The 139,540-nt window shown below is 40.2% G+C and overlaps 6 protein-coding genes, 4 long non-coding RNA genes and 1 other non-coding gene across 14 annotated transcripts; 7 read left to right on the forward strand and 4 right to left on the reverse strand.

Annotated features, from left to right (window-relative positions):
• Window positions 1-414: 414 nt before the first annotated feature.
• On the forward strand, window positions 415-4,292 carry LOC120436431 (programmed cell death 1 ligand 1-like). Its single transcript, XM_039607441.1, has 3 exons — window positions 415-1,188; window positions 2,894-3,250; window positions 3,489-4,292. Exons 1-3 carry the CDS (start codon window positions 1,110-1,112, stop codon window positions 3,662-3,664), a joined length of 612 nt encoding a protein of 203 aa, XP_039463375.1. The 5' UTR covers window positions 415-1,109; the 3' UTR covers window positions 3,665-4,292.
• Window positions 4,293-12,799: 8,507 nt separating this feature from the next.
• On the forward strand, window positions 12,800-14,571 carry LOC120436454. Its single transcript, XR_005610437.1, has 2 exons — window positions 12,800-13,289; window positions 14,282-14,571. It is a non-coding gene; the product is annotated as an uncharacterized LOC120436454 (long non-coding RNA).
• Window positions 14,572-15,218: 647 nt separating this feature from the next.
• On the forward strand, window positions 15,219-29,731 carry LOC120436458. The gene is made up of 3 exons (XR_005610443.1): window positions 15,219-15,828; window positions 28,373-28,729; window positions 28,970-29,731. It is a non-coding gene; the product is annotated as an uncharacterized LOC120436458 (long non-coding RNA).
• A 15,677-nt stretch (window positions 29,732-45,408) lies between these two features.
• Window positions 45,409-46,314, forward strand: LOC120436466. The gene is made up of 3 exons (XR_005610458.1): window positions 45,409-45,482; window positions 46,100-46,174; window positions 46,264-46,314. It is a non-coding gene; the product is annotated as an uncharacterized LOC120436466 (long non-coding RNA).
• A 3,712-nt stretch (window positions 46,315-50,026) lies between these two features.
• Window positions 50,027-54,358, forward strand: LOC120436413. 2 transcript variants are annotated; one of them, XM_039607414.1, is made up of 10 exons: window positions 50,027-50,091; window positions 50,184-50,816; window positions 51,216-51,302; window positions 51,711-52,226; window positions 52,341-52,409; window positions 52,506-52,600; window positions 53,072-53,198; window positions 53,349-53,466; window positions 53,552-53,628; window positions 53,768-54,358. In XM_039607414.1, exons 4-10 carry the CDS (start codon window positions 52,155-52,157, stop codon window positions 53,879-53,881), a joined length of 672 nt encoding a protein of 223 aa, XP_039463348.1. In that variant the 5' UTR covers window positions 50,027-50,091; window positions 50,184-50,816; window positions 51,216-51,302; window positions 51,711-52,154; the 3' UTR covers window positions 53,882-54,358. The 2 variants fall into 2 exon arrangements, with proteins under 2 accessions (XP_039463348.1, XP_039463352.1); XM_039607418.1 differs by lacking the exon at window positions 52,341-52,409.
• A 4,349-nt stretch (window positions 54,359-58,707) lies between these two features.
• On the reverse strand, window positions 58,708-60,542 carry LOC120436423. 2 transcript variants are annotated; one of them, XM_039607433.1, is made up of 6 exons: window positions 60,193-60,542; window positions 59,966-60,007; window positions 59,709-59,882; window positions 59,481-59,543; window positions 59,181-59,255; window positions 58,708-58,866 (listed from the first exon to the last, which is right to left on the reverse strand). In XM_039607433.1, exons 1-6 carry the CDS (start codon window positions 60,371-60,373, stop codon window positions 58,748-58,750), a joined length of 654 nt encoding a protein of 217 aa, XP_039463367.1. In that variant the 5' UTR covers window positions 60,374-60,542; the 3' UTR covers window positions 58,708-58,747. The 2 variants fall into 2 exon arrangements, with proteins under 2 accessions (XP_039463367.1, XP_039463362.1); XM_039607428.1 differs by having other exon boundaries at window positions 58,708-58,869; window positions 60,193-60,528.
• A 626-nt stretch (window positions 60,543-61,168) lies between these two features.
• LOC116320089 lies at window positions 61,169-63,990 on the reverse strand. Its single transcript, XM_031739601.2, has 5 exons — window positions 63,455-63,990; window positions 62,996-63,213; window positions 62,681-62,795; window positions 62,217-62,397; window positions 61,169-61,745 (listed from the first exon to the last, which is right to left on the reverse strand). The coding sequence occupies exons 1-5, from the start codon at window positions 63,911-63,913 to the stop codon at window positions 61,705-61,707; spliced, it is 1,014 nt and encodes a 337-aa protein (XP_031595461.1). The 5' UTR covers window positions 63,914-63,990; the 3' UTR covers window positions 61,169-61,704.
• Window positions 63,991-81,642: 17,652 nt separating this feature from the next.
• On the forward strand, window positions 81,643-86,561 carry LOC116320088. Of its 2 annotated transcripts, none has more exons than XM_039607424.1 (3): window positions 81,643-81,825; window positions 85,532-85,891; window positions 86,070-86,561. In XM_039607424.1, exons 1-3 carry the CDS (start codon window positions 81,753-81,755, stop codon window positions 86,291-86,293), a joined length of 657 nt encoding a protein of 218 aa, XP_039463358.1. In that variant the 5' UTR covers window positions 81,643-81,752; the 3' UTR covers window positions 86,294-86,561. The 2 variants fall into 2 exon arrangements, with proteins under 2 accessions (XP_039463358.1, XP_031595460.2); XM_031739600.2 differs by having other exon boundaries at window positions 81,648-81,825; window positions 86,067-86,561.
• Window positions 86,562-106,696: 20,135 nt separating this feature from the next.
• LOC120434094 (programmed cell death 1 ligand 1-like) lies at window positions 106,697-108,813 on the forward strand. Its single transcript, XM_039601603.1, has 3 exons — window positions 106,697-106,829; window positions 108,049-108,402; window positions 108,641-108,813. Exons 1-3 carry the CDS (start codon window positions 106,751-106,753, stop codon window positions 108,811-108,813), a joined length of 606 nt encoding a protein of 201 aa, XP_039457537.1. The 5' UTR covers window positions 106,697-106,750.
• A 4,230-nt stretch (window positions 108,814-113,043) lies between these two features.
• Window positions 113,044-113,846, reverse strand: LOC120436471. Its single transcript, XR_005610470.1, has 3 exons — window positions 113,788-113,846; window positions 113,633-113,695; window positions 113,044-113,520 (listed from the first exon to the last, which is right to left on the reverse strand). It is a non-coding gene; the product is annotated as an uncharacterized LOC120436471 (long non-coding RNA).
• A 6,681-nt stretch (window positions 113,847-120,527) lies between these two features.
• On the reverse strand, window positions 120,528-120,600 carry trnar-acg. The gene has a single exon. It is a non-coding gene; the product is annotated as a tRNA-Arg (tRNA).
• Window positions 120,601-139,540: the final 18,940 nt, after the last annotated feature.

The raw sequence follows: 139,540 nt of genomic DNA on the forward strand, positions 1-139,540 counted from the left end.
GAAATCCTACTTTCTCACCAAATTGGACTTCATACAGGAAATTGATATTAACCTGTATTTTATACTTTTTTACCCTGTTGTGTGATATATTATATTATTTCCGCCTTATTTAAACCTTCAGACAGAAACCGGTTCTACCTCTGCCCTGAACTCCTCCCATATTCAGAAAACACTCAGTCACAACTGAAACTGTTGTAGTTTCTCTGGCAGGGTAACAGCTCACAACAGCGTCAGTGCTTCCTTTATATATATCCTTAGTAAAAAAAATAAATAAAAAAAATAGGAGAAGAAGAAGAAAGAAAAAAAAGAAGAAGTTATAATTGGAATAAACCGAAGACTAATGGAACAAGAAGAAGATGATGAAACAACTGCGCTCACCTGCTGACTGTAGAGGGGGGTTAATGGAGGTTTGTCGACTTTAAACTGTTTCCAGGATCTTTTTTTTTTTTTTTTTTTAAATTCTGTGTGCTACTTTCTAGCTGCTATGCCCGACAGAATATGTTTCCCTACGTGGGGAGCGCGCAGCGGGCAGCGAGAGCAAATCCAAATAACTCCGCCTGAGAACCATGTAGACCTTAAAGTAGTGATGTTTTACTTTTATTTCTTTACATTACTTTTCAGTTTGTGGGTTACGACAGAAAATGACCCAGGATTATTTAAATAAATCGAGGACATTTTACCTGATAATTATTTTTATCATCCTGTAACTTTACCTCCAAACCTCCAAAATTCCAGCAGTAATAATTCATTACAAGAAGTGTTTGTCAACTAAAAATGAAGAACGAGGCATACTGTTTGTCCATGATTTGGACGGCCCAGTGTGCACTCACGACGCAGGGGAAACCTACCTGGGTGCAACACCTGCAAACTTGAAGCAAAAGTGACGTCTGGTTGAAGCTGGTCTCGATAAAAAAAAAATGAACCGTAGAAGAACACATGGTGGCGCTGTTTCCCGCTGAAGTGTGTAGCTGGGAGGTGGCAGAATGTTGGGCGGTGCTAATTACAGGCCATAAAGAAGAAAGTTTAGAGCTCAGTTATCACTCGTCGTGGCCTCAGGTGTCTTCGACTGAGATTTTAGGTTTTGTTGAGCCTGTTAGTGCAGAGAGATCATGGCCAGGCTGAACCTGCTCCATCATGCACTCTTCTGGACTCTGATGTGTCTCTTTTTTCTACGTTCTGCCTCTAAAGGTAAGCAGGTGTTACTGTTATAATACAGGTGAGCTTATTTTGTCTGACCTGATAAAACAGACCCACATTTTTTTGCTTCATACAAAACAGTGTGAGTAATTTATTGAACAAACACCTGCTTGTGTCAGATGATCACCAGTTAAAACGGTGTGTTAATTCAGTACCATGTAAAACACACTGAACATGTGTGCGGATGAAGGAGAGTGTGTGCTGAGCTGATCCACGGCATCACAGAGACGTGTGTTACAGAAACACATAAATCAGTGATAGCAATGTTGTCTGCAGATGAAATTAACATTAACATTTGTATGAACTGGTGATTTTTCTTGGACTGAGTGGATGCAGGTTTGGTGATCAGAGGCAGATGTGGACTTTGACTGTTCTAGTTTAACAATATTTGATTAAAATGTGTTTTTTACACTTTTTTTCCACCTGTGAGCCCAGTTTTAAAAATAGTGCTGTTTAGTCTGTGACACAGTGAACGCTCTGTTTTTATACCGTCTTTACTTTAGCGCAATTATTCCCACACTTTATCCAGAAGGCATTTTTAGCTTTTTATACTTGTCCTTTTCTGAAATAATGGCAGGTTTAAATGTGTTAGCTATTGTTGTTTGTTATTTGCTTTGTGTATTACTAGAAACATTAATAATTTTTGCAGTTTATTATTAATTAATTATCTAAAATAATATAAAATACTCCTTTTGTCATTTCTTACCTAAAATAACAAAAAAATGAACTTCATTTCTTTAAGAAATGATTTATTTGACTTATTGGCGGATCTAGTGTTGAAGGATGGATCTGAATGTGACTGAGAAATAAACCTGTAAATTAAAGATGTAACGACAATCCAGGCATTAACTTGAAAACCTGTCCAGTGAGCCATAACCAGTGTTGCCAACTCTTCAGTGAGAAAAATCACTATTGGTTGTCCTAAAAGTTGCTAGAAGTTGCTATGTAATTGTAACTAACACTGTAGGAGAGAGAAATAACATCGTGGAAGAGACATAAAAAATACATTTATTTTAGCAATTATTGTTTTTTTAATGTCAGAATTCCAACCCTCCTCCTTTATCCGGGCTTGGGGCCGGCAAAAGAGACCCAAAAAAGTTACTTTGGCAGATTTACTGTTCTTTTTGTTTGTGTGTGTTTTTATGTAGTTTTAAACATTGTGATTCACAAAAAGCTAGAGTAAAAGAAGAACTGGCTGCCTAACATTCAGGGCGGGAGCAGCGGCTTCTTTTATGCATGAATTTGCAGTCTGGACGCATTGGCGTCAATATCTCCTGCTCTGACAGCAGGTGGAGCGACTGCTGCATGAGGACTTTCCGCTGCTTGTGAGCACTTTGACTCAGGCGAGGTGCCTGCGGCAGCACTTGCTTTTTGAGAGTAAAAGCGATACACACTTTTACGTGAATAAGTCGTCATAATTCTTATGTCATAATACTTTTTAGAAAAAAAGGGGGGTCTGAAAACTCGCTAAATCTAGCAACAGAGTCGCTAAGTTGGCAACACTGGCTGTAACTCTGTGATAACAAACACCAGAGTGATCTAGTTCAGCATCCAGTGTGAGCTGTTCTTCCTCTGGTTCATCAGAAATCAGTGGTCTGTGTTTGTAGCTCATCATGATAATCAGTGCTGCAGAAATAAATAATTGCACTTTGAATGTTTGAGCTCTCCATGTTCCATATTGTTTGCTCTCTTTCAGAGATAAACAGCACAGCTGGACAGAACATCACTCTGACATGTCGAGCTCCAAACAACAACAACAACATCATAGTTGTAGAGTGGAGCAGAGCTGACCTGAAGGAAGAATATGTCCTTATGTACCGGGACGGTCACTTATATGCAGATGGTCAGCATCCATCTTTTAAGAACCGGGTGGATCTGCAGGACAGACAGATGAAGGATGGAGACGTGTCTCTGATTCTGAAGGATGTGACGATTAATGACACTGGAACATACGAGTGTCGTGTCGTCAAGAGAGGAAACAACCGTGGGAAAAGAGCTGTTTTGAAGAGCAATCCCATCAGCATCATCTCCCTGAGTGTTGTTGATCCTCCAGGTGAGTGAGTAGAGTTGAGTGAGTGTGTGATCAGAGGTGAAGCTGCTTCCTGGTTGTTGATGTTTGTTTGTGAAGATGTTGTTGATGAGACTTTGTAGAAAGCAGCTGGTCTGAGTGATGTGATCAGAGTGCAGTAGATAATGTCTGACAGCAGTTTGAAGAGGAAATGGATTCTGTTCTGTTCTTCACTCATCACCTACCTGACAGCTGACACCTCACACCTGTTTCTCACCTGCAGGTCAGACAGGAGGACACACAGAGGATGGAGGGAAGGAGGATGGAGGGAAGGAGGATGGAGGGAAGGAGGCAGGAGTCAGTAGAGGACATTTTGGGCTGATAGCTGGTCTGATTTTTGTTGCTGCTGTTGTTGGTTTTTTGATCTACAGAGCACATCAACAACAGAATCAAGATTAATTCCGGCCTCCAGGTGAAAAGCAGCCTTGTTGTTACCACTGAAGTGGCTCTCATACTTGACATCAGTCTCACTCATGTAACCTTGAATTTTGATGATACGTTCATCTCTAGCTGGGAGCTTTGTCATCTGTTTTGTTTTTAGGTGATGAGGCAGAAAATTTCAAATCAGTTTCCTATTTCAGTCCTAAAATCAGTGAATTGTGACCCTATGATTAAATGAATGAGTTATTTCTGTCAGATTCTATTATTGTCTAATTTCAGAGGTTAAACTGAGGTCCACAAGTGACTGATGTGATTGTGGAGCACTCTGACAGAACTTGAGCCATTGTGTATTTATTTATAACCATATAGATATGTATTTAGTCAGAAAAGCAGACATTTCTTCTCAGCTATTGTCAAGTGTTTAGTCTTCCTTTACTTTGTACTGTACTTTACTCTGAAGTGCCCTGAGCTGTCGTGGTTCTCAGTATGGAGAAGCAGGTATAAGGGCTTCCTGGGTCCCACAGGAAAAAAAAAAAAATAAACAAATTAAATTGCTACACATTTTCATAGAATAACATTTTAAGATTTTGAAAATAAAATATGTATTTTTATGATATAAAATTTTAATTTAAGAGTCAAATGGAGATCTTTCTAAAGTTATTTATTGATACTTATAATATGAAAAGCAGATTTTTGTTTTGTTCAGATATTTTGTTTTTTACGTTGTCAGATAAAATAAACACACAAAACAAAAACAAACAATAAGAACACAATGCTGGTAAACCCACCTGTTTGACCCAAATTAACTCAAAATGCTCCCACAGTACAGAACCTCCCCTCTTTTTCGCTGGCTCCATATCTCTCAATTGAATGATCAGTGGTTTGCCACTGACAAAAGACTATAAATCTGGTGAATGATTCCTGTCTTTTAAACCACTGAATCAGGTACGTTCTAAATTAAGCTTCGGACGTCACTGATCACGTGAATCTGGCCAAACGAATCAAGCCTCGACACAGTGCTTCTGAACAAGTGTGTTGTTTTTTCTGACACAAACACTGCACTTCAAACGGGCCATTACTAGTTTCTAGTTTTTGTGTTTGAGAGTTCGGTTTGTTTTTGTGAGTCTATTTTTGCTGAAGAGTTTTTTTCCCTCAGCAATAAAGCTGTGCTTTTAGTTCATCCTTGTCTCCGTGAGTCCTGCATTTGGGTCTTTTCTCCTGCCTGCCGCACAGCACATCAGGCCATGAGCTGACCCATGCTGTGGTTTTTACACTGTAAAAGAAAAAGTTACTTAATTCTTGTTTTGTTTTGTTTTTTTGTAATCAGATGAAGTGTTTTGTAAGTATCTGAAGGTATCCTGTAACTTAAGCTGACAGATTTATGCAGTATTGGCACTAAAACGACTTATTGTATGAAATCAAGGATCTATGCTTTTGTTAATGTTCAGAATTCTTGGTGTTTGTTTGATTCTATAAACGGATGAAGTGAGATGTTTTGAATGTTTGATCAGACTTTGAATGAATTTTTTACCATTAAAATATATTTACTCTATACTTGATTGTCTGTCTTCATTTGTAATCATGCTGAACGAGAAAAACACACACAAATGGAAACAGGCAGACACCTCTTCATATCTGATCAAGAAAAGCTTTCAAATCAGTTGTTTGTGGAGTTTTGAAAAGCAAATAAAGAGTCAAAATATAACTTCATTTTTCTGTGGGATCTAATTAGATTATCACATTGACTGTGTGCAAGAGACAAAAACTGTGAATCACATTTTAAACACACTCTGTTAATGAGGTGACTCATATCTGCTGTAAGACCTTATTTCACTCCAGTATGGTTTTGAACATAATCTGATTACAAGACAGCTTAATCACAGATCAGTGAAAGAAAATAAAAACATCTGATCATGTTAACATAAACAGTCCGCACTCATAAGAATTTGAGACTTTGACTCTACTTAAAATAGAAAAAGAAGAAGCAAACTATTTTCTGACAGCAGGGACAAAATCAGCTCTTTGAAAAACACTCATACCACAGCTCTCCTCCATTTTATTCCTACATCCAGTCAGAGAGCGTGTAATATATGTTTGCACTGATTGCCGATCACGCTTCAACTGAGTCGTCCTCGGTCAGAAGGAATGGCACTCCACAGTGATGTAGTTCAAGTAACTTTAATACGGAGGTGGCAGATGACATCAACAGGATGTACAGCGTTGGTGGGGAGGCGATTGCATTACTGTATTCAAAAATGCAGGTGAAGGGAGTGTGAGTGTGTATATGAGTGTGTGTGTGGTCATATGATAAGCACGCACACAGGGTTAACACACACAGGAATGCAAGGAAAAACGTTAATCCTCCGACACCTCCGACACACCTCTCATCTGTGCAGAACTGCGCTGAACACATTCCCAACCGGAAGTACAGATACCGAGGTGCATCATGGGTAACGTAGTCTAAACAGTTAAAGTGACCAAGCGGACTTTTAACAGCCGCCCCTGTATTTGTATGGAAATACACACATGCTAAAGTCCTTCTATTTTGAAACAGTATCATCTGAGTCCTCAGGAACTTTGGGAAGTTCCACCAGCTTAGTTACCGGGCAAACATAGATACTGTCTTTAACCTTGACTTCGGCAGCTCGAACAATGCCATCAGTCCCTGGAAAAACTAGGGAAATGGTACCCACAGGCCAAAGGCCTCTAGGCAGATTAGCGTCCACAATCATAACAGCTTGTCCCACGGCCATGTTGTCAGTGGACTTCCTCCATTTCTGTCGGAGTTGCAGTCCTGGGAGGTAGTTCTGTATGAACCGCTTCCAGAAGTGGTCGCTGATGACCTGACTGTGTCTCCATCTTCTGGTTGAAAGAGTGCCTGAGGGGCCGTAAACTGCCTGGGGCAGTGCTGAATCATGCCGCCCCATCAAGAGAAGATTTGGTGTGATGGGATCTGGGTCAGCTATGTCAGCTGATGCATAGCCGAGTGGTTTTGAGTTCAAAATGCCCTCAATCTCTATGAGGGCTGTGAGTAGGACTTCTTCGGCCACAACTTGGTCCTTCAGGACTACTTGCAGAGCTGACTTCACTGCTCTGATTTCCCTTTCCCAGGCTCCTCCGAAATGAGGAGAGTGTGGGGGATTGAAGCAGAAGTTGATAGTCTGCTTGGCTAGCTGCTGCTTGAGGTCAGGCTCCATGTTTTCAAATGCCGTTTGGAGTTCTCTGTGACCACCTCTGAAATTGGTCCCTCGATCAGACCACATCTCGTATGGCTTTCCTCGGCGTGCGATAAATCGGCGTAATGACATAAGGAAGGAATCGGTGTCAAGACTAGGGAGGAGATCGAGGTGCACGCATCTGGTTGTAAGACACTTGTAGATAATTCCCCAGCGTTTCTCTCTTCTATGACCTATCTTTATCGTGTACGGCCCAAAACAGTCTACGCCCGTTGACCAGAACGGGGGCTTATAGAGTCTCAGCCGTGATGAAGGTAAGTCAGCCATTTTGGGTGTAGAAGGTGAGGCGCGCCATCTCCTACAGTCCACACACTGGTGCTGGTGTTTCTTAATGGCTTGACGTCCTCTGAGAATCCAATAGGTGCGCCGTATTTCCGCAAACAGCCTCTCTGCACCTGGATGAAGGAGCTGGTCATCATAAGTTTTTATGATGAGCTTCGTCAGGGGATGTTCAGCTGCTAATACGATGGGATGAATACTGTCTGGATCTAAGTCTGCGGCTCGACGGAGGCGGCCTCCAACTCTGATGAGACCGGTAAGACTGTCATATTCAGGGGACAGCACGCTAAGACGGCTGTCCGAGCGGACTGGGTGACTGATCTGGAGGGCTTTGGCCTCCTCTGGGAAGCTGTCAGTCTGAGCCGAGCGAAGCAGCATGGTCTTGGTTTCTAGTTGCTCCGCTGCTGTAATAGGAGTGTCGGCCGCCCCGTGTAGGGTCCGGTATGTAGCAGCAATCAGCTCATCTAGTGTGGCATACTGTGTTGGATCCGGTAAGGTCGGGGATACAGAAGCGTGCCCACAGAATGCAGTCTTCCTGAGCTCTGCCTCACTGCATGCCGGGAACTCTATTGGCAACTTAGGCCAAGTGTCAGCAGTTTGTGACAGGAAGGGTGGACCATGTGACCAACGATTGGGGACTGTTAGGTCGGCGAGATGTTTCCCTCTGGTGATGTCATCAGCGGGATTGAGGTCAGAGGTCACATACCGCCACTGTTCAGGTGATGTCAGCTCCTGTATTTCACAGATTCTAGTCCCCACAAATACCTTATAGCGACAGGAACTAGACTGGATCCACTGCAGCACCGTCGTCAGAATCTGTCCACAGGTAGATCGACTGCAGGAGGATGGTGAGCTCTGTCTGGAGTACTTTGGCCAATTGGGCTCCTGTGAGTGCTGCGCAAAGCTCCAACCGGGCATTGACACCTGTTTGCGTGGGGCCACTCTGGAGCGAGCCATCAGGAATGATGTGGCGATGGGCAGTTGTTGCTCGACACCGAAGATAAGCCACAGCCCCATAAGCCTTTTCTGATGCGTCGCAGAATATATGAGCCTCATATGTCGCATTGCTGGAGTTGTGAGGAGGAGCGTAGCAGCGGGGAATGGTGACGTGCTGGAGGTGTGACAGTTCACCTTCCCACTCAAGCCAGGACTGAAGTAGATTCCCTTCGATGGGCTCATCCCATCCTCTCTCGGTGCTCCACAGGGCCTGTACAATCAGCTTGGCCCTTGTAGTGTAGGGACAAATATAACCTAGGGGGTCATACTGGGTAGCTAGTACCTTGTACACATTGCGCAGCGTGACCGTGGAGTAGGTTATAGGGCGGTGCTTATATCCCAGGACATCTGTCGGGCAGTGCCAGCTGAGTCCTAATGTTGACTCTTGTGGGTCGAGACTTTTGAAGTTCAGCCAAAGCTCGCAGCTCTCTGATCTAGCTGAAGCGGGCAGGTGAGCAACTACTTCGGGCATGTTGCTCGCCCACTGTCGTATCTCGAATCCTCCTTGAATAAGTAAATCTCTCATCCGGTCGATGAGCTGCTTTGCCTCTTCTGGGTTGGACAGGGACTGTAAACAGTTATCCACATAGAAGGCTGTGTGGACAGAGTCGCAGATGTCCCTGTGGGTGTCTTTGTGCTCCCTTGCATGTCTCTGTAGGGCGAAAATAGCACAACAGGGGCTACATGTCGTTCGAAGGGCAACACTCTCCACTCATATATCGTCTGGGGCCGGTCAGTTTCACAATCCCTCCACAGAAACCGTAGCAGAGGACAGTCCTCTGGGAGCAGCCGAATCTGATGAAACATGGCTTTGATATCTCCACTCACGGCTACAGGGTGTTGGCGGAAGCGGAGCAATACCCCCAGCAGAGTGGGCCCCAAGGGAGGTCCTGGTAAGAGGTAGTGGTTCAGGACGGTCCCCTGAAACTCAAATGAACAGTTGAAGACCACCCTAGCCTTATTGTTGTGATGTACCATGTGGTGGGGTACATACCATGACTCGGAAGAGCTATGTGTCTCATCTGGGCTCAGCTTAACAACATAACCAGAATCTACTAACCTGTGGATCTCCTGGCTGTATGTGAGGGTCAGATCAGGATTCTTGGCCAGCTTACGTTCGGTAGATCTGAGGAGGCCTTTTACTGCTTCAGGAGAGACACACATCCGTGGAAAGTCCCTTCTTCTCAGCAGCGGAGTGGCGTATCTCTCGACACCATCTACTGGGACTCTGATGGTCTTTGTTTCCAATATAGCTACCGCCTCTCTGTCCTCCTTTGACCGTGTGACCTCCTTCTCTGTCCTGTAGGGGGAAGCATCTAGTTGCCACAAGCGCTTCACATCTTGATGCAGGGCCTCTGCAGGAGAAAGGCACATGTTCAGGCACTGCAGGTCCCCCTCAGATGTAGGCATACTACTGGCCGGCCCCTGGATGGCCCATCCGAGCTTGGTGCAGATGGCTACTGGCCCTTTGGATGACCCCCGAAGGACAGGACGGACGGGGGTGATGAGATGAGCATTATCTGAGCCAATCAGCACCAAAGGTTGGACCTGGTTGAATCCTTCAATCTGGGCTTTCTGCAAGTGAAGATACTTCTTCTTCAGCTGGTCAGCTGGACATGACTGAGTAGCTAGACTCAGCTGCTCGGCTGTGAAGGCATGTGTTACTTTGTACCTCACTTTGGGCTTAGCCCTTGGTGACACCTGAAATGAGACAAAGCCTCCCTCCATCTGGATTACATCTCGACGGATAGTTCTTAGTGAGAGTGTTGCTCCCTCCTGTTCCAAACCTAGAGATTTAACTGCCGCAGGAAGCACAACAGTCTTCTCTGAGCCGTCATCAAGCACAGCAAATGTGTCCAGAGATTTGCCACCATGATGTAGTTGAATTGGTACTACCTTAAGCATAACTCGACCTGAGTGACTTGAATAGTCTAGGTAAACCATACTAGTACTCACAGTTAGTATGTTAGGGTCCCGCTTCTTGGCCTCAACCAGGTCATGGAGCACCGACAAATGCTGGTCACCACAGGTGCTGCACGGCTTCTTCAGAGTACACTGCTCTGGAGAATGTTTACGGCCACAACGCCAGCATTTGGCCTTCTCGGTAATCCAGGTAGCCATAGCTTTGAGGTCTAGCCTTTTGAATCCATCACAGCCATTGAGATAATGCTCTGTCCCTTCACAGTATGGACAATAAGGTTTGAACTTCTGTCTCTTCTTAGGTTGGACTGTCGGATCTGGAGCTGTAGATTCTCCCTCTTGTTTTAGCTTGGCTTGGGCTGGATTTGGGCCGTAGTAGATGGACTTGAGATTTGTTGTGTGGCTTGAGCCCTGCTGAGGCTTTGAGTAGGTTCTTCTCTGGACGTGGCCTGTCAGGGGGCATTTGAGAGGCTTGTCTGGATAGCTGAAGGACTTGGGATTTCCGTTCCAGCCATTCTGAGAAGTCGTACATGTTGTACGTTCGGCTGCTGCCAGTGCGGATGATCCCCCGGGTGATACAGTACTCGATGAAGCTGTCTCTGTAGTTCAGGGGAGCTTGGTAAGCAGTCTGTCCACATGTGAACCACAATGGAGCTCACTGGCTGCTACTTCATCCATGGTACTGAGAAGCCCGACCAGGCTGGACACAGACAGGGACAGGTCTTCAATAGCTTGAGAGTCTCCGGTTCTAATAGGGGGGCAGTTTAATATAGTGCTAAGCTCACTTTGGACTAACTGCCTTGGCTGTCCATACCTCTGCTCTAGCGCCCTCATTGCACTAGTATAGGGAGTGCGGTCGTGAATGTAGCGCTTGGCTACCTGTAGGGCGCTGGGATGCTCTAGATGATCTAATAGGACCTGAAACTTGTAATCTTCTCCCAGATGAGAATGTGGCCCTAAGGTGCTGTCCAGCCCTTTCTTTAATAAGGCGAAGTCACTCTCTCTGCCCGACCTGAAGATCACCAGCTTAGGCTTTGGAATGCCATATGAAGACGCTACCATCATCTCCATCAGGTTTGGTAGAGGCGTTCCTGCTGGGTAAGCTGTGGCAACCTGTGGATTATGGTGTTCAGCAGAGGAAGATGATGAATAGTTACTTCCTGAGGGATAAGGAACATAGTATTTGCCAGCTGGATCATGCAAAGCTTCAGGATGCAGTATGTTGGGCACAGGGCCTTGAGCTTCTGCCCACTGTGATGGCTGGGTCGCAAGTTCTGGTGGACGTGAAGGTTGGTAGGTAGGATCAGCAGGATGTGGTGGTTGCTGCAAGTACACAGGATTAGCTGGATGTCTGGCTTGGAAGACGGGAGCAGCGGGATGTGACGTCTGCTGCAGACTCACTGGGTCCACAGCCTGTGATAGCTGGTGTACTGAAAGATGAGCAGGTTGTAGTGGCTGATCAGCTGGGGATGCAGGATGTAATAGCTGCACTTGGTCTGGCCTGCTTATAAGGAGCTGATGTTCCGATCGCTGATATGAGAAGGGTTCAGCAGTGCATCGTTCAGGTCTCCTGAGTGGCGTCGATGCGGCTACATAAGTGGCAGGGTGCAGCACGGGCTGAGTGTGAAGGCGCACTTTACGAGGAGGTGATGGAGCGGATGTTTCCACTGGCGTCAGCATGTTCACAGGTGTTGTGGTGTCCTGCTCTGAGGGTATTACTGGCACAGTTACTGGCTCTGTGGTGTGATGTAACACCTCACTGCTAGGTTGTAGTGGTGCAACTTCTGTTATGGAGGAACTAGGTTGGAGTTGTTCTAACGCTCCTGTTTCTGGGGGGAGAGGACTGCCAGGTTTAGAAGCCTGCTCCAAACGCTCCACCCGCTTTAGTAATGTCCCACGAGTTTCCTCCATAGATACTTGCAATTGAGTCATGTGTTGGAGGACACTGTTCCAGACTGATTCCATCTTCTGCCATCTCTCTTCCTCTTCATTATCGGAGCTGCTTGAACTACTTGGAGCTCTAGATGGCTCGGGTGGCTCAGTTAGGTTGTGCTCATAGTCCACCAGATGTCCCGGAAGTTTCTTCTCCCGCTTTGGACGGGGGCTACTTGATGCACCTCTATCCTGAGGGTTTGCCATCTCATTAACTCAGCCAAGGCGATCCAGCTCGAAGGACCACTTGTAATATATGTTTGCACTGATTGCCGATCACGCTTCAACTGAGTCGTCCTCGGTCAGAAGGAATGGCACTCCACAGTGATGTAGTTCAAGTAACTTTAATACGGAGGTGGCAGATGACATCAACAGGATGTACAGCGTTGGTGGGGAGGCGATTGCATTACTGTATTCAAAAATGCAGGTGAAGGGAGTGTGAGTGTGTATATGAGTGTGTGTGTGGTCATATGATAAGCACGCACACAGGGTTAACACACACAGGAATGCAAGGAAAAACGTTAATCCTCCGACACCTCCGACACACCTCTCATCTGTGCAGAACTGCGCTGAACACATTCCCAACCGGAAGTACAGATACCGAGGTGCATCATGGGTAACGTAGTCTAAACAGTTAAAGTGACCAAGCGGACTTTTAACAGAGCGTTAAGGTTTGAATTCAGCTTTAATTTTCTTTCTTTGTTATATTCTGTAGTTGATGATGATCAACATCTAAATGAAGGTTATACATTTATATACAGTGGAGGAGAAAGGCACACTGTAATCCCAAAAGTTATTTGCATTCAAATGGTTTAGCTATAATCACTGATGGTAATTAATTTTCTTTGTAAAACTAAAATCATATAACTGTGTCAGACAGAACTCATTGGTGGAAGCTTTTTGCACTTAACCTATATTGTTTTGCATGTGATGCACTAAAATGAATACATTTAACATGGTCCTTTCTATTTTAAGTTTATTCTAATAAATAGTTTAAGTTCAATTTTTTATAAGAGAATAAGTTTTAAACTCAACACTCAAATAATAAAAGTAAATTTGATGTTTACTGATTATGTTTAGTTGAAAGCACTTTCACTATTTTTAAGTTTTTGTTGCCCCTCCCATATTTTTCCCGGCACTGGAACCGAAGAGACGTCTGGACTTGTTTGTCAGAAAAAATTAAGACAAGTCGTTTTTGGTGGTTTTGCCTGGGATTGGACATGTTTGTTTCAGTCTACAGTCGATAGGGAGTACTTTTCCTCAAACCTCCACGCAAACTGGTGAGTTAAATCTTTGTATTTCAACTTTAAGCAAAAATAGTTGCATGTTACATTACGCAAATGTGCACGCTAATTCAATCTACAGTGACCCCTCGTTTACCGCGGGGGTTACGTCCCAAAAACTTTACAATCTTTTTTATATTTACCCTACAGACTAGCTTGTGTAATAGTTTCTGAATCTACAAAGAACCCCATTCCAAAGAAAACCTGTTCTACATTTCTGCACATGTTGTACATTAGTACCCACGCAGCACTTCTCCCAAATTGTTCTATGTGTTGGAGTTAAATGTGCTTTGGTCCATACTTTTTGTATTTTTTATGAATTTGTGGTTAAAAGATCAAGAAATTACAACTTAATGCCAACTTTAAAAACTGTAAAACTTTTAAGTTTCATTTAAGCCCTTCAATTTGTCACAATTCCTTTAATGACTCAGAAAACTGAAAAAAAAAAAAGGACTGGGTGGGACTGGGGACAAAGGTCTAAATGGCTTTGCAGTGCAACCGAAAAAGCTGTTGCTGGTCAGCCTATGGGGTGAGATATGTTCTACAGAGAGCGAAATGAGAATGTACAACTGGAGTGGACCAGAGTAGAAGAGTGAACCAGTGGACGGTGTTAGATGAAGCTCATCATCTTTATGAAAGAAAAATTACAAAAATATGCACAACAGGTTAATCCTCCTTCCAGGTTAAGCCTAGGTCGCAACCTGCTGTACAGGCTCCTGCAGCCAATCTACAAAAACCCATTCTCTTGACGGGTTACTGCCTTATCAACATTGAAGAATGGGTCAAATGCAGAGGACAAACTTCATTATACAGTTGTATAATGACAATAAGCCTTACAGATTCCCCAAATTTTCCCGTTTTTTTTTTTTTTTATTTGAACAATTAACTTGTACTTAAATAATAAACAGCATTTATAGAAATACAATACTTTGACCTTTTGTTACTCTCCACCAACAGGTTAACTCACAGTTTTTTCCCCCCCTCTGTAGAATGCTGCTGATGGTGACCTTGAAATCCCAATAGGAATCATCTTCAATGGTGAAAACGGAAGTCCAGAGCAAGAACTGAACCCCTCCCAGCTGGGGATCCTTCTAGAGGGCAATGTGGTAATGGATTCCATCTGCAGTCTTCCTTTGGCAATGTGTCTCCTGTTTGGACTGACTTATGCACTCCACTTGGAGTACCCAAAGTGCATGAAGAATACATTCCTGTTTATCCAGCAGATTATGCTGAATCTGGGACGAAACGATCCTCCTCCAAAACTCCAAAGGCTAAAAAATGAGCTTTCAATGTGTGCATAGATACATTGAATGTTCACTCTTCATTGAGCAGCTTTTCTCAAGTTCAGGAAGTCATTATTGTGTTTGTAATTGTCTTTTTTGTTTTTAGTGGATGGCAAAACCAGGGCTTAAAGGAGTAGTTCACTGATTTTACATACTGAGATATGTTCTTACCTTAGCTTTGAAGAGTTGATGCATACCTGTCTTGTCTTTGTGCGAGAGAAAGGCTCTCCCATATATTCCAACTACCTCCACTTTTTGCTCCTTTTAGAAGCTACCGAGCTCCTCCACGTTTTCCCTATTTATGTAAAATTACATGAAAAGTTACACTATCTAAGTTTAGTTTCACTAAATTTAACGTATAGATTTTTTAAGCCGATAAAAAGGGGCACTATATTACAAGCGCGCAGTAACCCTAGTGCACTCTGGAGCATAGACTGAGTTACTGGGGGGATGAAGAAGTGCTCCTACAGTGTTATTACACCTTGTAATATAGTACCCCTTCTTATCGGCTTAGAAAATCCACACGTTAAATTTAGTTAAACTAAACTTGGAGAGTGTCACTTTTCATGTAATTTTACATAAATAGGGAAAACGTGGAGGAGCTCGGTAGCTTCTAAAAGGAGCAAAAAGTGGAGGTGTTACGGTCCTGAGTCTGTGGACTCAGTGTTTTTCTGTTTGTATTAAGTTTTCCTTGATTTCATGATGTGTTTTGATTTCTGTTGTTAGTATCCCTAGTTCCTTGGCATTTCTTGTGTTCTAGTTCTTAGGTTGTGGTTCTGTTACTTCTGTTCAGTTTCCTGTTTTACTTTGAAAGTCTGTGTACTATGTCAGTGTGTTGAGTTTTGTCTCCCCTTGTCTTGTGATGTCTGATGAGTCCCAGCTGTGCTCTCCTCCTGTTTCACATTCCCTAATTACCTCAGTATGTATTTAAGCCCTGTGTTTTTCCCTGCCTGTTGTTGCGTCCTCCACATTGGTTGTGTGTGTGTTCATTGTCGTCTACCGTCAGCATCTCCGGTCTAGTTAAGTTTAAGTTGTTGTTTATGTAACGCCAAGCGTGATTCTCCAGCAAATAAAGCTGCCATTTAAGTTCATGCTTTGTCTCCGAGTCCTGCACGTCGGTCCAGCCACTGACAGCCACACAACTCACCGTGACAGGAGGTATTTGGAATATATGGGAGAGGCTTTGCTCCATTTGCATGACTGAGGGCACGCACAAAGACAAGACTGGTACACATCAACTCGTCAAAGCTAAGGTAAGAACATATCTTATTATGTAAAATCAGTGAACTATTCCTTTAATTTCATTGTCTCGGTGGGGCCATTCCTTATTCCATAGTTTTTATTTTTCCAAGTTAACATATTTGTGAAAATAAGTTTTACTGTTACAACTTGTTACCCAGAGTGTCGCACCAAAGTTCTTTACTTGTGATACACAGTTTTATCTGTTTAAAAGGATTGTTTTAAAGAAAATGTTTTATTGGAAGTCCAATTGTGCAAACAAAAAACTTACTGTTCAAAAAAACTACCTCAGAGACCACAAATAAATTCTTGTCAAAAAGTGGCTAGGAACAACTGAAATATTGTGTTTGTTTCTGAAAGAAATGTCTTCTTAGAAGCGCCATGTGTAAAAATTGGAATACTGTTCAAAGGAAAACAAGTCTTGTTTTGTTATAAATAAAGTAAAAAAAAAAAAAAAACACTTTAGTGGTCTTTGGTTTTGAGTGTGTTCGCCTTGACATATTAAGTTTTAGTAATAATAATACATTTAATTAAAAGACGCTTTTAATTAAACACTACGCAAAAAAGTGAGTTTTGTAATATTAGCACCACTTAAACAATTTAGTTTTTTCTATTAGTATTAAGTTAACTGTACTTAAACAAATTATTTTTGAAATATTGAATACTTAAACACTTTAGGTAGCGATGACTCAATATAGTAAATTGTGACAATTTTACTTTTAAGTTTACTTGACTAAATCAGTTAATTTTTTGTTTTGGGTTGATTACTCAAATCATTTGAAGGGAATCTGTTTCCTCAAACGATTTAAGTGTATTGAACTTATCCGGGTTTACAGTGAGTTTATTTTAGAAACCGATGAACATGTGACTCCAGCACCTGAATGCATTCCAGTCAAGTTCAGATGTGTTTACTGTGTGCGTGTGTGTTTCTTTACATTTCCCCCCATTCCTGTCCTTTCTGAAACTCATCCTATCAAACAACATTCTTGCTTATTAAACACAAGGTAGGAGTAGTTCAACAGTCATAAATGTCAGAGGATTAGGACCCAGGATCCATAATTAAATGACAGTCCTGTTCACACAAGCAGCCTCGTGGTGATTAAATCTGACCTCTGACCTACAGAGGATCCTAACGCTTCAGCTGTTTCTCTTGTATCGAAATCATTTAAAATCATTTAAAACTGATTTGCTTTCTGCATATTAAACTGAGAAAACCTGTAGTGAAGCTTCTGATGGCCAATCTCAGACATACACTGTGATTTTTATATTAAAAAGGTTTCAAAGAAAAATTATGGTTTTCCACCTGCTGTAAACTGTAGGTGCTCTGTCTTTTAAAACAAAATGTTCTCTGATTTCTTTGTCTCTAAAGCAGAAGATGTTTTCTTCTTCTTGTAATTCATAATAACTTGTTTGAATAACCACTGAAATCCCCCTGGATCCTCCCACTTTCAGCTAAAAGTCATTTGTTGGATTGTTTGTTTTCAGCTTAAACTGGTCAGGACTCTTGATGAGTGAGTGAGTCATGGTTAAAACACGCTGCACACTAAACACACCTATTTTTTTCTGAGTGCATTATGTCAGACACAGTGTGCAAAGAGGTTACATTTATTTAAACTTGCAGATGCAGTGACTGGTGTGTGAATGACAGTGAATTACACTTTAACAGCACCAAGCCCTTCACTCTGATCGCTTAACTTTAAAAAAGAAAATATATATTATATCAGACAGTTTAAACATTCACTGATTTGTGATAAGAAAATTAGCCTCCTTAGTTTTGTCTACTGCCTCTTAACAGCACATAGAAGAAGCTTCTTTTCTTCACTAAATACTATAAATAATTGTAATTAAAAAATCCATTTTATTTCCATAAATATGTGAAAGAGAAAACATGTTTAGTGTTACGCTGACCAAGAGTTTGTCCATCCTTTGATAGTCTGAGTGCAGAGCTTTCCAAGTTAAATCAACTTTAACAATATAACAATATAATAATGTAACAATATAAAGACAGAAAAAGCAGAAGGATAGAAATAAAGCCCCGAGTGGGGTAATTGTACTATTTTCTAAATACAAGGAAAAAAAACTATACAGAGAGTTTGTAGTTCTGTACCTCTTATTGCACTCACAGTATTGCACATTTTATTCACAGTATTGTACATTTGTTACACAGATCTGTTACACAAGTTTGTTGTGAGTGTATTGCCCATTGGTCAGTGAACCGATCATATATTCAAGTTAAATTAAGTAGTGCTGCGTTATTTTAAATGTTCTATGTTTTTTGTTTGCCATCAGTCTGACTGTGGAGTATTCGGTGTTGTGTGAATGTTTCAGTATTTGTGTTTTGCCAGCAATCTGACAGTTGTGGGGAAGAAGCTATTGAAGAATCCTGTTCTGTGTGTGATGATGCTGTCCGCTCTGTGTCTCAGATTATATGTGCAGTTTTTTTGTCTGAGCAGAGAGTGAGCTGGATGGTGTGAGTCCCTGAGTCTCTCTGCTCTTTTTTGGCAGCGTTGTGTGTACAGAAGGTCCATGGAGGCATGTTTTGTTCCTCTCTGCAGACTTTATGACTCTTTGCAAAGCCTTCCTCTCAGTCTGGTTAGTGTTCCCATACCAGACAGTGATGTCTGCGGTGAGGATGCTCTCTATCAGTCCTCTGTAGGCCTGGGTGAGAGTGCAGTGGTTCATGCCAGCTTTCCTAGGCAGCAGAATGAAATAAAGCCTCTGCTGTTTCTTTTTTTTCACTGTTGCTGTTGTGTTAAGAGTCCAGCTCAGGTCTGATGCAACCTGCAGTCCCAGGAATCCGTGGGTGTTTGCTCTCTCCACCTCTGTCACTTTGACGATAAGAGGTTGCAGGGGAGGGGTTTCTTCCTAAAGTCCAGTATTAGTTCCTTGGTCTTGTCCGTGTTGAGGATGAGGTTGTTTTCCACATAGACACCATGGCGTCCTCCCATTCTCACCACCTGTATTGTCTGTCAAAAAGTCCAGGATCCAGTTGCAGGTGGGAGTTGGGATGTTGAGGTCCTTCAGTTTCTCGATCAGCTTGCGGATGGTGTTGAAAGCAGAGCTGTAGTCCAGGCCATTCATACCAGCGCCATCTTTAAATCTTGGGTAAAGTGTATTTATATTTTCACTGCTGCACTGCAAACAGTAACTACTGATAATTAATTCATCAAACTTTGTTTTCCACATTTTAAACAAATAATTGTAACACAGTGTTTCTGTCGCTGCCACAGTCTAACTCACTCTGAGTTCAGAGCGGATAGAAAACAACAAATATCAATAAAACCACAACCTCAGACCGAGAGCAGCAGCAGCATCACTCAGTTGCTGGAAACTTCACACAGAAGCTTGAGAAGCTCGTATGTATTCATTAAATGCACTCACAAAACTGCAGACAGACAAAGAAAACTGAATGGGTGATGAGACGTTTTTGTAAAGAAGCTCAAAAAAAAAAAAGCAAATGTATTCATGTCACACTGCCTCTCTATGTCTCTAAGGCCAAAACAGAAACATTTTACTGTATGTATGTGCTATATATTATATAGTCTATAACTGGTAAATAAACATAATGCATGAATGTATTTAAAATCAGTAACTTGTGGGACCCTCCTGTCGTTCCACAGCAGAAATCTGTTTTTTTTGTGCAGGATCAATAAACTTTGGTCGGACTTGTTGTTCTTCTCGTGTGGTTCTGTGGGTTTCATGAAGCTCTCTGATGGAAAACATGAGTTGCTGTGGCTAACCCATGCACATGTCTCTACAGAGCAGATAGAAAACAACAAATATCAATAAAACCACAACCTCAGACCGAGAGCAGCAGCAGCATCACTCAGTTGCTGGAAACTTCACACAAAAGCTTGAGAAGCTCGTATGTGTCTGTGTACAGTAAGTTTAGATTCAAGGAAATAAAATATGTGAGACTTTAGATGCTGTTTTATCTAAATCCATCTCCATAGGTAATTTTCCTCATTCAGTCTGATGATGACGATGATGATGATGATCTCTGTTGCAATTCAGTCAAAATTGGGGCCAGCTTATGTGGCCATAACAAATGCTCTCTAACATGAGTCATGTGTTTTTGAAAGTGGAGAAACCTCTACTGAAAAAATTCAGAAAGAAATTAATTAGTGTTTATCGAGGTGACATTTTCCTGTGAACACGTTTGTACAATCTGCACTCATTCAGTTTCTTTATTAATTTAAAGGGGTTTTTTTTGGGGGGGGGGGATCAGAGAAGGGGAAATTTTAAATAACCAGTAAAAATGTCTCAGAGTAGCTTAGGTTTATATTAAAGTGATCTCCTGCAGCCACATTGATGTTGTATAAACAGTCAGTGCTGCAGGCATTTATTTTATTTCATTTTAATTTTTTGCAACACCAAATGTGACCCCTGGGACCTGTCATATGACGTGATTTTTGTCACCTGGAAGTAAACCATTCATACATATTTGAAAATCAATCTGGAATAAATCCTTAAAGAAGAGAAGATCTAAGCTTAGTCACTGGCTGAGGAGGAGAAGTGAGACTTGCATTTGGCAGCAGTCTGTGTGAAAGCTCGCTTGCATCGCTTGTTTTTTATGTGCTTCAGTTTTCAGAGCAGCTCCTCGTGTTTGTGTCAGAGAGATTTTTATACAGGGTCTCTCTGGTTTCCTTCAGTCCCTGCTTACACTCTCCTCAGTGTATGCCTTCTTTCAGGGTTTAATCCTAAAAACATGAATTTAACTTTGTTCTCAGAGAGGTAGGAAGAGGTTTGAGCTCTACATGTTTTATTATTATAGGTATGAGGATGAGTATCATCTGTTCAAACCCAAATAGTTATCTGTCTGTAGATGTAATTGAGTCAGTTTTGTGCGTAAACTGTCACCAGGATCTTTCCAGCCACAATGCAATCAATAACTGGTCAGTTCACAACTAACTGTAAGTAGCTGATTCCAGCAGCATCCACAGACAGTAAAAACAGCTAACCGCAGCTTAAAGCACGGTCTGGTGCTGCCATCTAGTGACACTGAAGAGCTTCAAGCACTGATTTTAGGATCATTGTGGGTCACTTTAACTGCTGCATGTAACTTTAATTTCCTCATATCTGTGTTTAACACCCCCCCAACTGAAAAAAAAATGGTAAATAAATGGTAAATGGCCTGTATTTATATAGCGCTTTACTGGTCCCTAAGGACCCCAAAGCGCTTTACATATCCTGTCATCCACCCATTCACACACTGGTGATGGTAAGCTACATCGTAGCCACAGCCACCCTGGGGCGCACTGACAGAGGCGAGGCTGCCTAACACTGGCGCCACCGAAACCCCCAAACGATCTAGCACACAGGGAACACAGACAGATACATCTATACTACAGCCATTGCATGAACAAATGAGAAGAAGAAGGAAAAACGGATAATAAAGGAAACCTCTTTAATAGAGATACACCTGCATATCCAAACTAGTATAGCTTTATGACTAATTCAAATGTGGCTCAATACCATATCATTCAATGGTGTGTATATACACATATATTATACACCTTATACATCCTTCAGAGGGAATATGAAGCCTGTGAAATAACTAACACATGAAAATCACAAATAAAATTAACCAACACAAGGGAAACTGAGGTGCTTTTGTTTCTGATGTGTTGTCCAAAAAAGTAGCCTCAGATTTTTCCTGTTTTATGAATTCATGAGCTAACGGTACTTTGACTGTTTCCATTTCCTTTTGTTTGATCCTGTAACTTCACTGTTCAGACAGAAGATTGTTCTTTGTGTTTTACCATCAGTTACTTTTGATATTCGTGTTATAATCTGTTATTACAGGATGAGATGAGTGAATGTTTTTCATCCCTCGAAGGAAATTTACCAAATACGCAGATTTGAGTGATGAACATTTAATTTATTCTTACCAATTTATTGGGTACACCCATTCAACCGCTTGTAAATGCAAACATTTAACTTTAACATATTTAGCAAATGACATATGTTAAATATTTAACATAGTTCACAGCAGATGTGAACTGTAAAACTAAGAGTCAAATGTGATACAATGTGGGCACATTGTATCAAAATTTTATAGCCCAATGACATAGCACTGCATATTGTGTCCTACACTGTCCCACTCAGATGATTTCTTCTGATCATCACAGGTTTGTCTGTTTTTAAAACTGCCTTTGTGAAGCAACTTCAAAGAGCAAAGTGTGTGTCTCCTCCAGGACAGAACCAGTGTGTGAACCATTCTTGTCACTGGAATCTAAATGGGAGGCCACTGGCCAGGAGCCCTTTGGGAATGGGCTTGAACCCTTGCTTACCTACATGGTGATCTCCCAGGCTTGAACTGTGGTTTGCTTCTGGGTGTCTTCATTCCCAAAATCCATCTGGAGGGCATTCAAGTATTTTTTTTTTTTTTTTTTAACTTTCAGACTATAACAGAGGTATAGAAAAAATGGAGGGAAAAGTCTTCTTTACTCGCAAGTTGTTTCATCTGTTTTGTTACTTCCTGTACTGATCGCTGCTCTTGTCATTGTTGCAAATCTGCAAAAGAAGAATTCATCCAACCATCATCATACTGATAAAATAGTTGATTGCTGCTTTGAAATGAGAGTTTCATTAAGACAATGGAAACACCAGCCTCACATAACCTACTGTATCACATAGACCCCAAAAAACAATGACGCCTTCTTACTCAGATGGATGCATGTGGGTCAACTCAGCATTCATTATCTTGCCCTTACAGACTACTATCAATTAGGAGATGAACCGCTCTAACTCATTAGCTACAGAAAACTTTGTGAGGCTAAATTGTTACAAAGTTCTTCTTCTTTAAAAAACAAAACAAAGAAACATCATTTGTTGTCAATTCGTTAGTTGAATCTGTTGAGTCTGTATTTCCACAGGCCCCGCTAGTTTAGAGACTTATTCCTCATGAAGAACGAAAACAAGACAGAACATCTTCAACCGGTCTTTTACTCGCTAACGAGGGAAGCTTGGTCAGAACCAGGCTGTGGAGCTTAACGCTCCTCACCTGTCTCCAGCCGAAGTCCTTCAAAGAGCAGCTCTCCTCGCAGCTATTTATTCTCATGACAGTTACAGTTTACACAATACAACACAAGCACCTTCCACCGTAAAACCCCCCAATGGTTCTAAAAGACAAGGCACTATGTGTATGTGTGTGCACATGTAAGAACGTGTGTGTGTGTGTGTGTGTGTGTGTGTGTGTGTGTGTGTGTGCGTGACTTCCTGCTCCCCAAAAGGAACAGCTCTTTCAGAAGATAGGATGTGCCTAATAAAACCACGTCAGCCTCCCCCAGCACCAAATTGGCTGGAGAGGAATGTCTTTGATCCTACTGCTTGAACTAAGACTTTAAATACTTAAGAAACACAATGACAACATTCACATTCAACATTCAAAACACCGATGTCTGCACATAAGGACGCTGTCATAGCCTGTCAACCACGTTGATTAGCTGCGTATATACGAATGTAAATCGCGTGATTGGCTGGACTATGGGATAAGGTGGCATCGTTCCAATCCCATATGGGAGCAGCCAGTCACTCACTGAGTAACACTGCAAAACAGAATTGTTAAAGTATTAATTTTAATTTCAATTCAGGTTAGATTTTTTTTGTGCGCAACACAGATTTTCTGTGCGCAGAGACCGTGCTAGCAGTGCGCAATTGCGCATGTGCGCAGCTTAGAGGGAACATTGGTCACAGGTACAAGGCAACGAAATGCAGTTTGCATCCATTCAGAAGTGCTTTAGCCATGACATAGATATATTACAGAAATGGGTCTATTATGGTATGTTATAATATACATGGTATGAAGTATGTTATGAATATGCTATAACTATAAATATGTACAGGCTATAAATATGAGAAACTATACAGAATATGAGATATACAGCTATACAGAAATGTGAACTATGCAGGTTATAAACAGTTGTAGAATTAAAAATTATTGGATTGTACAGAATGATTATTTACACAGAATTATACAGTAGTGCAGTTAAGTTAAGTGAGATATGTGGATAATTTCTACAGAGGCTATATAAAGTGCTGCTGGTGGTGAGTGGTGTTTGAGTCCATGTTATTATTGTGTGTTAATAACATGGGTATAGGGTACAGTTGTCCATTGTGTGTGTAGGTAGTTGTTTGTGTGTGTATGCTCAGTCCGTGTGTGTTCACCTGGGTAAGATATCAGGAGGGAGAGTTCAGGAGTCTGACAGCTGTGGAGAAGAAGCTGTTCGCCACAGCACACAATGCCTCGTGCTGAACCGTTGGAGCACACATGTTTCAAAAGAGTCTTGCTAAAGACCAATTACTTGTTTTGAGGTGTGTTGCAGCCAGGACACCAAACCCTCGAAGGGTTGTTTAGTCAAGTGAATGTATGCCTGCAGTAGTTGTGTGTACTGACAGCTGCTTCTATTGTTTCCTGCAGGAAGAGCGTGAAAAGCCAGAGAGCAGCGAGCATGGGGAGTATTGACACACCACCAGCATCGAGTTATAACTGTCTCTCATGAAAAACACCAGCATGATCAGTTTCAGTATCCAGTGTGTGCTGGATAAAAGCCATTGTTCAGGCAAAGTGCTAGAGCTTTAAGAGGTTGCACTTATTTGACAATAAGGTAGAACAACTAAACTACAAACTAAGCAAAAAACACAGACTGCAAGTTTTTGCTTTGGAGTCACAGAAACAACTTTCCCAACACTTCCTGGACTACTCTCATATACGCGCGCGCGCGCACACACACACACACACACACACACACACACACACACACACACACACACACACACACACACACACACACACACACACACACACACACACACACACACACACACAAATACAGTGGCCACAAGTTTTCATCATGGCACTAGGAATTATTTATTCCTAGTGCTAAAATAATAAAGTAATTAAGATAAAATAAAAAAGTGATAAATATGAAATAATGTATTTATTTTTTGATGGTTCAATTTGTTTGAGTATCCACTCTGTGCAGGCACAAAGCTTAAACTGTAGAGATACAATAATGTTGCTGCTGTAAAATCAGCATTTTGACATATTTGAAATATTAATCCAATATATTCTGTTTCTTAATGTATTTTCTTAGATTGTTTTTTTTCACAATATCTTAATTATAATAATCCATTGTTATATTGATATGCATATTAGATTGTTTTTTTAGTGACATATAAGCCCCGCAGAAAGGTGGGGAAAGCCCTGTGACTTACTTTGAATCTACCTTCACACACCAAGTTACTTTTTGCGCAATTCAAGATTCAAGAGCTTTATTGTCAGTACAGTAGTATATACAGTGTACCAAAATGCTGTTTCACCCTAAGCCCCCTATGGTGCATTTATAATATATAAAGGATATATCTCCAAGAGATATAAAACTAGCGATTACAAATAAATAGTTTCGGTAAAATGAAGGGATAAAAAGGTACTAATTACTAACTATACAATTCTATACAATATTACAATGGTAACTATACAATATTAACTGTACGATAAACAAAGACAGGACAGAGACAGTACAAAGTGGAATGTGCAGTAGGTATTGAATATTAGTTTCAAGTTATTGTCAGGATATTATTTACAAGACTTGACAAATATAATATAATTTAGGTGAGTGTTCAGAACTATGTGACTGAGTGTGCAAATAAGCATGTTGTTTTCAGGTCCAGTGGATTTGTGGAATTTTTTGTTGTTTTGGGATCATTTGATGAGTATTCTAGGAGTTTGTAGAGATGTATCAGTCCTTTGGTGGTAGTGAGTTGAGGGCTCTGACTGCTTGGAAGAAGCTCTTGCAGTGTCTGGTCATTACGGTTTTTAATGCTGCGAAACTGTCTGCCAGATGGAAGGAGGGAAAACAGTGCATCTGAGGGGTGGAAAGTGTCCGTCGTCGGATGATGTGTCTGTCATAGAGTTGGGAGATGGGTGGGAGAGGGCCTTCAATGATCCTCTCTGCTGTCCTCACTATCTGCTGCAGAGACTTCTTTTCAGCAAGGGTGCAGTTCCCGTACCCGATAGTGATGTAGCAGCAGAGAACGCTCTCAATGGTTCCCCTGTAAAATGATGTGAGGATAGGAGGGAGACTGGACTTCTTCAGTTTCCTAAGAAAGTGAAGACGTCGTTGGGCTTTCTTCATGATGGTGGTGGTGTTCAGGTTCCAGGAGAGGTCGTCTGATATGTGCACACCCAGGAACTTCACAGTGTTGACAATCTCAACAGCAAACCCTTTGATGTGCGGTGAGGTGTGGGCCTTTGAGCTCTTCCTGAAGTTAACAACCTTTTCATTTATTTTTGCATGTGTGTTGTTGCTGCCTGTGTTTAATTGAGTCATTTCTGTAACTGTGAGACACTTGCTGCTGCCTATCTTGGCCAGGTCTCCCTTGAAAAAGAGGTTTTTAATTTTAATGGGGTCTTCCTGGTTACATAAAGGTTAATAATAATATTAATAATAACAACCATCTCTTTAGCCTTCTGAACATTTAGAGACAGGTTGTTATTCTGACACCAGTCCACCAGGTGTTTTACCTCCTCTCTGTATTCAGACTCATTGTTGTTAGTAATGAGACCCATCACTGTTGTGTCATCTGCAGCGATCATGTGCTCAGTCTGACGACTTGGGGCATGTCAGTCAGGAAGTCCAATACTCAGTCTTTTGCACGTTTTGTGTCTCTCTTGTGTCTATATTGTCTTTTCTGTCTAGTGTTGCACTGTCTTTGCTTTATTTGTTTTTGGGGTTTTTTTTGCCATTTTTCCACACTGAACCTTATGTAGTCCTGTGTTGATTGCCTGTTATATGTCATATTTAGCACCATTGTCTTGGAGAAACGTTGTCTCATTTCACTGTGTATTATACCACTGCATATGGTTGGGATGAATTCACACTAAGATGTTATCACAGGTGGAGTTTCTCTGGCAGTTTCCCGCTGAACTGTGCAGCTGCTGGGCGGTGCTGGGGGCTGTGCTAATGTGAGGTCTAGCAGTTTAAAAAGCGGAGAGTTAAGCAGAGAACATCAATAATCACTCCGCGTGGTCTCAGGTGTCCCCACCTGAGATTTTAGGTTTTGTTGAGCCCGTTAATGCAGAGACAGCATGGCTGTGCTGAACCTGCTCCATCATGGACTCTTCTGGACTCTGCTGTGTGTCATTTTTCTACTTTCTGCCTCTGAAGGTAAGCAGGTGTTACTCTTATAATACAGCTGCACTTAACAATAGTTTTGTCTGACCTGATAAAACATGAAACATAAAATTTGGGATGATCAACAGTTAAATCAGCACCAATCACCAATCAGCATGTTAGGCACACTGAACAAGATGTGTGCAGGTGAAGGAATGAGCTGATCCATGGCATCACAGAGAAAGAGTCTGCTTATAATTTATTTCGCAAAAGCATAAAAATTGAAGTCCAATCACAGGATTTTTTTGTTTACAGTGTATTTGTTTTAAACCAGTAATAATTTTTTTCAGTGGCTTTTAATATAAACCTGAAAGCTCACTAGTAAGTGCCGTTAGTCTAAAATAACTGCAGACGAAAACATCTGGAATATGTCAACAGTAAAACTGAAAATTTGGATTATAAAATATAAAATTTAAAATGCATGCGCTTCTTCGGCAAAAACAAAGATGAAAATGAGTCCGTTTTCCAATTAAAACTAGAACTGCCAAGAGGGTCATTTTTGAGTCCTTGGAACTTTTAAAAATCCTAAAACTGCTTAAAATAAATATCATCATCTCATATTTGTCACAGGAACAAACAGAACTGTTCAAAGTCGCAGCATGACAAGAAAGAATAGGCGAGTAAGCAGGATGAGAAGCAAAAGTTTTATGAACCTCGCTGTTTATAGTTGTTTTAGGTATAAAACAAATATAATACTGTACAATATAAAGCGCCTTGATGTGACTGTTGTTGTGATTTGGTGCTATATAAATGAAATTGAATTGAATCGAATTAAATTGATTTGAATCGAATTGAATTGAATATCAGGAAAATGTAATCGGGGCTCCAACTGGAGAGATTGGTTTTGTAGTTTTTGTTTTTGTGTGGAATCATTTTTCCCCCTTTTTTACATTCGCCTTGTTTTTTGCTACCAAATTGCAAACAAGCTTTCTTAGAAAAGCACGACTCACAAACGTTATGTCCTGCAGAAGCAGCAAAAAAGGACCGATGATTGCCTCTACAAATGTAAATCATTTATAAAACTATTAAACCCCATAAAAATATCTTAAATACTTGATTTGTCAAATCTTACTAAAAATGAATAAGTAAAAGTAGATGACAATTAACTAAAGTTCTTTAAGTGTTAAAGGAATTTAATTAAAGATGGATCAAAATGTCACTAAGAAATAAATCTTTAAATAAAAGATGTGTTTACTTTGAAAACATGTCCAGCATCGAGTCATAACTGTCTCTCATGAAAAACACCAGCGTGATCAATTTCAGCATCCAGTGTGTGCTGTACTTCCTCTGGTTCATCAGAAATCAGTGATCTCCACGTGTAGCTCATTGTGATAACACTTTGAATCTTTATCCATGTTCCATATTGTTTCCTCTCTTTTAGAGCTAAACATCACAGCTGGACAGGACGTCACTCTGACATGTCGAGCTCCAAATAGCAACATACCGATCACAGTTGTAGAGTGGAGCAGAGCTGACCTGAAGCAAGAATATGTCCTTATGTACCGGGACGGTCACTTATATGCAGATGGTCAGCATCCATCTTTTAAGAACCGGGTGGATCTGCAGGACAGACAGATGAAGGATGGAGACGTGTCTTTGATTCTGAAAGGTGTGATGATTGCTGATAGTGGAACATATGAGTGTCGTGTCATCCAGAGAAAAACAAACCGCAGGAAGAGAACTCATCTGAAGACTCCCCCCATCAGCATCATCAACCTGAGTGTTGTTGATCCTCCAGGTGAGTGAGTGAGTAGAGTTGAGTGTGTGTGATCAGAGGTGAAGCTGCTTCCTGGTTGTTGATGTTTGTTTCTAAAGATGTTGTTGATGAGACTTTGTAGAAAGCAGCTGGTCTGAGTGATGTGATCAGAGTGCAGTAGATAATGTCTGACAGCAGTTTGAAGAGGAAATGGATTCTGTTCTGTTCTTCACTCATCACCTACCTGACAGCTGACACCTCACACCTGTTTCTCACCTGCAGGTCAGACAGGAGGAGACACAGAGGATAGAGGGAAGGAGTCAGGAATCAGTAGAGGACGTTCTGCACTGGTAGCTGTTCTCTCAGTCTTTGGTGTGATTTGTGTTGTTGTGGCTGCTTTTGTGATCTTTTGAAAACTGAAAAAGTCAAATTCATGCTTGTCCTAAGCAAAAGACAGTCTGAAAAAAAGTTTGTTGCAACGCTATTTTTTTTTTTTTTTTTTTTTAGTTTTGTTTTTCTTTTAATTTTTTTTGGTGCATTAGTGGGGAGGAAGATTCGAAATTTTGAAGCAGATGCACAAATCTCAGTTCAAAAAATATTTCAGTAGCAGTAGGGTTGTGACCAAAATCTCATATCCTGATAATGATATATATCACAAAATAGTGCAGATTCTTCGTTTTCAGCTGGGCTTCGTGTACCTGGAGTCGAGTGTTTTGACCGATGCAAGACAGATACATTTTTAGACACAAGTTTTAACAGCCGCCATTTTCTTTGTATTTATTACATGGCGTGCTGCTGGGAAAAGCCTGTTCTAATGTTTGAGTCTAAGGTTTATTTTAAGCACCTGATGGTTCTTTTTTGCTTCTCATCAGTAAATAGGGGTGGGTTTTGATTATCGATTAAAATTGATTCTAGCTTGGACAACGTGATATCGATTCATTAAAATCCTGAATCAATTTTTAAATATAAATTTATTTTCCCCGAAATGCCAGAATCTCAAAGCTCACAAAATTTCAACAACCACCAAACAGCTAAAACAGTAAATGAGAGCAGGCAAACAGATTCTGCACAAAGACGGAAACACAAAGCGTGGACGGATCAGAATCAGTGAGATGTCGCCTTTCTCACCACAGACATGGTCGGGCTGAAAGCCGACAGCTCACTGATTCTGATGTTTCAGCGGGTCCGTGCTTTGTGTTCTACTGCAGAATATTTTTATGGTTATCTGCTATAAAATCCCAGGCCAGGAAAATCTTCATGTTTTTCTGTGTTTTATCCTCAGTTACTTTGCCACAAAGGCATCTGCTGTGATGTTTACACATCTGATAAAGTCTCGGAAGTGTCAGCTTTGTTTTTTATAGATATAAATATGTAAAAATATCGATATGTACTGATTCGTGATCAGAATTATAATATTTCTGACTGTCTGAGGCAAAATTTTCCCAAATGGAATCGTGGATCAAATTGATTTGGGACCTTGTGAATCGGAATCAAATTGATTCTAGAAATCGGTGACGATACCCAGCCCTATCCGTAAACTCTCTCCATACTCTTTCACGTGGTTGAAGAGGTTTGTCCTGTTTGAGTCTGTGGTGGGGACCAGTTTGTGGCATAATTTGCATAGTACGGTTTTCTGGTCCGTGTCACATTTTTCATAACTAAACCATGTCCATGCTACAGACGTCTTTCTAATTGGAGCCACCTGGTCCTGCGTGGGGTTACATATTTAAACACTATATATTTTGACTATGAGTGGATTCAGATTGTACGCTGTAGGATCATATAATAATAATCATATAATAATGTACACAAAATAATGTATAGAACTGTATATAATAAGGGACAGTATTTTTAGATGGCTGTAGTTAAGTGATCAAATATGCATCTATGAATACATACATTGGGGCCTTGGATATATTTATTCATAGATGGAGTACATGTATATGTTGAGCTGTGTAATTAAAGAATGCAGTAATGAGTTAAACAGGAGTAAATATCCTCATTTTGCCAGACATGAAATGGATTTAATCAGGGTCAGGCTTTTAAAGAAAGGACTCACTACATGTACTCTAACAGCTCTAACAGCTAATCTAAACACATGAACTCATTTACACATGCCTGTGACCATCACTGCCATCTGAGACTGAACAGTGGGATCCAGGTAATAAAGCTGTGATTAAAAGCAGAGGAGTAGTCGGTGTTTACACTGCTTTCTTTTGGAATTTCAACCTGCAGTTTGACTTGTTTTAGTCGTCACATTCATCATTTTCTTCTACTGACTCATGTTTGATTTTTACAAGTTAAAAAAGAAAACTGTTTCATCATTTCTCAGTTCAATTTTTGTTCTTAAGATGTGCTGAAAAATCCTAATTAAAGTTTAATTCACCATAAAACAAGACTTAATGAATCTTTTACATTTTCTTCTTTGTTGATGTTTTTCCAGCAAAGAAAATGTTAGGTTACATTTTAGCATGAATTATAATTATCATTTTATAATGAGATTGTACAACTGTGGTCACTTTATGCTATGGACAGAAAACGTAAAATACACATGAATAAATTATTTAGTCATGAAATGAATTTACTGCATTGAAGTGAAGAGTTAACACAAAATGGGGGTGTTTTGGTATGTGAAGGAATGGCTCCTGCAAAGTCTTGGGTGAAACAGGAAAAATCTACTGTTTGTTGCACACAAGAAGGCAGCTGTAAACCTTATACAGCTGCCGACAGGGCAGGGCGATCGTGGCTCAAGAGTTGGGCGTTCGCCTTGTGATCGGAAGGTTGCCGGTTCGAGCCCCGGCTTGGACAGTCTTGGTTGTTGTGTCCTTGGGCAAGACACTTCACCTGTTACCTACTGGTGGTGGTCAGAGGGCCCGGTGGCGCCAGTGTCCGGCAGCCTCACCTCTGTCAGTGCGCCCCAGGGCAGCTGTGGCTACAATGTAGTTTGCCTTCACCAGTGTGTGAATGGGTGGATGACTGGATATGTAAATATATAAATACAGGCCATTTACCATTCATAAACGTAAAATCAAGTTTTTCTTGTATTTAAGTGCGGCGTACAAAGTGGTCTTTTGTTTGTGTTTCCAAAGCTGACAAAGAAAGTGATTAAACGTCCTGGAAATTACACTTAAAGGCATTTTGGCAGCCTGCCAACTTAAAAAAAATGTTGTCACGCAAACATGAAATTGTAAAAGATCAGGAAGCAAAGAAAAGAGCAACTGGCGGGTCATCCACCCATTCACGCACACATTCACGCACACATTCACGCACACATGGATGACAGAGAGCTAACCTGCTGCACGTTAAACTTTACATTTCTTTTTAGTTTATGAAGAACTCAGATGACATATTCTGACTCCAAGTTATCTTTGCTCCACTCCTATGATGTTGTTGTGTTTATGCTTTTGTGTTGACGCTTTACTCATGAGGAATTCTGATTGGTTCAAGTGAACCAACCAGGAGTGAGACTCTATCCCTTCCTTCCTCAAAAGTTTGCAGATCTTCCTCCCAAATTCACATAATTACATCATTTCTGTGTTTTCGGTTACTGCAAGGGGCTCACTGTAACTTGTACTATCCGGAAAACGACGCAATTTGTCAGAGATGCCTCGGAGGTCTGTGCACAGATCGTAGTGAGTGTAACGGTGTTTATATGGCATCATTAATTACTTGCCTTTAATGTCACTGCAATAGGGAAACAGTGTCCTCCCCCTTGGTGTGCCTGGTTATGTGAGGCTGGCTGCAGTAATCACTGCCAGGAGCTGTAAAGCGAGCCATTTGTAGTGACCCGACACGTTGAGCATAACAACTTACACGAGTCATGTGTTTCTAAATAAAGAAAAAAACATTTTAATAAACAATAAGAGTACCTTTTTGTATCATGTGATCTCATATTCAAACTGTAAAGGTGTCTGTCGTAATCGTAAACATCTCACAGCAGCATCTGTTAGAATAAACTGCCCTCTGTTGCCACAGTGATTAAAAACAAAGTAGAATGATGGGCTGAGAAAAGTGATGCAATTTGAATCCTGGACATAAAACCTGTAGTTGAGAAGAGTTTGATTCTACATTGGGTTACTCACTGCAATGTTTAACTCCACTGACCATTAAATTTTAAAATCAGGAAACAGGAACAACGTTCTCAAGCTCTGGGGAAATTTTCCAAGTTAAAAACTTTATTAGGTACATTTGTTCAACTGCTTGACGATACAATGTCTGATTATCAGTCACATTCAAAGAGTCAATGCATTTACACATGTAACAGCTTCTGATGCTTTTAAGCTTCTCACCTGGAGTTCAGATGTCAAGATCAGGGCAAATTTTAACATAAAAGCAAACTTGTTTAACCTACAGAGAAATTCTGTCACTTTGTAAATGACACTTTCCAGGAAAATGTCCCAGACCTTCAAGCATTAGATTGTAAAACTATTTGAGTGACTGTTAACATAAGAGAAGCATTTTGGTATAAAAAGCTGTATTTTTACTTTAACTGTGTGTCCTGTATCGTAAATACAGCTCTAACAAACCAAACATGAAGGTCAAAAGTAATCTGGATACTGTTCTCTTTGTTAGTCTGCAGCAACACTGTTTAGAAGGGTTAAAGAAATCTGAGCTGGCAGCAATCACTTCAGAGTGTCGAGTCAGAACACTTGCAAATGTTCACATGTGAGAGGCTCAGATGAATCTCTCAGGTCAGTGTCAGGCCTTTGCTAAATTTATTGTTATTACTGAAGTTGTTTTTGTTTTTTTTTTACAACTGACACTTCTTTTCCCTTCTACTTATCTAGTTTGCTCAAAATTTCCGGGGTACACAGTACGTCATGCTGAGATATGATATTAGAGCTGTTAGCTTTCAGAACAGCTGGTTCATCAGAAGGAAGACGGTGGAAGAAATTCTTCTTTTGTGGTTTTGCTGTGATTATAAGAGAGAGCAACTAGAAGAAGTGACAAACCAGAAGCTACAGAGCAAGAAAACCCATGATACTGTTACTGTGTTAGTTTTTTAGACAACAATTACCTTCTCCTATCTTCCCAGACCAGTTTGCCTAACCTTATTTCTCCCCTGTCACATCCTACAGCTTATTCAACATAAATGCATTCCCATGACAGCGGGGAGATGTAATCTCTCCAGGGAGTCCTGAGTCTGCCTGGGTCTTCTTTAAGGGCGGGTGGCTGAGTTTAAAAAGTAGATACAAAGGGTGCAATATCCCCTCCTTCATAACCCAAGCGAGCCATCATGTTCAAAGTCAAGTCAGCTACACACAGATATTTTGTTACAGTTTTCTTCCCAATAACACAGTGGTCCTGACATCTTAGCAATTATAATACATTATCTTCCTTACATCGCAATTTGTCTAATATAAAAATATCATAAAAGATTCTTTAAGAGGTGGCGCCACATTTCCGATTAATTTTCTTCTCAAAGTACTGCACGTGTATCCTCAGAAGAAGTGACACTGTTGTTCTGATCAAGAACATTTCATTTATTACAGGAAGTAACTTATTTTGTTATAGAGCAGGAATCGACTCCTCAGCTGCCAGATGTTTACAGACTGTTGTTAAAAGAAGCTACACAGGAGAAACATGGCCCTGTCACAGTTTTTGGAGACATGTTGCTCCTATTATATAAAAAATAACTGCTTCTTTTTTCTTATATTTGACATATTTGACATGTTTCTATGCTCTGCCATGTACAAAATGAGGGTGAAGGAAAAATGATCCACATTTCCACATCTCAACATGAACAATGAGTCACCTGTCTTTGTTAGGGTCTGCTGTGTTTTCCCCAGCTTGTTTAGTAGGTTGGTGAGACAAGTGTGTCTGTGCATGTGAGAGTGCACCTGCAGATAGCAAACAATGCCTCATGCTGAAGGTTTGGCGCATAGATGTCAAACTGACTGTTAATGCGCACACACAGGCTATACACACACACACACACACACACACACACACACACACACACACACACACACACACACACACATACAATTACAGTGGCATGTTGTACCTTCTGCAGAATACTGTACAATATGCCAACAAGTTTTCATCATGGCGCTGATCCAGAATTGTTGCCTTATTATTTATTCCTGCTGCTAAGATAATAAAGTAATTAAAATTTAAAAATTAATAAATATGAAATAATTTATTTTTTTAAGATTAATTAGTTTGAGTATCCACTCTGTGCAGGCACAAAGCTTAATCTGTAGAGATACACAAATGTTGCTGCTGAAAAATCATTACATTAAATACATTGTATTTTCATCTTACCGTAATTCCAATAATCCATAATTATGTGGATATGCAAATTACATCGTTTTTAGTGAAATATAAGCCCTCCAGAAAGGCAGGAAAATATGGAGGACCACAAGAGCCACGCACATCGAAATAAAAATGTCTGTCCTTTAATAATGAATTGTAGAATACATTCTGCAATTGTTAAATTAATTTTTTAATTCCAGTTTAATAAACTGCAGTTCAAAATCCTTTTTCCTAAACTAAACAGCATCATACAAACGGACATTTGAATCAAACACAGTGGTTTCAAACTTTCTGGGTGAGACAGCACTGCCACCGTGAGGTCAAACTGGAGCATTGCTGGTAATAATTCTTGCCTTGTATGGAAGGTGTGATAGAAAAGGGAACTTCTTTGTCTAATTTTAGGGGTTTAAGATTTACCATATACTGTAACTGATGCATATTATGTTCATTTGTGAAGCATGAAGGGACGTAACCCTGATGAATGAAACCATTCTGAATTGAGCTGTTCAGGGAAGATCGATGCTGGTGTTACAGTATACATCTTCCCACGCGTCAATAAATCATTGTTTGACTGAACTCTTCTGGGCCTCTGTTGGTTTGTTCCATTGCTCAACATTTTCGAACTCAGGACATTCTCCACCTAAAAACTGTTGGAACAAAGACCTCCTCACACTTTTAACCAAAGCTGGCAAAAGTACTGACATTATGTACTTAAATAGAAGTACAGATACTGCTGTTTAAAACATTACAGTTATAGTACAGTTTAAGTACTAATGAAGCTTTTTTACTCATGTAAAAGTAAAAAAGTACAGACTCTGAAATGTACTCAAAGTAAGAAGTAGCTCTTTAGACGATGTTTCTATTTTTGTACGTAAGGTAACTGAACCTTGTGTTATAAATAATAATAAAAATATCAGTAGATGGAAATACAAACTCTACTTTTTTAGTCTATTTATATTTAGCTTGAATCTGAAGGGGAAAAAAAGGGAAAACAGAAATAAATATCTGTTTTCTCTTGTCTAGATTGAAGAGGGTGACTTTGCCTCTAAACAGTAAAATGTGCGCAGTCAGGGTTACAGTGGATTCAGCAGGTGGGGATCAGTGTGGGGAAAAGAATCATAACTCAGAATAACTTCTATTAGAGCTCCAGTAGATTTTCTTAGTGTCCAGGCTGTGATCAGCTGACCTGCTGCTCTTTGTGGATGAATACACCTGAATTCAACCAGATGTGAGCAGATGTTTCATAAGATGTCCTGTCTTGGACCATCTCACAGCAGCAACTTTCCCTTCGTGAGCTGCTGGAAGCTGGGGAGGAAAGTCAATAAGCTTTAGCGAAATCACTGTGATTACTTCAGGATATGAAACGAGGAAACTGTTGAGTGCAGAGTTGAAAGTTGGGGCGGGGCAGCACTTTTGTTTAAGGAGGCATTGCCCCCTCTTGTCCCAGAGTAGAGCCCCGTTGGGACAGTGGGCTGTAGCTGGAGTTCCTGCAGAGAACCCACACAAACACAGGGAGAACATGCAAACTCTACATGGAAAGGCTAACCACTGTGCCATCATCCTGCCCTCTGTTTCTCCCAGCAGCTGACTTCTGATGGGCTTCGTTAAAAATGTTCAAATGTTTCTATTAATATTTTATTATAACATAAATAGATGATGTTAGACAGAAATATATAGATATTAATGATACTTTGGATCACTTCACTTCTTCTAATTTCATGTCTTAATCTTTCTGAAACTGAAGAAACTAATTGAAACTAATTTTGTGACGTAAGTAAGATTTGATCTGTGTAACAGTCTGTGGTCACTGCTGTCTGATGCTCCTCTTCATTAGGACGATGGGAGCAAATGTCTCTCTAAAATTCCTGTGTAAGCCTCAGTCATGTGCTTTGCTGCTTTTTCTGATGAGTCAGCGGAGATCAGAGCACATACGGCTTTATAGAGAGACGAAACCATCACAGCAGACAAGAGTCAAACTCATAGTATGAATTCTGTTTAACACAGTTTTAAATGTTTTAGTTTTTCATTCGATATTATTAGTATGACAAAGATGGCGAGCAGCCATGTAGAGATCTTCATAACCAATTTGGCTGAAACTGTGTTCTCAAATATGGGTTTAGATGTATTTTACATTCTTATAATAACCTTATTACAGACACAATAAAATCAAGTTTATCATCACACCAGGTCATTTACCACCTGCAGGGCCATAAAGAGACTGGTCTAGGACCAGCATGCACTGGGGTGAGCCTATGTTTTTGTTTTGTTTTTTTGTTTTTTTGTTTTTTTTACCAGAGCAGGAGAAGCAGCAGGAAGTAACAAAAATCGATCTTGTTATTGCCAAACTGGATGAATGAACCATAAAAAAGTTTGGACAGTGGACTTCTTTTGCCTGCGTACAAAATATTATCTCAGTGCAGCAGTGGCTTGTGGATTTTTAATTGTGGGATGTTTGGTTTGTCAAACAAAAGGAATGTGAGGGACAGAGTTTTTCTTTTTTAGAGGTACTTTTACAACAGGGAAGGTTTTTGTCGTTAGCAGAAACGCTCAATAGACAGAAAAACAAACGCAGCCCTAAAAGAAAATTACCGTGAAGTGAGGGAAACAGCCTTTCCTGCTCCGATTGCTGACACACCGTGTGTACGGACAGATAGGAAAAAACAAAAAACAGATGAGAAAAACATCGAGTTGACAACAAATAACGCTTCTAAATGATTTTATTACCGCGAGAGATGAAACAGACAGCCGCTGGATGGGGATAAAAAGCGGGGAGGAACAAGCATATGCGCCGATGCAGACACGGGCGAATTCACGCAAGTGGACTACGGTACGTGTGTGAGTTTTACATTAATTTCGATGTCAACGCTAAATTAACTTTTTAAGAATCTTTGTACACTTGTTACTTACAGGCGATAAATGTAATTATTGAAGGCAGTTCTACGATAATTACATTTATGGAAGGACTGCCTGATTCCTTTTACTGCGGTCAAGTGAGCCCTCACTTACGAAGTCACAGTCAAGCTAGCCGCCCCGCCAGCCGCACCTAAAATGTGGTTGCACTACTCTTACGTATATTACGGTACGGATGAAGACCGGCTTAGAAACGCAGTCTTTTGTGTCCTGACACTATTTTGCTTCAATATCCACTCCCAGTTTTGGTTCATCTCCACTCTTCACCCCATGATCCACAGCCAAAATTACTGTACGATTCAGAGAAAATTAACAATAACATTTACCCAATATACAGTACTGTACTTTTAATATCTTCAACTTTTACCTCAGATTACAGGAAAACTGTAAGAGGTGACGCAGATATTTCACTGGATTCTGACTCTGGGTGACCCCCACTCTTCACCCTGTCATCCACAGACAAATTTACTGTACGGTTTTTGAGAAAAGTGATAGTAAACTTTGCACAATTTACTCTACTGTACTCTATATATTCCCATCTTTCACCTCAGATTACAGGAAAACTGTAAGAGGTGACGCAGATATCTCACTGGATTCTGACTCTGGGTGACCCCCACTCTTCACCCTGTCATCCAGAGCCAAATTTACTGTACGGTTTTTGAGAAAAGTGATAGTAAACTTTGCACAATGTACTCTACTGTACTCTATATATTCCCATCTTTCACCTCAGATTACAGGAAAACTGTAAGAGGTGACGCAGATATTTCACTGGATTCTGACTCTGGGTGACCCCCACTCTTCACCCTGTCATCCAGAGCCAAATTTACTGTACGGTTTTGAGAAAATTGATAGTAAACTTTGCACATTTTACTCTACTGTACTCTATATATTCCCATCTTTGACCTCAGATTACAGGAAAACTGTAAGAGGTGACACTGATATCTCACTGGATTCTGACTGTGGGTGACCCCTACTCTTCACCCTGTCATCCACAGACAAATTTACTGTACGGTTTTCCTGAAAATTGATAGTAAACTTTGCACTATTTACTGTACTGTACTCTATATATTCCCATCTTTGACCTCAGATTACAGGAAAACTGTAAGAGGTGACGCAGATATTTCACTGGATTCTGACTCTGGGTGACCCCACTCTTCACCCTGTCATCCAGAGCCAAATTTACTGTACGGTTTTTGAGAAAAGTGATAGTAAACTTTACCCAAATTACTCTACTGTACTCTATATATTCCCATCTTTCACCTCAGATTACAGGAAAACTGTAAGAGGTGACACTGATATCTCACTGGATTCTGACTGTGGGTGACCCCTACTCTTCACCCTGTCATCCACAGACAAATTTACTGTACGGTTTTTGAGAAAAGTGATAGTAAACTTTGCACAATTTACTCTACTGTACTCTATATATTCCCATCTTTCACCTCAGATTACAGGAAAACTGTAAGAGGTGACGCAGATATCTCACTGGATTCTGACTCTGGGTGACCCCCACTCTTCACCCTGTCATCCAGAGCCAAATTTACTGTACGGTTTTTGAGAAAAGTGATAGTAAACTTTGCACATTTTACTCTACTGTACTCTATATATTCCCATCTTTCACCTCAGATTACAGGAAAACTGTAAGAGGTGACGCAGATATTTCACTGGATTCTGACTCTGGGTGACCCCCACTCTTCACCCTGTCATCCAGAGCCAAATTTACTGTACGGTTTTTGAGAAAATTGATAGTAAACTTTGCACATTTTACTCTACTGTACTCTATATATTCCCATCTTTGACCTCAGATTACAGGAAAACTGTAAGAGGTGACACTGATATCTCACTGGATTCTGACTGTGGGTGACCCCTACTCTTCACCCTGTCATCCACAGACAAATTTACTGTACGGTTTTCCTGAAAATTGATAGTAAACTTTGCACTATTTACTGTACTGTACTCTATATATTCCCATCTTTGACCTCAGATTACAGGAAAACTGTAAGAGGTGACGCAGATATTTCACTGGATTCTGACTCTGGGTGACCCCCACTCTTCACCCTGTCATCCAGAGCCAAATTTACTGTACGGTTTTCCTGAAAATTGATAGTAAACTTTACACATTTTACTCTACTGTACTATATATATTCCCATCTTTGACCTCAGATTACAGGAAAACTGTAAGAGGTGACGCAGATATTTCACTGGATTCTGACTCTGGGTGACCCCCACTCTTCACCCTGTCATCCAGAGCCAAATTTACTGTACGGTTTTTGAGAAAAGTGATAGTAAACTTTACCCAAATTACTCTACTGTACTCTATATATTCCCATCTTTCACCTCAGATTACAGGAAAACTGTAAGAGGTGACACAGATATTTCACTGGATTCTGACTGTGGGTGACCCCCACTCTTCACCCTGTCATCCAGAGCCAAATTTACTGTACGGTTTTTGAGAAAAGTGATAGTAAACTTTACCCAAATTACTCTACTGTACTCTATATATTCCCATCTTTCACCTCAGATTACAGGAAAACTGTAAGAGGTGACGCAGATATTTCACTGGATTCTGACTGTGGGTGACCCCCACTTTTCACCCTGTGATCCACAGACAAATTTACTGTACAGTTTTCCTGAAAAGTGATAGTAAACTTTACCCAAATTACTCTACTGTACTCTATATATTCCCATCTTTCACCTCAGATTACAGGAAAACTGTAAGAGGTGACGCAGATATTTCACTGGATTCTGACTCTAGGCCATCTCCACTCTTCACCCTGTGATCCACAGCCGAATTTACTGTACGGTTTTCCTGAAAATTGATAGTAAACTTTGCACTATTTACTCTACTGTACTATATATATTCCCATCTTTGACCTCAGATTACAGGAAAACTGTAAGAGGTGACGCAGATATTTCACTGGATTCTGACTCTGGGTGACCCCCACTCTTCACCCTGTCATCCACAGACAAATTTACTGTACGGTTTTTGAGAAAAGTGATAGTAAACTTTACCCAAATTACTCTACTGTACTCTATATATTCCCATCTTTCACCTCAGATTACAGGAAAACTGTAAGAGGTGACGCAGATATTTCACTGGATTCTGACTCTGGGTGACCCCCACTCTTCACCCTGTCATCCACAGACAAATTTACTGTACGGTTTTCCAGAAAAGTGATAGTAAACTTTGCACATTTTACTCTACTGTACTCTATATATTCCCATCTTTGACCTCAGATTACAGGAAAACTGTAAGAGGTGACGCAGATATTTCACTGGATTCTGACTCTAGGCCATCTCCACTCTTCACCCTGTCATCCACAGACAAGTTTACTGTACGGTTTTTGAGACTGCTGTGTTAACAGAGTATGACAAAGGCTAAGAAAATGTACTGCCTAAAATAATATCAAATTTAAACAACTAATTACAAAATTGCTACACCTGCTGTTATTGCCAGGTGTTCGATAGAGCATTATTTAGTCATAAAAAATACATATCATTGACATATCATCAGTAAAAGAAATACTCTCACTATGCAAGACATGTTTGGAAATTCAGTTAATAAATATTGTATGAAATCTATACAGATGTTTGAAGGTATAATGCAAAGCATGTTTGTTTCTTATGGCTTACAAATGTGTTTTCCTTTAACAAAATTTACATTTCATTTATACAGTTTCGCAGACGAAACAATAAAATAGGTTTCCTGAACTGTTCTTCATGGCCCAAATTTTGAATCCTTTTGAGGGTGATGCATTATCCATGAAGGTGGGCAATTTGTTCATTGATCTCTGACCCTCACTGACTCTGACGCCTCCTAATTCTGCTTCCAGCCTTGCTGATTAATTTGTTCTTCCTTTTGGCATCCCTGTCACTGATGCTGTCACCAGTTGTACACAACATCTCTGCTTGTCCACCAGTCTAATCTGTAATTCAGGTGAACCCAGAATTACCTGTATCTTTGTAATGTTTCAAAAAATATACACTATATGTTGATGTGCATTGTCCCACCTTTCTTTCCTTTATAAGTAAGAATCTCTATGGTTTTAATGACAATTCATATACAGATTGCGGATGACATTTTATTCAACACTGAAATAAGTTCCTCACCAGCATACTGTAGTACAATTTCAGCCCACCGTTAATAAACCCATCCAATGCAGCGTTATCAGAGAAATTATGCAAGTGTTATGTTTGTATGTACTAGTAATCTATTTATCATTTATCATGACTCCTGCTCTGATGATTATTTTCTTCTCCTTCTGTAATTTTAATAGATAAAGGATGTTGAACATTAAGCTCCAAACAGGATGAATGAGGAAGACCACAGAGGAGAATCGTGGATGTAGTGAAAGAATACATGCAGATGGTTTTTTTTATGGTGGAGGAGCAACTTCTGATACCATCTTAAAGAAAAAACACATAAAATTGAAGAGTAAAAATAATGACAACAATATGTCTAAATTTTGTATTAATTTTTCAGAGCAAATGCAGTCTTGTCATGGTCAGAGTTGCCCACTCATATTTGACTAATTCAAATAAAATTACTGAATTTAAATGCTTATGTTCTAATAAAAGGCATTGTTTAATACTTCTGCCATGACAACCCAAATAAATCAATGAGAGGGAAACGGGAAGATTAGTCATCAGGCAAGGTTTACTGTTCATTTACCATGCCTTGATAAAAGTAAGCTTAACAAAAGAAAAAGGCTGTGGACGAGAACCGGGCGGCTGAGCCAGATCAAAGACATTACTAAAACAAAAAGATGCCAACAGCTTCCCTAAAGTGGAAATCTAATAATATGCAAAACAAAAGGCCTGTGTAACTGCTTGACACATAAGGTCAGTCACAGGATACAAAAGTGTCATCACCTGCCTAACCTAGTGTTTTTAACACTTAAAGCTCATTTGAATGTGTTTGGGGTACTCCGATCTTATCTGTCCAGCCTCACACCCAAACACTCTATTCACACACACAGACACCTACTAACAAAAGTTCAAAGACAGTCAGAAGCCAACCTGGCCTGGGAGCTGTTTTTTTAAATTATCCCAGGCAAGCGATTGGTCTACTGTTCCCCAGATCAGCCAATAGAGACGTGCCAATTACCTTTGCATTGGACAATAGAATGAGGCTTGACACGTGAAAGACAAGAGTAACAGAAAACACAGAGCTGGATGCCATGGCATGCAACAGATGTTGTTCCATGCTCATTTTTGATTGTCTCAGTAAATATGTTAAGTGCACAAACGTTGAAAATCTAACTCACTCACTTGTCCAATAGAAAATAATATTTTCCTCTTTGTTTGTTAATTTTCATGTTACTATAAGTAATAGTAGTCTTAGAGGTATAAAAACAATTTTCAATTCTCATAATTTATATGAAAGTCTTTAATCACATCTTTTACAATATATTTTAAGCAATATGCTTTTGTCTTTTTCTCTGACACTCAGTGTCTTTAACATTAATATTATGAATTACCTATACAATATCTTGCCTTTTGATTGCAGGTTTCATACATTTTTTTGTTTTTTTCATACTGTAACTCATAGAAATATTTCTGCCAATACTATTTTGATTATATTTTATACATGACATTAAAAGGTTGTACATTGCCTTAACATTTTTTAGTTTTTGCTTCATTATTAGAATTAAATTATTATTTTTTGTTAATTCAATGCAAACTGATGTGTGGGACAAGAGTCACATGACATATAGCCAACCCACCTTTGATCTTTCGGTATTTATTGAGTCGTTGCATCGTACGGACAGATAACGTAGCTTTCATTGCGACAGGAAACGGTTATATGTGGTTACGCTGTCATTACATATACTTATTATTAGTACACTGAACTTTTCTTCGAGGCCTACGTGGACAAAAATTTTCGGTTTACCCACCAACAATAAAATGGAAAGGTGAGTAATTAACACTAAAAATTGAACTATTAACAAGAAACGAGAACATTCTAGCCATTTCATGCCAGTTATTTTCCTCAGTCTAATTATAGAAAATTGTTTTAGATTGTTTGGGCTTTGTATATAGTCTTCATCCAGAAATGTGTCTAAAATCATAATTTTTAGAATTTGAAAACTTTAATAATATTGATATACTAACCGATGATGGAGCATATATATATAGAAATATAACATATAGCCTACCTAAGATTAGATTTTGTACTCTTAGGCGTACATTTAAAAGTAACACACTCCATTTAAGCGTAGTTAAAACTTTTGATGTTGTATCTTTTTTAAATATAAATATTCATTAAGAAAAAGAAGTGATAACACATTGAGATAATTGAAAGATATGTAACATTTTGTAGTACTGAAAAAATACGTTAAAACAAAATCCATGTTTGGTTGAATTAGTTGTAAAACAACCATAATAAGTAACAGTGTTCACCATGATAAATAACTCATCTCACAAAAGTCTTTTTGTCACATAAGGTCATAAATTCTCTTTTAAGCATTTGCACTGGGTATTACCAGATTTAAATTTTCATTGGCTTGACACAATGACTCTTTCATGTCGTTGTGATTGTGATAATGATTGTAAAATACGTTCAGAGCAACGGTCTTTAACAGCTTGTCTTTGTGGTTTAGGAGCCACTCAAAATGTATATCTAACAGAGTATAACATTATTAATACTAATAAATCAGGTAGGGAATGTGTATTATACACAGTGAATTAGTGCTTGTGTTTTTAACTATAGTGTTGATTACAGTAATTTGCACTGTGAATTTTAAAACTTAGAACTTAGTGATAGTGTATTAGCAAATAAACATTAAAAGGACTGTGTTAGTTAGCACTTGTATGTCCAAAATCTAACTGCTACCAGTTATGTTGTTGGCATAGAAAAATGCACAAAAAGATTTTTCCGCATCATGCGTTTTGGACATCACTAGAGTGTGGGTACTTGGAGTGCCCCAAAATGTTTTCTGAAGTCTATTAAACTTAAATGAAGAGTTCACATTTATGCTGTTTCATATGTTATTGTTGATCAGCATTGCAAGGTTGATCTCAGGATAACAGATATGTTCATATGGTTTGTTTTTCTTTGTATTAATTTTCATTTGTCTCAAAATTTCAGGACCTGCACTTTTTCAGTTTTTGGAAAGGCAAGTAATTTAACAAAAATAATGTGATACATTATTGTGGTGTAAGTGATACAGATTGAACAAAGATGTGTTAATGTCACTGTTCTCTTTACATAAAAGGCACGGACAATTTCAAAATCCCTGCCAAATATATTAGAGGTCATTCACAAGTATGCTGAACCCGGGACCAGTCTAAAGACCTACAGTATTCACAAAGTGCATGGCTTTTGGGAAAATGTCTCAAGAGATTTGGGAGTGCCTAATACATGTCTTAATAGGAAAAAAATTCTCAAAGCAGTCCTGCAGTATGAAAAGGTAAGCAATGTGTTTTCACAAAGTATTTATATTTATTCCATTTAAAAAAAAAAAGTTTAAAAAAAAGAACAGATATTTCTTTGGTAGAACTTCCTGTAATAAAAATTATTATGCAAAAATCAAATATTTTTACAGACCACATCAGGGTAGAGGGTCCCTTGCTACAGACTGATTTTCCTACTGCAGAGACAACACTTGGAGATGATGTTCCTTCCATTGTAAGAAATGTGTCATACACTTACTGTCAGATTTAAAATTTTGAAGCCATTATGACAACCTTATCCAGCTATAGTAGAGATCCAGCTTTTTAGATACAAATAAAACAAATTCACTCCAAAATGTCATCTTTAAAATAATTTAAATCTTGAAACAGAGTAATAATGAGTCATATGGAGAGCAAGAAAGTAGATTACAATAGGCTTAACAGCAAGTAAACACATACCAAAGCAAATCACCAAACCATGAGGTGTAGAGCCTTAAGCACCCACAGGACAGCCTCACAAAGACCTGAGTGTCAGATCTGACCTCCACTTTAAAGGAGTAACCAACTCATCCTCCTGCTGCTGACTAACTTTTCACTCCTTGTCTTCCACCCTTCTAATTTCTCCATTTGATCTTGTTATTGCCCAATCAAGTTCCAAAATCTGAATCAGAATATTACTTTATCATTTACAATAATTATAGTACTATATTCCTTTGCTGAATATTTTTTCCCTTATAAAACCGTCATTACATAGTGATTCCTTTCAAAATATTTTGTAATAATGTATGTTAACAAAGACATACAGATATTTCAGTCTAATTGTTATGTTTTAATTTATTTGTGATTCGTTAGAATGAGGAAGACATTGTTGTTGCGCCAAAGTCTCCACAATCTGTAGGAAATGTACCTTTACCTTCAAGAAAAGAGGTAATTATTTGTATATTATTTAGTATTACATTGTGATACCTTGGAAAAACATTAATTTGTAAATTAACGAAAACGCTTTCTCTTCCCAGGATGCACTTCAAAAACTGTAGAGAGCGGCATCCATACCCCAGACACACAATCCTCGAGAGTGACTCTAAATCTTCATCTTCAAATGCAAATGCTAAGGTAATTTCATAACTTTTGCTGTTTTAATGCACAACAGAGAAAGAAAACACGGAGTTTATATTTTTGTTAAACACTATCAGGATGTAATTATTATATTAAAATTTTGTCTTTTAAATGTAATCCAAAGTTTAAATTTAAAGTTAAAATCTTTTGTGATGATCTTTAGAGGTAAAATAAATATTTCTTAGTCATATTCACTTACTTGTACTATGGGTTCATTAGTGAAATTGTAACATAATGATGCTGTTTCATAGAGACACTGTAGTGACAAACATTGAAAGTATTTATATATTTTTTTGAAATATATATCTGTATGTTGCAGAGGAATGAATCAGATGAATCAGCTAAGGTCAACACAGACAGTAGCAGTTCAGGAGAAAGATTTTCACATCTGGTTTGCCACAGCAGAAAACTTTCTTTTTCATAAATGAGAATGAATGGAAGGAGTTACGGCAACATCAGTCAGGAAGACTATTTAAAGGACTGCAGTGGACAAATATAATTGCTAGTGGAATCAGAACCCTTAATCCGTACTGCAGTTTTGGATTTCGGAGACACAGTGTGAAAAAACTCTCTTCAAGATCAAAGGCACCGGTTTTCAGGTGTATGGGGTACTGCAGATTTCAGGACTGCCCTGTTACTGTGGATGTGGTGGTTTATGACGAAGAGACACTGAAAGCAGAAGTCGCTTTTTAAAGGAGGTGAGGTCTGCCATAATAACAAAGAGCTGAAAAGGCGGCCTGTGCGTGCACAATCACGTCAAAGTGCTGGAGAACTCCTCAAAAACAAATTACCAAGGAGCTTGTACTTGGAGTCTTTACAGAAAGTGCCACAAAAGGTGATCCAATCTGGCAACAGGGATGATGCTCCAACAAAAGAAGTCTTGAAAAACATTGCATGGTCTGAAAGAAAAGCCAGTAGAGCAGATCCCAACGAGTTGATGAGCTTTACAAAGATAATTCAACAGTATCAGGACACTGAAAAGGACGTACTGCAGAAGATTCTGATGCATCCAAAGGGCATAATGCTGTGGTCTAAGAAAACCTTGTCAGTTTTTCATCAAAGATGCAAAGAAGACATTGTGTACTTTGATGCCACTGGAAGTATAATAAGAAAAGAAAGTGCTGGAAGGCCACCATATTATGTGTATGAGTTGGTTGTCAGAAACCCATCCAAAGGTGCTTCTCCTCTTCCAGTTGCTACATATGTCACATGTGACCACACTACTGCCTCTGTGACATACTTCTTGCAGGCCTTTCAGACTGATCTGGTAAGAGCATTTGGTAATCGGGCCTACAACAGGCCTGTCATGTTCATGTGTGATGGATCCCTAGTACTCCTTCGATCCATTTCCATGACATTCTGCAGAACAAGTCTAGAGGATCTGCTGCAGAAGTACTATGTCTTACTCACTGGCCAGCATTCAGCACAGCAATTCAACATTCCCATTCTTCATCGATGTTTGAGCCATGTCATGAAAAATGCCAAGGACCTTTGTAAAAAACAGTGAGTACATTTATATCAATAATTAAAAAAGAATACAAGATTTGTAATGTAAAGGCCCTACTAACAGTGATTTCATTCGTTCATTTTCCCAGCATTCCAGAGAACTACAGGCTTGGAATGCATGTGTTTGGGCTCCTTGCGTGCTGTGATAACTTAAAAGACATGGATGATGTTGTCCATAGTGCAGCAATAGTGTTTTGCAGTCCTTGTAGTGGAAGGAACGTAACAAAACACTACAACAACTTGAAAATCCTTATGCAAAAAAGGGGACCCTGGATTTGGATGAAAAGACTGTGATTGCTGAGGACTACAAGGTTAGCTAAGATTTATTATTTAAGTAATCTTATTAATAACTTTTTTACTTGTGTATGTCCCAAATGAATTAATGAATTTAAATTATTAAAAATATATATATATTTTAAACCACAATAACATTATATATAATTAATTTCTCTTTGCTTTGATAACTTACTGAATATAGATATATATCTGTTTTACAGACTGATGTTCAGAATGCCCCCTTGAAGACCCATTTCCAGGCAATTGTTGACAATGCAACACTGGACTGTGAGGGTGAAAGAAACATCTTTCATGCACCCAAATTTATTGCCGGTCTGGTAAATCACCTTCTACCACATGCAACTTTGTGGTCATCAATGATGCTCGGTACATTTTTTTATTTGTTGTATTACTATCATAAATTGTCATTTATTAATAAATGTAAATGTGATAAATGTTGAATTATCTATTTTAATTATGTTTTTGAATTACTTGTATTCTTCTTAGGGGATCTTGGACGTCATGGTACTGGTCCTGCTTACCAGCAGCTCAGTAAACTCTATAGTGACATTCAGCAATCCAAGAACCAGGTATCATAGCGAGAAGAATAAGTGAAAAAGAAACATAAGTTGTATATAAATTTACAATCCATAGATATTGACTTAAACAATGTACTATTGCATTTAAGAATTTTACACAAGACAACAGAACCCAAGGAATCATGGAGAAAAGCCAGTGGGATTTGAAAAAATCCGTATCCAGAGAAGGAGACTGACAAGGCTTGATGACTTTGTGGAAATTTATCAAAAATGCATGATGCCCTCCTGCTTGAATATGCAGACATGAAAAAATCAAGACAAAAGGTATGAATAACTTCCTAATAATGAAAATGATGTTTTATACAAATAGAACAAGAAACTAAGAAAAAGTGAAAACATTTGGCTATGACTGTAGAATTAAGAGTTGATAAAATAAGTAAGCACTAAAAGTATGTATGTGTAATCAACAGTCTTTTTCGGCGTGGAAATGGAGAAATGGAAAGACAAACGCATTAAACGGAAAGGTGTGTACGTGTCACCGTTAGTGACCGAACTGCCACTGAAGAAAAAAGAAAACTGAGGTAAGTCATCATGTTCCCATTATTTTCAATAATTAAACCTTGTGATGTCCTCCCGATTGCCATACTCCTTTTGTCCTCTGGGGTAAAGCGTCTGCTTTGACTATTTATAAAGCATCAATTATAAATTATAAATTATCATCCGTGGAATACAGTTTTATCAAACTGTATTCTAACTGATTACCTGAAATTTTTATGTTTTTTGACAATGTATTACACCTAGGCATGGGCCTTAGTGAACCCCCACTTTAATGACAAACAATGCATGTCCATAGGTGACACAAGTGCTGGAGGAAGCTCAGGTTTTTTGCTTTTTGCTGGTCACACCATGTACAGCTTTGTTTTCAGCAGTTGTAGGCCAAGGGCATATGAATTAAACAAGCTTTCAAGGGTGATCATTGTCTTTTGAGACCTACTGTATTAAGCACAGCTCGCGTCCCCTGACTGCAGGCAAGCAAGTTTGCAATCGTACACTAGCATGTTCTCTGTACAGCTGGACCGGGCATCACATACTGCCCATGTTTTTCTCTCATAGTTCCTCTGTTTACTTGGGATGTAATGTTGGACAGAGTCCTTTAAGGGGACTAGGCACTCATACACAGTCATATCAGTGCCTGTATGGTACACCAACAGCAGGACAGATGCTCACTCGTTACATACATCTCAAATCAGAACAAGTTTGTGTCATTGATGACCATATTCTATTGTCTATTATATTCTATTATATAAAGTCATTCAAAAATGTTATCTGTTAACAGATAAAAGGAAGACCACTGTTCAAACCTTTAAACAGGAACAGCACAAACAACATGATGCTCGTCAAAACCAGGTATTTTTAGATATGTTTTAAAGTCTACATTTATGTTTTGTGTGTTATTGTCATAAATGACTCTGAAAATTGACATGTGCCTATCTTTGTAGGATGAGAGCCAGGAACAAATAGCCGTTTGCCAAAAAATAGCAACATACATGGCTAATAAAGTGTCGGTCACAGTATGGAAAGGAGATTTATGTGCCTTCAAAGTGGATGCAATTGTGAATGCAGCTAACGAAAGTCTCTCTCACATGGGTGGACTTGCAAAGGCACTGTCTGCTACTGGAGGACGTACTATCCAAGCAGAGAGTGATGTCTTCATTGCCAAAAATGGCAAATTAAAGGCTGGACAAGTTGCAGTTACCACAGCAGGCAAACTACCTTGCATGAAGCTGATTCATTTGGTAGGCCCGTGTCTGCAGAATGACCCCACAGTGCACATGATATCCCATGCAAAGAAACTTTTAACTAAAGGTATTTTGAATGTCATGACATGTGCAGAAGAGCACAAATTTTCATCTGTTGCCATTCCAGCAGTGAGCTCTGGAATATTCAACTTTCCAGTCTCAACTTGTGCTGATGTTGTAGTCACCACAATCAAAAAGTACATTAAACATAAGAACCCCACAAGTCCTCCATTTGAAATACACCTGGTAAACAATGATGATCCAACCGTGAAGGAAATGGAAAGGGCCTTCAAAGAGATCCTTTTGGAGCCACTCTCTGATGTCAGGAGGACAGTGAGTACACCCATTTTTAAAGTATAATTGTTATCTTTAGTGTTAGAAAAAAATGATAACAATCAGCATGAATAAATAATTATTATGAAATAACAAGTGAAATTGAAGAATTATAGCATCTTTGATGCATAGAATAACCCTTTTCAAATTGTGCAATAAAAATTAGGCCACAAAAAGTAGCAGTCATTAAATACATTCAGGCTATGTTGTTCTTCTTCATTTGTTATGATTTTGTAAGCCAACAAACACCGCACTTAGTTAGTATTATGTGAAATATATCAGCATTAATAACGTGTAATTCATGCAAAAGGTAATGCCATGTTTTCCTTAATAAAACATTACTTAAAATGATCACAGCAGTAACAAATATTTTCTTTTAAATTCAACCCACAAATCGAGGGGCCAGAGGATTCTCCATCTACACTGGAAAGGACAGAGCACCTTGAGAGAAACACAACCGGTCTAACAAAGGACACTGCATCACAGGTGATGTTTCACAAACAAACTCTAATTCAAAAACTATGTCATGTGTTTGAAAAACCAAGTTTGTTAGTACATATTTTTGTAATTATATATTAGATTTTATTATATGTATGGTTGATGAATGAAAATTACAGATCACAGAAAAATGACAAATGTCAGTCCAACAATAAATGTAACATTTACAAGTTACTGGCCTTAATTTTACAAGAACAACAGTAACTGACTCAATTTTAATTTCTTATTGTAGTTTAACATCTCAAATAAATTACATTAAAATCTATGTCAAATTTGGAGATGTTTTCGTGTTGTTGCGTCAGGTACATAAAATACTTTTAAAAATTACATTTAAAACCTCTCCTAAGAAGAATTTTTAGAACTTTATTTAGTTACTATTGTGTTGTTGAAACACAGGTCGCATATTTGTGGAAACAACAGGAAACGGAAGTTGTTGTTTCTGTGGTCCCATCTCAGATTAGAGGTAACAACTTTGTCATACGTCACAGTGAGTTCCTGACCCTTAGACCACACAGCTGGCTTGTTGGAGAGGTATGTAATCCAGGTATTAACCCGCCTTCCCCCCAAAAGTACTGCATAAGGATAACGTTAAAGCTGGGGCAGAACATTAGTTGTTCCCTACACATTCAGTAAGTACTGCTTTAGATCTACATTCCAGGCATATCCTCATGACTGAATACTGAGTATACCTAAGTAAAAAACTCTTTATTAACCTTTGTATTCAAAAAATTTATCATGTTTACAAAGTAATAAAAGTTTATTTATTATACTCCTCAGGTCATTGAAAGTCTCCTGCACCACTGGGCCATTCGGCTGAATCTGGGGAATAATATCTACATTATGAACCACTACACGAGCGGTGTGATCCTCTATGGAGAGAGAGAACTAATCAGGAGACAAAGCTTGTCCAAGGTAAATTTTTATTTCATATATTCTAGAATTCAGTTTTTTAAATTTTATCAATCTCTTGATATAAATGAAAAAAGTATTGTTGCAAATTTGTAAGTAATTCCTAATATGTCACAGGTGAACTTTGACAACTATCGAGCCATTTTATCCTTTGTGAACATTGGAAATGTACACTGGAAGTTTCTGGTTAGTACAAGCAGCATTTCTGTGAAAAAAAAGTTTGTTTCAATAAAACATTCTTCATAATTTATGTACTTTTTAAATTTATATATCTATCGTGAGTACATAAATGCAGATGACAGCTGTCTGTATTTGGTCGATCCTTCAAGAAACTCTTTGGAGCAGGAAGAGTCTGACCGTGCAGCCAAAAGATTCCGGTAATTATGCGTTATTACATGTATATAATAATAACATAAAATATTAGGTACTCTGTAATGCCATTAGAAAAGTGACAGGAGGACAGAGGATGTCTTTTTCTATAGGTGAACATATGGTTGTAGATGAAAGTGTAATAAAATCCATGGTTATCAGTTCTTTAAAGAATTTTAAAAAATTACTTCAAAATTACACACATATGTAATTTTAAATAATAAAAATACCCTGACAGTGTTTAAGCAGTGAGACATTTGACACAGTTAACATTTGTAGATTTCAAAGAACATGTTATTATTTTTGATACTTCATGTAACATAATCTAGAGCACAGGGCTTTCTGATACGCCATTAAAAACACATTGATATGTATTATATGTGTCTATGTGATTTATGAAAAAGTAGAGAATGTTCTTTTTCTGTGTGACTTTTATCTTTCATTTCTATATAAATGTCATGTACATTATGTTCACACAGTGAATACTTCAAAATGAGAAGGACATGCTACAACAAAACAGACTGGGTGAATGTGAGACTTCGAGGAGGAGTACTGACACATCCATTTCAACGTGATGGTTCTAGCTGTGGAGTAATGGTCATCATGGTATGGTACCACATTAAAGCAATAATATTGTTCTGTAAAATTAGATAAGAAGATAAGTTAAAATAATCTCAAAAGGTTAAACTATTTAAATAGGAAGTGTAACATTTGCAGATGTTTTCAATTAAATTTTATTTTTTGTTTTCATTTCAGATGGCCAAAGCAGTAATGGAAGCATTCCCAAATAAACCAGAAATGACATTTTTGACGACAAAAAAAGAGATGGCCCAGGCACGAAGGACATTTGCACAGACAATACTTGAGGCCTCAGGTGTGTAATCTCTTTTTCAAGTGGACATATTTGTTTGTGTCAAACTGATTGACACTAACATATATATATATATTTTATGTTTTAGTATTTGACAGTGACACCAACTGTGCCATGTGTGCAACAGCGAAACCACCCAATCCAGGACCCTCCATCACTGACTGGGTATAGTGTTTTTAAAAAATAGTTTTATGTTATCTACCACAAAGTATTTGACTCTGTGTTGTTAAGGATTGTAATTTATGAAATCATAGAATTATTTACTTCATGTGTTTATGAAAACTCAGATGTTATTTGTTTACAGATCCAGTGTGATAACTGCAACTGCTGGTTCCATTCTGAATGCCTGGACATGACAAATGAACAGCTCAGCAGCGCTCAGAAGACAGAGTGGAAGTGTGTGCTTTGTGTAACCTAATTCCACATGCAGTGAAAGGTACTAGAATAATTTGCTTATAGTTATTATTGGTGTTTTGAGGAACACATGTGTAAAACACAATATGTATAACATTCTTGCTTTGAGCACGTATTTTAAGTATTTCCTTTTTGATTTTTTGTGTTGATTTGTGTGATGACAGATAATGAATAACAATATATCAAAAATGTATAATAGTAATCTGAGAAATCTGTAATATGAGAAATGTAATTTCTCACCCCAACCGGTCACAGCAGATGGCCGCCCCTCCCTGAGCCTGGTTCTGCTGGAGGTTTCTTCCTGTTAGAAGGGAGTTTTTCCTTCCCACTGTCGCCAAAGTGCTTGCTCATAGGGGGTCATATGATTGTTGGGTGTTTCTCTGTATGTGTTATTGTAAGGTTTAAGTTATTATGTAAAGTGCCTTGAGGTGGATATTGTTGTAATTAAGCGCTGAATAAATAATGTCTAAAACTAAAGTTGCTACTTGAGGTGGTGTGTGAATGATGTTTTGAAAATTTAAATTTTGTGTGGAAAGAATTTCTTGTAGTTAAGTAAATACTTGAATGAACTCATTTTGTTCAGTAATAGATTAGGATTTAATTTAATCAGAAAACAGTACAGTAATTTGGGTAAAGTTCACTATTGATTTACTGGAAAACCGTACAGTAAATTTGGGTGTGGATGACAGGGTGAAGAGTGGAGGTCACCCAGAGTCAGAATCCAGTGAAATATCTGTGTCACCTCTTACAGTTTTCCTGTAATCTGAGGTGAAAGATGGGAATATATATAGTACAGTACAGTAAATAGTGCAAAGTTTACTATCACTTTTCTCAAAAACCGTACAGTAAATTCGGCTGTGGATGACAGGGTGAAGAGTGGGGGTCACCTAGAGTCAGAATCCAGTGAGATATCAGTGTCACCTCTTATACTTTTCCTGTAATCTGAGGTCAAAGATTTGAATATATAGAGTACAGTAGAGTAAAATGTGCAAAGTTTACTATCACTTTTCTCAAAAACCGTACAGTAAATTTGTGTGTGGATGACAGGGTGAAGAGTGGGGGTCACCCAGAGTCAGAATCCAGTGAAATATCTGCGTCACCTCTTACAGTTTTCCTGTAATCTGAGGTGAAAGATGGGAATATATAGAGTACAGTAGAGTAAAATGTGTAAAGTTTACTATCAATTTTCAGGAAAACCGTACAGTAAATTTGGCTCTGGATGACAGGGTGAAGAGTGGGGGTCACCCAGAGTCAGAATCCAGTGAAATATCTGCGTCACCTCTTACAGTTTTCCTGTAATCTGAGGTCAAAGATGGGAATATATAGAGTACAGTACAGTAAATAGTGCAAAGTTTACTATCAATTTTCAGGAAAACCGTACAGTAAATTTGTCTGTGGATGACAGGGTGAAGAGTGGGGGTCACCCACAGTCAGAATCCAGTGAGATATCTGCGTCACCTCTTACAGTTTTCCTGTAATCTGAGGTCAAAGATGGGAATATATAGAGTACAGTAGAGTAAAATGTGCAAAGTTTACTATCAATTTTCTCAAAAACCGTACAGTAAATTTGTCTGTGGATGACAGGGTGAAGAGTGGGGGTCACCCAGAGTCAGAATCCAGTGAAATATCTGCGTCACCTCTTACAGTTTTCCTGTAATCTGAGGTGAAAGATGGGAATATATAGAGTACAGTAGAGTAAAATGTGCAAAGTTTACTATCACTTTTCTCAAAAACCGTACAGTAAATTTGGCTCTGGATGACAGGGTGAAGAGTGGGGATCACCCAGAGTCAGAATCCAGTGAGATATCTGCGTCACCTCTTACAGTTTTCCTGTAATCTGAGGTGAAAAATGGGAATATATAGAGTACAGTAGAGTAAATTGTGCAAAGTTTACTATCACTTTTCTCAAAAACCGTACAGTAAATTTGTCTGTGGATGACAGGGTGAAGAGTAGGGGTCACCCACAGTCAGAATCCAGTGAGATATCAGTGTCACCTCTTACAGTTTTCCTGTAATCTGAGGTGAAAGATGGGAATATATAGAGTACAGTAGAGTAATTTGGGTAAAGTTTACTATCACTTTTCTCAAAAACCGTACAGTAAATTTGGCTCTGGATGACAGGGTGAAGAGTGGGGGTCACCCAGAGTCAGAATCCAGTGAAATATCTGCGTCACCTCTTACAGTTTTCCTGTAATCTGAGGTCAAAGATGGGAATATATAGAGTACAGTACAGTAAATAGTGCAAAGTTTACTATCAATTTTCAGGAAAACCGTACAGTAAATTTGTCTGTGGATGACAGGGTGAAGAGTGGGGGTCACCCACAGTCAGAATCCAGTGAGATATCTGCGTCACCTCTTACAGTTTTCCTGTAATCTGAGGTCAAAGATGGGAATATATAGAGTACAGTAGAGTAAAATGTGCAAAGTTTACTATCAATTTTCTCAAAAACCGTACAGTAAATTTGGCTCTGGATGACAGGGTGAAGAGTGGGGGTCACCCAGAGTCAGAATCCAGTGAGATATCTGCGTCACCTCTTACAGTTTTCCTGTAATCTGAGGTGAAAAATGGGAATATATAGAGTACAGTAGAGTAAATTGTGCAAAGTTTACTATCACTTTTCTCAAAAACCGTACAGTAAATTTGTCTGTGGATGACAGGGTGAAGAGTAGGGGTCACCCACAGTCAGAATCCAGTGAGATATCAGTGTCACCTCTTACAGTTTTCCTGTAATCTGAGGTGAAAGATGGGAATATATAGAGTACAGTAGAGTAATTTGGGTAAAGTTTACTATCACTTTTCTCAAAAACCGTACAGTAAATTTGGCTCTGGATGACAGGGTGAAGAGTGGGGGTCACCCAGAGTCAGAATCCAGTGAAATATCTGCGTCACCTCTTACAGTTTTCCTGTAATCTGAGGTGAAAGATGGGAATATATAGAGTACAGTAGAGTACATTGTGCAAAGTTTACTATCACTTTTCTCAAAAACCGTACAGTAAATTTGTCTGTGGATCACAGGGTGAAGAGTGGGGGTCACCCAGAGTCAGAATCCAGTGAGATATCTGCGTCACCTCTTACAGTTTTCCTGTAATCTGAGGTGAAAGATGGGAATATATAGAGTACAGTAGAGTAAATTGTGCAAAGTTTACTATCACTTTTCTCAAAAACCGTACAGTAAATTTGTCTGTGGATGACAGGGTGAAGAGTAGGGGTCACCCACAGTCAGAATCCAGTGAGATATCAGTGTCACCTCTTACAGTTTTCCTGTAATCTGAGGTGAAAGATGGGAATATATAGAGTACAGTAGAGTAATTTGGGTAAAGTTTACTATCACTTTTCTCAAAAACCGTACAGTAAATTTGGCTCTGGATGACAGGGTGAAGAGTGGGGTCACCCAGAGTCAGAATCCAGTGAAATATCTGCGTCACCTCTTACAGTTTTCCTGTAATCTGAGGTCAAAGATGGGAATATATAGAGTACAGTACAGTAAATAGTGCAAAGTTTACTATCAATTTTCAGGAAAACCGTACAGTAAATTTGTCTGTGGATGACAGGGTGAAGAGTAGGGGTCACCCACAGTCAGAATCCAGTGAGATATCAGTGTCACCTCTTACAGTTTTCCTGTAATCTGAGGTCAAAGATGGGAATATATAGAGTACAGTAGAGTAAAATGTGCAAAGTTTACTATCAATTTTCTCAAAAACCGTACAGTAAATTTGGCTCTGGATGACAGGGTGAAGAGTGGGGGTCACCCAGAGTCAGAATCCAGTGAAATATCTGCGTCACCTCTTACAGTTTTCCTGTAATCTGAGGTGAAAGATGGGAATATATAGAGTACAGTAGAGTAAAATGTGCAAAGTTTACTATCACTTTTCTCAAAACCGTACAGTAAATTTGGCTCTGGATGACAGGGTGAAGAGTGGGGTCACCCAGAGTCAGAATCCAGTGAAATATCTGCGTCACCTCTTACAGTTTTCCTGTAATCTGAGGTGAAAGATGGGAATATATAGAGTACAGTAGAGTACATTGTGCAAAGTTTACTATCACTTTTCTCAAAAACCGTACAGTAAATTTGTCTGTGGATCACAGGGTGAAGAGTGGGGGTCACCCAGAGTCAGAATCCAGTGAGATATCTGCGTCACCTCTTACAGTTTTCCTGTAATCTGAGGTGAAAGATGGGAATATATAGAGTACAGTAGAGTAAATTGTGCAAAGTTTACTATCACTTTTCTCAAAAACCGTACAGTAAATTTGTCTGTGGATGACAGGGTGAAGAGTGGGGGTCACCCAGAGTCAGAATCCAGTGAAATATCTGCGTCACCTCTTACAGTTTTCCTGTAATCTGAGGTAAAAGTTGAAGATATTAAAAGTACAGTACTGTATATTGGGTAAATGTTATTGTTAATTTTCTCTGAATCGTACAGTAATTTTGGCTGTGGATCATGGGGTGAAGAGTGGAGATGAACCAAAACTGGGAGTGGATATTGAAGCAAAATAGTGTCAGGACACAAAAGACTGCGTTTCTAAGCCGGTCTTCATCCGTACCGTAATATACGTAAGAGTAGTGCAACCACATTTTAGGTGCGGCTGGCGGGGCGGCTAGCTTGACTGTGACTTCGTAAGTGAGGGCTCACTTGACCGCGGTATTCTTTTGAAGACACCCTTCATTTACTCATGCCGGTCAGGCTCGTTCTGGCCATAGTTGAAGAGCACTTTCTATCGGCTCCAGCGGGTCAGGGTACCGCTGCCACACAAGCCGATCGTTTAAGGTTTTGAAGGAGGACCTGGAGAGCGTTTTCTAAAGGCGTCCAACAAAGATCTGGAATACAGTGCTGGTTTGACATGATTTTTTTATTTTTTATTCCCCACACATTACAAATCCCTGCTGTTTGCTATTGATACATAGGCCAAAAGGGTTGTGGAGTACATGCTGGAGAGCATTCGCAGGACCTCCCTCTTATGGAAATTCCTTCGTTGCCGGGCTCCTCTTCCTGCTTTAAAACAGAATACATTTTATTGTTATTGTACGATGACCCACTGAAAGTAAAATCACACACACGAATTATAATCAAAACGTTACTTAGCAGCTTTATTTTTTACAGCACTACAATGAGTCAAAGACCTTTATAATACGATGTTGGTGTCAAAACACATTCAGCTGTATTACAATTCATCTTTAAATCAAGTGTACACATACATTTTATTATTTTATTTTAAGAGGCTGGTTCATAAGTCGAGGCGCAGAGTTTTATTAATAAACATCAGATTGTGACATATCCTGTTTATTTAAATTCTTTTTAATTACCTTGGAGTCTCATGACCTGCAGCCCACGAGGATTGCGTATGATAGGACGGAGAGCTCGGGATGCTACAACTCTCTCTGTCACGTGGCACAAGCATGAAAAAAGACAATTTAGCATTATTTATCAGAGAGAGACAGAGAGAGAGAGAGAGAGACCACTTGTATATATATCTTTTTTCTTGTTAAATCAACGCTGTAATTGTTAGTTTGTACAAAAAAGTACAAAATAAATAAATAAAACCTTTCTGATCGGATAAATGACTACGTCATATCCTCTATTTTTAAAGGCATAATTTGATTTACCTTGCTCCTCCTTTGACGGATTGTCTACAGCGGTGACCCGGCTCGGTATAGTCACGATGTCCTCTGTCAAAAAATAAAGAAACAAAAAGAAAAAAAAAGTCAAAAGCGAGAATCGATCAAACTCGATGATATTAGCGCTCCAGGTCGGAAGGAGTCGAGAGCGGGTGAATTTCTACGTCATATCCTAGTGTTTAAAATGATGGCGGAGACCTCACATATAATGTTTACCTTCACTTTTATTATCTTTCCGCATTTCTTCTCTTTCTGATGTACGTCGACAACAATAACTTGGTTGTCTTATTATTATTTCCCCCCCTTGCTGCGCTCTTTCGCGGACGGCGTTACTCTGCTCCGGAGCGTCGGCAGAGTTTGTGATGTTCTTCTCACACCGGCCTGTACCGTCTGTAAGTGACAAGTTTACAAAGTTAATTAAAAAAGTTGATTTAGCGTTGACGCCGAAACGTATTTAAAACACACACGCGTACCGTGGTCTACTTGCGTGGATTCACCGGTGTCTACATCGGGGTCTAAAAGAACAAGTGCATATTAATAAAGAATATTTATAATAAACCTTGATGATATGATTATCCTATTGTAAAGTGTCCTTGGGTGACTTGAAAGGCGCTTATAAATAAAATTTATTATTATTATTATTATTATTATTATTATTCATTCATCTCTTAGAATCAGGCTTAAAATGGTAAAAACGTACCGGCGTGAGACCTGAAGGTTTCCCCGTCCGACAACCCGGCCCGGCCTCTCTGATCCACGTCGTTGTTTGATCCGTTTGCGGACATAATCACTGATTTCCCTCCCGATCCGCAGACTTGCGCGTGTCGTGGATCTGTCTCCACTGTTTCCCCCTTCTTGCTCCTCCCGCTTTTTATCCCCATCCAGCGGGTGTCAGTTTCCCTCACTTCACGGTAATTTTCTTATGAGAAAAGCAGTTTCCCTGTTGTAAAAGTACCTCTAAAAAAGTAAAACTCTGTCTCTCACTTAGCCTCAGTCTAAGAGGGGGAGGCTGCACAAAAATAGCTAAATAGCAAAAATAGGTGAAATTGTTTTAATACAATTGGGACGATAAATAGGAACGAGTTCTGATTTTTTTTTCACGGTGCTTTTTTTGCTCTGGAATATGTTATATTACACGTAGAAGAAGTCAAGTCTGCTGTGTATGAAGAAAATAAATTTTGCGCAGACATCAATACTTTTGTTAGGTTAAGCAATAGGAAACAACATCTTAATCAAATGCCGAACAGTGAGAGGAAATCATCCTCACCACTTACATAATAATACATAACATAACTCATAAAAGAAAGTTACCTTTCAAATCTGGTGTGATGATGAACTTGATCCTAATAAGGTTATTATAAGAATGTAAAATACATCTAAACACATATTCGATAACACAGTTTCAGCCAAATTGGTTATGAAGATCTCTACATTGCTGCCCGCCATCTCTGTCATACTAATAATATCGAATGAACAACTAAAACATTTAAAACTGTGTTAAACAGAATTCATACTATGAGTTTGTCTCTCTCTCTCTCTCTCTCTCTCTCTCTCTCTCTCTCTCTCTCTCTGTGTATGTGTGTGTGCTCTCCACATGCAGAGCGACAGATGAATGTATTAATATGTCTACTTTTTTAGATTTTCTGAGAGAATCCAATGAAAATTAAAAACATAAAACTGTTTCAAATCAACTTTATTGTCCAGTTTTTATGTGTACAAAGTAATTTCTTTTTAATTCAGGTACTTGAACACATCACACCCAGACAGGACAGACTGCAGTAAAACACATGATCACACGTTTCTCATATTATCATGTTTGTGTCATCATTTGTCTTTTACTGTGCATTTAGTGACCACACGAAGTTCATTAAATGAACCTTAAATCAACTATTAAAATCACGTGAAACAGTTTGAGTTCCTTCCTGCTGAACGATCCGTCTATATAACCTCCACCGCGGTTTTGCTGGCAGCAGGTTGATGCTCCACTCACTCAGAAATAGGAGAATAAAAGTAAGATTGCCCCACAGACAGCCTCAGCATGACTAAAGATTACAATATAAAACATGAAATTCACATGCTTTCAATGCTTTCACCACACCAACATGAAGTTTTATATTTGGTCTCGTAAAAATAAGGAACAAGAAAAGTTGGCAGAAACCAGAGAGTTCAAACTAAGGATGCTGTCTTGCTGCAGGGAGTCTTAAGACTCCATTTAATCGTCTTGTGGTCTTTTTCTTTCCAAGAGAGTGAGACCTAAAGAGAAGGAAAAAGACAGAGGACAAACTGTTAGCTTCACCTGTCCTGTCCTGAGAGAGCAACCACAGGAGGGGATGTTTACAGCAAGCAGGAACCTCCGAAACTGAAAGATGAAGCTCAAGCACCAAAGCTGCAGTTCATCTAATGTCCACTAGAGACTCCAGCAGTGAGTCCCATGTTAGCATGCAACACAATTAATATTTATGCTAATTCTTGTTCCTAGCTGATTTTTTTTTCTCAGCTAATGTCAATAAAATGATCTAAAAGTTTTTAGTGAGTGTAACAGTAAAGAGGCCAGCGTGCACACAACCAGGTTCAGACTGCGGTTAATCTGATTGTTAGTAAGAGATTTTAAAAAAAACCCTCTGTTTTACTGTTTTCAGTAAAAATGTGGACTGAAGGTTTGTATCTGACAGTGATGCAGGATCACCCAGCCTGACACATGAAATGTTTTTACTGATTCAGTACCTGCCATACTCTGCATGGGTGAATCCTTCTCCTCCCCCTCCTTCTTCAGTGGCCACAGAGAAGTAACCAGCTCTTGAGCTTCCTCGTAATTAATAAAGCAATCTTCAGATTTGACTATCACAGCATCACGCTCACAGAATGAGAGGTTCTTTCTCAGATCATCAGAGTTAAACTTCAGTTTCTGAACACGAAAATGAACAAAGAGAAAAAGGTGTTGGACAGTTTTACACAGGAACCTGCAAAAAGCTTAGAAAATATGTTTTGCTACAATTTAAAGTATAAAAGTGAGTTAAAATGTTCATTTACAATAAAATGTGTTTAATGATTCCTTTTACATCCAGTTCACATGTGTGGAATTTGTACTGATCCTGAGCACCTGAGGACTCTTCACCAGTTAAACCAGCTGAGGGCTGCTAACAGCTGCAGCTGAAATAATGTTCCTGTTGGAGGAGCAGTGAAGGTACCTGTCCGCTCTTTACATGCAGGGCAAGGACGACGTGATCCCAGACACAGTAAGGTGGTCCAAACGGCCCTTCAACCTCTGCCAGGTTGTTGACCTCGTCTTTTTTATACATATACCTGAGAAGCAGACCAAAAAGAACCATTTAGCATTTTAAAGAGTTCGGAGATTTTTAAAACACCTCACTCACACAATTCAGAGAGAGGGAGAGGTAAAAATGAAGCCCAGGTAGCTGCAGGTAAAGCACTCAGGTGGAAATCTTTGCTATTGGGTCATTCCTATAACTATGATGTATGTATTTTATTTATTTTTTTCCTACCTTTTTTCCCCACACATGGCCTGTGGTCTCCAGATGAAGCATCCATCTTTGTAAGCACAGATGGGGTTCGGCTCATCAGGCAGGATGGGATACTGTTCGAAGTTATAGATCTTATTGTTGTTATCATTTGGGCTGTGGACCAGCACCACATACATCACTTCCTTTTTGTACAAGGAGGTCTTGAAGACCCGCATGACGGGCTGCATGTCGTTGCAAATCTGGAAAGAAAAAGACGTTTTGCGAGATCTATAGATGAGTAACCTGAGGAGCTGACATAAACAAACAAACCTGGTTATTGTATTCTGAGTCATCTCTGTGCTTGTTGACTGTCTTTTTCTGTTTTATTTTCAGTTTTGAACAAAATTTACAGGTTTTCTATTCAGTTTTTTTTTCAGTCAGTGAGATATAAATTAATGTGTGTGTCTACTGGAAGACAACATTCATTAAATTAGTCCATACCTGCTGTCTGTAGGCCTCCAGCACCTCATTCACTGTGAAGGTGAAGCGGTACGATCCATATCTGGACTTCTCACTGAAGGCTGGAGAGGAGGCAAACTTCAACAGGAAGCTTTGCTGCCTCTGGGCCTGCTCCTTGGTCCGGTTTGGGAAGGTCTCCTCCAGGAGCCTCCTCTCAGCTGATTGGATCTCTTCTGGTCGCACAGCCAGACTCCACCACACCAGGGACAGACTGTCATTATTGGATGGATCCTTGAGGCCTTCATCCTTTATCTCACGTAAAGCTTTTGGGCCTGTGTCGTGTTTTAGATGAGACACATAAAATTCTGGTTTGGGATATTCAGAGGTTTTTGTGTTTTTAAGGTAATCATTCTGCAAGTCAGCAGCCTCCTTTTTTAAATCATCGATATTTAAATGTTTATATTTTATAAAATATTCTTTTCTATTTGGATGAGGCTCCATGATGAGATCGAGAAAAGTGTAGATCGGCAAATGAAAGCTTCAGTCTGGAGTGTCAGAGGAGAGGAGTGACTTGTGTTTTCCGACAGCCTGGATATTTATACACTGCTTCCCACAAACCACACACACACACAACCACATACCCACATGCTTACGTAACAACATTCCACTGAACAAATGTATTCATTGTTGTATTACTCTTCTTGTGTATAAATAAAGACCAGGGCAAGAACAGAGGGCACACATCACACACTGCAAATTCCTTAACAAGACTTATTGTCTTAAATTTAGCCAGATTATCTTGTCCATCTTGTTTTGAACATTACAAGCTAGTTTCCAGTTTCATGTGTTAGATGATTAGACTTGTTTTTTGTTTTTGTTTTGTTTTGTTTTGTTTTGTTTTAGTTTTGTTGGTTTGGAAAATAAATTTGTGATCACACTCGTGGATCACGGTGACACATAATGATTAGACATATGATTTACTAATGCAGATGTAATAAGTTTATTCTAAAGTTCAAGGAGAACAAAGAAGAACAGCATCTTCAGTTGTGTCTTGGCTGTTGTTCTCTGTGTAGTGTGCTGAGTTTTTTTTGTTTGTTTGTTTGTTTGTTTTTTGAAATGTTGCTTGAGTGAGAAGTACTGTAACTTCTGAAGTAGCTCTCACCATGCAACCTTGATGATGATAAGTTCAGAGCCAGCTGAGAGCTGGATGAGAGCTCTGCTTTGTTTTAGGTGATAAGGCAGAAAAGTTAAAACTTAGTTTCTTGTCTTGAAGAAAAAAGAAGAAGAAGGAGGTTTTGTGTTTCTCAGCCAAGAACAACTAGAATTTCATTTTCTGTTTTTGAGAAAGGAGAATTTAAAATAAAAATAATAATAATAAAACAAACAAAGAGTGATGTTTTGTTTAAGTGGTGAAGAAAGCTAATACTGCAAAATACCGTCTAGTGCATGATCTGCGAGCAATAAATGAAATCACTGAAATGATGCCACCAGTAGTAGCAAATCCGCACACTATACTGAATCAAGTCACTCCAAAAGCACAAAGGGTGTAAGCAAAATACTATGGCTGTGTTACATCACTTGGCTGAGCAAGGCCACAAGGTATCTTTAAATAAACTCCAATTATGGAGACCTGAAGTCAGATACCTAGGGCACACCCTCAGGTGAAGGCAGAAAGCTACTAAACAAAAGAAAAGAAGCTATACAAAATGCACCACAGCCACAAAACTAAGAATCCACATTCTTTCTAACTGTCAGTGAGCCTGAGTTATGACCTTGGCTCCCTGTTTTTCTGCTTCCAACAAAGGTGGGGGTGAAGCTCCCGTGGAATGTGCTCTGTTCTCCTTACTATCAGAAAAGCAAGGCCCTCTGCAATATTACAATTATATTACAATATTACAATATTCTCTTCATAACTCAGCAGTATGAAATGTCATGAAACAGTGTAACTCACTCACAGTAAATCAGCAGTATAGGATAATACAAACCTATCTAATAAATCTAATGATTTTCACATTCTTTTAACTCAGAAGTGTGATGCAAACTAAAACTACATACTGATTACACAAGAAGTATGATGAAGTATGATTTCTACAGCAGTATCATGATTCACTCATTTTGATTACAGGTATAATGTAATATATAACAGCATAATAATCTCACAACTGCCACTTTCTTAACACACGCGAGTGAAAGGCAGCTGTTAAGAAAATGCCCTTTTGGGTGAGACAGGCCCACAGGCCCTGCATACAAGCATACTGACACACATACTCTTGGGCGATCGTGGCTCAAGAGTTGGGCGTTCGCCTTGTAATCAGAAGGTTGCCGGTTCGAACCCTGGCTTGGACAGTCTCAGTCGTTGTGTCCTTGGGCAAGACACTTCACCCGTTGCATACTGGTGGTGGTCAGAGGGCCGATGGTGCCAGTGTCCGGCAGCCTCGCCTCTGTCAGTGCGTCCCAGGGTGGCTGTGGCTACAATGTAGCTGCCATCACCAGTGTGTGAATGTGTGAATGACTGCTTGTGTAAAGCGCTTTAGGGTCCTTAGGGACTACAAAAGCGCTATATAAATACAGGCCATTTACATGCAATGAAGAACAGCTTACACTACAGCACACACTATACATGTGCCTATATCTCTCATTGGTGTTAAAGCAGGGAAAACTTAACAGAGTTTTGTTATCAAATGCTGAATTTATCCACTGCTGACATTTAACTCTTCAGCTTGACAATAGGTGAAATGTTTGTGAGAACAGAGAATAAAAAATACAGACAGAGAGAGTCTGGTATCATGCAACACAAGTAATTTACTGTATGAAGGAAATTCTCTTTTGTGATGATATTTTGAACGTGCATTTCTGTTGACCTATCAAATTAGCGCATTACAAGCTGATATGCAAATTAGTTGATTTATACTAGATTTGGAAAAATGACTGGATTATAAAATAAGTGAATAGGATGTAACAGAGGGTTGAAATTTTTTTCTTGTTTCTAGTGTGTGGAGAAAGGTTTTATCATGGCACACATCTGTTTACATGGGAGGAAACTCCTTATATGATACGACATTTAGCAATTTGCAAATGTTCAGCACATCAGAAGGGTGACTCTGAAATTACAAAGGGAAACAATTTTACTGACAAAGCTGCAAAAGCAGCAGCCATAGCAACCACAGTCTTATTAACAACTCATGAAAACTACACCGTTCCACCATGTGTACTGCAGGACGAACAAAAAGCAGCACCACCTAAAGAACAAAAACAATGAACACGGAGCAGTACTAGACGCTGATGACATAATGAAAATAACAGGAAGACCCATTCTTCTCATTACACAAAACAGCCGCTTTAGTGAGCCATGGTTTTAAGCCATGCCCTCATCAGGAGGGAGGATCTGAGGAATGGTCTTTATGATAAACCAACAATTTTATACTATCAATTTTGAAACTTCAGCAAAAGAATATGTGAGAACATGTATGACCTGCCAAAAACACAATACCCAAGGCAACTTAAGACCAAAAAGAGGACATTTTCCTACACCACCTCACCCATTTCATACAATTCACATGGACTTCATTGAATTGAATGAGTGTCAGGGCTCAAAATATGTTGCAGTAATCATAGATGTTTTCTCAAAATGGCCAGAAATTTACCCAGTGAAAAAAGCAGACGCAATCTCAGTTGCAAAGTGTCTATGCAACCATTTCATTTCAACATATGGTATTCCTACTCTGATACGATCAGATAATGGAACCCATTTTGTAAATGACGTGATCAGCAAAGTATCTGAAGCACTAGGTTTCAGTATAAAACACCATTGTGCCTACCATCCACAGAGTGCAGGATTAGTGGAGAGAACAAATGGCACTATAAAACAAAGGCTCAGGAAAACAATGGAAGAAACTGGCAGACCATGGCCAGAATGTGTAGGCCTAGTCAAAGTGTGGATGAGAATAACACAAGGAGATAACAAACTGTCCGCATTTGAAATTATACATGGGCGACCTTTTCCACTGCCATTAGCGAGCCACTAGATAAATCAATCTGTGAAACCACTCTGGCAGATTGGATGACTCAATTGTTGACAAACAGAGAAGTTGTTTTGAACAAAAAACTGCCGCAAGACTCTTCTTCTATTTCCTGCAGGTTGAAGCCAGGTGATTGGATCCTTGTCCGAGTACTCCAAAGAAAAATTGGAGCTCGCCACGGTGGGAGGGTCCATACCAAGTGCTTCTGACTACTCCAACTGCCTGCAAAATAGCATATAGGCCTTCCTGGATACACCAAAGCCACTGCAAGAAAGTTAAGGTCCTAGAGGATTCCACTTCCTCCACAGAAATCAACTGGTAAGGGAAAGTTTCACCCTCGCTTGGTTGCTTCAGTGGTGAGAGTGAAGTGTTGAATGAGCATTGCTTGCACTTCCACCTCCAGCCATTGGCCAACTCTAGAGTAACCAAGCAGTAGGGTGTGATGGACCTGTACACAGCCATGGGAAGGTGGACCCTCTTGGTTACCTTGACTACGCCAGCTGATGCTGACAACAGCTGAATCACGAGGCAGACAGAAAAGATGGACACACGTCGACACTCCCTACACTATATGGAAAATATATGAGCAACACTCAAGCCAAGTGTGCCGCTAGCTTCGCTGGCATCGGATTCCAACACAGCCAAATCACTATCGACGAGACAAACCCATCTACGTTTTACACTCTTCACGTCAACCTTCTAGGAGGGTTACAACACAAGAAAATCACCATTGAAGATGTTGGACTTGATAAAGGAACACGTAATCAACTTTTCTGGCTCAATTTCAATGTGACAAACCGGAATACATCCATCCACTTCCCAGTGTTTTTGGACCAAATTCCCAGGGAAGAACCACTCCATGTGCTATAAACAAGAGAAAGGCAACAGACCCCTTGGAAACACCACAAACTGTGTCCAAACCACAGGCCACGGAGAAGGGCGCCCCTGTGAACACGACTGGACCATCTAATGGCACGTACTGGGTGCAAGCGCCCCCCCGACAGCCAAACCCATCTGTTCTCTGATTGGATTGTTACATTTATGATTGACATGACATTGACCAATCAGATGAAAGGAAGAAAAATAAGGTCAAAATTCGTACTTGTACCTTGCAGAGTTTCACATGTTTTGTTTTTTGTTTTTTTGCTATGTCCACACACAAATTCTTTTTACACCTACAAATCCTGATTTACAAGTACAAAACTGATTTACAAGTACAAAATATTTATGACCTCAATTTGAGCCCATAAACTCGTCCCACACGTTCAGAGAAACTTCTGTTTTGGCTGACTCGCATAAAAAGTCCAGAGTGTCACATTTCCTCCTTCAGACATGTCACTCTGTAGCAAATCCCACACTGTGTGACCATGGCTCACATGAATAGTGTTTATATATGGTTGTGTAATAGTGTTTACGTTTGTTCTGAGCCACACGGTGAGGCGCTGTTATGAAGGAGGAGTTTATTGACATTTGAAATGCACAGAGCAGATGCTGATTGGCTCACTCAAGGAGGCCTATGAAATGATTGGACCAGACTGATGACAACAAGAGTTTGTTGATGATTACAGGTATAATGTAATATATAACAGCATAATAATTTCACAACTGCCACTCTGGTGATGTTATAAATGACCACAATTTGAGCCCATACATGTTTCTCAATTACATGGGTTTCACTTTGTTTGACATGAATAAAATATTTCCTTTAGTGAAGCAAAAAAATAAAAAAAATGTCATGTGGGCAGGCTGAGCTTGTTGGAGACTAATACTACATAAACGTGAAACATAGTAAAACTGTGTTGGGAGTTTGTTCCAGATATATGGAGCATAAAAGCTGAAGCAGCTTCTCCATGTCTGGTTCTGACTCAGAACTGATTAAAATCCGGATCCAGATGAGCTGAGGGATCTGGAAGGTTCATACTGGGTCAGGAGGTCACTGATGTATTTTGGTCCTAAACCATTCAGAGCTTTATAGACCAGCATCAGAACTTGAAAGTCTGTCCTCTGAGATGCTATCACCAGTTTCTCTGGCAGTTTCCCGCTGAACTGTGCAGCTGTTGGGCAGTGGGTGGTTCTAATGTGATGTCTAGTGATTTAAAAAGCAGAGAGTTAATCAGAGAACATCAGTAATCACTCATTGTGGTCTCAGGAATCTCTGACTGAGATTTTAGGTTTTGTTGAGCCCGTTAATGCAGAGACAGCATGGCTGTGCTGAACACATCAAGGACTCTTCTGGACTCTGCTGTGTGTCTTTTTTCTACTATCTGCCTCTGAAGGTAATCAGGTGTTACTCTTATAATACAGCTGAGCTTAACGATAGTTTTGTCTGACCTGATAAAACATGAAACATAAAATTTGGGATGATTAACAGTTAAAACGATGTGTTTCTTAAGTCAGTTCCATGTTAGGCACACTGAACAAGATGTGGAATGAGCTGATCCATGGCATCACAGAGAAAGAGTCTGCTTATAATTTATTTCGCAAAGGAATAAAAATTGAAGTCCAATCACAGGATTTTTTTGCTTACAGTGTATTTATTTGAAACCATTAAATTTTTTTCAGTGGCTTTCAATATAAACCTGAAAGCTCACTAGTAGGTGCCGTTAGTCTAAAATAAATGCAGATGAAAACATCTGGAATATGTCAACAGTATGTTCTTGCATTGTATTTTTATTTTCTGAAGTAATATACCCAGTCTCGTTTCTTCAGGCCACGCCCTCTAATACTCATCCTGTCTCTGCGTATCTACCTCTTCACTGAGATCACAACCTTGACCCCCCTGTCAGTTTTTGGCCGGGTTCCTTCCAATAATATGACACGAGACTGGCACTTTATTAATAAAGAAGGCACGTATTAACAGCAAAACACTAAAAACAAAATGGATTCCTTTTATACTCTACCTACTCGGGTGAGCATCCGGACTAGCCCGAGTATGGGGGTTAACTAATCAAAATGAAAACATTAACATACAATTACATTAGAGCACATAACAAACATATACATATTTCCAAAACGTACTATAAACAAATCAATAACATATGCTTCAACCATTACTATCTATCCATACTCCCCTAACCCGGCACACTGGTCTGCTCCAGGAGCTCTTAAGCAGGTGATTAAGCTGCTTCCACATCCTGCAAGAAGCAACCGGGACAGGCGACTACTTTTACAAATTCTCTTTTCACATATGTTTAGGTTACCAAAAAATGATCAAATGTAAGCAGCTCTAACTTTGACTCTTTTCTGACACAGGTAGGATGGACCTTGTCGCTTCCGAAGTTGTCATTTTAATCCTACATCCAAAAAAACCTAATAAAGAATTCATAAGAACTAATGTGTTGTTTTTATTATATTATTTTTAATTTACAATCAATCAATTAATTAATAAAAATGCAAACTAGGTAATGGAACCCCTGGTTTCCATTTCCATTCCCTAAAGCTTAGTGGAAAAAATCTCATATTCAAATAATATGAATATGAGCCCCCCCTCTGTGGGAAAGAGTTCTTTTCTCAGAGTGAAGTTTACAACAGGAGGCGAGTTTTGTCATGAGCAAGAACGAGCGCAGACAACTGTTGCCCATAAAGTAAAACAAATAGCCTCCTCTAAGTCGTATTTTACCGTAGGAGAATGTGAAAAACAGACAACCCTCACAAGAAGGCACCCAAGAAAGGAAATTGGACACCACAACTCCCCCACCCCCAACTGCACACACACACACACACACACACACACACACACACACACACACACACACCCCAAAACAGAGAACTGAACTGTGAGAGAAAGAATATATAAAATATACATATATATATTTCAAGTTTTTAGCTCAAACAGACTCTTGAGCAAAATCCGTAATGGCATAACCAGTGTGCAGCCTAATGCACATCTTTGAACTGTATGATAATCAGTACATGAAGCATACCTCTGAAAAGAGTCCATCATTTGTGAATTTACAGATTTTTTTTTTAACCACAGTTTTCACAAACTGTGGATGATGAAATCCTCTGTATTGTAGAAAATGTCTTTAAACTATCGCTGTTCCTACTTATGGAGTTCCCGAGCTACTTCTTTACTATGTGAATAAACAATTTGAATGAGAAAGGATTTAAAGACACATTGAAGCAAAGGTAAAAACTTTGTAATGAAATTTATGGGACTGTTCTTCTGAAATCCGACAGAGAGTGAAAATCCAAGAGCTGCTGCAATCCTCTGCATTAATGATCTTTCTGTTTCTCTCCTTCTGCATGTGTGTGTGTGTGTGTGTGAGTTCACAAACGGGAGGTCACGGCAGGAGTTCCCTGAGTTGACACGTATGGTAAATGGCCTGTATTTGTATAGCGCTTTACTAGTCCCTAAGGACCCCAAAGCGCTTTACACAACCAGTCATTCACCCATTCACGCACACATTCACACACTGGTGATGGCAAGCTACATTGTAGCCACAACCACCCTGGGACGCACTGACAGAGGCGAGGCTGCCGGACACTGGCGCCACCGGGCCCTCTGACCACCACCAGTAGGCAACGGGTGAAGTGTCTTGCCCAAGGACAGAACGACCAAGACCGTCTAAGCCGGGGCTCGAACTGGCAACCTTCCGATTACAAGGCGAACTCCCAACTCTTGAGCCACGATCGCCCCATATGAACCATAAAGTCAGTTTGGACTGAGGAGCAGTTGGTAAACTACATTCAGTCTTGACAAAATTACTTTTTTATCCAATGCATGCACAAGAATCCAAATCTCTGTATCACAATGATTTCATTAGAGCCTTATTTTTTTATGGGGGCAATATCACAAATACCGTAGATCATTAATAGGGAAGAAAAAAGAAGGATCACATCAGCAATGGGAGACAGAAGTCTTGACACATGCTTATAACTTAAAACACAAAAAATCCCCAGTTACAGCTGGTAAGATTTATGGTATAAACCAGACTTTCACAGTCTGCATCTTTACAGGGTTTTTTTCTGCTTTTGTTCACTCCTAGTGTGATTAACAAGCAACAATCACAAACACAGAGCTCAGTACTAACTATTAGCTGCTTTCCTTTACATCTGACAGACACATTAGTGCAACTCAGAGTGTGAGCAGCAACTCCTGTATACTGAACATAAGAAAAGTAATGTGTAGTGCTAAACCGAGATTCCAGGGCTCATGCTTATATGGTTTTCTTTAATTCAAAAACAGGTTAGTTTAGCGACTGTGTAACTGTGTCCTTGACCTTTTTACCGGTTTGAGGAGTTGGTTCCCTGGTCCAGATATTTGGGATGGTTCAAATGCCGAGTCTCCAAATGCAAACAAAAGGATATTTTCCAAGTTATTTCTTAAATGTGCATAAATGGGATCGGATGATGTCCGATAAAAGTAATAAACGATAAATGTAAATCAGTTGGTTTTTTTTAGCTGTGCAGACCCACTCCAGTGAAAGCGATAAAAAAAACTATCATGACTTTAACGAGATTATGAACAAAATGCAATACATTTTGGTTTTTGCTACATTAGCAACTTTTACAACTCTGATTTCCTGCAGGACCCACACGGACATCAGTTCAGACTGAAATCCAGTTCAGACGGCACACGCAACATGTTCAAGCTTGCACGGAGGCCTTTCAGTCAATGTAAGAAGATGGTTAAGGCGAGAGATTGCTATTCTGTCTTTTACATCGGTACAAAGGGAGGACTAAATGCCAAAAAAGAGAAAGGTTTTTAAAAAATGACGCTTTAAAACAGTTCGAGTATCTTTGTGTTTATTGGGAGAAGGGAATAACTGCGGCCGAGGCTCTGAAAAGAGACGGTCGCTTGGCCGATGACCTGGGCTACTTCGAGTTGGTTAACATCGACGACGAACGTAAGACTGAGTGCACAGACATAACTGATTGTCTGGACAATAAGAAATTCCAGACATGTTTTCCACAGGGAGCAGATACGGAAATAAAAGATGTAGCCATCCCAGGGCAGCAGAAACCTCCACACGCAGCGGTGGAAGGACATCAGTCTTAGATGTAGCACGACAGAACGGATTGAGTCTAAAAATGGTGATCAAAGAAACGGACAGCAGCGTTGACCGTAAGGAGGTTTACGATCTACTTTGTCAGCAGTATCCGCGTCTGAAACGATGGATGGAGAGTAGATTCCCCAAAAATTCTTTCCAGGAAGCACTGAAATACAGGAAGGAGTGCTTTGGAAAGACAGTCTTTTACTGAAATTCGCAGTGTTATGTTGCTGCTCGAACTGAGCGAGTCAGTTTGTCTCATATCTGGTTCCTTCATAAAGCAAGGCACAGGCTTTGTGTTATTTGACAACTTTGTCTTGACCAACACCCACTTATTCGACTACTGGGTTAAATCAAACACACCTAACTGGCGTGAATTTGTAAACTTTGAAGACCAAGAGTCAGACAGGAACAACCTCGGCGCTAAGGTGTTCATCGGCGACGATAAGTTAGATTATGTCATACTTAAGCTGGAAACAGAGAAAGTGCCGCCGGGGCTCCTTAAGAGATTTGAGCCTGTACCTTCAGACGGCGAGGCCTGTGTCGTTGGACACCCAGGAGGAGGAGTGAAAAAAACGAGTCCTATGTGCGTCGTCGAGAAAGAGAGGCGAGAAAATAATGAAAATTTAGAAGACTGCGAGGAATTTTGCAGTCTTTGTGAAATCAATCTGCAGATCAAAAGGGACCCGTATGAAAATATCTACGTCACCTACAACACTCTCATGTACCACGGCTCTTCCGGCTCCCCGGTTTTTGATGCAGAGGGACGAGTGTTTGGTTTGCACAGTGGCGGGTTTTTCTACGGGTTTCCGAACCTTAGTGAGAATGTGACTGAGTACGCCTTTCCTCTGCTCACTATATTTATACCAGGGACTAATGCACGTAGGGAGTGAAGGGTGGTCTGTGTGGTTCCATCGAGAAAAGCGACTGTGGCTCAAATTGCCAAAAAGACTGATGCTGGTTCTGATAGAAAGGTGTCAGAATGCACGGTGCATCGTAGTTTATGTGAGGAGGAGGCTAACAAATTTGAGATGTTGACTTGGCCTTTAAATTCCTCTGATCTCAGCACACCTTCAGAAGTCCTGTGGAGTCTATACCTCAGTGGGTCAGGGCTGTTTGTCCGTAATAACACGAGTGCACCAATTAGATCTGCAGAAGACTGAAGTAATTATAAGCCAAGGAGTTGAGATGTTAGAACACTGCACATATTGTATGTGCAGTGTTTCCACATACAGGATTGTATGTGGGCTCCACCCTGTGAAACACTAGAGACAAAAACCTGAACACAATAAACAACCATTTTGGATCTGACCTTTATATACAGTACAACCAGAAAAAATGATGACATTTGTTTTGTTTTTTTAATTACAAATTAACAGATATTGGACAAAAACTTAAACAAATAAACAGTAAAGACTTTAAGTACAAACAGTGCTGCTTTTAGTTGTATGGGTACATGTATGCTTATTGTATGTTTTCTGGTTATGTTTTATAATCACGTTCCTTTAAATGTTAAAAAACCACAAGTAACTGCTACAGTAGCAAAAATTAAACACAACTCCTTAATTAATGTCAAATAAAAACTTAACAGTGCAAAATACATATACACTGCAAAATCTCAAAATCTTACCAAGTATATTTGTCTAATTTCAAGTCAAAATATCTAAATAACACTTAAAATAAGCCATAATAAGCTAAAGAGTAACGTTTCAGTGAGATATAGGAACTTGTTTTTATGGTAAATTTAACTTGGGTTTTAGACAGTGCATCTTGGATACCTTGTTAAATGAAAAACTCTTGAAAACATATTGTTTTGAGTCATATCTCACACAAAACAAGCTTTTTTGGCATTTCATAAACGTTTTAAACTGCTGTGTTATTTTTAAAAGATGCATCATCTTGTTTCAAGAAATAGACCTAACTTGAATCAGGACATCAAATCTACTTTATTGAGAACTGCAGGTTAACATTGCATTATTATGAGCCAAAAATATTTGCCTGAGCTAGACAGGGAACTTCTACCTCATAAGCTAAATATTGATCATTCCACCCAACTGTAGAGAGAGGCTGGCATTCAAAACAATACACAGATGCATTTACAATATAGACGTTTTTAACAAGTGCAAACTCTGGAGCATCATTTATTACATCAGAAATAACCAAAGATTTTTCACATGAATGTTTATTTCCATGTAGCATAATCCACTGTACAGAGACTACATGTTCAACTTGCTCAATGAAGTCTTTAATCTTGCTTTCTACATAATGAATATTTTTCACCTCAGAGGCTGGACCCATGTCGCCTTCACTTGAAAAAATGGGATGTTTCTCATGCACGTTCTGACTACATTCATAAAGTTGGTTGTGCTTCACAAGAGATTTACAAATATTCTTAAATCTACTTTTCAGAGCCCACTGCTTGAAGAAACAATGTTTTGACTCAAAGCGCATACACATATGCCTCACTGTAGGACCAATAGCCTTAATCTGAGAAGGAAGATGCAGTAAATAATGCTGTTTAGGTATAATATTTTCATCTGGAAACAGTTGTTTGAAATGTTTTAAATGCAGCTCTATTAAAAGCTTCAGTCTGGAGAGAGTTGAGACAGCAATAATAGGTGAAAACAGAATTTTTATGATCTCTAACATGTTACGTAGCATTTGTGTGTAATGATTTTCTCCAATTTTGTCCATGAGAAATGGAAGGATCTTCAACAAAACCAGCATCTGCCCAGCTGACTGTTTTAATTTATTTGCATTTGATGACAGCGTACTGACAGATATGGGGCAAGGCTTATCCCTCACATCAACAGGAGAATAAGGGAAACACAGAATTGCACTATTGAATGAATCTAAGTTCATTTGCCCTGAAAGCACAAGATTCTTTAAAACACATTTGATTTCATATGGGGCAACGCCTTCAAGAATAACATGCATGATGTCTTGTGGGGTTTGATTGATTATATCAACGTGAGGAGATTCTGTTAACTTGCTTCTCCTGTTTATACCATACGTTATTTTTAGATTGTCTTTCAGAAAGTCAGTACTTGCCTTTTCAATGTCATTACATTGCCTGTTATGACTGGCCATGGTCCTTTTAACAAACAAATCTTCATTACATTTTTCCTGCATGTCTTCAAAGTGGCATTCGCAGTGCCTGCATTTACTGTAGGCAAAACCCACTCCTTCCTTAAATCCAGCCACTTCATGCTGAGCTAGAGTGTCTCCACACACAGATATGAGTGCCCCATGAATTGTCTTCTCACCACTTGCAGTAACAACTTGGACACCATCACACAGCTCAATTAAATAACGGTTAATCCTCTCAAATATCTCATCTATACCACAACGGGAAAGATCTTTTGATTTTACCATGGCAAGCAGATGAATAGCAAGAAGTCTTGATCTGAACTTAGGGCTGATGTTACCTAAGGTGTAATAAATCAATAACAGCTTGTTCTTGTTTGCCCGAGATCCAAGAGGATTGCATAGTTCAATTTCATCTGTATATAAAATCAACTGTAATGCTGTTGGGACTTTAATAAACAGTGGGTGCCACTTAAAAATGTCTCCATCAATGAAATTATGAAGAAAGCCATCCTTGCATGGCCTCTCATCAATCATTGCAAGCATTCTTGGATGTGACAACAGCTGCTCCAAACTTTTTACCAACGGTATGTAATGAAAACAATGGTCCTTAATGGCAAGAACTCTGGAGTCTCCACACTTCGAATAACAGACTGTTAGTTTTGTGACAATAATCTCTGGTTCAACTGGTTTTAACAGTTCTTTGATGGTCTTGTCCCAAATGGGTGGAAGCAATTTGAGTGAAAGGGTCAACAAACTGGTCAAATACCCCCAGCGCATCACTCTTTAGTTGATCCAGGTCCCCAGAATGTCTCTCAATCATGTCACTCATTCATCATTCCACGAAGCTCTCGGATTCCACGAAGCTCTCGCCTTGGAAACAATAATAAAATTAGAAAAGAAAGAAAAATTGGACAGCAAAAAAAAAAGAAAAAAAAAGGGGAAAACCATGTGAAGGAGCAGCAGCAGAGACATCTACAAGCCCCCAAAAAGGGTCCTCTTGGATCAAGCCAGTGACAATGCCCCCACCCCAAAACAAAACTGACCCAGTGTCCAAATATCATGAATACAAAAAGGGGTGGGAGGAGCAGCCCCCACCTGGGGAGGCAGACCGCCGCCAGCAGCGGTGGCAGGTCCGGGAGCAGCTGGCGCATGGAAAAATCCCTGAAAAGGAAGATAAAACCCCCCAAAACTCTCCAAATAAATAAGGCCCTCTCCAGCTGGTGACTCCCGGGACAGTGACTCCCCATGTATATAGTTTATTTGTTTATATAGTTTTTTTTTTTATAGTTGTGTGTTTTTGTTTTTGTTTTTTTTAATAAAGTTTTTTCATATTTAAAAAAAAAAAAAATCATGTCACTCATTTGCTGTTTTAGGTGCTCCCAGAGGCGGAGGCAGACATTTGAAACACCCGGGACTTAGCCCTATGCATGTGGGATTTTCTTTTTTTGGGGGGGGGGGGTTAGAAATGACTGAAAGATTAATAGGCTCTGTTTTGAGTTTTTTTAAAAAAAGAATGACTTCATATAGGGAAAAATACATATCACATATGCAGGACACCTTAAACTAGTTTTTTAATTACGCAGCAAGGCAGAACAAAGTCAGCCTGTATCAAGACACGCGGACTAAACCCCAATTCAACCAGACCCAGAACTGATCCAGAATTAAAACAGGACTACAACAGTTCAAAATCAAAAACTATTTTTACAAATTCTCTTTTCACATAATTTAGGTTACCGAAAAATGATCAAATGTAAGCAGCTCTAACTTTTTTTAGCATTTGAACCATCCCAAATATCTGGACCAGGGAACCAACTCCTCAAACCGGTAAAAAGGTCAAGGACACAGTTACACAGTCGCTAAACTAACCTGTTTTTGAATAAAAGAAAACCATATAAGCATGAGCCCTGGAATCTCGGTTTAGCACTACACATTACTTTTCTTATGTTCAGTATACAGGAGCTGCTGCTCACAGTTGCACTAATGTGTCTGGCAGATGTCCCAACTGGAATGTCAGGCCGCACTCACGCCGGACACCTCCTGACCTTATGTGCACGAGCCCTCGACTCAGCTGCAAAGTCCTTACGGGGTCAGTTTCCTTTTCATCAGAATTATCTTCCGTCATTCAGGCATAAGTTGAGCAATGGTTTAACCAATTTTCCATCAAAGGGATTTAAACCGAACATAGGATGTAAGTTAAGGAAATATAAGTTTGACTATGGAGCACATCTCCTTCAGCGTTCACAATAATGGACTGCATTTCTCTCAGTCAACTGACTGTTTCATCGTCAATTAGAGAGGGGTTTTTTTTTTTTCTCTCACTGTTTGGTTCTCTGTTTAATGTGTGTGTGTGTGCGGGGGGGGGCAGAAAAAAACAGTTGTGGTGTCCAATTTCCTTTTTTGGGTGCCTTCTTGTGAGGGTTGTCTGTTTTTCGCATTCTCCTACGGTAAAATACGACTTAGAGGAGGCTATTTGTTTTACTTTATGGGCAACAGTTGTCTGCGCTTGTTCTTGCTCATGACAAAACTCGCCTCCTGTTGTAAACTTCACTCTGAGAAAAGAACTCTTTCCCACGGGGGGGGCTCATATTCATATTATTTGAATATGAGCTGTATGAAATTATTTGGCGGGTTACAAGCAATAAGAAAAAACAATATCTGTTGTCTGACTCCTTTTTCATGTGTGCAAAACAAGGCCGTTTTCTTTTTATGTTTTCTGCTTTTCTGTCTATTGAGAAAACCTGTTGTAAAGCGACTCTATAAAATGAAGAAAACATCTTTTTCCCACAGGGGAGCGAAATAGTTTTAATAAAAAAAATTGCGACGCTAAAATAGGACCAAGTTTTGAATATGAGCTTTTTTTTCCGTTAAGGATTATTTTACACGTACAAGGTGTTGAGAGCTGTACAAAATAATTTGCAGGGTTACAACCAATGAGAAATGATAATATTGGTTGTTGACTCCTTAGTGTGCGTAGTACAAGGTCATTTCCTGTCTAATGAGAAAAACCTGCTGTAAAAGTAGCTCAAACATGGAGTAAAGTCTTTACTTTGGTCTGACAAGGAGTGGCTGCACAAAACATACCTCATCGGGGTGTTTTAATAATAATATTTTGAACCTTTTTTTCGCTAAGAAATATTTTTTTACATACGGGCGCACTATAGGTTAAGCATTGAGAAAATACTGATAATGATTAGAGCGGTTTGATGACTTCTCCTTGACCCGCGGTGTGTGTGTGTGTCTGTGTGTGTGTGTAAAACAAGACCGTCTGCCTCGACAATGATCTTTTATGGTTTGTTTTTCTGTCTGTTGTAACAGGACTCTAAAAAAGGTAGTCTTTTACAGGTGTTTTGTGCCAGAAATGGAGTGTCCACTGAAGATACTGAATCTCTACGCCTTGCCATTGATCCCTCCTGTGCCTTCATCTAGACAAGAGACATTAACTTAACCACTCTCACATGCTCTGTACCTACATCACCTTCCCTGACAGTCGTAGTTTGGCTCATCTGAGGGTGAAATTATAAGAATGTGTTATTTTGCAAAGTGCTCTCCAGGGTTCCTAAATAAAATATGGCATTGAGGTCATTTCTTTTGAATTAATCCCTTCTTCTGAAATATAAGAACCTCTCCTGGTTTAAATGGCACTTTCTGTTCCTTACTTCCTGTTCCACTCCCAAACCCAAATAGATGCTGACAAGCTGACACAGTAACATGGAAGAGGGAAAGAAGCTGGAAAGGACTACTACAAATAAACCCAATGCCTAACAATGAAACATGTAAAATAAGAACAATAATAATAATAATAAAGATAAAAGATGAAGTAACAAGTTTTTAGTTTTTTGTTTATTCCAAATGATCATCCAGATGTCTGTGACATGTGATGACAAACACCATAATGGAAGGCCTTTGTCATCACATGCTTAAACTCATATATTTTTGCATGTGCTGAACAGGCAGTCAGACATGCTGTAACTGTGGGGTAGAAAACTGCATGAACACCATACAGCAGGGGTCTCAAACTCCAGTCCTTGAAGTCATGGAAAAGTTGCATGACACCGGCCCTCGAGGACTGGAGTTTGAGACCCCTGTCATACGGAATATGACAGGTGTGGTTGAACTGTGTGAAGACTCTGAAGTTTCTCTTCTCTTCTGGCAGGACAGGAATGTGGCCTTGTCCTGTGAGCCACCGTAAGGATGTACTTGGAGTAGAACTGGAGTGTCACCGGCCTCAGGCTCTTCACCTTTTCAAAGACAAAGCAGTCATTTAGATAAAATATTAGATATTGTTTACCTGTAAATGCACAAAGAGAATTTAGAAATGTAATTATTGTCAAGAGTGAACAAGCACTGATAGTGTAATCTACAGCTGTGGCCAAACGTATGACCACCTCCCCACCCCCCACCCCAGACTGGAGGTATAGGGATACATGATCTGCTGTGGAATGTTCTTTGTCTGTGAGAAGTGTTTGAGTAGTGCAGTGGTTCCCAAGCTTTTTTCGCCAGGCCCCCCTTTGTTTTACAAGGAAAATGTTTGCGCTCCCCCCCAAAAGAAAAAAGGAAAAAAAATCAAAATTGTGGGATACTGTTTGTCAGTGATTTGAACAGCCCAGCGCGTGCTCCCGACGAAGGGAGAACCAATTCTGCAGGGGAGACCTACCTTGGCACCATTATGCTAGCGGTGTCAAAGTGTTCTTTTTTTTCCCCTTTTCAAACCCCACCCCACCCCTGCAATGGCTCTGCCCCTCACCCCCCTAGGTGGCGGGCCCCACACTTTGGGAAGCTCTGGACTAGTGTCTCTCCATATTGCAATATGCTATTAGCTACACTCACAGTAGAAACAGGACACGTCTGTAATTTCAATATTTGATATGTTTTATAAAAGAAAAAGACTCCAAACTCCTCATTAACAAACTGACTTCCAGCTGGTGTTCATGCAGCTCATCAGGACAGTGAGGAGCACAGCAAGTGTGAGCGAAATGTGAATAATTGACAGTACTCTTGTCCAATGACAAGCATGTTACCGAGTTTCTGTGACATGTTGCTGCTTGCGTCGCAGACATGCCACCTCCGTATACACACAAAGTGTTTGTAAGGCATGACACGACAAGTATTTGCAGGAAACATGGACTCCTCCCCCGGTGAGACAGTGATTTGGGCGTGGTAAAGGTTTTAAAAGTAACACTAACCTCACTAACAGTCCACATCATGCGAATCATGCACTTTGAGTGTGCTTCATGAAACATGTTTGCTGTAACATCTCCGTGGCTCTGCTGGACTTTACTGTCTGTCTCCCTCGTGGGGTTTACCTGTGCAGGTGAGTTTTATTTTAAAATCCTATCTATTTATTTCTTACCGGCAGTGATGCACTGTTAGATGTTAGACTGGCTTTAGTTTGGGCTGTCCACAGAGAGGACACAGGTCTCCTGTCACCAAACCTCTTCTGTCATGTGAGAGATGTTAGTGTTACGATGTACTGAAAGATGTACACATACACAGGCAGGTGTTTAGATAAACACTTTATTTATCCACAAAAGGAAACTCTCATATCCAGGAGCTCATTTAAAAACAAAAACCCTTCAGTCATAACTGTGAAACTACTGAACAAGTTCTCACTCAATGTTTACAAAACTACATTTATGTTATCTGGAAACTGTAGAAAATATTCTGGAGGAAAAATGTTGATAAATTAGAATTAATAGTAGAGTGAGTCTTTGATCTAACATAAACCTGCACAAATTAAAGCGTGAAGAAGCATCTCTGTATGGAGCTAATCAACATCATTTGCATTACGATACTTCACACTTCATATTTTGTCCACTCTTATTTCCACACTAACATTCTGTTATTAAAGTTCATGGACCTCATAAAATGACAGTTTTTCTCAGTTGCTTTGGTGCTTTTCTCAGATCAGAATGAAAAGTCTCAAAACAAGTACAGGGAGTGCAGAATTATTAGGCAAATGAGTATTTTGTCCACATCATCCTCTTCATGCATGTTGTCTTACTCCAAGCTGTATAGGCTCGAAAGCCTACTACCAATTAAGCATATTAGGTGATGTGCATCTCTGTAATGAGAAGGGGTGTAGTCTAATGACATCAACACCCTATATCAGGTGTGCATAATTATTAGGCAAAATGGGACAAAAGAAGGACTTGACAGGCTCAGAAAAGTCAAAAATAGTGAGATATCTTGCAGAGGGATGCAGCAGTCTTAAAATTGCAAAGCTTCTGAAGCGTGATCATCGAACAATCAAGCGTTTCATTCAAAATAGTCAACAGGGTCGCAAGAAGCATGTGGAAAAACCAAGGTGCAAAATAACTGCCCATGAACTGAGAAAAGTCAAGCGTGCAGCTGCCAAGATGCCACTTGCCACCAGTTTGGCCATATTTCAGAGCTGCAACATCACTGGAGTGCCCAAAAGCACAAGGTGTGCAATACTCAGAGACATGGCCAAGGTAAGAAAGGCTGAAAAGGCGACCACCACTGAACAAGACACACAAGCTGAAACGTCAAGACTGGGCCAAGAAATATCTCAAGACTGATTTTTCTAAGGTTTTATGGACTGATGAAATGAGAGTGAGTCTTGATGGGCCAGATGGATGGGCCCGTGGCTGGATTGGTAAAGGGCAGAGAGCTCCAGTCCCACTCAGACGCCAGCAAGGTGGAGGTGGAGTACTGGTTTGGGCTGGTATCATCAAAGATGACCTTGTGGGGCCTTTTCGGGTTGAGGATGGAGTCAAGCTCAACTCCCAGTCCTACTGCCAGTTTCTGGAAGACACCTTCTTCAAGCAGTGGTACAGGAAGAAGTCTGCATCCTTCAAGAAAAACATGATTTTCATGCAGGACAATGCTCCATCTGCGCGTCCAAGTACTCCACAGCGTGGCTGGCAAGAAAGGGTAGAAAAGAAGAAAAACTAATGACATGGCCTCCTTGTTCACCTGATCTGAACCCCATTGAGAACCTGTGGTCCATCATCAAATGTGAGATTTACAAGGAGGGAAAACAGTACACCTCTCTGAACAGTGTCTGGGAGGCTGTGGTTGCTGCTGCACGCAATGTTGATGGTGAACAGATCAAAACACTGACAGAATCCATGGATGGCAGGCTTTTGAGTGTCCTTGCAAAGAAAGGTGGCTATATTGGTCGCTGATTTGTTTTTGTTTTGTTTTTGAATGTCAGAAATGTATATTTGTGAATGTGGAGATGTTATATTGGTTTCACTGGTAAAATAAATAATTGAAATGGGTATATATTTGTTTTTGTTAAGTTGCCTAATAATTATGCACAGTAATAGTCACCTGCACACACAGATATCCCCTAAAATAGCTAAAACTAAAACAAACTGAAAACTACTTCCAAAAACATTCAGCTTTGATATTAATGAGTTTTTTGGGTTCATTGAGAACATGGTTGTTGTTCAATAATAAAATTATTCCTCAGAAATACAACTTGCCTAATAATTCTGCACTCCCTGTAGTGCAACCTACACAACATTTAGTCATGTGTGCACATCAGAGTAGCAATTTCTCCTTCTTCTGAACAAATTGCAAATGGTCTTGGACATGTATCAATAGCTTTCATACAGTTCTCTGCCGTTTTATAACATTTATCATTTGCTTATCTTATGTCAGTCAAAATGAACCATACTTTTGCATGCTGAATAGTCGTTTCCAATAAAACTAAGATACCAAATACATAAGCAGAAATTAGGGCAACACTTGTTGACCATGTTGTCAATCACGGCCTCACAATGGATGAGACTGGTCGGAAGGTGCAACCAAATGTTGGAAGATTCACTGTGAATTAAATCATTTAAACATTTTGTAGGGAGAACGGGTATGTATAATATTGGATAGTAATCCAGCATCTCATATCTCATGTTAAGTGTAGATTACTGTAATTTTACTGTAATCTGCACCACAAAGGATTGAAAGACAACCTCGCAGAGGTGGAAGAGGGCCCTTTTTACCCCGCAGCAAGAGGAACCCATTTGTGCAATGGTGATTGCAAACAATGCAATTAAGATTAAAGAAATTCAAAGTGTTGTGGTAAAGCATAACAGTGTATTTGACAATATTGGATGTGTGTCAATTGCAACAATAGACAGAGTGCTCAAGAGAAAAGAAATGTGCATGAAAGAACTGTACAAAGTGCCATTTGAACAGAAGAGTGAAAGAGTGAAAGAGCTCCGTCACCAGTATGTACAGGCAAAACATGTCTTCTAAGCATACTCTAAATGTTGAGTGGTTCGCGGCACATGACAGAATACTGGTTGAATATCTCCCTCCCTACTCTCTATTCCTTAATTCGATAAGAGTTTCTCTGCCTTTCTCTAGTTTACGACCGGCATTCACATGCGCAAATGGCCCTGCTAGCAGCCATGTATGCAGCATGTGACAACATCACAGAGTCATGCAGAGGATGGATTCGCCACTCCAGGAGATATGTTCTTCGCTGCATTGCAAGGGATGAAATCCGTTGTGATGTAGATGAAAATATGTGGCCAGACAGACGAGAACATCTGAATGTGCCAGAATGTTCAGTTACAATATGTACTGTTATATTGTTCACATTTGTGCACAGCTCTACCAAAAGGGTGTTTCTTATGTTTATTTTAAATACGTGACTGTAGAGTATTTTTCTTTTGCACACTGAGAGAATACTGTACACTGTCACAATGAAAACATGACAAAGCCATTTGACTATCTTGTTCATAAAGATGGTGTCAAGACTTCTCATTTTGATGACACTGCCTGTTTCACTGAAATGAATACTTGCTTTTGAGGAATGAATTATCGATTTTGAGCAAGTGACCTGCTTTTGCAGGTTATCCACTAGGTTTTGCAGTTTGCACCAATATACACTAATTGCTATGCAAATGTTAATAGTGATGTGAGAAAAGCAACAACGCAACTGAGAAAAACTGTAAAAGAAAAGTTCAAACCAAAACCACAACAGCAGGTTTGTTCCAGTTCTCAAAGTGTCTGCTCCTCTCTCTCTCTCTCTGTCTCTTCAACAGGATCATTTGTAGTGAATGTGACTCAGACCTCCTGTCAGGCAGAGGAGAACCACAACATCACACTGGAGTGGACGTTCACAGTAGAAACAGGCAGATCCCCCACATATCTAATAATTTACTGTGAACTGATAAAACCTCAGAGGATCTCAGTCCTGTATCATGTCCGTGATGGTGCTGAAGTCTCAGAGTCTCAGGGTGAAAAGTTTTCAGGACGAGTTCAGAGTGACGAAGACGCCCTCAGAGAAGGACGAATCAGACTCCAGCTGTGCAGACTCAGGACTGAGGACTCGGGTCGATACAGATGTGAAGTAAACACAGATTATGGCTTCAGCTCTGCGAGCTGTAGACTCAACGTCACTGGTAAGTTTTAACAAGTCAAAGCTGAATGATCACTTTTATATTTACTGGTCTGTTCAACTTTTATTTGCCATGTTTGTGATTTATAACTGAAAAACATGATGTGTTGTTCATGTCAAACATCCTGATGGTTCTCATTTTATTTCTGCACAAGTAAATATTTTCATGTCTTTTACAGCAGCTGCTGATCAGAGATCAACTTCACCACCACAAGAAGAGAGAAAGGACTGGAAGATTATTATAATTGTACTGGGACCAGGAACTGTAGCATTATTATTAGCTCTGCTGATGTGCACTTTACTTTGGACTGTGTTGAAAAAAAAGTTCCCAAACATCTGCACAGCTGTAAAGTTTCATAAAATAACAGTGAAAAAGTCACAAAACAGAAATGTTTCCTGCTCCTGAAGTCTGCTCTAAGAACAACAAGTTATTTGTTATATAAAAAGAACTGTTTTGTCTTAAATTATGTTGATGTTACTGCAGTAATTATTGATCCTTCTGTTTCCATCTGAATGGTGTGCTCACTTCCTCTCTCCTCCTGCGACTTCATTAGAAGCTCTGTTCACCTGCTTCATGTAGCTGAGAACTTCACCCTCCTGAACAAAGATTTACATGTTAACAGCTGAGTGGGAGCTTTGTGTGAAACTATTAAATTATGAAGTTTGTTTAGTCACTGATGTCTGTTTCTCTGACCAGTTGTTATTTTGAGTGTCCCCCCTTCATATCTGACAAACAAAGTCTTTAAAACAGGTTTGTCATGAGTGGTGTGTAGAGTTTTGAACAGGAAGGAGACACATGCAAAGTCTGTTTACAATTTGCATAGGGTGATGTGGGTACAGCGAACAGCTGACACATGGCAAACAGTGTGTGCAGGACAACTGCACCAGTTTCTCTGCTTGATTTAGAGATGCAAAGTGCTGTAGTTCCCTGAACGATGTTGTTACTTCCCGCTTTCTCCAAAAGGTATTCCCTATTCAATTCAATTCAATTCAATTTTATTTATATAGCGCCAAATCACAACAAAAGTCGCCTCAAGGCGCTTTATATTGTACAGTAGATAGCACAATAATAAATACAGAGAAAAGCCCAACAATCATATGACCCCCTATGAGCAAGCACTTTGGCGACAGTGGGAAGGAAAAACTCCCTTCCAATTCCCTACCATTGGACCTTACATCCTGAAAATGATCAATACTAGTATGTTAACCAGTCAAGTTCCTAGTGGGTTTAAACATGCAGTCATACACCCTTAAGAAACCTGGCCTTGATAGTTCTGTTATGTCAAATTTTAGACCTATCTCCAAGCTTCCCTCTTAAGCAAGATCTTGGAGAGGATTGTACAGACCCCGCTGTTAGACTACTTGAATGACTCGCAACTGTCTGAAATCTTCCAATCCAGTTTTAAGCCCTTTCACAGTACGGAGACAGCTCTTGTTAAAGTCATGAATAGCATTCGTGTTGCTACTGTCATATTGGACATGACAGCTGCATTTCATTTGTATGCCGATGACTGTCAGTTTTATTTACCTTTTAGTCATTTGGATACCTCCTCATGTCAATCTCTGCTTGACTTCTTAGTGAGGTCAAATCACGGATGGCAAATAATTTTCTAAACTTTAATGATCGCAAAACGGAAGCAATTTTATGTGGCCTGCTTCTACTGATTCTCCAGATGTTGATTTGGGTGATTTGACCTCCAATCCGAAAAGTTCAATCACTAATCTTGGTGTTAAGTTTGATTGTCATGTAAATGGGGTGGTGAAATCAGTTTTTTATCACCTCAGACACCTATCGAGGGTTAAGCCCTTCCTTTCTAAAAGCAATTTGGAAACTCTTATTCATGCTTTTATTACCTCATGTCCTCAGCACAGTGTAGAGTACCCAAAAGGTTCATCTGGACAGCATTTTCAGTGGGTGAAAGTACATCCATAGTAGGGTGAACACAGATGACATGATATCAGAAATACATTTGAAATACAAATCAGTCAGAAATCTGTGATGCTGTTTTGACAAACTTATCCTCCACACGAGTCTCTCAGTTTGTAGCGTCTGAGCAGTTGGAGTAGCCATATTTGTGTAATGAGGGAAACTGTGAATTGTGAGGCAGCATTAGTTTCTTTACTTTCATGAAGGATGTTCCAGTGTCTCCTCTGCTAAGGGAAGCAGTAAAGGAAACATTAAAGGAAGCATCCAAACACCTTTTGTATTGTTTGGAAAATTCAAAGTGAGAGAGAGACAGAGCGACTAACACCTTTTATTATAGTTTTTCTGAGTTGGAAACCTTCCTGTGTGTAACACAGGACCCACGCACACATGACTGGATTGTGCTTGAACTGTCCTTTATTGAAAAATAATGTTTTTTTTTCTTTTGTGGTTTTTGGCACCTGCCTTGGACGCAGCCACTTCGTCTCTCTCTCAGCTCTCGCTCCTTCTCACTGAGGAAACATAAGACAGGTTTCCCTCACTAAAACAGTCCTGTACACCTGTTCCCTCCCGCCTCTGTGCTGCCCTGTGAGCTCACTGTGACACCCCTCCTCTGATCTGTGAGAGACTGCTGGGTACATTTCCTCTTACAAACAGCCCGTTGTTTGACAGCGAATTCAAACAGGAACAAGCACTGAAGGTGACACCATATGGAAACTTTTACTAAAGGGGGGAATACCTCTGCTTTGCTTAAAATAATTTGGTTAAAATGCCAATATATTAAAATAAAATAAAAAAATGTTAGTCAGGTCTTTTGTAGAACTCACCCCCCAAAAAAAAAAAAAAAAAAAAAAATTAAATAAAATCTGTAATATAAATAAAGAGTTTCAAAGTACATGCAGTGTTCAAACTGAAATAAATAAAAGCTGCATATAATACATACACACACACACATGTATGAATGATGTCTCATCTATTTAAACTGCAGAAACAGTCTGAGGCTTTAGCTCAGCAGGAGGCAGAGGTCACGAACTAACAGCTACACTCACATATTTTATATGTTTTATAAAAGAAAAAGAGTCCAAACTTGTCATGAACAAACTGACTTCCAGCTGGTGTTCAGTCTGGCCCATCCATTTATTTTTATGAAACACTAAACATTTGGCTTCTGCACAGTCATGTAAAGGATCGTTTACTGTTGTCCAAAGACCTGTGAATCACTCAAAGACTGCCAAAGAGCTCTCATGCACAACTGGGTGAAATGCATTTAGATCATGTAAAGGCGTGTTTGCTGTGCGTGTGTGTCCAGGCTGGTGAATGTTTGTGTGTTTCTCTTAAATTTCCACCAGTGCAGATCACATTCCAACACTTCTATTGTGTTACATTCCAAGATGGAATGTGGTCTGCTTGGCACACTTTCAAGACTTCTACTATATTGGATTGTAACACAGTAGAAGAAACATGAATGTGGAACTTAAACTGAACATGAACTGAAAACACAGAGTGAACCACTCAGCAACCCTGACATGAGTCAACTCTCTGGGTTCATTAAAGACAGTTAAAGAGGAGAATAAATGTGATAAATGTTAGAAATCCATAAATAAATGTTTTTCCGGTTTATGAGAGCAGTCTCATAGTCTTTGAACTGATCTTTGACCTCCAACTGTCTCACTTGTATTGAGCTCATTTGTGGGAACTGAGCAGCTTCTGTTTATCCATCTGGGTCATGCACAATGCACTTTGTGTCATTAAAGGTTTTAATTGATTAAAACCTTTTATTTTTATTTCATAATATCTTAAAACTTTTAGGATAAACCTTTTACCTGACAGGTGATGGGTTCGGTTTCAACTGCAGACACATCACAGGTCATCTGGCTGTAAAACTCTGTCAAGTCAGACATGATGAAAGTAGCGGTAACAAAAAAACCCACTGAAATCTAAACAAACCCTAAACAGCTTCATTATGTTTGGTTATTTTAAGTTTATGTGTGACAGAGCCCTCTAGCAATGAGGAAATACAACAGAGTAAACACAGAAGAGACTGTCCACACACACACACTTGTCACAATTCAAGTCAGTCAGTGTACAACACCTCTTTTATTTAGATGGCTGTGTCACTGTTTAAACTGATTACTACCTCCGCCTCTGTAGTCATAGTAACATATGATGTAAGTTCCTTCAGCAGCAGCAGATTTCTTGCTTGGTCTGTTCTGCTAAATGACAGCAGTAAACTCATCAAACACACTGAGGTTTACACTAAACAGATCACTTTTCACAGCTAGTCAGTGTAAAATTAGCCTCTGATGAGTGAAACTAAACAGCATCATACAGTTAACACAAACTGACAGCTCCTAAATAACTGTAGCAAACTGCTGAGTAATTTCACCTTTCAATAACATGTAATGATTATAATTCAGCTTTTTCTCCCAGATGTTTAACAGTATGAAACAACTACATCATTATTTATCAGATCTCACTGAGCACTTCTTACCTTTGAAAATAATCTCTCATTTCTCCTATCCTCTCATTCTTACACCACATACAGTAAAAGTCAGATGCACATGTCATTGTCACATTTATTTTTATTTTTGTTGCTGTTCAAAACCAAGCACATAACTGATTTTATCTACACACAGACCAGTCAGTTGCTTTAGTCTTATGTTCAGTATGCACTGAGGTGCTGCAACAAAAGCCAGGATAATGGATAAAGACATATTTTAAACTGTAAACGATTCAATAATCACAGTTTAAGAATAGTCACGTAGATGCACCAGAGTTCAGTGCAATTGCTCATCTAGACAGCTGTGAGAAGTTTGTCTATCTTTATTCGACTTGTGTTACAATATGTAAATGTGAATTATTGTGCCTGTGTTCTTATCATGATTCATGATGTTAGCATAAGTGAATAGAGATTACAGAAATATTCCCTTTGCTTTGAGGGCTGAAGTAGAGTACACAAAAAAACTACAGAAGTACTGGCCAGTGTAAGATATAGGATTTATGAGTTTTTGTCATCCTGATCTCAGAACAGATGTCAGCTGCTTCATTAAGAAGGAAATGGTTGAATAAATTCTTCTTTGGCAATTTTAAATTGATCATAAGAACAACAACAACGAGTCCATATTGTCTGTTGACTCCATCCTTCTTCCCTCCATCCTCTGTGTCTCCTCCTGTCTGAAGTTGATTATGTCAACTGTTTGCATGAATGTGTCATGGTCCATCACAATGAATTTTGTGACAGTGTTTTATTCTACCCTCTTATAAAGTATGGTGCTGTGGATGTTATGTTAAAAGAAGTAAAAGGGAAGCATAGAATCTGCTTTCCTTAGTGTTTGGAAAATAACAACAGGTTACATTATGGCCGCCATGCAGATACTTTTGGGTCACGTATCTTAGTCAGGAACCTTCCTAAGCAAAAATAACTATTGTGCTCTTACGCTGCCACCTGCTGCTCTACTTATCTAAAATCTGATTCACGCTCACAGAGTGGACAAGGTTAGGAAGAGAGGAGTAAAGGGAACAGAAAGTACAACAATGTCAAAGGATTGTTACAGCAGCAGCAGCAACAACATATTATTATTATTATTATTATTATTATTATTATTATTATTATTATTATTATTATTATTATTATTATTATTATTATTTCTCTCACACACAGAAAGTGAAGGGTGGAGAATTTGACCATGTTGAAGAACTGAAACAACTCATAATAAATAAAAATCTAATGTCCACTTTTATCACAGATGCAGTGACAAACTACAGCCAATAGGTGGCAGCAATTAAATAAAGTTCTTCATTACTGTGACATATCATGTCTCTGGACCATTGACTGTAGAAAACATGCTCTGGACAGTATAGACATATGTGCACGTTAGCATATGCTACTTCCGGTGCTGAAACTCCTGTGGGGAGCTTTGTTTCAGTCTGGACTTCTTTAAGTTGCTTGAAGACGTTTCACCTCTCATCCGAGAAGCTTCTTCAGTTCTAAGGTCAAATGGTGGAGAGTCCCAGATTTAAACCCAGTGGGAGTATCCCCCCAAAGAGGGACTAAGGACTCCCTGATTATCCTCTACCTAATCACATGAGCCAAGGTGTGAAAGTGGATGTGGGTCCCAATCAGCCAGGGTTTCTGGTGAGCCCATTGTGAAACCTGGCCCCACCCTATCATGTGATTTCCTGAGGCCATCCGACCTCCATATTGCAGCCGCTCAGCGACACCAAAAGGTTTGCTTTGATTAAAGCTTGCCACAGAAATTTGTCCCTGGCCAGAAGGTTTTAGTAATGTTTCCAACTTCTGACAGTAAGTTACTGCCAAAGTGTCAGGGGCCTTTTGAAGTACAGAGAAAACTTGGACCTACTGCCTCCCAAGTTTCCACACCAGGTCTCCAGGGAGGGAGTAAAGTACTCCATGTTAAACTTCTTAAGGAATGGATTCCACATACTGAGAATAAAAAGAGGTGTTGCTTATTCACAGCATGGATGAGGGGGAAGAAGTTGATGTCTACTTGCCTTTAGTAAATGCAGATCACATTCTTGTCACTGTGTGCTCTAATACCTCATTGGGGGTTTTCTGTGTGTTCTTTGCTGCTCAGTCAGCAGGTTTACAGAGGGAAGACACATTTAATGGCTGTGCAGGCAGAAATAAAAGGTTGTTAAACAGTTGACAGCCTGTTTTTCTTCGCATCAGTGGATTAGTGCAGCATGATTAGTGGTCAGATAAACTGGTGGGTGTTGGTCTCAGCCATGGTTACCCTTTGACATCATTCTGTCCATAATTTGGACTGAACTTCTAAGCATAGCTAAGTGTTGGAAGGCTTTCAGTTGGGTGGTCTCAGAATCTCTGATTTTCACAAATGATGTGATTCTGTTGCTTCATCAGGTGGTGGCCTCCAGCGGGAATGAGAATCAGCACCTCCAAATTTGCAGAAAATGGTCCTCAAACAGAAACTGACTAGTGACCAAATGAACAAGATCACAGATACAAACGGTGAAAATTATCTTTCTTCTAAGGATGAGAAGTTTGGCCACCCAGAGGGGCTCAAAAAAGAGCTGCTTCTCCACATTGAAATGAGCCATTTTAGATGATGTCCCACAAGAAGGAGGCCCCAGGGAAATGATATCTCTCAGCTGGCCTGGGAACAACTCGGTATTACTCTGAATGAGCTGGAGGAAAAGGCTGGAGGTCTCTCTGCTCAGTCGGCCTCAATAAGTAGAAGAAAATAGATGGATGGATTAAAGTGTTTGTGAATGTGATGTTTGCCTGCAAAGATGGAAATAAATATTAAGGCCTTTTATCAAGTAAAGGAAAACATTTTATTAGCCAATAAGAATAAATCCAATCTCTCAACAAACATCTCAAAGCAGCATCGGTTTATAATAAAGTGTCCTCTAGTGGTCACAGGGCCTAAAAACAAAGTAGAAAGATGGACTAACAAAAATGGGTTTTAAACTTAAGAATGCACTTTAAAACCCGAGGATCAAACTTAAAGGTTTCATATATAAGAACAGTTTTCTCACTTCTGGATTTCCCTTCACTGACCCTCAGACTGTAACTAGATTTCTATTGTTGTCGGTCACTACTTACACTGTCCTCTGCATGTCTGATGTTCATTTCAGTGTTCAACTTTCAGTCTTTTAAAGCATGAACTTAACTGTGACTGTTTCAGAATCTATTCCATGAAGAATTAAGCCTGTTCTGAAGGGAAAGGGGTGTAAATCCAGCATTGGCGAGGTGTACCTAATAAAGTGGCCAGTTAGTGTATGCATTGCACATCACTGACATTGCCCACAGAAAGCTAACAGCCAGTAGGTGGCAGCAGAGGAGCAACAATATGCCCAACACAGATGGTTTTCGTCTGACCTTTGACCTTAAATGTCACAGGAGCACAAAAACTGTAGATCAGGGGTCGGCAGCCTTTCTGATGATGAGTGCCATCTAAAATTTTGTCAAAAGTCAATGTGCCATATGATTGCATTAGCAATAAATTTAGTAACTCTCTATATTAAATGGTCTGACGATTATATAGCGCTTTTCTACTCTCCCGGAGTACTCAAAGTACTCTATACAACATGCCTCATTCACCCCCACTCATACAAGCACTTCTAAACTCAAGTGCAACGTAAACTACATTCATACTCCGATGAATGCATTGGAGGGCAACTCGGGGTTAGTATCTTGCCCAAGGATATTTGGCATGCAGACTGGGGAAGCCAAGGATCAAACCACCAACCTTCTGATCAGTAGCTGATCTGCTCTACCACCTGAGCCACAGCCCCCCATATTACCCCATATATTAACAGTTACACACTATATAGAAAAACATTAGAGAATTGTATTTGTTTGCAGATGTTGGCAGCTGTCAGTGAATAGTTATCAGCTATTTTGAAACAAAATAAAACACATTTTTTATCCATAACAGCAAATGAACTGTACAACAGAAAATGCAAATGCTATTTATGGTCTCCTCACAACAATGATAAGAAAAATAAACTGGGCCAATATGGCATGTTTGTTAATACAGAGACACACATGTTAATGTGATCTCTGGTCTCCCACTCAGAGACACAGGTCTCCGAGTGTCCAGCATTCAGACGGCTACCTGAGGACTCATGTGAGAGAAAATCTGCTCACACAGATATGTAGAGCCAAATCCTGTCAATAAGGCCTCTGCAATGTTCTGGAGACAGTTAAACTTGTCAGGTAGTGATATATGAGACATTTATAAAATTGACCCTTTATTAACACCAGTTATTACAAAGCTATATGCTGGATTCACATTCAACCACAGATGAAACAAGGAGGCTCCAATCATCAAAGAACCTTTGAAAAGTCCCAGTAAGAAACATAATGATTTGTGTTGTTACTTGTTAGCTTAGAGGAGTAAAGTCTGCAGTTTTTAGAAACGACACATTTTCTTTAACCACTTTGCCACAGGGTAAGAAAACAGTGGAGCGTAGATGGGTCTGTGCAGTCAAAAACAATACTGATGGATCTGAAAAGTACAAGCATGTAGCTAAAGGATAGAGTCAGAAGATGGGTGGAGACTATGAAGAAAGCCTTTTCTCACACTTCTAATCTGACCAGTATCAGAGTATTTATGCAAAAGGAAACTACAATTAAACATGGTTTTACATCAGATGTCTGTTAAAACTGCCTGTCTACATGCACCAGTAGATTGTGAGACATACATGAAACAACCAGAGAGCTATAAGGTGGAATCTGATACAAATGAAAGGGTGGTGTGTGAGCTGAAAAAGTCCTTGTATGGCCTGAAACAATCAGGCAGGAGTTGGAATAAGGTGTTACATGAACATCTGAGTGAGAACAACTTTGTGCAGAGTCCTGCTGACCGCTGTGTTTACACAAGAGCAGCATGAATGTAAAAATAAACGTCTGTCTTGGGAGTGAGTTCAAGTGAGGAAATAGCTGAAGGCTGTTGTGTGTTTATTCCTTTGTAATTACCCTCGTCTAGATATTCACACCAGAATTCCTGCACATTTTCACCGCTGCTAACACTGAACTCTGTCCTGTTGTTTTGTTTTCTGTGTTTTTTGTCTTCATCAGACATCTTTCATTCATCGCTACAGTTTTGAACTCCTCACCTTTGCAGGCAGTGGAGGAGGATTGTGTCAGCAGCACTCATGAAAGTTGTTTGTTCTGCTTTTTGGTTTTAGTGTTTGTTATGCAAACAGTTCATTCATCTCAGGTTTTCACTAGTTGAGACTGGCCCATGAAAACCTGTTTCTTCCCCCTGTTCTTTAAAATGTGAGAAAACCAAAACAGGCCTTAAAGTAAGAAGTGAAGTGGCTGTGATGAGGTGTTAGCGTAGAAGGGAGATGTGCTGCCACCTACTGGCTGCAGTTTGTCACTGGATCTGTGATGAAAGTGGAAATAAGATTTTTTATTCTCGTAAATTAATTAACTTTAATAAATATTCTACAGAAACCAGTGTTCAAAATCTTAAACTAAAATAATATTCACCCCATTACTTTACTTACAGTTTTTCTCGATTGGTTTGGCTCATTTCTTGAAACCGAGATGACATTCTCAAAACCATAAGGTCATTTGGCCAAACAGTCTTACAGTGCTTCCCAACATTATAGCTCACTAGCAAAATCAAATATCTTTCCCCAAACTCTTCGTCCATGCTTCAAAAGCAGATTCCTTTCCCATATAAAAGGTCAGTACAGTCAAAATAGCACAGATCCTTCTCAATTGCCTTGGCACATGTGCATTCATTTAGTGCTTTTGTCAGAATAACCTGGATGGTTTAGCACAACACCATGGATCCCCTGCAAAAGCTCATATCTCTCCCAAAAGAGTTTATCCATGTGTCAAAACTAAATATCATTCCCATATAAATAGTCAATGCCCCCAAAATGCATTATACCTTTGGCATTGTTTAAGCACTGCAAGTCAAAATGCTTAGACGTTTTGTCACTGAGGCACAGGTCTAGCAACAGAATACCACTATGAATAAAACCAAAAGATTTCACAGTAAAATCAGCCTCCAATAAACCACTCATACTCAAGGAAACTGTAAACATTTTTATTCGTACAAAGAAATGTTAACATTAGAGAACATACTGTGAAAAGAAAACATATACAGGATTCTGTAAATGTGAACAGTTATAAACACAAACAAAAAAAAAAAAACTCTAGCCTACCATACTGTAAATAAAGTTTCAGAACTATAGTACAGTAATATTTTCAGTGGTCGCCATTGTCACCCTCTCTTTCCTGGCCACCATCCTCATCCTCCTGGCCATCGACGCGCTGCTCTCTGTCAGGCCATAAATTCTCATCCACATCGCAACGGATATTTTCTCGTGCGATGCAGCGAGGAAGAAACGTGAATGTCTCAACCATCCCTACATTGATCCCCTGTGATGTCCTCACATGCAGCATCCATTGCATGCAGCAGGGCCCTCTGGTCTTGAGCCTGATGCTCATACACCCTCCACCTCCAAGCTGAAAAAACTCCTCAATTGGATTTAGGAAAGGAGAGTAAGGTGGAAGAAACTCCATTAGCATCCGGGATGGGTGGTGAACCAGGTTCTGATGCGTGGGTCGCGGTGGAAGTTCACATTATCCCACACAATGACATAATGTGGTAGCTGAGGTCCTTCTACACCTCTCTCGTTTTCTGGGATCAGATCAGTATAAAGGTGGTCCAAAAATTGAGGAGCTTTTGTGTATTGTAGGGCCCTAAACTGGGAATGTGTGTGGCCACACCTCTTTCTGATATAGCGGCACACATTGTTATATTTGCTCCTCGCTGGCCTGGGACATCCACAGTGGCTCGGTGGCCAATGATGTTACGGCCACGCCTTCGAACTTTGGCCAGGTTGAAGCCAGCTTCATCAACGAACACTAGGATGTGAGGGGTTTCGTTGCCTTCTAATGCCATTATTCTCTACAATAGAATAGAAATAAATCTAATCAGTCAAGTAGAGACAGATACTGCAGGGAGGATCTAAAGTACTGTACAAACAGGGAGTGGAAAACTGAAGACAATTTCTAGGCAAAATGCTCTAGTCACACAAAGCTGGATTCTGAAGGTGAAAAGGATAACATAAAAAAAAAAAACAGTGGTAACCATGTCTTACTGTAATAGTGTTACAATGATAGACAACCAGTAGTTGACTTACATGCACATACTGGTACCGCAGCCCTTTCACTCTGTCAGAGTTTCTCTCAAATGGTACCCTGTAAATCTGTTTCATGGTCATCTGATGTTTCTTCAATACCGGTCTATTGTGGAGATGCTGATAGAGTTTATATTTTGGAACATTACATTGTCTAGCAGGATTGCATTACGAATCTGTCTCAGTGTGATGGCATTATTTGCAATGACCATGTTGCATATTTCTCGTTCTTGTTGTTCATTTAGAAGTTTTCTTCTGCCACCCACTTGAGGCTGTCGTCCAATCCTAGACATACAAGTCAAAGGTCAACACTGTAAATTTGTTACAAAATGAGTTACCAATGTAATTGTACTGCTGTCTTATGGTACTAGAAGTGTGATGCACTGCACAGTGACTGGAATACTATTCACAGTATTTTCTCCATTTTTTTGTCTTTGTCATTTTTATAGTATCATATAACATCACATGACGATATTACAGTACTCTAGGCCTACACACACCAACACTGAATAGTTCAATAGCATAGTTCTGTACCTGTTTTCCCTGCGAAAGGTTTGGATGATGGAGGAGACTGTAGACCGAGGCACATTAGGCTGCACTCGGCGACCTGCCTCTGCCATTGTGAGGCGATGGTTTATAACGTGGTCAATAAGGGTGGCCCGGATTTCATCTGGGACATCATGGTGCTTCCGTGCTCCTCGGCCTCTTCCCCCTATTCCTCCACGCATTCTCACTCCTCCTCTTCCTCTTCTTCTTCCTCCTCTTCCTCGAGCAGGAAGTTGCTGTTGTACTTGGCGAGGTGCTTCCATGTTCACACTGCAAATGAAACTGGCCCCGGGCCAAGCTCTGTCTATATACTTTGGCAGCAGTCATAATCATAGACAACACCTGTCAGGTATCTGAACAACCTGTTTGATTGGTCATCTGAGATGTGGGAAACTGCTCCTTCGTTAGTTCTAATTTCACCTGATTGATTGTCAAGTACTGTCATAACTTTATCAAATGTTCCAAGATATTCTTTCATGGTATTATATCTTTGACTAATTTTGACAGTTGAACAGACAATTGTGCATATGATGACTTACACAATGAAACCATGCTGATATGTTTTGGAGTGAGTGACCATTTCACTGAAAAATCAACTAATCAGTTTAGATCGGCAAGATCTATTTATTTGGAAAATGTGCTAAATGTGGGCTCATTGCACTAACTGTAGCTACTTGTACATAATCATTTGAAAAGAAGCACAGAGTCACTTGAGACATGTACTACAGCATTTGCAATTTGATTAAACCAATGAAAAATGACATTCTGTTGTGAACAATTGCAAGGTGGTTTGGAGATTTGTCCATGTTATTTTGAGAATGTCATCTCGGTTTCAGGAAATGAGCCAAACCAATCGAGAAAAACTGTAAAAAAATCTATTTGCTGTATCTTGCTCATTACTTGCTGTTGGATTTTGAAGCTTTGCTTATATCTTTACTTCCTGCCTTTTATTCTTTTGTGTTTCCTTCATCCTCCTTGCTTTAAAAATTAATCAATTGCAGTGTTTCATATTGAAGGATGCCTTCATTCTTAAAATGCATCACGAGGACAGAGGAGGCTGAAGGAGGATGAACAGGTGTGTCCTTTGAAAGTGTTTTTACCTTTAAAAGATAAAAAGACTCCACAGCTGGAATATACAAACATGGAACAACTGGGAATATCTCCTCCTCCTTCTCATCATCATTATTATTATTATTATTATTATTATTATTATTATTATTAGGCTGTTGTTATAGCCTTGTGACACTGTGGTACTTGTTGTTCCCTTGGCTCCTCTCTTCCTCACCTTGTCCACTTTGTGAGTTTGAATCAGATGAGAACTGTTGTGATTTTGAAGTAGTGCCAGCTGCCAGCATAGGAGCACAATATTAATTTTTTCTGGTTCCTAACTAAGAGACGTAGCCTGAGCGTGTCTGCGTTGCAGCCATAATAACATCTGTTGTAATTTTCCAAACACTGAAGAAATGAGCTTCAATGCTTTCTTTTTACTTCTTGTAACATAGGATCCACTGGACCATCCTTTATAAGAGGGTAGAATAAAACACCGCCCCATTGCCATGGACCGTGATACATTCATGTAAACGGTTGATATAATCAACTTAAGTTGTTCAGATCATGTTTTATTGAATCCAATAGGAAACCAATTCAGGTCGGTGGGCAGGAGGGTGGAGTCTGTCCCAGCTACCATAGGGTAAAAGGCGGGGTACACTATGGACTGGTCTCCAGTTTGTCACAGGTATAAAAGGGTTTGTCTGTGTCTGTATTGAAAATGTGCATTTAAGGAAGACTGCAGATCAAATCTAGCTAAATGTACAAATAAAGCAACATGAACATCAGCTCATAAAACAGTTTCGTATCCTGAAACATCTAAATGAGGCAGAAACCATAGAACATATTAAATTTAAAACCTTGTGTTTCCATCAAAAATGACTCATGGCTCAAATCTGAGTTAAAATAAATTAATTCAAGCATAATGAAAAAATAACTTTCATTATAACATGTAATGTCTTTTCCCCCTGATGGACAAACTATGTGAAAACAAAATCAATTACTCCAGCTGTGCAGACTCAGGACTGAGGACTCGGGTCAATACAGATGTAAAGTAAACAGATTATGGCTTCAGCTCTGCGAGCTGTAGACTCAACGTCACTGCTAAGTTTTAACAAGTCAAACCTGAATAATCACTTTTATATTTACTGGTCTGTTAAACTGTTATTTGCCATGTTTGTGATTTCTAACTGAATTCTCATTTTATTTCTGCATAAATAAATATTTTAATGGGTTTCACAGCAGCTGCTGATCAGCTCACAACTCAGAGATCAACTTCCCCACAGCAAGAAGAGAGAGAGGACTGGAAGAGCCTCACAGCAGCACTATTATTATTATGAACTCTAATGATGGAGATCATTTCATTTGGGCTGAGAAAGAAAGAAAAGTGCTTCTTTCTGTTTAGATGATATTTATTTTGGACATGGACATTTTCCTCACACTGTTACTCTGCCGTGTGAAAATGACACTCCACCATCAGACTGCAAACTGTGTTTAAAGCTAAGAGGCAAACTGAGCTCTGCCTGCACTAATGCAGCGATTATACAAATAGGGAGGCAGCTGTACATTTAAATTTATTCTGCTTTAACCTGTTAAATCTAAAATTCAGCTTTCACTCCTTATCTGTAAACTTTGACAAAATTATTCGCACAGGTGTCTTAGTTTTTAGTCTCTTAGCAGTTGTAGACATGGTGTTTGTACGATTTAAATTCTTTTAAAAACAGGAGCAAATTCTTGATCCTGTTCTCTGCTCTCTCCACTTCCCTCATCATATAAACCCTTTAATCCTTTCTAAACACATCACAAAGTGCTTCACTGAGGATACGAGCTCATAAGAAGCAGATTTGAATAAAGCAGAGTAATGTTCAGAGTTCATCTGTAAGATGTTAAAAGTTTAAAACATATCAGTGAATATTTTCTACTATAAGATAAACACAGCAGTTATTTACATGATATCAGTCATGCTGATTGTTTGGTCTGACGGTGAGTCTCTGTGGAGCAGCTGTTTAGAGTCATTTGCACAGTAAACTGAAAGAACAGCAGCCAGCGCTGAACAGGTGACACCTTATACACACGTTTGCTAAATAACTGAATGAATGGGGGAAAAATAGTTGTGCAAATTCTTTTGTCAAAGCTTGGAGATGATTCAGATAACCGTTGTGAAGGAATGTCATTAGCAGAACTTAATTACAGACAAATATGTGACTCTCACACTGAGGAGGGAAAATGTTCACACCTCCCCGACACTAAACACTGTTTCACAATAAAAAAAGAACCACCTGCGAGCAGATCATGTAGAAGAATATTTGTATTGTTCATGAACATAAAGCTGATGTTATTTTCATTTGATGCCCATAAATCTAAGATTCCTGCTCAGATTATCACTGCTGTCATGTGTTACCATAGTACCTTACGTTACCTAGTTACTGTGAGCTGTTCATACAGCAGCTCTGTCTACTGGGTGGAGATTTTTCAGTTAGTTTGATATTAGTGGAATAAAAGCAGTTCAAATGAAACAAAGAAAATTATGCTGAAATTTCAGGTTTGAACATTTCTGCTCCCAAAGGAAACTTTAGTGAGTCATGAACGTTCGAAAAGGTTCATAAGGCAGGGCTGCATTCATGTCTGGGCCACAGGGCTTCTACTCTATTGTTTACATCGCTTCTGCCTTCCCACGCTCTAAAACTCATTTCTGTTGTCATCAGTCTGGTCAGATAATTTCCTAGGCCTCCTTCAATGATCATGCCAATCAGCCAATCAAACCCCGCCCTGTGACTCTGAACAAACCTAAACACTTTTCCATAATTGTATATAAAAACTCTTTAATGTGAGCTATGGCCACACAGACCTGATGGCATGATTTGACTCAGAGTGTGAAATGTCTGAAGGAAGAACTGTGACAGTCAGTCTAAACGAAAGGCTCCCTGAATATCTGAGACAAGTCTGTGCAGACAGCACCTGCTTCCATTATATAGAAGCAGGTTTGACTCAGGCAACAAACCACATTTTTAATCATTACACTGAATTCATTACTTATTTAAATTACTGAAATAACAATTTTAAATCATAAATCACAAGCCAGAATCAGACCTGAGGGGCAGTGAGAAGGTCAGGGGTCACCTAGATGTAAGGCAGGTGTAGGATGTGTGTGAGTAAGCAATAGTGAGTGTGTGGTTGGAGAGGGCTCTATGCCGGGAGATGATGCTCCAAACGTCAAATGACAGAAATGTTACATTCACCACTGAATGAGTGTCCCACACAGAAACACACACAGACTAACCCATGTGTGTGTGAGCACAGACACACAAAGAGACAGATGCACACAAAGATATTAGGTTGTTGGATTAAATGCTTATAGCAACGTTTTCTTGATGTTTGTTAAAATAAAAACTGGATAAATTGAGTGTGTTCTCCTAAATCTACTTCAAAAACACAACATTTATGTCACAGAAGGCCAAGAGACAGATTTTAAATTAAATGTGGATGTGTACATGAGAGCCTGCAAAGCTCCTGCAGACTCTCATGTTGCTGCTGGGGCTGCTTAATAATAACGATCTGCAGTCTACATGTTTCCATGGTAACGCAGTGCTCATTCAAACAGTTGATGTGTTTTTATTGTGCTTGAAACTACAAGGTGGTCAACATGGACTACGTAAATATCATCTTTGCTTTTATAAAACATGATAATATTGTAGCGGCCCAGGGCTGTTCGGGGATTTGTTATGGACATTTATGTTTGTTATTACAGTTATGTTTATGTTGTTGCTATGGTTACAGGTGACGCTCCCTCTCCGACGGTGTGTTTCCGGGTGAGGGAGCGCCTTTTTTTGTGTTGTTGTTGTTGCCGCGCGGAGCAGAGGGCTCGCGCCAGTGTTGCTCCCCAAGAGCTAAATGAACGGGTGCTCCCGAAGAAACCTCCGTCTCGTCCGTTTCCTGAGCTCGCCACATTGGTGTCAGAAGTGGGATAGCTCACCCTCGCCGGAATGGAGAGAGACACTCAGAGGCTGGAGCAAGCCGTCGAAGAGAGTATTCGCTGCTTGGGAAGTGGGCGATTGAAGAGAGAGCGAGCGAGCGGCCATGTAAGTCCACCGACGGGTCCCGACGGCGCGAGCGCACCGCGGCGGCGGCCCGTCGCGACAGACGCTGGGGCAATGCTTCATGGGCTGCCTCTGTCGGCCGACACACCGGGCCCCCGACAGAGAGCAGTGATGCCTGCAACGCCAGCTAAGGTACCGAAATATAACGGGCTAACCCCGCTAGAGCCCTACCTCTCACAAGTACGGCTAGCTGCGAGACATAATGGCTGGAGCGACGAAGAGGCTGCCACACACCTAGCGCTAGCATTGGAAGGAGACGCACTACAGGTACTCCTTGACCTAGCCGCGTCAGAGCAGCGTGAGCTCCAGGCCCTCACCATAGCACTCGAGAGGCGATTCGGGCAGCGGCACTCCACTGATCAGAGCAGGGAGCAGCTGACCAACCGGAGCCGTAGGCCGGGGGAGAGCCTGGGCACTTTTGCAGCAGATGTGTTGCTGTATGCTCGTCGTGGCTACCCAGAGTTCCCAGCAGCAGCCCGTGAGGAGCTTAGCCTGCATGCTTTCCTGCGAGGACTTTTTCCAGAGCGACTACGCCAACACGTCCGCCTGGCCATGCCTCAGACTCTCCGTGAGGCGCTCCTTGAGGCTGAAAGGGCCGAGCTGGTGCTCACCTCACCACCTAACCAGCAGGTGCCCCCCCCAAACTACCCTCAAATCAGAGCCGCAGACTACGACAGGGAGGGGGAGGTCCCGGAGGTATGCCAGCTGCAGCCCTCGGTGCCCTGGAGGCGTCCCCGTCGACCGACCGACCGCTGCTACCGGTGCGACGAGCCTGGCCACGTGGCGCGCGACTGCCTGGCGCCCGCCCCAAAGGCCAGAACTATGTGGCCTCAGGGGGATGAGAGAGGGAGCGGTACAGCGAGGGGACCACCGCTCCAGCTTCCTGCCCCCCTCCAAGAACGATGCACGGTGGCGGGCCTAGTTGGGCACCTCAAGGGACTCTACCTGAGCTGCTGTGTTGAGGACCAGCCCTGCCAGGCCCTGGTGGACACGGGGTCCACCATTTCCCTAATACGACCTGGTGTGTTTCCTGGAACATCCGGGCCGCTTGTGATGGGTTGGTCGCCCACCGACACCCAGCTGATGACAGTGACGGGGGAGAGAACTGACATGCGGGGGAAGAAACCGTTGCGGATCCGAGTGAAGGATCTGGAGCTGGTGCACGACTTCTGGCTTGCGGACATCCAAGAACAGTGCATCATCGGCCTTGATCTGCTGACCCGCTGGGGGGCCTGCGTTGACACCGCGAAGCTGGCTATCACTTTTGGTACAGAGACTCTGGCCCTCCAGTGCGGGCAAAAGCAGGGAACCAGAGACTGCAGGCAGACGCGGCTGGTTCAGCACACCATCGACACCGGCTCTGCTCAACCCACCTGTCTGCGCCACGCCAGCTGCCCTCTCGGCGGCAGGGAGAGCGGGCCCGGGAGGCACGGGCGTGGCTACTGCTCGGGCCACAGCCGGCGGAGGGGATGGCTCGTTGACCATGCAGCAGCTGAAGCAGGAGCAGGAGGCTGATGCGACGTTGGTTCAGGTGGGGCCTGGCTGGAGGCAGCACGACGCCCAGGCTGGACAGGGGTGTCAGGGACGGGCCCAAGTGAAGGCCTACTACTCCCAGTACAACAACCTGGAGACCCACGACGGCCTCCTGTACCGGAGATGGCGGGCCCTCGGACAGGGCAAGGATCTACTGCAGCTGTTGGTGCCTCGGTCGCTGCGGTCGCAGGTGCTTGAGCTTGTCCACGGCTCGGTGGGGGCCAGCCACTATGGAAATGCTAAAACTCTCCGCCGTCTCAGGGGACAGTTCTACTGGCCTGGTTGTCGACGGGAAGTGGAACTTCATGTGCACTGCTGTGACACCTGTACGGCACGGAAGGGCCCCACTCAACGCTCCACTGCCCCCCTGCAGCAGCATCGGGTGGGGGCCCCGATGGAGAGAGTGGGAGGAGACGTCCTAGAGCCTTTCCCCATCCCCGAGGCAGAGAACCGGCGCGTGTTGGTGGCCAGGGACTGCTGCAGGAGGCTGAGGGAGCGGCCGCGAGTGGTTCATGAATACACCCACCAGGCCCAGGTCAGCGCCGCAGTACGACAGAAAAGAGCCTGCGACACCAGGTGCCGAGGGGGAGCTTTCGTGCCTGGTGACAAGGTTTGGGTGTACTGCCCGGTTCGCAAGAGAGGAGTGTCCCCCAAACTCTGCAGTCACTGGCAAGGGCCGGCGGAGGTCGTGGAGCGGCTAACAGAAGTGGTGTACCGGATCCGCATGCCGGGTCCAGGGCGCGTGGCAGTGTTGCACCAGGACAGGCTCTCACCCTACTGCCTGCCCGCTCCAGCAGCCGCCAGGGCAGGGGATGCTGGTGGCACCCCAGGTTCTCATCCAAGTGACTCTTCCCCTGCTGGTCGAGATCTGCCTGCGCGCCGAAGGAAGACACATGGACGTTTGCAGGACTTTGTGTTGGGTAATGGGGTCGTCGGGGACGACTGACCCCTTAGGTGGGGGCTATGTAGCGGCCCAGGGCTGTTCGGGGATTTGTTATGGACATTTATGTTTGTTATTACAGTTATGTTTATGTTGTTGCTATGGTTACAGGTGACGCTCCCTCTCCGACGGTGTGTTTCCGGGTGAGGGAGCGCCTTTTTGTTGTTGTTGTTGTTGTTGCTGGAGCAGAGGGCTCGCGCCAGTGTTGCTCCCCAAGAGCTAAATAAACGGGTGCTCCCGAAGAAACCTCCGTCTCCTCCGTTTCCTGAGCTCGCCACAATATCATAATTTTGGAAAATAAAATGGAAAGCCAACTTCCTCACTAAATTGGACTTGTGTTTATTTCAATAAGAGATTGATATTAACCTGTATTTTTATACTTCTGGAGGTTCTTCATTGTTTTCTTTGCCCTGCTGTGTGATACAGTGTATTATTTCCGCCTCACCCAAACCTTCAGACAGAAAGCTGTTCAACCTCTGCCCTCATGTTGCAACACGTTCTCACCCCAGCATGTAACATACCGACACTATGTGACAAACTGCCCCTAAACTTCTCTCGTACTCAGAAAACACCCAGTCATTACTGAAACTGCTGGAGTTTCTCCGGCAGTGTTACAGCAGCGTCAGTGCTTCCTTTATATATCTTTAGTAAAAACATTACAAAGTCAGATTCAGAGATTAAAGTTCTCGGCTATATTTGGAATACACAGAATACTTTTAATTGTGCTTATTCTCACGTTACCGGACAACTTGTTTCAACAAACTGAGGACATTTGGCCTGATAATCATTTGTATCCTTCTGTAACTTTACTCTATAAAGAGCTAAAACCTCAACATTTTTTTGAGTAATAAGTCATTATAAGAAGTGTTTGAGAACTAAAACTGAAAAATAAGGGATACTGTTTGTCCGTAATTTGGAAAGCCCAGTGCGCGCTCATGACGCAGGGCAAACCTGTCGGGGAAACCTCGGGGGCACCTAGTAGGCGTTGCTGGGGGCGGTGCTAATTAAAGGCCATAATAGAAGTTTAAAAGGAGAAAGTTTACCAGAGATCAATAGTCACTCGTGGTTTCAGGTGTCTCCACCTGAGATTTTAGGTTTTGTGGAGCCTGTTAGCGCGGAGAGATCATGGCCAGGCTGAACCTGCTCCATCATGCACTCTTCTGGACTCTGATGTGTCTCTTTTTTCTACGTTCTGCCTCTGAAGGTAAGCAGGTGTTACTGTTAGAATACAGCTGAGCTTAACTAGAGTTTTGTCTGACCTGATAAAACAGACCCACATTTATTTGCTTCATACAAAACAATGTATTTTATTGAACAAACACCTGCTTGTGTCAGATGATCACCAGTTAAAACAGTGTGTTAATTCAGTTCCATGTAAAACACACTGAACATGTGTGCGGATGAAGGAGAGTGTGTGCTGAGCTGATCCACGGCATCACAGAGAAAGAGTCTGTTTATGATGCCAGAGAAACACATACATGTGTTTACAGTGTATTTATTTTAAATCAGTGACAGCAGTGTTGTCTGCAGATGACATTAACATTTGCATGAACTGGTGATTTTTCTTGGACTGAATGTGAGGATGCAGGTTTGGTGATCGGAGGCAGATGTGACTTTAACTCTAGTTTTACAAGAATTGTTTAAAATGTGTTTCTTACACTTTTGTTTCCAGCTATGAGCCCAGCTTTAAATATAGAGCTGTTTGATCTGTTTCACAGTGAACACTCTGTTTTTATAGTCTTCATTTTAGTGCCATTAATCCTGCACTTTATCCAGAAATATTTTCTTTTTTTCACTTTTAGATGTGTTAGCTGTTGTTATTTGTTGTCTACTTTGTTAATATTAATCATTTTTGCAGCTAATTATTAATCAGTTTTTCTCCCCTTCCCTTTCTTTATTTCTTTCTCCTTTTCCTATCCCCTAGTCATGTCTATAATAATTACCCAACTAAAAATAGATGAAATAAATAAAATTTTACTTAAAATAAGAAAAGTAGATGAAAATTAACTTCATTTCTTTAAGAAATGACTTATTTGCCATGACTGTGCTGTTGTAGCGTGTGGTCTACTTGACCTCTGCTGGCAGTTCTAGTGTTGAAGGATTTTTCCCATGAAAGATGGATCTGAATGTGACTGAGAAATAAACCTGTAAATTAAAGATGTAAGGGCAATCCAGGCCTTAAACCTGTCCCGTGAGCCGTAACTCTCTATGATAACAAACACCAGAGTGATCTAGTTCAGCATCCAATGTGTGCTGTACTTCCTCTGGTTGATCAGGAATCACTGGTCTCTCTTTGTAGCTCATCATGATGATCAGTGCTGCACAGAAGAGTAGAAAAGCACTATATAAGAAGCACTCCAAATAACCAATTGCACTTTGGATCTTTGACCTCTCCATGATCCATATTGTTTCCTCTCTTTCAGGGATAAACACCACAGCTGGAAAGAACGTCACTCTGACATGTCGAGCTCCAAACAACAACAACATCATAGTTGTAGAGTGGAGCAGAGCTGACCTGAAGGATGAATATGTCCTTATGTACCGGGACAGTCACTTATATGCAGATGGTCAGCATCCATCTTTTATGAACCGGGTGGATCTGCAGGACAGACAGATGAAGGATGGAGACGTGTCTCTGATTCTGAAGAATGTGACAACTGCTGATAATGGAACATATGAGTGTCGCATCTTCACGAGAGGAGCGAACTGGAGGAAGGGAGCTCATCTGAAGACTCCCCCCATCAGCATCATCTACCTGAGTGTTGTTGATCCTCCAGGTGAGTGAGTAGAGTTGAGTGTGTGTGTGATCAGAGGTGAAGCTGCTTCCTGGTTGTTGATGTTTGTTTCTAAAGATGTTGTTGATGAGACTTTGTAGAAAGCAGCTGGTCTGAGTGATGTGATCAGAGTGCAGTAGATAATGTCTGACAGCAGTTTGAAGAGGAAATGGATTCTGTTCTGTTCTTCACTCATCACCTACCTGACAGCTGACACCTCACACCTGTTTCTCACCTGCAGGTCCAACAGGACAAGTCCCAACGGTTGAGGTCATTAGAAGGCGTCATGGACTCTTCGCTGGTCCAATTTTTTTATTGTCCCTGCTGGCTTTTTTGATCTTCAGAAGACATAAGAAGCACAATCAGGAGTCATATCAGCCTCCAGCTGAAAAGCAGCCTTTCTGGAATGTTTAAGCTTTTTCGAGCTGATCTGTGAGAGGTGACGCTGGGCATTCAGGGTAAAGACTTGTACTTAATAATAATAATAATAATAATAATAATAATACAGTTTTTCTCAGTTGCTTTGGTGCATTTCTCACAACAGAATTAAACTTTGCACAACAGTTAGTTCAACCTCCACAACATGTAGTCGTTTTGGCACAACCTTGTGGCAGTTTCATGTTCATTTTGTCCAAAGTCAAATGCCTTTGGACATGAAGCAGTTGAGTAAGTACAAATATCTAAAGAATGGTCACTATCTCCTTGCTTTCATCATGAATGTCACAATTATTTATACTTGTACCGGCTGAATAGTCATTGTCCATACAACTAATAGTCTTCATTTCATTGCTTGTGTCAGTGCACTCAAAATTGTTGAACATCTTGTCAAACAATTTGTACACCCATTTTGAAAACCCTATTTTAAGGAGTTTCCATGAAAATCTCCATAAATTACTTTTCTCAGGTGAACCTTATCTCACACTAATGAAAATTGGTGTGTGTTACTCTTACTTGCAACCAATGAAAAGCCTCTTCTACCCAGTCATAGGTGAATCGCGTTACAGTATCCCCTACTCTACAAGTATATATATAATGTAAACCAACAGACAGGATTGGCATGAGGTGCATACTGAATCTAAATGAAAGGGATGATCCTGGTGACAATTGCAAAATGTATGTAGTGGTTTGGGATAATGTTAGCTTCCATCACTCTGGTGTAGTCAGGCAGTGGTTTGCAGCACACGACAGGATGCTTATGGAGTTTCTTCCTCCTTACACTCCATTCCTAAATCCAATTGAGGAGTTTTTCTCTTCCTGGAGGTGGAAGGTATATGACAGGCATCCACATACCCAAATGACCCTGCTAGCAGCTATGGATGCAGCTTGTGATGACATCACAGCAGAGTCCTGCAGAGGGTGGATTCGCCACTCCAGGAGATACTTTCCTCGCTGCATTGCGAGGGATAACATCTGTTGTGATGTAGATGAAAATATGTGGCCAGACAGACAGGAACATCTGGATGTGCCAGAATGATTTACTGTACTGTTACATGTGCTGTTTATTGTTCACATTAGTGCACAGCTCTACCAAATGGGTGATTTTATGTTTACATGTATTCTACAGTGAACAAGTGACTGTAGCATATTTTTCTTTTGCACAATTCTGTAGGATTACAAACACTTCTACACAATGGAAATGTGAAACGTACGTATTCAGTGTCTCAGTTACTCCCAAGACTCCCATAACATCTACAGTGACTTCACTGCACATTTCAGATGGCTGTACAGGTAGGCCATAGTGCTGTCGTCAGCATTTTCAGGTGTCACCAATTGTTTTTGCAATGGGAAACACTGAAATTATAAACTGTCATAGTGGAAACATGACAATGCCATTTGACTATCTTGTTCATAAAGATGGTGTCAAGACTTTTCATTTTGATGGCACTGGCAGTTTCATTGACATGGACACTTGCTTTTGCGGTATGGATAATCAATTCTGTGCATGTGACGTGCTTTTGCAGGCTATCCACTAGGTTTTGCAGTTTGCACTAATTGTTTTGGGAAATGCACTAACTGCTGTGCAAATGTTAATGGTGTTCTGAGAAACGCACCAAAGCGACTGAGAAAAACTGTAATAATAATAACATATTATTGTAACCACTGAAGTGGCTCTCATACATGACATCATCCTCAGTCATGTGACTTTGAATTTTGATGCTAAGCTCAGAGCTAGCTGGGAGCTTTGTCGTCTGTTTCGTTTTTAGAGGACGAGGCAAACCTCAAAATCAGTTTCCTGTTTCAGTCTTGAAAAAAGTCAAATCTGACACCGTGACAAAATGAAACTATGCTTGTTATATATAATGTATAAATGTAATTATTTATATTTGTATAGTATTTATTGACTCACAAAAACACACTTTTTTTCTCTGCTGTTGTCAAGTATTTAGTCTTACTTTACTTTGTAGTGCACTTTACTCTGAAGTGCCCTGATCTGACCCATGCTGTGGTTTTTACACTGTAAAAGAAAAAGTTAATTAAGCGATGCTTCTGTTTTGTAATGAGATGAAGTGTTTTGTAAGTATCTGAAGGTATCCTGTAACTCAAGCTGACAGATTCATGCAGCATTGACACTAAAATGACTTCTTGTATAAAATCATGGATGTATGCTTTTGTAATCTTCAGAATTTCTACACAAAATGTGTTTGTGAAATTTCATTTTATTCTATAAATGGGTGAAGTGAGAAGTTTTGAGTGTTTTATCAGATTTTGAATGAAAGCTTTAGCGCTGTACACATGAAAATATATTTACTCTATACTTGATCGTTTTTCTTCATTTGTAATTGTGCTGAACGAGTTTTCCCACCAACGATGTGGAGATCCAACTTTTTCAATCCAATTAAAATCAATGCATTCAAAAGGATCCTCTGGAAAAGAGTGGAAATCTCGGACCAGAGTTTAATATACTGAATCATATGAACAGCAGGAAAAAGTGGCTGGAGTTACTCCTCGAGACCTAGAGTGGAGACAGACGACTGGACGGCCCACTCGGAGTCACCAGCGAAGACGAAGAAGTGCTGGAAGAATAACAGCAATGATGGTAAGAAAATAAATCAGATTGCATGTATTATTTTGGGAAAAAATAGGGATTTTATCTCTTTCTAAATTATTACAATTATGTGATCTAACTGGTATTTAAAGGGTTAAAATTCTGAATTTGAATGAAATTTTGACTGAAATGTTGCTGAACTCTGACGGACGTGTCTTTTACTTTGTCAACAAGACTGTGGTAATAAAATCAACTTGCTGAAGATCTCCTTAGAAAAATAAATACTCACCAGACAAAGTAAAAGACGCGTCCATCAGAGTTCAGCAACATTTCAGTTTGATTAAATTAAAGTTTTTTTTAAACTACACAGGGATTTATTTTCTCATGTATTACATGAGAAAAAATGTATTACAACACAATACTTTTTGCTTCATGTAGAGGGTTTCCAAAATAAGTTTTATTTCAAGTAAACTAATACATTTGATTCAGGTAAAACAGTTACATTTATTCTTGTTTTCTAAAAAGTTTTATTTCATGTAAAGCATTTACAAGGCTGTTAGCCACATTCTCCTGTATTGAACTTACTTACAGTGTGTCAAACAACAACAACAACAACAAAAACCCTGTAAACTAACCCCCTTTGTTTAGAGGTGATTGTCAGTTTGCTGGGTTTTTACAGACGCTGAGAGTGAGAGAGATCATGTTCTACATTACTTTAAAAGTGATTTTCAAAGCTGCTGATGCATGAAACACTTTCCATCGAAACATGGATCAACTCTGTTTATGGCATTGAGTGTTAAATTGTGTCAGTTTCAATAAAGCCTGCAAAATTCCTGCATTTACACTGGGGAGCAAAGAAAAGTTAGACGTTGGTTTTCCCATCGAAAATCAGTTTAATAAAACAAAACAAAACAATTGAACAGGCATGAAGAAGAACGTGTTTGTAAAACTAGCGGTAAAGTGTGGAACTATACTATATATGATTCTTGGTCACAACATTTTACTCCACACACATCTGGAAAATCGCATAGTTTGACAATAAATATCCCAGTAAAGATGCTTCATTTCTTAAGAAATATGCAGAGGGATTGATCTTTATCATAAGTAGAAGTTATATCTGTAGCTAAACCGTTGTACACAAGAACTTTAAAAATCTAGAGTGTGAGAGGTTGTGTAACCATCTGTTGGATCATGGATTTGATACCTCAGCATTGTGAAAGGGAGCAAACATACTCCTGGCTGAGCATAAGATTTCTTCTTACAACTTAGAATCTCACTTCTAAATGAAATAAAAAATGTTTTTTGTAAGCATGGCTAATGTGTACTTTGACTTCTAAGTGTGACAGATGCACAGCTGCGAGCTGGTGAGGCAAAAGCATTAGTAGAAGCAGTAACAGTCTCAATAGCAACAGCAGCAGCAGAGGTAACCCCGCTAGGTTGTGCGTCAGAAATCACCAGCAGCAGCGTCTGTACAGTTAGCATCAGTAACAACAGGCTCAGAGTGAGTTGGACAAGGTTTTGTATCAGATGTTGATGCAGGCACTCTATTAAGTCTTGCAATAATATCGTCTAATTTTTTGTTTGTTTCTTCAGACCACCGTTTAAAAGCCGCCAAGTCATCCTGTCTAGCAGGAGTGGAGGTACCGTTATTACGTTTAAATAATTTATTAGGAGGGTCCATGGTCTGGGTTTTAAAAGTCAGACCATTAGACTTTTGCATTAGACTTCTGGTGAGCATGTCTAATGCAGTAAACATTTTGTTTATTTCTTCGGTAATCCCAGTTAGAGTATCGGTTATTTCTTGCATGTGTGCCTGTACGGCTTGGTGGTGTTGGTCGAGTTTAGCTTCAATCGAACGTAATTGATCAATGATTTGATCTGTATGACTCTGTTCAGCAGGCTGTGCGACTGCAACCTTCATGTAAGCGCCACACGCCGCTGATATTTGAGAGTCTGTTCTGCCACCTTCTTCCAAATCTATGTGTGACTCGTCGCTTTTTCGGATACATTCTGGTGTGGTGGGTATGTGACCTAGATCGAAGTCTGATGCACTCAAAGACATGACTGAAGTCACGAGGCAGCCACTCACTCGCGGGTGTTGCTGGTTTGTTGAAGAACGGTTCAAGAATTGCAGTCTGTGAAGATAGACATGTGTTAAAACATTTTATATATGCCTCTAGCCGTTTCAAACAGAATAAGCGTGTCTCTTTTTTAAAATTTATTTTATTTATATATGCCCATGCTTACCTTGTAGTGTGCGTTATTCCGGACGGCCCTGCTTCTGCACACACACGGTGCTCTGGCGTAGCTCTGCAGGTGTAAAACGGTCAGTCTTAGAACATTTGTAATTATTTCACCCCCTTTTTTAAAATACACATCTATACAGACAGTTGTATACACACCTGTTGTAAGGTTTGACTCTGTGGTCACGGTGTCTGAATGTTTTTCTGCTCAGTTTGCTGGAACAAATCAGAGAACAAACGTTGTTATTACATAATTTAAAACATACAAGCGTTTAAAATCCCGTAATTCTGCACACACCTAGTACCTGTTACTCGATCCAGCTGTAAAGCCGTTTCTGAAGCAGCAGGTCCTGCGCCGTTCTCCGAAAAATGAAGCTTTTGTTTTAGAAAAATAAATAAATAGTAAATAAATAATATGTTAATATAAAACCTTTAAAAATACAATAATAGGTTTGTTGTACTTACCGTTTACGATGTCCGTGTTATAAAGAACTATGTTAACGTTGATGATCACAAAGAAAACGGTCTGCACCGCTGCAGGATCCTGACGCGAAAATGTCAGAGTTTCGGGTTCTGAGGCAGCTTTATATAGGATGGGTGTTTCCAAACACAATAGATGGTGTCGATAAGTCTGGGATCGATACACCTACAAGCATCAGCTTGTTGTGCAAGTCTAAAACAATGAGGGTGGGGCTCGCAACTGGCCAAGATACGGGGCCACTGATACTGGCTACAGACAATAGCAGCTGCCCTGCGTCTGGTACGTCTGTGCAGCTTTTGCCTTTTCGAGGAATTACAAAAGAGCCGATAGGCAAAACAATAGGCGGGGTCCCCGCTCGACTGGTAGCTACACCTGTCGGCTTTTACCTTTTCCTAAGAAATCCCAACAATTAAATGATACCCGCGGTGGGCTTTTGCGTTCCTGAAAAAATTCAAACAATTAGCCAGCTGTTGAGAGATGGGCGGGGCTTGTGCGACTGGTTTTAGAAGTATCTCTGCAGCATTTATTTCTAAAGGGCTGAATGTTTTTTGTGATCACCCATTGTGTTAAAAAACTAGCAGGCTCTGTCTCCCTATTGGATCATCATTCCGAAATCCCGATTTTTAAATAAAATGATCGCATCACCCCCTTGTTCAAAAGTGTTTAATTTGCGTTTAATTTAACGAAACCATTATGTGTTTTAATTCAACTGTTTTTAAGGGTCGCATATGTCTCAGCGTTCTGTTATTTATTATTTAATGTAACTAGTTTAGCAACATTTCACTTTCTTTTGCGCTCCGAAAGAGACAGAACCTAGTTTAACAGAATAACATTTATCCCTTTAGAAATAAACTTTTCTTTCTTACTTCTAAAAAAACACATATTCATACCTAGTCACCTTTAATGCAACTAACCCTATAATTTCTTTAAGCTAACAAATTTCCCACGCGTGGGACTAATAAAGGTTATCTTATCTTAATTATCTACTAGTCACACAAACATCCTGCAACAGTAAGACTCAATGATTAGACGCGGGGTTACAGGTGAGGCCCCAACAGTCAGCAAAACAAGTCATAAAAAACAATACATGCTGTTTCCTTATCACGAGCATCCCAAAACACAATGTTCACATAGAAAGGTGCACTCCCCAACTGCACCTCCATAGTTTCCACCTTTTTTTCTTTACAGCCTGCTCTTTATCTCTGCACGTCAGAGGCCAACTGAAAACAAATCCACCTACATATAAAACACCTCACGAGACACACGGTGTTTTCCTCAGCACTTCACAACTGCCCTCACGATCACAGCATCGGCGAATATAACCACAATTTTACGGATGTGGGTTTCATATCTTTAGGTGATTCGTTCGTTATATTTATTTTTTTTAAATAAATAAATAAATAAGAGTTAAAATTTCGGATTCGTAATCAAGGTAGAGAGCACGTCAGTTTTTAAACAGAGTACCGCAAATAACATTCAGCGTTTAGAAATAAAACGCTGTTGCGACACTAAAAAACCCTTCATTGTTCTGCTCATTTAGAAATCAGCGATTGTTTCAACGGAAGGCTTTGTTTGAACATCGGGTGGGGGATGCGGGGCTGTTGCAAAGCAGAAGGCCGCAGGGTGTATCGTTTTAACCTTTTCGGGCCCCCGAACCGAGTAGTTAGTTAGAGATAGGAAAAATCATTGATACTGCTAATTATTGCTATACGTTTAACAGCAATGATTGCAAGAAAATAAATCAGATTGCATTTATTATTTGGGGGGGAAATAGGGATTTTATCTCTTCGTAAATTATTACAATTATGTGATCTAACTGGTGTTGAAAGGGTTAAAATACTGAATGTGATTGAAATTTTGATTTTCATGACCAGCACGGATGCTAATTTAACCCTTATATGGTGTTCGGGTCTGTGAGACCCGTTTTCAGTTTTTTTCCAAAGAAAAATTAAGCAATTAATTATTTTTTTCAACCTGAAATTCATTGGCTTTGGCTTATTTTCTGTGAAGAACATAAATCCGAACAAATTTTCAATGACCTCATACTGTACCTCCCCCCACACATTTACATTAATGTGTTCGGGTCCACTGGACCCAGGTCTAATAAAAGTGTTGAAAGTGCAGGTCCTGTGTTCCCACACTCTGTCTTCCTCCTTCCTGGTGCTGCTGATAGTGTTTTCTTCCCCTCCTGCTCCCGCACAAAGTTGCAACATTGTTGAAAATTCAACTTTTAACACCATCTGCTCTTAGATTCCCGCACATTTTACCCGCTCTCTTGCGGGATCCAAATTTTATTTTCTCACACCCTGTCCCACCTGCAAATTAGGGGCATAATACTATAAATAAGACTTTGCCAGTGTGGTTCTTTATCACAACTGATCAAGATGGCAAAAGATTATCTGCTGCGAGGGCCTTGCAACTGATTTTGGAAGAGAGAGGAGCTTCGGATGATGATGTCGACGAAGAGATTTCAGAATATTTCACATTTCTGACAGTCTGACAGTGACTTTGAAGAAGAGGATGAGGTTGAGCACCATTTAGTAACAAAACGAAGACGAGTACCTCATCAGCAGCCAGCTCCAGGACCAGGACAAGCCCACCAGACAGCAGGTGAAGAAATATGGAAGTCAATAAATGGTGAAATCGAATGGTCTTCTTGCCCAAGAAGTGAGCCACCCTGCAGAGCTGCTACTGTGATAAGCCAGGGCCAACACGGCTGACAGTTACTCATGTGCAGGACATCAAGTCTTCATTTGAGCTTTTCATCCCAGATTCCATCCAGAAAATTATTCTGGATTGTAGTAATCTAGAAGGAAGGTGTCTTTTTGGAGAGAGGTGGAGTCTTATCCGTGTTATTGGTTTTGAACATACCACAGCAAAATTAAATAAAGCTCCACCCACGACTGTTGAAGCTTGGAAAATCTTCTCATCCAGAGTTATCTCCTGGAAGAGGAAATAATTGGTTTTAACTTTGTGTTTTTGTGTTTTGTCTTTGCTGTCCCTATACCTTGTGACCAATGTTTGCTTTGCTACTGCAGTTTACAGTTGTGCTGTATATGTCTGTACCCCCCCCCCACACACACACACACACACACACACACACACCAACCCCGTTTTAAATCAATAAAATGTTGATCACAAAAGAAGAGGTGGAAGGAGATGGACCAAATTGATCTATCCTTGCAGGAGTTTTCAGGTCCAAAGGGGAATCCACAGAATCCATGGTATGCAGAAAACCGGCAAGAACCTTTCCGTGCATCAATGTCTCTGGAAAACTTCCACAAAATTTCCAGGATTTTCCGTTTTGATAACCGAGACGACAGACCAGCTCGACGGCAAAGAGACAAGCTGGCTGCCATCAGGACAGTGTGGGATAAGTGGGTGCACCACCTCCCCCTGTTTTACAACCCTGAGCCTAATGTCACCAATGATGAGCAGCTGGTGCCATTTATTGTGAAACATATTGCTTCACGTGTAAATTTGTTGTTCCACTCACTCCACTTGATTATAACTGATTTAATTTTTTGTTATAACATTTTATAAAAAACAAAACAAAACAAAAAACCGAGAAGCACGTTAATTCATAAATGTGATCGAACAAAGGTAAAGGGAAAAAAAAAATAACCATGTTTGCTGTTCATATGGCTTGTAATTAGGATGAAGTAAACACATGTCGAGTAATTTAACATAAAATTGTTTGATAGTGTTAATTTGGAAACCCAAAACTCTAGCGGGTCCACCAGACCCATGAACATTGGCTGAGTAACAAAAATACGAACACCACACAAGGGTTAAACAATCAAGTCAATGAAAGTGGAATTTAGTTTTAATATATAAACATTTCATAGCATTTTGCAAACATAAACAGGGGGTGGCCATTTTTGGCCACGAACAAGCTGAGGGGTAGTTTTTATGTTTTTTCTCTCCCTGCACCGAAATAACATTGCATAATAATCAATGTTGATGTGAATCAATTACATGTACCAGACTGTACTATTAATAATACAAGAAATTCCAGTAGCACTGCAAATATAACAAAATGTGAGTTTTGAGGTTGTTTTCGAACAACTGTATTGTACAAACAAACTGATGTTTAAAGGGTTAAAAATGTAAAAACTTATGACTATTTTGTATTTATGAAAAGAACTGATGTTAGTTAAAAACTTTATGCAGAAACATTTCCCCCCAAATATAAATAAATAAATAATACAAACAGACCTAATGTGTTGTTGGAAACGTTTGGCCACGAACAAGCTGAAAGGGTCGTGACTTCAAACAAACCCAGAAGGTTTTAATCCTGACGGTGAATTCACAATTTTGCATCTTTTAGACTAGTTTGCAGTGTCCACACATCATACAACACAAGAAAACAAAGAAACAAAAGAGAACAGTCCAAATTTCATCAGTAGCATCAACAAAATCTTGTAGATGGCAACAACACTTACAGTTCAGAGTTACTGATCATGAAAACAGCAGCAGGTATAAAAGACTCTTGATGTCTCTTGGTCTTCACTGCAGACGACCTGAGGGAAGCAGCTGCAAATCATTAAAGAGAGGATGGTCTGAACATATAATCACACAGGTCACCTTCCTCAGCACCTGCCTGTTATAAAAGTCCACAAACTGAACCTGAGTCGTCCCTGAAAACTGACCAGCCACTTTAACCAGTTTACTAAGTCTGCTCTTATTGGTCAAAGACAAATTACCATGCAAAGCAATGATGCAAAACATTAAAACAGATTCAATAGAAATTTTATTTAAAAGGATCATTTCCGATGAAACATTAAAACCTCTTTTAAAAAGTACAGTCACTGTTGGACCTTTTTCACTGTAGCATCAAAGTGTGACTCAAAGGACAGAAACTAATCAAAAACAACCACCAAATACTTAGAACTGTCCACCAGTCCAATGGCTGCAGCCTTTACTACTGTTAGTGCAGGATGATGTTGATGTTTGTTGATCTCTAACAATGGCTGATCACACCAAGAAGCAAACATCCACAACAGGCCCATGAGAATCCTCTTCATCATGAAGGAGACTCACAATGACTGTGTGGTGATGATGATGATGAGCTGAAACAATGAGGAAATACAACAGAGTAAACGCACAGAATAGATGCACACACCCAACAAACATTTGTCACGATTCCAGTCAGTCAGAGGTACGGAGCCTCTTTTATTCAGACGTCTGTGTCACTTTTAACTGTCTACTCCTCCACCCTCTGCTCTCAGCTTGTTGTCTCTGTGTAGATATAGTAACAGTAACATATGAGAAACTTTATTTCCTCTGGTTGGTTTCAGAAACTTGATTGGTCCGTTCTGCTGACTGGAAGCATCAGAGCACCTTTCTTTGTAGACAGATGCTGTTTGCAAAATAATTAAATGGCATGTGATAAAATTATTTTGTTTTGCTTATAACTTAATATAAATGTGGCTTCATGCTTGGCAACTGAAAGGTTGCTGGTTTGATTCCAGCTATAGACACTAAACCTCTCTGGGATTGTGTCAGGATGGGTATTTAGTTTAAAACTGCCAAATCAAACATGGAGCTTTAGCAACCTCCCGTGACACACGGTTGATGTGTTATTGCAGGACTTTTGATGTAAGTTAAAGATTTTCTTTTAAAAAAAGAAAAAGACAGCAAATACTTTCAGTGTGGGTGTGTCCACACAGGCCTTTATTAATTATAATAATGTACACTTTATTGATCCCCATGGGGAAATTACTCTCTCTGCATTTGACCCATTCACTCAGTGAATCAGTGGGCAGCCACTAATGCTGGGCTTACACTCCTGCTCAAACTGTACGATTGACTCGCAGGGGTTAGAAGTTCGTAGGTCACGATGCAGCGTCTCACACTATACGGCCCGATGCTCTGATGCGACCTGAGTGCTCAAACTGTGCGTCCATAACATGAAGGTTATAACAGAAAATCTGTCGCTCGCTCTCCCTCTCTGTCTTTCACTCACACAGACACGCACACCACCATCAACTTTACTAAATTGCTAATGAAAAACATTGATCAGGCAGCTGTGATTGAGCAGCAGTGTAAATCCAACTATTTTCACGGTTGTCGTGGTCGTGATAATTTTGTGAGGCCACATCGAAAAGGCTCGGATGAGCTTTCCAAAGTTCCACAAGTGCCTCCATCGCTTGTGTCCAGATCACACCTGCACTTCTGTGCTACTCTGTCTTTTTCACCGACTTTATGTGTTTGCGCGTGCGCAGTGTGAGCGGCTGCGGCGACACCCTCCCGACCAAGCGATTGATGATCGGGAGCTGGTCGTGAGGTGTTAATCGCTTCTCATTACCCCACGTATATTACACGATGCACAACGCACGATGAAGGCCAAACTCGGGCCGATCACCAAAACGGTCGCACGACACAAAAATTGGCTATCCCTTCCCTTAAATGCGCACGAGTCAGCCAGGAGTCGAACCTAGAATCTTCTGATCCGTAGTCAGACGCGTTATCCATTGCGCCACTGGCCCGCATGTGCTTCTTACGCCTTTTAATTCAAAAGCAGAAAATGATATCTTTTTTCAGGGTGTTCTTGTGAATTTAGCTGCCAGGTGTGAGTTTATAACTGCAGTAAAAAGACACGCCTTTAACTTTTGTGCTATAAGTTAAGGAAACTCTCTTAATTCCGGAAAAATTGGCTATTTGAAAACTATAACTTGACTTTTTGGAGCTGTGTGACCTCATCTTTGTTCTGTGCTGAAAGCAGCTTCTTGATTCAGGGTGATTTTGTTTCCTCTGCTGTCTGACAGGGAATGATCCGCACAGACCTCGGATGATTTAGTGACACCATTTGTGACAAGATGTATGAAACACCGTGCGACACACTCAGAGGTTTACTGCTCTTTGTGGATTTCACACGACTGAAATTCAACATGATACAAACAGATGTTTACAGCTGTAATCACTGATTTTCCACCACAGTCAGATTTAAATTAGCCTCCGATAGTGAAACTAAACACCATCACACGGTTAATATAAACTGACAGCTGCTACACTTTTTTTAACCTGACATAATGCATCACTGTAAACTTCACCACAGTACTGCACTGAACACTATTATGCATTAAACTGTAGAAAACTGCTGGTGATCTGAACTGATCAGCAATTCTGGTCTGTCAGAGATTTTCAACAAGTGCTTTAAATGATTGTGCAGATAATAATCTGGTGTTTCATTGTGTTTCATGAACAGAAGTGATGTTTGCTGTTTGGCACTGATCCAGCAGGACACCTGAGAAAACAGAAAAGCAGCTTCTAAATAAATTGTGCAGAGCAGAAACCAACACAATATTAGTCATTTGATTGTAATCTTATACCTAATCGGTGTATATGTATAAACTCTTTTCCAAGAAACCTGAATTCAAATGTTTCAGACTGTTTGTATTAAAGCGCCCTCTGGTGGAACTCCTCTCCCTGACCTACAAACTTTAAATCAGGAAGCCCCTCATATGTTAATCAGTTTCTGGAGCTCTGAGAAAGTTTTACAAATGTAAATCATCCAAGAATTCAAAACACATTATTCAAAGTCTAATGTTTATATCAGGAGGTTTTCTTTAACAGTCAATAAATCTATGAAGGAAATTTTTTGTTTGTTTTTGTTGAAATACCAAAAGTGAACAGTTCTGCCAATAATATAATAGTATGGCACACGGTGACAGGTTAATCTGTCTGCAGGTTCAATCATGACCTGTGCTGCCATCTACTGAGTTTAAGCTGCAGTCTGACCTGGAGAGAAGGTAGGAAGAAAAATGTTGTCAGTGCTCACCGTCTTTTTAATGAGGAGGGACTGGCAAAGAATGAATCCCGTGGCCAAAGGCAGAGAAGGAAATGAGATCTCTGCACGGAGGGAGGGGGGATACATTCAGTCAGTCAGAGATGGAGCGACTGAATGAACACAGCTCACAAAGCCACGAATCTCCCTTTATCTCACAGCCCTGCATTTCTGATTAGAGTTGGGAGAAGCCCCAAACAAAAGTGCTGTAGGCAGCGCTGTGGCATTCAGGGTCAGGGCCCTGCAACCCGGTCAGCTGATACTCTAACATTTAGGAATCAGATTTCTATTTTCATCACTCAAGTAATGTTAGGTTCATGGTTTAGCTACAAAGAGCTTTATTTAAAAAAATTAGCAGTTTGCTGAGACCAAACCAGTCTTAGATACGCGTGAGTTAGGAGGACACACAACAATCAGATCACCAGAACAAAAACTCAGCAAAGGTTTAAGAATCAAAATAATAATTACATCTTATGGTTCTTTTCTGATGCCCCAAACATAGTTTGGTTATCATAAATAAACACAGTAGTGTTCCTGAGACTGAAGAAGTCACTTGGATGAGTGACGAAACGTTTCTCCCACAAAACGCTACGTCCAGATGAACAGATTCAACTTTTGGAGATAAACACAGTAGTGTTCACTCCATGAATAAACTTTGGTGTCCACTGAATGCACTGAATTATTAAGAGTGTGAAACAGCCTCACATGTTACACAGGGATGTAATGGCATTTGCTGAAACACACTGATCTTTACAATCACGGCTCGTGCTTTTTGGTTTTGTTTTTGTTTTTTTTTAAACAGCAGCGCGATGACTGTCATTGGCCAGCAGGTGTCAGGGTGACTGTGAACTGTCTCAAATATAGCCTGCTTACGTTAGGTGGAGTGTGTCGCATCTTTTAATAAAGAAAATGCTTTCTTTTCCCGCAGCTGCAGGGCTCCAGCTGTGATATTTTGTTTTTTCAAAAATGCTTCACGCTCTTCTTCGCTTGTGCCTTCAGACTATCCAGATGGCTGCATTAGAAGGTGAGTGGCTGTTTTTTTAAGAGGAAGAGGATGATCTCGGTCCACCATCAAAGACATATGACTCGGGACTTTCTATTGGAACGCTTTTTGGGACATTCAGCTGTTCCAATCTAAACATTAAGCTGGCAGCTTAGACATCTGCTGATACATAGAATAAAATGTGAGCTAATTTATAAACGTGCTTTTAATATGTAGTGTCTGTTTCACTCGTCATATACACCCGTTTTCTTCTGCTTATGTGGGGCCTGGTTTTCATATTTATAGTAAAATTGGGTTTTTCTAAGGTTAAAATGTAAAGACACGGCGTGGAAGATAAAACATAAAATAAAATGAGGTGGAATATAATAGATAAACGAAAGCAATTTATTTAATTAGTAACATTTTATGTTTAAGTATCTGAAAAGAAGGCAAAAGATTTATTCCTCACACTGAAACAGAACACAGAGCTGCTCGGCAGCAGCAATACAAATGCTGCCACATCAGAAATAAATTCTTTTCTTTTTCTCTTTTTTCTTCATACATGAGTATAATATATGGATGTCATCTAAGAGAGGGAGTTGGCGAAAGAAAAGGGGGGACAAAATTCACTGGCATGCAGTGGTGATATATAAACATGTGGGGAGTGAAAACATTTCCAATTTATATTTAAATATTTATATTTAACATATTAAATATTTTAAATAATTATTTTGAATTTATTTTTAAATACTTATATTTTCTCACCCCACCTACCTGTCTGAGCTGCTTTACACCTACTTATGAGCGGTCACATGAAGGTCAACTTGAGAAATTACCCCAGACTTTATCAATCAATAGCTAAGAGTGTGTTTACATGAAAGAGGCAGAGTCCCCATGTTTATAATTCTGACCAATCAGAAACAGACACAGGTCTATTGTCAGCAGAGCCGCTGATTTTCTGAAGATGATTAAACATGTCAGAGGTTAGACACAGACTAAGCAGCAGCTATAACAGAATGGTACATATTACTAATCTGTTTGTGTGTGTGTGTGTGTCTGTGTGTGTAGGTGTGTGTGTGTGTGTGTGTGTGTGTGTGTGTGTTTAGCTCACACAGAAATCAACGTGAAGCCTGGACAAGAGGCCACCTTTCGCTGTCCGTGTCTGACTGCTCATCCAGGTACAAAAGGGCATATTCAGACTCCAGATCAGTTCTGCTCCATTTTACAGCTGTGATGTTTTTGTTTGGAGTTCGACATGTCAGAGTGACGTCCTGTCCAGACTCAGCTGCGATGGTTTTCTGGTCTGAAAGAGGAAACAACACAGAGCAGAGAGGTTAAAGGTCAAAGTACAACTGTTCACTTCTGCAGCAGAGTGAGATATATCTGACTGGCACTCTGGGATTTGTCACTGACTGCTGTAAAAAGATCTAAAGGAAGTTAAATTTAAGACACTTTGTTATTACGCTATATTCATAAACTGCCTTTACACTTTGTGTCACGATCCTGGGTCTTATGACCCAGTGTTTTGAGTTTTAGTTCATTTTGATGTTTATAGTATGTTTAAGCTCATTAGGTTTCCTATGTTCATTTGCTTATTAGTCCCCCCTTGTGTTTTCAACCCCTGTGAAGTCTCAGTTGCCCTTCATGTGTTTCATGTCTGTGAGTCTTATGTTGTCAAGTTCATGTTGTCATGTCTGCGTCTCATTATGTTTCCCGTTTTATTTTGAAGGGGTCCTGTGTTCCTATGTTCAATGTTTTTAGTTTTACACTCTCCTTGTGACGTCGTTATGTTCATGTGTGTCAGCTGTTTCCCCATGTGTTCCCACTTCCCTCATTACCGTCTTGTGTGTATTTAGTCCGTGTGTTTTCAGTCATTCCTTGTCAGGTCGTCTGCTCATCCACGTCACGACTTCAGGTATCCATGTCAGTTCACCATGTTTAAGGTTTTTTTCATGTTTTAATTCACCCAGTTTAGGTTATTGTTTAGTTTTCACCTATGCCCTTTGTTTGTACCTTGTTTCCTAGCCTTAATAAACAGCTTGTTTTTTTGTTAAATCCACGTCACGTTTAGTTTTTGGTCTGCGTTGGAGTCCTTTTGCAAATACATACAGTCTGCCTCAGCCAGACTGTGACGCTTTATGCATCATTTGTATGACATTTAACAGAAAAAGGTTGTTTTCTCCTTTTTATTCCATTTCATATAACCAAAAGATCTGCTAAACTACTTTATCAGATCTTTGGAGCGCTTATAGAGGCTGTTTGTAGACAGTTTAGAAGTAGAGCTGAGCTGCTTCATTTACTGACTAAACTGTGAATTACAATTCATTATTTTACCAAATCAAATTCTTATGTTTCTTCTTTTTTGGACACTTTTGTATAATATATAAATATACATACATTATGCCCATGGTGGTGTTTTTTTCTGTACTGTTGTATAAGTCATTTGAAAACTCCCTCCCTGGACAGCATGTATATAAAATGTAAAGAGTTTAACTATTTCAGTTCACTGAGTGACTCAGTAGAAACAGGTCAGAAACAGCTATCAGGAAATTAAACAAAAGAAAGAAATATTTCTGATGTGAGAAAAAAAATGATTGCACAGAAAGCCCACAGTGATTGTGTTGTTGTGTTTAGGCTTTTATGTTGATGCTTTACTCATGAGGAATTCTGATTGGTTCAAGTGAACCAACCAGGAGTGAGACAGTAGGACCAGACTGTCTCCCTTTCTAAAAAGTCTGTGTGTGCGTTTCCACCAATGAGCAGAATGTAGAATAATCATCAATACATGATCCTGATCAGGACACCTACAGTGTACTTGTTTATCGTATATTGAATTTGCACGCAGACTAACATGTTGGAGTTCTGTTTGTTATTTACTTGCTCTCAGACCATTAAACACCACCAAGGTCAGAGCTAAAAGAGTAAACTAAAGGCATACTCATATTCAATATCAGAAAACACATTTAAGTTCAGACTAAATCTGGTGAGTAAACTGTCGCTTAAATTCAGGTTACTGTAAGAACGATATCCAGTTTCCACTGAAGGAAATATACACAGATGAGTCACAACATTATGACCATGACAGGTGAAGAGAATAACGCTGATTCTCTCTTCATTATGGGACCTGTTAGTGGGTGGGATATATTATAGAGTAAGTGAACATTTTGTTCTAAAAGTTGATGTTAGAAGCTGGAAAATGGGCAAGTGTAAGAATTTAAGGGAGTTCGACAAAAGGCCAAAGTGTGATCATGAGATGTAGTATGGAGTATGAAAAATGGGAAAATTAGATCACCTGAGAAAACTGTCCTGACATTTTAAAAGAACAAAGTCAACAAATCAGCAAATACATCAAACTACAGTTAACATGCAGTCACATCTATAAACATCACAACATACACAGCAGGAACATCACAGGAAGCCAGAATATCATGCAAATGTTCAATGAAGCAAAATAATTTTTTTCAGTTTTCAAAGATTTTAATGATAAAACATCTTAAGTATCATCATTTCACTCCCGACAGCAAAATAAATATTTACTCTTTATTAACAACAGTTATTATAAAGCTATATCCTCGATTCACATTCAACCACAGAAGAAACCAGGAAGCTCACGAAGATAATAAAAATATTCACAAAATTTCCAAAAGTCTCCATAAATAAAACTCAATGATTTGTGTTGTTGTTGTTGTAGAGGAACAAAGTGTGCAGGAGGACAGTGAGTCCTGATGTAGATGAACTGAAGAGCTGCACCAAGAGCCAGGATCAAAGATAAAGATGTTAAACTGTGAATTATTCAATAATCACAGTTTAAGATGATTGAAGTAAAGAGTCCACAGAGCTCAGTGCAGTTCCTCATCTAGAGAGCTGTTAGAGGCTCGTCTGTCTTTATGTGATGTGGACAAAGAGTGAATTATTGTTCCTGTGTTCTTATCAGGATTCATGATGTGAGCATAAGTGGATCCAGGTTACAGAAAGACTCCCTGAGTGTGCTTCACTGGCTTTCAGTGCAGTTATTGTGTAACGTGGCAAACCTCGGCCTTTTCTCCTCTTTGGCTTCTTGACAGTCGTCCTTCCACTCAGACCATTTCTGAGGCTTCATGAACAGCAGATGATCAGCTGAAGGTCCACATGGATCTCTCAGGTCCTGGGTCACTTTCACATGCTGTTCATCTGCTGCTGATAGCAGTTTGATTTCTGGCTTCTGTAGTTTGCAAGGACAAGATACTGAACCCTGAGTTGGACCTGATGGATCCATCTGAGTGTGAGAGTGTGACTCTCAGGTTAAACATACTTAGAAAAAGGCATATGAGTGTCAGTCTTGTAGTAAGAAAGTGCTCTGAGGGTCTGAACAGAGTTGAAAACAGGCTGCATAAGTATCCGTCCATGTAAGACTTGATGTTATGAGGCTGCTGTTTTCATCCTCCTGACACTCTGATATCAGAACAGATGTCAGCTGATTCATCAGAAGGAAGATGGTTGGATACATTTTTTTTGGCAGTTTTGTAGCGATCACAAGAGCAACAACAACGAGCCCAAGAAGTAACAAAACAGAAGCTATCAGAATAGAATAGAATAGCTTTTTATTGTCACTGTTACAAGAACAGTGAAAGGCAGTTTGGCATCTCTACGTGTGTGAAGCACACAATAGCGTAAGTATTTACACAATAACAGACAAATTTACATTTACACAAGAAAGATATGTACAAGTTATACATACACCTGCAAACATACACGCACATACATACATATATGTATACATACATATTTGCATCCGTACATGCATACACACACACACATATTTCCACATACACGCTTACATCTATATACATACACATACATGCCATCTAACTAGCAGGTGCATTGAGAGGTGCAGTGTGATCAGTGATATTGCACATTGGGGTTGCACAGGGTGTTGGTTGCATTGAAGTATAAACAGAAATACGATTTATAAATAAGGTGTAATGTCCATGAGTGTTGGCAGTGCAGTTATCCTCCAATCAGGGTGGAGGTAGGGCATGTTTGACAGCCTGTGGGTAAAAACTTCTGTTGAGTCTGTTTGTCTTCGACCTGATGGACCTGTAGCGTTTACCAGAGGGAAGGGAGGAAAAAAGTGAGTGTCCAGGGTGTGAGGGGTCTTTGATGATGATGCTGGCTTTCTGCTGAAGTCTGCCAGTATAGATGTCTCTGAGGGGAGTTAGTGAAGTGCCGATTGCCCGCTCTGCTGCCCTCACCACCCGCTGCAGTTTCCTCTTGTCCTCCGCGGTGCAGCAGTTGAACCAGAGTGTGCAGCAGTAAGTCAGAAGGCTCTCAATGGTGGAGCGGTAGAAGTTTACTAGCAGTCTTTGGGGTAATTGGGCCTGACGTAGTTTCCAGCCTTTGTTGTGCTTTCCCTACCTGGTGGGAGATGTTTGTGGACCAGGTAAGGTCGGCCGAGATGTGGACTCCGAGGAACTTAAAGCTTTCTACCCTTTCTACCTCCTCCCCATCAATGTAGAGGGTAGAGTGCTCAGATCGCTTTGTTCTTCTGAAGTCGATTACCATCTCCTTGGTCTTGGCTGTGTTCAGATGCAGGTTGTTGTCGTCACACCATTGCTTCAGATGCTGAACCTCCTCTCTGTAGACTGAATCATTGTTGTTGTCGATCAGTCCTATGACAGTGGTGTCATCAGCAAATTTTATAATGGTGTTACTGGTGTGGATTGGTGAACAGTCATGGGTGAAAAGTGAGTATAAGAGGGGACTGAGGACACACCCCTGTGGGACACCCACATTGAGAATGAGGGTGGAGGAGGTGTGCTCTCCCATTATGACGTTCTGGGGTCTGTTGCTCAGGAAGTCCAGTATCCAGCTGCACAGTGAGCTGCTGAGTCCTAAGTTGCTTAGTTTATTAACCAGTTTGTGGGGTTGAACTGTATTGAAGGCAGAGCTGAAGTCCACAAACAGCATTCTCACATAGGTGTTACTACAGTCCAGGTGTGTGAGGGCTGTGTGAAGAGCTGTTATTATGGCATCCTCTGTCGACCTGTTTGCCCTGTATGCAAACTGGTATGGATCGAGGTTTGCAGGGATGGCAGCTTTAATGTGTGACATGATGAGCTGTTAAAGCAACTGGACGATAGTCATTCAAGCAGCTCACTGTGTTCTTCTTGGGCACTGGAACGATGGTGGCTGACTTAAGGCAGGATATTTATTCCCTCCATCCTCTGTGTGTCCTCCTGTCTGACCTGCAGGTGAGAAACAGGTGTGAGGTGTCAGCTGTCAGGTAGGTGATGAGTGAAGAACAGAACAGAATCCATTTCCTCTTCAAACTGCTGTCAGACATTATCTACTGCACTCTGATCACATCACTCAGACCAGCTGCTTTCTACAAAGTCTCATCAACAACATCTTTAGAAACAAACATCAACAACCAGGAAGCAGCTTCACCTCTGATCACACACACACTCAACTCTACTCACTCACCTGGAGGAACAACTCTCAGGTAGATGATGCAGATGTTTTCCCATGATTTGGTTTTCTCCATGAAGGTATGACACTCGCATGTTCCAGTGTCATTAATCATCACATCCTTCAGAATCAAAGACACGTCTCCATCCTTCATCTGTCTGTCCTGCAGATCCACCCGGTTCATAAAAGATGGATGCTGCCTGACGGGAACAAAGTAGTTCTTCCGAAATGAAATAACATCTTGTGGATCAGGGTCAGCTCTTCTCCACTCCACAAGTATGATATTGTTTGGAGCTCAACATGGCAGAGTGACATTGTTTTGTCCAGACTCAGCTGTGATGTTTTTCTGGTCTGAAAGAGTAAAAAAACAGAGCAGAGAGGTTAAAGGTCAAAGTATCAGAGATCTCTGGTCCTATGAACCTGACTATCACACCTGCTAGAATCTGTCAGAATACAGATGAATAAAAACAGGCTATAAAAAAAAAAACTCCTAAAAGTCTGCTTTAACATCACAGTGTGAAACACATAACCCAGTGCAAACAAAACAGGTTTTTATTGTGTCTGAAATGCAAATAATTCATGTGTAATAAATATGTTCTTATGTTCAAAAATGTGTATCAGTAAAAATTGTTAACTTAAATTTTGCTTCCATTTATCCATCTATTTTGTCACTCATCTGTTCTACGTGGATATTGCCATTTATTTACGGGAAGCGCAGGGTCCTCCTGTTAGCAGGACACAACTTTACCCACAGTCTGTTGTTTGTATATTCTGATATTTTAAAGCTGTTTGACCGGATACTACAGAATTAGAGAAATAACGTTTTATCGGTGTTTTTGCAGTGGAGCTGAAGTTAAAATTGGATCAATGCATTCAATTCAACAGCTCTGTGTAAATGTTCAGACAAATCTCACATATTTTATTGTTAACATGCAAATACATTGATGTTACCACATGTACATGGTATATGAATAAATGTATAAATAAATAGACGAATAATTATCAAACAAAAATGTCCGTCTGACACAATGAGCCCGGTGTTGTAACCAGCATGGCTGTCCTTAAAGCCCCCACAGTCTGAAGCAGGACTTTCTATCCACCCCGCGAACTAAGTGTAGTCATCATCACTGCTTCATCCTGTCAGATTTTTAAACGTTTTGTTTTACGTATTGACACTAAGAGTAAAAACAGTTGAATTAAGCAGGGTAATACAGTGACACCGATTACTGATAAATACACACGGCTGCTGACTTTATAAAAACTTATTGTAACAGTTCAATCTTACCTGCGGACGTAAATAAGAGAAGAAAGGCAAAGATAATCCCGCAGATTAAGACAGATTTTCCTGCATAAATAGCGCTGCTCTGTGACACCAGAGATTATAGAGCCTGTCCACAGATACTGCTGTGCTACTTCGCTTTTGAAGGTGTGGTTTTTCACTTTTTGACCCGCCCACCTGAAACGGCTTTGGAACGTGACGAGGGGCGTGGCCGCGATTTTTGGTTGAGGCGCCGTTTTGTGGGCAAAACAAAGCACACGGATAGCATCAGCCATGGTTCGTACTTGCTGTGTGATCGGTTGTAATGTTAGATCGCACGACCGGCAAGGGAATAAGCTTGAAAATGGTTTATCTTTTTATTCTTTCCCGACCTGGAAGCAACATGAGGGAGCTCAAGTAGCGGACCTTACCAAAAGAAGGCCTCTAGCTTGGATAGTAGCTGTGAGACGAGCTGATATCCAGTTCTCTTCCATCTCCAGATATCAGTTGGTGTGCTCCAGACATTTTCATTCGGGTAAGTTCTAAATATGTTCATATCACTCTTTATACCCTATTATTTTTATTTGCGCTCTGAGGTCATAGCAAATTAGAACAAACATCCTACTGAGTGATTTTGCAGAACTACATTCTATTTATAGAGTTGCTAATTATTTGGCATTATTGCAGGCAAACCAGCCTATGAAATGGATGAATCAAATCCTGACTGGGTTCCAACGCTACACATGGGGCACTCCGAGATCCCTGCTTCAACCTTGGATCGTCACAGACGGCGAATGCGCCGAATGCAACAAAGAGCAGCAGTTGGAGGTAAATACACCACCACCGACATAAAAAATGCTCTCACTGTCCGGTAATCAGCACATAGCTTTTTGATGATTTATGCACACAATTGGACTTCAGGTGAACTTTTAAATGCAAATTATTTACATGGGGATGCACTTCAGGCATAAATCTGGACCCCCTAAATAAAAAATGATGGGTCATTCAGAACAGAACTACGCTTGGAGAAATATTTTCCCACCAGTTATGGATGACACACTTTTTTGAAGAACTCTTGTGCTTTCTTCAAACGTGGTTTGAAGATGCGTACCACAGCCGTGTCTCTTCGGGTCCATCCGACGAGGTCACAGTGGTTGGAGCTGGTCACAAAGATTTGTGTTTGCACCTGTGAGTAGTAGGGGTGGCCCCTCTTTAACTAAAATGGTAAATGGCCTGTATTTGTATAGCGCTTTACTAGTCCCTAAGGGCCCCAAAGCGCTTTACACATTCAGTCATCCACCCAGTCACACACACATTCACACACTGGTGATGGCAAGCTACATTGTATCCACAGCCACCCTGGGGCGCACTGACAGAGGCGAGACTGCCGAACACTGGCGCTTTTGCAGCTGACTCCAGGCAGAAGTCTTTATCCTGTGCATCCAATGCCTGCTGTCCATTCGGTATTTAAAAGGACACTTAATCTCCAGGCACCCCGTCCCACAACAGTCACACATTGTCAGTCCGTCAGGAGATGCTCCAAGTTCAGGATAACTGTTCACAATAAAAATGCATAATCGAACCTGCAGCTTGTAGTGATATGATGCAGTTTGTTTTTTGGTGTAGGCCTGTCATGCGTCCTCTTCTTGCTCCACTCCCCATCTTGTTTGTGCAAACAGACACAGAGTTTTCAGGGTAGCACACACGATAACAACACTTTGGGCTGGTGTTTCCAATCTTGTGCAAATACAGCATGCATCTCTGAAGCTGTGATTCTCCCTGCACGCCATCAAAACCAATCAGGGTTCTTGTGCTGAATTGCTTCTGCCTGCTATTCAGTCACTGTTGCAGCATTTAGATACTGTACACAGTGCAGCTGTAGATCTGTAAGGCCAAGGGACTGTGTGCCTTCGTTGTGTAAACGTGCCAGAAACTGGGTTAATGTAGGTGAATGTAAAGTTTATTTAGGGTGATATTTCTCCATTCAAACTCACAGCTTTACTGTGTTCCAGCAGTGTATCCAACAGCGGTGGCAACTCCTCCAGAGTAGCAGGTGAAGTTTTCCTTTTTTGAGGACGGCTTCTTTTACCTGTCACTATGGATGGTCTGTTGATTATGATGATCTGATGTGAAAATGTTAACAGTGTACAGATACAAATATTTATGGATGATTTGTCACATGGATTCATAGATTATGAATTTATATCTTTCACTTATTTCAACAGGTACAAATGTGGTTTGTAACGTGATGGAGATCCTTTACTCTATTAATAAACTGCCTTCATCTACAATGTGTAGGGTTTTTCTTTGTGAGTGAAGTTAGAGCGCCCTCCAGTGGCCCACTGCGCATGCTCATTAGTGATTCTCTTCACTGACCCACAGATTTTAAATCATGATGTTCTTCACATACAAACAACATTTGTGTCTCTGAGCAGCTTTTACCAACCACAGCAGATCACAACAAGGTGCTGCAAACATTCCTCTGATGTTCTGGGTCATGCTGACGTGACATTATCACACAGCTGCTGCAGATTTGCAGCTCCGTGATGTAACTCTCCTGTTTCACCACATCTCAAAGGTGCTTAGTTTGTACTAAGGGGCCAACGGTGTGGTGAATAAATGTGCGTTCACGACAGTCTGGTAATTCTCCTCTTACCTCTGACATCAGCTGCTGCTCACTGGATATTTCCTCTTTTTCACTCTCTGTGAACTCTGGAGGTGGCTGTGTGGGAAAATCCCATATGATCAGCAGTTTGTGAAACACTTAGACCAGCCAATCAAAGTTTAGATGCATTTCAACCACTTTTAAGGTCTGTGTTCTTTTGCTTAATGATGTTCAGTTGTGAATAAATTAATTTGAAGACATTTTGACTTTATGACTTCATGAAATTATGGTGATACAAAATTCATATCTTTGTTTTTCCTCCATGGACAGATCCAAGCAGTCTTGGCTACAGACAAGTGGAAAGACTGTCCACTATTGTCTACTGTTTTACCCACCAGGGTAGTGAGTCAGTCACGTGACTGAAAACAAGGGCTAGAGCAGGGAGCGATACCAGAGTTCACAGTGAACAGGAAAAGTTAAAATCCCAATAAATAAAGCATTAAAAGCACAAACAGTGACAGCAGTCATGATTTTCATTGTTTTTAACACTTCAGCTCTTTGTGTGTTACAACTCCACTAAGAAAACACGAGCAGTGGAGGCCCACAGGCTGGTTGTAATAACTTTGTACAATGCCCCTTCTGGTAACAGAGCTCACTGCAGGCAGACGGACAGACCCTGGAGTGGAGCGGACACTCGCTGTCCTTGGTGCTGAAACATCTGAGCCCCACTCTGACCTTCAGCATCAATGTACCCACAGACAAACTACGTAATAGTCCAGTCATCATCCTGTCAGAGTGCAGGCGGCCTTGACTCTCAGTTACTCACACCTCACTGCTCTGAGGATGAGGTCAGCATTCAGCTGCTGGAGCCTACGAATATGTACAGAACAGTTTAAATAGAAATAAGTCCTGTTTCACATCCAACAGTCATAAAATCATTGAACAATCCAGAAAAAAATGCATCTATGGGTTGGTTGGGTTGTTACTGTCAGTAACAACCCAACCAACCCAAGTCAAAAGCACCTTTTTAAATATATTTTCTTAGAAAATGTGTAAAATGTTTAATGCTTATTTTACCAGTTGTATACAACCAACACATTTTACCTCACAACAGTGACCCTGTGCTATCAGAACACTTCCTCACAATGGTTACTTATGATTATTATTCTTTATACTCAGGCAATGATCTTTATTCTCTTGCTGATAAATTCAAAAACTGGTGAAAAAGCAGTGAGAAATACACAGGAGGAGTCAACAGTGCTGATCAGGCCAATCACAGCAGCAGGCTGGGTCAACTCCATGTGTAGTTACGTCAGGAGTTGGTCACAGCGTAAATTTCCCACTGAAGCATAAACTGGGAATGAGAAGTGAACCATCTTAATATTGCAGTAAAACCAGAGTTAGCCCTGAAGTTACCTGGATGAGACTAAATCCTGCTCCACAGTGCAGACCTCTGATCACTGATGATGGAGGAGAAGAAAAACAAATCAGGCTGAATGTAAAACATTTGCTCTGGAGGACTGAGGACTGTGTTATCACCACTGGGTGATGGCACTGGTGCCTCACAGCAACAAGGTCCTGGGTTCGAATCTACCATGAATTTTACACAAAACAACGTATTTGTCATGTATATATGTTTCAGGGCAAATTTAAAAATGTCTTTTGTGACTTTTTTGCAATGTGCTTGGTGCATAAATGCCTCTTAAGATATAACTGAAAATTTTATTTATAGCACTTCTCATACAGCAAGGAAAACACTCACAGTACACATTAAAAGCAGAGAAAAATACACACACATCACCTTCAATACACCCTCTCATCTCCCCTCCATCCCCACTCCCACAGAGACAACAGACACTCACTCATCATATAGAAACACTGGAGATGAATATGAAATGATAAATAACATAACAAGTATACTAAGAATAGATTAAATATAATAAAACGAGAATAAACAAATGGTGCAAATAAAATAGTAAATAAATGAAAAGTTAAATAAAATAAACAGACACACAGAACCTTAAAATGACAAACTAAAAAGAAACGTGCAGCATGATAAATAAAAGATGGTCAACAGTCTCCTGTCTGAGGACTTGAGGGCTCTGAAGCGCTCGTAGCATAAAAGTAAATCAGAAAGATGAGAAGGTCCTTAAATCTGAAAATGTAGTTTTAGTATGTTTTTGATCCAAGATTTAAATGTGAATTTCAAATGTGAGTTCTGTATCAAATAAGACCTGAAGGCTTTTAACCTGCTTACACAGGTTTAGTGGAAGAGTATGAATTTTGCTATGAAGTTTCTCTCTGAGCCTCAGAGCTGCTGATAAAAGCTCAGTTTTGTCCTGGTTGAGTTGGAGGAAGTTTGCTGCCATCCAGGATTTAATATTTAAGATCCAAGGGAGCTCTGATTGGCTCTGTGTCATCAGGAGACACAGCAACTTAAAGTTGTGGATCATCAGTGTACTCGTGTGTACGCATTCTGTGTCTCCTGATGACATCATGAAGTTACAGCTTGTAAATGTTAAAAGCACTGGTCCCAGAATTGACCCCTGTGGAACACCATAGTTCAGTTTGTAGCTCCTGGATGAAGATTCATCAACACGTGCAAAGAATCCTCCATCTTTGCAATTTAATCCAGTTAAAAACTCGGAGAGTCTCTATCAATGTCTCTAAACGTCTGCAGTGATCCACAGGATAAAAGTCAGCACTGAGATCAAGAGGAGCTGACACAGATCCAAGAGTTTCTCTGACAGTTTGCTATACATAAATCTTCAACCAAAACTTATCAGATGGTGTGGAGCTCTTATCATTCTGGGGCAATCAAATGTAACTCAAACAGATTCTGATAATAAACTAAAATGAATTCTCTTTCACTCAAACAAGTCAGTCAGAGGGCTCACACCAGAACACAGAAGTTTTTATTCAGCTTCCTGTTCATCCTCAGCCCCGCCTCCAGAAAGCAATTTAAAACTAAAGTCTGTCCTCATGTACCTTAAATCCTGTGTGTTTGTGTGTACAGAGTTTCTACCAGAGCCAAATGTCATCTACTCCTCACTGAAGTCGTCCACCAGTCCAACCACTGGAATCCAGCTGCTGCTCTCTAACTGGTCCACACAGCAGCTCAGACCTGACACGTTCACTGTAAGCACACTGGTTTATATTCTGTTTGTTGTCTTCATGATGTTACCCACATCCATCTGTCCATCTATCTATCTTATATGTCATTTTTATAGTCAACCATTTTTAACAGGTTTTAATGTGCTCTCTCTCTCTCTCTCCTGTCATGGTAATTTGTTTCAGATCATCTCCTTCTTTGCTTCTTCATCAGGAGGAGGAGGATCTTTCTTCTGTTTTTTAGAGATCACAACAGTGACCTCAATAATGATCACAGCAAGTAACAAACCAGAAACTACCAGTCCACCATGATGACTTCTACCGACTCCATCCTCCTTCCCTCCAGCCTCTGTGTCTCCTCCTGTCTGACCTGCAGGTGAGAAACAGGTGTGAGGTGTCAGCTGTCAGGTAGGTGATGAGTGAAGAACAGAACAGAATCCATTTCCTCTTCAAACTGCTGTCAGACATTATCTACTGCACTCTGATCACATCACTCAGACCAGCTGCTTTCTACAAAGTCTCATCAACAACATCTTTAGAAACAAACATCAACAACCAGGAAGCAGCTTCACCTCTGATCACACACACACTCAGCTCTACTCACTCACCTGGAGCATCAACAACTCTCAGGTTGATGATGCTGATGGATTTCCACGAGCGTGTTTCTCTCATGAAGACACGACACTCGTATGTTCCAGTATCATTAATTGTCACATTCTTCAGAATCAAAGACACGTCTCCATCCTTCATCTGTCTGTCCTGCAGATCCACCCGGATCTTAAAAGATGGATGCTGGTCATCTGGAACAAACAGATCATCCCGGTACAAAAGGACATATTCTGGTTCCAAGTCAGCTCTGCTCCACTTCACAACTATGATGTTGTTGTTTGGAGCTCGACATGTCACAGTTACTTCCTGTCCAGACTCAGCTGTGATGATTTTCTTGTCTGAAATAGGAAATAACACAGAGCAGAGAAGTTACAAAGGACAAAGTATAACTGTTCACTTTTACAGCAACCAATCAGAGTGAAGAGCTACAGGCAGAGAGGTCACACACACACACACACACACACACACACACACACACACACGTTTATGCCAGTGTATTATTCAAATTACAAAATATAAACCCGCATTTGAATGTGTGCTCTCTAAATCCGGCTTAATTAACGATCCCGATTGCTGTTTTCTGACGTTTACATAAAGGTTGATGTGAAGTTTTACATGTGTTGCTCTAGGCTTCACCACTGTCCTCGAAGTGTGGCGATAAAAATGAACTGCACGGAATGATTTGTAATGCAAATTATTGCATTGTTTTATAGAGCATATCTCTATACATAAATGCTTCTTGACACTTTAGTTTGTGCATGTTTATGTTAGGTTGTGATCGTTTTATTGTCACAGCCAGAAATTTTCTATGAAATACTTCAAAATTATTTATCAAAATTTTTACTCCAGATTAAAATAAAACTCACCTGCACAGGTAAACCCCACGAGGCAAACATACAGTAAAGTCCAGCAACGCGACGGAGCAAACATGTTTCATGTAGCCCATTCAAACTGAACCAGCGGATTTTGTGGGAGACTACAAAGGCGCCGGCATACGTTTTCCACGCCCATGGTGTCAATATCTGCATGGGCACTTTTATGAGTGAGCTGAGTGACTTTTCTACAGTCATTTGTGTAGACGCCTATGTCCTGTATCTATGACAGCCACAGTTGTTACTCACGGCTGAGTCACAGTGGTTTCCTTAAAAAAAAAAAACGCAAAAAAACCCCAACCTGTCAGCTAGATCTTACAGCATTTTTTGACCAGCCCGTTCTCACTCCCGAGGCGTAACATCCCGACGTTTTGTCACGTCCCGCGGCGTTCGTGAGGAACGCGAAAGGTGACCTTCCACGTTGTTATGGTACCCGGCGGGTTCCAGCCCTGTATTGCAGCCCTAAACCTAACCTTATCCCTAAGCCTAACCATAACCTTATTCCTAACCTTAACCATAACCGTATCCCTACGCCTAAACCTAACCTTATCCCTAAACCTAACTATGACCTTATTCCTAACCTTAACCAGCACTTTAATGACGTGAAATAGTTTTTTCCCGAGCGATTTTAAGGGAAAAAGCGAAGATGTGTAGATTGAGTCCAAACGGTTCTCATGTGTCCGCAGTTTTCTGATGTCATCATGTAGGAAGGCGTTGGGTGCCCGAAAATGCAATATGTTGACGATTTGTCACCTAGCGTAAAATGTTACGCTTTGGGAGTGAGAACGGTTTGACAGACATGCAAGCAGAAATCTTCATTTATCTAATTTTAAGATTAGCTTGTAAACAACAGTTTAACTTTGATAACATAAAGTTATCAAAGTCTGTAAAACACCCAGGATCCCTTTTCGTTATATCTTTGTTCAATTTCACATTTATATTTTTATTTGTTTTTTGTTTTTATTTTTCATATTTATACAAATGAAGTTGCATGCGAGATGTGACCCCTTGTGACATCAGCGAAAGAATCAGTCTCTCTCTCTATGGAGCAACTTTTGTTCACTTTGACTTGAATGATGACATCATGCATTGTTGCAACTAGTCTGTGAATCAGAGGTATTTTTTTTGATTACTCCTGAGTTTGGGCTGGCAGCGGGGTGAGGCTTAAACTGTGACAGAGCTAGAAGCCAAACATGGGCTGCAGTCTGGGGACAGGAAGTGAGCGACGGTCAAAAAGGCTGAAACAGAGGAGTGTGGTGTCAGTGCGAAGTTTAAACGTGTTGAAGGGAATATTCGGAGTGATTAACTTGCAGCGGCTTACTTTCTTTGCCGGTGAGTTTAAGGTGTTCCAATCTGTGAGGCAGGCATGTGGTAAGAAGAAGGGAGTCCGTACCAGGGTGAGAGTGGAGAATTCAGCAGCAAAGCTCAGCATCCAGGTGGAAAGGAAACTGACAGCCTGTTCTCACTCCGCCCGCGTAATATACCGACGATTTGTCATGTCCCGATGAGTTCCTCAGGAACGCAAAAGGCAACCTTTCGCTTTCCTATGATATGCGCCGGGTTGTGGATGGAATCCAATAGAACGATGCTCCCGGTGCTAACACACGTTCCAGCTGTGTATTCCAGGCCTAACCACCACCTTAATCGTGTTTTCCAAAGCAATTACAGTAAAATAAACGTACATGTGTTCTGTCTGTTCAGTCCAAACGGTTGTCATGTTTCCTCATTTTTTTCCGCCACCAACTGGTGTGGAGTGTG

Source organism: Oreochromis aureus, linkage group 3, assembly GCF_013358895.1.
Source record: "Oreochromis aureus strain Israel breed Guangdong linkage group 3, ZZ_aureus, whole genome shotgun sequence".
In the NCBI taxonomy this organism is placed as follows: Eukaryota; Metazoa; Chordata; class Actinopteri; order Cichliformes; family Cichlidae; genus Oreochromis; species Oreochromis aureus.

What these genes read in the sequence shown, in the direction of transcription:
- LOC116320088 (XM_031739600.2), top strand. Translation starts at nt 81,753, where the DNA reads ATGTTTGCTGTAACATCTCCGTGGCTCTGCTGGACTTTACTGTCTGTC. An exon ending in CGTGGGGTTTACCTGTGCAG is followed by an intron (nt 81,826 to 85,531) that starts GTGAGTTTTATT and finishes TCTCTTCAACAG; the next exon opens with GATCATTTGTAGTGAATGTG. An exon ending in CTGTAGACTCAACGTCACTG is followed by an intron (nt 85,892 to 86,066) that starts GTAAGTTTTAAC and finishes TGTCTTTTACAG; the next exon opens with CAGCTGCTGATCAGAGATCA.
- LOC120436413 (XM_039607414.1), top strand. Translation starts at nt 52,155, where the DNA reads ATGAACCACTACACGAGCGGTGTGATCCTCTATGGAGAGAGAGAACTA. An exon ending in CGTGCAGCCAAAAGATTCCG is followed by an intron (nt 52,601 to 53,071) that starts GTAATTATGCGT and finishes ATGTTCACACAG; the next exon opens with TGAATACTTCAAAATGAGAA. An exon ending in GACAATACTTGAGGCCTCAG is followed by an intron (nt 53,467 to 53,551) that starts GTGTGTAATCTC and finishes TTTATGTTTTAG; the next exon opens with TATTTGACAGTGACACCAAC.
- LOC116320089 (XM_031739601.2), bottom strand. Translation starts at nt 63,913, where the DNA reads ATGGAGCCTCATCCAAATAGAAAAGAATATTTTATAAAATATAAACAT. An exon ending in GCCATGTGTGGGGAAAAAAG is followed by an intron (nt 62,796 to 62,995) that starts GTAGGAAAAAAA and finishes TCTGCTTCTCAG; the next exon opens with GTATATGTATAAAAAAGACG. An exon ending in TGCATGTAAAGAGCGGACAG is followed by an intron (nt 62,398 to 62,680) that starts GTACCTTCACTG and finishes TTTCGTGTTCAG; the next exon opens with AAACTGAAGTTTAACTCTGA.
- LOC120436431 (XM_039607441.1), top strand. Translation starts at nt 1,110, where the DNA reads ATGGCCAGGCTGAACCTGCTCCATCATGCACTCTTCTGGACTCTGATG. An exon ending in TCTACGTTCTGCCTCTAAAG is followed by an intron (nt 1,189 to 2,893) that starts GTAAGCAGGTGT and finishes GCTCTCTTTCAG; the next exon opens with AGATAAACAGCACAGCTGGA. An exon ending in GAGTGTTGTTGATCCTCCAG is followed by an intron (nt 3,251 to 3,488) that starts GTGAGTGAGTAG and finishes TCTCACCTGCAG; the next exon opens with GTCAGACAGGAGGACACACA.
- LOC120436423 (XM_039607428.1), bottom strand. Translation starts at nt 60,373, where the DNA reads ATGGGGATAAAAAGCGGGAGGAGCAAGAAGGGGGAAACAGTGGAGACA. An exon ending in TCCGTCAAAGGAGGAGCAAG is followed by an intron (nt 59,256 to 59,480) that starts GTAAATCAAATT and finishes GCCACGTGACAG; the next exon opens with AGAGAGTTGTAGCATCCCGA. An exon ending in GCAGGTCATGAGACTCCAAG is followed by an intron (nt 58,870 to 59,180) that starts GTAATTAAAAAG and finishes TCTGTTTTAAAG; the next exon opens with CAGGAAGAGGAGCCCGGCAA.
- LOC120434094 (XM_039601603.1), top strand. Translation starts at nt 106,751, where the DNA reads ATGGCCAGGCTGAACCTGCTCCATCATGCACTCTTCTGGACTCTGATG. An exon ending in TCTACGTTCTGCCTCTGAAG is followed by an intron (nt 106,830 to 108,048) that starts GTAAGCAGGTGT and finishes CCTCTCTTTCAG; the next exon opens with GGATAAACACCACAGCTGGA. An exon ending in GAGTGTTGTTGATCCTCCAG is followed by an intron (nt 108,403 to 108,640) that starts GTGAGTGAGTAG and finishes TCTCACCTGCAG; the next exon opens with GTCCAACAGGACAAGTCCCA.